The sequence below is a fragment of the Strigops habroptila genome, chromosome 7, assembly GCF_004027225.2.
Source record: "Strigops habroptila isolate Jane chromosome 7, bStrHab1.2.pri, whole genome shotgun sequence".
Classification (NCBI taxonomy): Eukaryota; Metazoa; Chordata; class Aves; order Psittaciformes; family Psittacidae; genus Strigops; species Strigops habroptila.
This window is the reverse complement of record NC_044283.2, coordinates 38,099,306-38,243,484: the sequence shown is the minus strand read 5'-3', so window position 1 is coordinate 38,243,484 and position 144,179 is coordinate 38,099,306. Positions and strand designations below refer to the sequence as shown.

Below are 144,179 nucleotides of genomic sequence, written 5' to 3'. Positions count from 1 at the left end.
GCTTCTCTCTGTAAATTAAGTTGTTGGCCTGTGTTGCTGAGGGTTTAGGAAGGTGAGTGATGACCTTGGTTTGAGTATGTTTGTATAGAAACATGTCATGCAGGATGATGTCTTTCCTCCAGGGACATAGGGCCCAATACTAACCATTTGTTAAGAAAATACCAAAGCTAAACACATCCAATGTATGAAAGGATCCAACACCCTTGCCAAGTGTAACTTTCACTCATCTTTGAAACATCAATGTACACTATATTTTAAAGGTTATTTTTAGCACTTGTCTTTTAAACTGTTTCCCATCTGATGTTAACATCTTGCAACTTTAAAAATAATATGAGTTATTTTTATTATTAAAATGGGAAATCTCTTTAATATACTGTAGTATGGCAATATGTTTAATATATGTTTTAAAACAAAGATCTAAAATAGTATTTATTCTGAAGAACAAGGACACATAATTCCAGAGAAACCCCCCAACGCTTTCAAGTTCTGTGTTTCTTTATATAGCAAAGATTAAAAGTAGAATTTTAAGGAGGATATAGTTCTCCTTTCTTCCATCTTCCTGGCACCATTTTCCCAGCAGTCATCCATGTTCCTGAGTTCTGATGCATATGTGTTGTTTGGAGAATTGGTTGTGGTTGTTCAATTGTCTGAAAGTTCTGTTGTTAAATGACAGAAGTTCTCCTGCAGCATTAATTTTGGAACCAGATAAGGCATTCAGTCAGATCAGTAGTTTTCCTTAGTTTGCAAAGTCCACAAGAAAACATGAACTAATAAATTTGGATCAGAACCATATTTTTCAAGCCAGGTAGTCTTAAAACTAAATTCTTTACTGTGGATTTAGAACCAAACTTTAGGCATCTGAGTCTGAAAATGTTGGCCTTGTTTAATATCTCTATTCAGGATTGATTAATGTACAGTCAGGATGTTTTTCCATACAGCCAGCCTATAAATGTCACCTTTCAAAAGTTCAGCCTATACTTACTTGGTATATCTTTAAATAATTTATCTTCCTTCCCTAGACTTTTTAAATATCTCAGCCTATTTTAGGTTGTGAAACAGTTGTGAAATGGCTGATTTGGCGCTAGAGCTCCTCCCAAGTATGAGGGGTAGCTGCTGTGGGGGACAGCCTTTGTTTAAACAGGAAAGAATGAAATCTTAGCACCATCATCAGAGTCAATGGGAGCCTTGCCACCAACTTCCACGTGGCCTAGATTTTACCCAGGGATCCACCTTTGGTCTTAAGTGGTGTAAATCAAACGTGACTGCACCAAAGACTGTAAAGATGCAAATTGCAAAACTGATACGTGAAGGGAAATCAGACCAAAACCAGTCAGAAGGACTATGAAAAGCTGGTCAAAAGAAAGTATCTGTATTAGAGGAGGGTGTGTTTTAATGTTTTCTCCCTTGCAAAATTTTCTCTAAAAATGTATTTCAGGAAAGACAGCCTACCATCACATGGAACTATTCCTAATGGATGTGTTGTAGAAAGTAAATTATAAGAATGCTATGTATGCGGTTATTTTTTCTCTCCCTGAAATTACCTGAAACTGATCACAAACCATTTCTAAATGTCTTTTTTCCTTCACATATAAATAATCTTTTTGTCATACCTGAACTTTTATAAATTCTCAAGTCCTCCTCACTCCAACTTAAATAGAAAACCACCAACAAATTTCACTTGTTATTGCCTTGCAACTGTGCCCTTTAATTTCAAGGAAATTTAAAGAACTTCTTCTATTTAAAGAACTGAATTAGTTGGGAATGACTTAATCTGAGGAATGCACTCAAGATCTTCAGCTGAAAATAGTCTTTATTTACAACCAGTTTTGTATAATTTTTTGGAAGCTGTCATCCCATTGCTTTTCACAGAAGTCAAAACAGATAAGTATTTGAGTAGAAGAGCAGGAACTAAAGGTCATTTCTTTCAAGAAAAAGCATATGCTTTATCTGGGCCAGCCCTGAAGAACAGAATAAAAGATTGAACAGATATCTAGAGAAATGCTCCAAATGTTTTCTGGGTGAGAAAACACTTTTAATAAATTAAAAACCTGTTAAATAAACAGACTAAAATGTCAAGTGCATTTTGTTTTATACTGAGCATAAAGAGGAGAATAACAGACCCTTTTAACAGCAGCCAGGATGTTATTTCCAAAATAACTTCAAGAGATGCAAAAGACTGCACGCTTAGATGGCCACAGCTAGACATCCTTTAGTGTAAGTAAAATGTTCCGTGGGAGTTGGGTGACAACCACCTGTACCTCTCTCATTCCACAATACAACTGCACTTTGTGACAACTATCAGACTCCAATGGAAAGAGACCAAAACCTTTAAAAGCATCTTAACACCAGAGAGGTCTCAGAATTTGAGTTTTTCCACCAGGAAAAGAAATGCTGATTAGGGGTCATGTGAAATCCAGAGTGGTGCCAGCCAAGCTCTGGAGGTGTGTGCTGGGGCTGCTTATCAGCTTGATATTAGTTAATTAACATGGTGGGCTGTGAGCTGCAGTAGTTGAGGAGGTGGACCGTGCTCTAAGAAAGGTTCGCTTCCAAGCAGAGAAGTGACTGAGTGAGAGAAGTCCTTCATTCTCTATTGAGTTGGTCAGAGCTCAGTATCCCTCTGCACCCTACCTACTGTGGACTCATTCTCTTTTAGCAAAAGTTTTGTTTTTCTTCTGCAGATAGGAGACATACACAAAAGCCTTCCACAAATTATAAAGCTCCTCACCCTTTGAGCTAGCATCAAAAGTCATAACCTGACTAAGAATTGAAAACATCAAAAGCTGAAGATGCTCCAGATCTACAGACACTTCAGACCTTTCCTGTGACAGAAACTCCTCATTTAGTAGAAATGAGCACCACACATTTAATCACCATCCCCACCCACAGAGGAAGGGTGATTCACCATTTTAAATCACTCCAATTGCTACACAGGTGGAGCATCTTTCCATAGTAGCAAGGGAACAGCTGTTCCTCCTGCTTCTCTATTTCTTGCTGTTTCCTGCCACTGCATCTTGCTGCCAGGTCTGAGGAAGAATGAGGTATAAGACATGAAGAGCTACTTGAATTTATTTCCCTTTATTCTTGTTTTACCGAGAGCTCTGGTAAAAAAAAAAAAGTGAATAAAGCAAATGGGATAAGAGGCTTTACAAAGAAGCATTTTGAAAAGATATGGTAGTATAAAAGGTTAGCATTATCTTGCTCTTTTTCTTTCTTTGACTTGTTTGACTAAGTCATAATTGTATCAGATTTTTAGCAATATGTTCTCTTACCTCAGTTTAACAACCAAAAGCTTCCTTTCCTTGGGGCCTGTTACTGTGTGTTCCCAGATAGAGGAGAGGTGCACAGGCTGAACAAAGCCTGTTTATATGTGACACTTTAACTGAATTTACAAGCCTGCCTAAAGACTTAAATGAGCTCGTGCAAAATAGCTCCCTGGGTGGCTTGTTGTCTACTTGTCAAATATGTGTATTTTTAAACTGCTTGATGTAAATCTGAGAACATATCGGTTTCATCTGCATCTTTATATCTTCTGGAGTTTTGCTACTCTTTCTCCTATAACCTAGCAATAAAGCAATACCTTTTAAATGTGATTTCTTTCTTATTACATTCATCACTTGTGTTGTAACCTTGCTGAATCTTTTTTTGCCTTGGTCAGTACCAGCACCCATAGATGCTTTATAGTTCCATAGCCACAAGGCCTGAGAAACCAGGAGACTAAACAAAAGAGCAATGGCAGGAAGAATATCTTAAATATCTTCTTGCTGTATGTTTATTAATGCTGACTGTGGAGAAATACTGGAAAAATAAGTTACAATCTGAACGCTTCAGATTTAATTTAAATGTTTAGGACCTGTGTTCATTGCAACCTTTTACATTTTTTTGTTATTAAAGTAGATTTATGAACTATGTTATTATGTCACCTCAGATCCTCACCAGAATTAATTTTTCTGCTAAAGAATGAAGAATTTGACTCTCTGCCACTTGCAGACAGGAAAATAATGGTTTCAAATTTTAAACCCGATTTTCCCTAAATTAATTTTTAGCCGCATTTTTGAAGGAACATCTGCAGATGTCAGTCAGTGTTCATGTGCATGCCTGTGACCATATTTCTATTTAATTAAGAGTTTAATATTGCTTCTCAGTATTTCAAAGCTGTAGGCAAATTGTTACTGAAAAATATATATTTTTATGGCAAGTACATGACACTATTAACTGAAAACAGGCTGAGCTTTCAAAACTCATATTCGGACTCAGTTTTTTTCAAAAGTTGATAACTTGCTCTGGTTTGCTCTCTTTTAGAGATGAAATTAATGTGTGAATTTTTGGCACTATAGGTGTCTAAATTTGTCATGCCATTTTCCCAAAGTGAGGTGTTTCCATTTGTATTCTGATGGACTTGTTCTATAACAAATTACAAGAATGCCTCTAGGCAAGCTATCTGAGTTTTACCACTGTACATTTATTTTTTGGAGCTAATTTTCTCTCTCTGTTATGATCTATTTAGGAAAATCCCACAGCAGTGGAGTACCTAAAGAACAGGTACTTCCCTGATCTTTTCCTTTAAAAATTAATTCAGGTTCAGTTTTAGTTTTATTAGGCTTTCCCTTTCCTGTCTGGCAATCCCCTGGAGAAACACTGGCATCTGGGAATGTTAACATGGTAATGTAACCCCAAGTTCACATTGCTGTGAAGCAGAGGAAGGCAGAGCAGAGGAAATAAGTGAGACTTGAGGAAGAAGGTGCCAAGAAGGAGGAGAAAAGAGTAGGCTGGATCAGGCACACTGGTTCCTATTACCAGACTGAAAACAGCACTTGGTTTTGCCCATGCAGTCCTGGCACTCTGGGGTAAAATTCTCAATGCTGAGTTGTTGAACCATGATGATAATGGCAAGGAGGAGTTCATTGCAGGAGGTTTTGGTGTCTGAACAAAAAAAAACCATGGAAATATTATATAAAGACCAATATTAAAATGATGTTGAAGTTGAAAAAAACTAGGATTTGAAAATGGAAACTCCATTATATTTAATTTAATGGAAACTCATATATTTATGCAATCTAAACTCTGCAATCTGAACTCTACAATCTTAATTCTGTTATGATGTGGATGTATGTCAGGTTGTGATTTTTATTTTTGCTAACTCACAAGCTGTGAAAATGAGCAGTGTGAAATTTACAACATAATGGTGAGTTGTACAGACAGAAAGAACTTTCCAGCATAGAAACACTTGTGCTAAGTTTGAAATGATGATCTCTTAATTTAATATATTTTTGGATATGTAACTTAAGATCTAATTTGAAGACTAATTTTCTTCTTAGGTCGCCTGCAAGAGTCACTGGGATTTTAGAACTTGAGAACCAAATACCTAATGCAATCATGAACTATGTCAGTAGTAGTTTGGTTTTAGTCTGATAATACTGTCCAAACTCAGAAAAGTAATAATTTCAGCCATCTGACTTCTGTAGTGATGGCAAAATGCTAAATTTATTAAGCACAATAAATTATCACAATACTTTCTGATAGTGCTGAAATAATAATTGAAAATTCTTTCTCCACTATGTGGCATATTAAATAGTGATCTTGGGAGAAAATAAGAAGATAAGTAAGAGGAATTAATACAATGCTACATCACTCGTTTCTTATTAATATTAAAGAAAATTGTAAGGAAAATTTAAGTGGTTTAATGACCAATAAGAAGTTTTGTTTGCTTCCTTTCGATTCAACACTTTCAGTTGAAATTGGTAGCTATTGAATAGCATAAATAGTGTGTGTAACAATAGTTTATTTAAGGGGTTTCTATTGCCACCTAGTGGCTACCCCTTCCCCCCCTTTCCTGTGCACTAGCTTGAGTTTCTCAAAAGATTTTCATCTGTGTGGAGCAAATGCGTTTAGTTAATGACAAGTGAGGGAGTGATGAAAATGATTTCTTTTTTTTTTAGACATAAAGAAGAAAGGCATGAAGTTAAGTTTCCTCGTTATATGACTAAAAGAAATTCCTTGAGTAGCTAAGATTCCCCCCAGCTGGCATAAATTAAGACCCATACAATACTTTAGTAATGAACACTACTTATAAAAGAAGTTATAGAAATGTGCTTTTTTTGGTTTTGGTGGTGGTGTTTGGAGGAGATTATATGGATTTGACATGATTCTGTCTTTCATGGGGTTTAAACTGCATTTCTCCCTGATTTCTGCTGAACTGATCCATTTTTGCCGCTGGTGCTGAACCTGCTTCTGCTCTTATAAAAAAAGTGAGAAGTTCATGTTGGTCTTGGAGAGGTATATTGAGATAAATTGTAAGAAATGTGAGGTCTTCAGTTCTTGTGACTCTTTCTTGATTATGGTAAATATAAAACAATTTTCTGAGCTTTTGACTTTGCACACTCACATCTGAGAGTTAAAATAGAAATGAGTGAGAGTCTTAATACCTCTTACTTATGCCAATAAAGTCTAAGGGTTCACTGAAGTCAGTAGAAGTACTCATGTCTATGGAGGCAAGACTTGTTCTAAATAAAATTAGAATCAAGCCCACAAACTTGAATAAAGTCCAGAAGTTTTTCTTTGTACCTGGTCTCATGTGGATAACACAGTACTGTAATATAGATTATAATATGTAACACCTGCATGTAAGAACTCCTTGTGTCAGAGTTTCATTTCTCCACAAAAGTTTTTAAAAATATACTTCCTTTTGAGTTAAAAACTTTCCTCAATATAAATTTCTAATTTTTTTTTTTTTTTTTTTTGCTTCAGAATAGGCTAAAATGAGATTTTATTTCTCAAAAGTTGTATTTTAATGACATGTAAAAACTGTAAACACTAGTTTTGCCTCCACTGCTTAAACAGAAATGGTGTGTTCTGAGTGGTAACCACTCCTCCTTTTAAAATAAACCACACAGTTTTGTCTTGGCAGACATTCAGCTCTAGAAGACTTATCTGCTTGTAAAGTTTTCCTTTGCATACATGGTCACCCAGTTTAAATACATTTTTAAAGTACAGAGCAAACTACGGAATGGAAAAAAGTGTGAAAGCTTTGATATGTATTCTATCTTTACTCTGTGTGTATGGAATTAACTCTTGCTTTCCTGGTGAATAAGTCCCCTAGACTTGGTACATCTTTTCAGCTTCACCAGAACTGCCCGTCTGAAACTTAGACTTCCTGCAATTGGAGGCTTTTCTGAATATTTTAATGCACAAATTGGCTGGGAAAAAGAGAGCTCCTATGAGCCTGACATGGGACTCTGAGACACGCATTAATTTTCCCATTCGGTCAAAGCCTTGGCCATTTCACTCAGGCTCAGATTCCAAATTTATTAAAATACTTTGAGAGTTAATTTTTAAATACTCTTCTGCCTCAGTTTTCCTCCTATAAAATATGCTGCACAGTAGCACTTTTTTTCCGTGTCCTGTACATGTTTATGGAGAGTATTCAGGAAAAGCAAAGCACTTACCTGGCTTTTGCCTCTGCAAATCCCTCTGAAAGACTGCAAGTACTTCGAGGTTCAGTCTCTCTTCTCACAAGAGGATCTACCTCAGGTAGGGTGAGGAGGCCCCATACCAGGTTTAGACTTTGAGTTGCTGCCATGTTTCAAGCAGTAAAATAAAACAGGAAACCAATGTGAATGGTCATTCTTCAAACTGAGTGTGGCTTATTCACACTGAAACTTCTAATTGCAGATGAGCAATTACAATGATTGCACCCTGAAAAGAACACAGATGATGGAACAGACAGTACACTACAGTGAGTATATCAAGGCTATTTGCCAATTCTTCATCCATGCTTGCTTGACAACTCCAGGACAGGAGTTAAGTTGGTGTCCCTGGGAATAGCAGTACCTCAGTGATTCGTGGTGGAAAGTAGAGCCAGTAAGAACCAGCAGTGGCTTGCAATTCCAGTTTTATTGCTTAAATGCAGTTGATCTATCTACCAAAATATGTGTGCATATGTGCATATATATACATAAATGAACACTTGAATTGCAAAAAGGTTGTCTGAACTCCTAGTTCACTGGGCAAATTTTCAGTGTTGCCCTGTATGATTTCTTGAAGTGTTTCAAAGTTCATCATTCCTATAGGCTTTAGTAAGCAAAGAAATTTAAAACTAGATTTTTTGTTTAAACTACTTTTATTCTCTCTAGAGGCATTTTTCAGCTGAATTCCCTGCCTATGCTAATGTAATAACCATCTCTGAAGCAAAATTTAAGTAGTTCATTTATACCATATTCCAGATTGCATATGGTGGTTTTTTTCTGAGTGAATTTAAACTTTTTTTTTTTAATTTTTTTTTTTAAGGGGAAACACAACTTCCAAGTGCAAGGGTTGTTTCTCAAATAACACCAGAAAAAAACCCTATCAAGTTATATGTTTAAACCTTTCTGAGTTTCAATACAATGAAAAGGACAAATATCTGAATTTTAGGAGGGGTAGTAGCCATTTGCCTAATTTACCTAGTTAAAGACAGAAGTTGATGAAAATTTCAAGTAATCTTTACAGCTTAGTAATGCGTTAAGTTTCCCAAGTGCTCTGTATTGCCAGGTTAAGCAGTGGGTTGCAGGGTTAGGCACTTGTGCCAGGTACCTGGTATACTGCTCTCACAGTGCAGTCGCACTCCAGCCAAATGTAAACTTTCCCAGTGTGAGCAGTGGAGTGGCTGTGTTTAAGCTACAGCAGCCTAAGAAAAATTTCTGTAAGAACATAACATAGAAAAACTTGACAGCTAAATGATAGGGTGAGAAGGTCACAGGGAAATGCTGGTCACTTGGATGCCTGGGATTGTAAATATCTTTCTGAAATGTTATGGCGTTTGTATGGCTGCAGTGAGTGAGAGAGAAAAAAAAACTAATGAGGCATGTGGGAAAAAATTGAAATGGTCAAGGTACAGACAAGTAAGTGCTTCTAGTCGCTCTCCAATGGGCTTAGTGATGAATGATGGGTTTTTCTGAGCCTCCAGGTTGCCAGAAATATAGATGCTCTCCACAGCATCCCTCTGGGACAAACTGAGGCAAGTTCAGAAGTTGTGTTTCTCTGTACAGCAAGACAACTGGGTCCTGTTTGGATCCTCACCAGAACCCCCCTGGTACTGTAACCAGTACCATACTGGGTGCTGCAAAGATTTTCTCAATGTCTTAGGATATTTTGGAAAATGGGAAATATTATTTTATTCAACAAAACTAGACACGATGCTGGAATTTTCCTTCTCTGGTATCATGGTATCTGGTAGTGTAAAATCAATACTGCAGCAGCTTCTGAGATTGTGTTACCAGCTGGCAGCATGCAGTTTATCTTCTAGGTAGCTCTGGGCAGCACAGTGTGACTGCAGCTCACCTGATTTTGGCACATTTACGAATGGGTATCTCCTGGCCTGGATGCATCTGCTCTGCGTGGGATCTCCCCTGCTCTAACAATGTATAAAGAGGAAGATAAAGATGCGTTGCTTGCTCATCGTCCTTGCCATGACCTGGAGACACAACAAAGTGTGCTCAGGCTTCAGGCTCCTACCTTCACATCTTTCTTCAGCACTGGAATAATAGCACATAAAGTTTCCCATTCAGCAAAACGCATAATTCAAGTGAATAGGCACATAAGTAATCCCTTTCCTCTTCAGTGAGGCACAGCATGTATTTAAATCCTATTAAAGCCTGTTGGATTTAAACACATAAAGTTTGGTGGACTTGAAAAGCAGACATAGAAAATGAAATTGAAGAAACTCAATTCTGCATGTTAGTTTAACAAAGGGCTAACTGCACACCCTCCGTAAATGGAATCTAGGTGCAGTATTTTACTTAGTAAGATCTCCCAATACAGACAGATAGCATCTATTATGGAGGATTGCCATGCTTCACAGGTAGATAGGATTTAGTTAGGTCATAACTGTCTTCATTCCCCAGCAGATTTGCCAAAGTTGCACACTGAGCACAAGCATGTATTTTTCAGAGTACAAATATTTGACAGAAATATGTCAGCCTACTTTGGAGACAGTTTGCATTTGGAATGGATATTTTCTGGAAACTCATTCTCCAGGTAAATTAACTTTCCTTTAAGAAGCTCTTGCAGACTAAGGAAAAATGAAGTGCAATCTCAGCATCGAGGAAAAGATTTTTCTTAACAAATATTCTTAGTTTAAATAAATAGAACCAAAAAACCTGAACAAAAAACCCCAACCCCTCATCTTACAGAAAATCCCAACACCCCTCCCCCACCAAATAAACCAAAACAACGAATAAATAAATTAAAACAAAACACCAAAATGACAAAAAGGTACCACAAAAGCCCCCAAAACCACCACCACCACCACCACCTATTACGCTAGCTGATGATTCTGGAATCCCTTCTGGTAATAGCAGCAAGATGCGCTGCTGAGGTAGGGGAAAAAAGGCACCAATGTTATCAGGTGCTTGGGTACTGTGCTGCTTTGCTCTCTGTTGGCACACAGTTCATTTCCTAACCTCTGGAGAGATGACAGGGATAAAAAAAACAGAGAAAACAACTCTTAATGCTAAGGAATGAATGTGGAGTTCAACTTGAAATATAGGGAAGACAGTCTTTCAGAAGTTGTAGCTGTATTTAGCATCAGAGTTCATGAGATCCACATGTCCCATCTTCTTTTTCTACAAATCCCAGAGAAGAAAAAAATATTTATTATGATAGCCTGGAAGGAAAAAAAATGTCTGCTCATCAATTTCCCTTTTTTTAAGAGATAACTGCTGACTCTACCCGTATGTTATCTTTATCCTGAGGCAGCAAATTTATCATAATTTATTCTGGTATATTCTAAATTTACCATGTTGATTACCACTGTATAAACAACGTCTGGCATTTGCCTCGGCCAAAGAATTGAGGCTAGCGCTGATTTGGAGTAGAGATCTGTGGAAGAGCTTCAATTTACTGAAGTGGCTGTAATATCAGTACAAACACCAGAGATAGATAGCTAAGGATATGGTGGTTTTAAAAGGAAAAAAAATAAGGATTCTTCTCCTATGTAATGCTAATGAGCCACTTACTGGAATGTATCTGTTTTTAGAGGGAAGTCCAAATGACATAAGGTTAAAAAACATTAGAAAGTGGTCTGCAAGTACAGCTGACTGGACTCTCTCACGGAAAAGCTGCTCTTAAGGCTTCTTAGGGATCAGTGGGTAAGGGTTAAGAAAATCTTTTTGTAATTACTGCATACAAATACAAGTAACATGAAAGCATTCTCATAAGGTTGGACTAAACTATAACTGGGACCCCAGACAAGCAAGCAGATGGAGAAATCTGGTATCTGTTCCCTCATGCAATTTCAAGGTAACTTCTTTCTTCACAACTCCTCAACCGTAATTCTAATTTACATAGCAAATTCTGAAATTAAAGTCTAAATTTATGAACAAAGCTCACAAATAACATGATGAGTTCCTTTATAAAAGAGCATATTCAGGATTTAACTTCTTTTTATCTTTCTTGATATCCTGTTTGTCTGTTGTCCTGTGCAGCATACTTATTCCAAAACACTCTTTCTGCTGCATTAAGACTATGAACCATACCTGACTTTAATGAGGCTGGAAAAGTCTAATTTACTTCCCTGGCCACCATTTCTCTCTGGTCTTTTTTTTTTCTTTTTCTGTGAGACATACTCAGACAAGGTACAATGTACCTATATTACTTTTAAGTAAACGTAAAAAATGGTAATTGTAATATTCAATAACTTATTCCTGCTTCAAGTATGTGTTTTCTATTGAAAAAAATAAATAAATTTTGGTGCTCTAGCTTGTGCATTAGCTGATTAAAATGAAAAATCAGCTCCTGCTATGCGTGGGGTGTGCACTGTTATAATCTGTGTGAACATGAGAGCTTTTGGGCAAGAAGTGTGCATGTGTACAAGCTTAATGCACAAATGCATCTTTGAAAGCACCTTGAAAGGTCTGTCTCTGATATTGCATGGTTTTGTTTGGATTTTTTTTATCTTTGCTTAACAGTGTTAAGGTAATAGAGACATGAACTATGTTTCTGACTTTTTTGAGTTAAGCTAGAAAAATAATTTTGAATGTTTTTCCTCTATCTTGACACTTTCAACTGACTATGCTCTTCTACCTTTGCAGAGAATTCTTAAATTTAATATCAAAATATGATTCATCATTAATCCTTCCTTTTAGTGAAGGAAAGAGGGGAGGTTGTTTGCATCAATAAAGGTATTTTCTTCTGTTTTCAAAAATACAGGGCATCCTAAGGAGAGAGAGAATGTTAAATGTAGCTTCTACACAAGAGATGCAGTATCACAAAATTCTATTTGCTCTTAGACCACAACTGCCCTGAAGCTCATGTATAACTTCAATTACTTGAATTACACCAGTCACTTCCTAAACTTATGATATTGGTTGCTTTGTGGATCGAACTGGACTGAATGAAATATTGCAGGACTAAGTATTAGAAAGTATTTTTCATGTCTCAGTACTTAGTCGTGTCATTTCATGTCTCTGAACAGCCTCTGTTCAGCATCTTTGATTCATGCCGCACACAGATAAGCAACACAGTATATCTTCTAAACAAGAACTGCAAGAAAACACAGGGAACTTTGAATAAATAAATAAAAAAAAAACAAAACAAAATTCAGTGCAAGTCCAAAACATCTTTTGTGGGTTTAACCATGTGAGTAGCAAACTCACAGCTGGACCCAACTGAGTGCAGGAGCATGCACTGACCTTTGAGCGTGTCACCTCATCTGCAACATTACAAGCTTGCAAGTAAGAACTGTGTTTCAGTGCTTTTCTTTCTTGGGCTGTATAAAGTGTGGTAGCTTGCATACTTTAACTCCAAAGGCGGCTGTTAATTTTGGTCTTTGCTCTTTACTGGGTTATATTTTGATATGGAAGACTCTGCATTACACTGCAGTTCTATGAAATCTGATTTATTTTTTCTTTTTCTAGTACCTGTCCACCAGGAAACAAGATTATTATAAGAAAAGCTGAAATTGTATGATTTTTTTACTTTGATTTATTTTCTGGTGTGCTGAAAGCAAGCTATAAACCCCTATGATTGCAGGCCAAGTCAGCCTCCCACCTCTATGCATATGCAAGGTAGGAAAGAAAGCAAGAACGTCAGGACTCTGCATTGGCAGTGGGCAACTCCTTGCCACCTAGCACAGATCTAAACATCTTCATGTGCAGCAGGACAGAAGACATTTGGGACAGCCAAAGGCAGCAGTGGAAGTTCAGTAATCAGCCTGTGCATCCTTCTGTGGCAGCGTTCGCAAAGTCTGTGCAGCAGCAGTACTGACGGTGATCTTTAGCCTGTGTGTTTGAAGCACAGATTAAAATGAGAGTTCACCTCTGCAAAAGTAGCTTCTTTGTCAATCAAAATAAAAAATAAAGGATTTTTGCTTAAAATGACAATACCTTGGACTCAGCAGATGTTGCAATGTTTGATGACCATATACTGTGATTCTTTTGCCCTCCTTCTCCATTCCTGAATCTTCAACTCAGCTCTCTGTAAAACCAGCAGCCACTGTGAAGAATCCTCTGTAAGTTCTTTTCTGTGTTCTATTATGAGTGGTTTCTTTATACAGGCTCAAATATCCACTTCTTATAATACTAAGTATGTGTTTATAGGAATTGATTTTGACAGAGCAATTTGAAATGTTAAATTTCTCTTAAAGCCATCAAAATCATCTGGGACTTCAAGACAGACATTTGTTCCTACTCAATAGCTTCTGAATAATGTTCTCTTTGAATACTGTATTTGGGGTAACCAAGGAAAAATACAATACCCCTTTCTAAACAGTTCGGAGGACTTTTTGGCTGGAAGACAGAGACTGAGTCTTTGCTAATGTGTTCTTTAAAGCCCAGTATTTTGAAATACAATATTTTATTGAAGAGTTCATAACAAACATACTCTGCCAGGAAAAAAAGCTGTGCTAATCCATTTTGTGGTATAGCAGTTTCTCCTGTGGCTTTAGCAACTAAGCCATGTTATTCATACATCAATTTGGAAAGCAGTTTGGGATCATTCAGAATGGTATGGTTAAAAGTAATATGGTTTAAAAAACTGCAGGTATTTACATTCCATTTCATGTACTGCCATGTTCCTAGTAATGCCATTTAGAAAAGGTTGAAATTCTTTTGCAAAATACAATCTAACCTAAAAATGTACAACATTGTCTTGTAATTTATTAATTACTATAAAAATGTGCTAGCTTTCATACAAAAGAATATACTCTCTTGCCCTAACAAAGTAGAGAAAATGAGTACACTACTAAATTTAAGACACAAAATAGACCCACTGCTTTTGACAGGGCTGTGTAATAACTTGTTAGAGACACAGAGACAACACAGGAGACTTGTTTGCCACAGACCCACATGGCGTTGAGAGAGATGCAAGTGGCTATCACTGCTGCAGGATGGAGAGTGGCTTTTTGCTGTCTTGGTCATGCTGCTTTGTGTGCATTGCTTTTGGAACTTGGATGACTTGCCCTGGCCCAACTTCTCATGTGGAATCATGGTTATCTTTGAGGAATGGTACTGCCCACTCTCAGGAAGGCACCAGTCAACATCTCTGCCATTTGATAAGGGCTCAGGGAAAAGGGCAATAATGCCATGGAGTGTTTGTGGGTTTATTTTGGTATTCCTTTGGGATTTATCCTAGAAAGGAGGGGAAGAGTGAGGAGCTGGGTAGAGCAGCAACTTGAGAATAAATATAAGTGAAAAATGCCAATGAATGTGTGCCAGAACATATGTTGAATGAAATACACTGCAGAACATGATATTACATTAAGAACTCCTTAACACATTGTTCAACTTGGGAGAAAAACAGATGTTTAAAGAATAGGCTGCTTTCTGCATATAGAGTACAAGTCACCATGCTCTGATGCACTGTAGTGAAAATGGTGGAGATGGTAATATCAGCATTTAGGGGAAGAAATTGTTACCAGAAGCGGTGAAGCAGTGAACATCATCTTTGTTTGTAACTAGACTTATGAGATCAAGAGCTGAGAGAAATGTCACAGCTGTCTCCTAGGAGACTTCTTCACATTCTAAAAAGGCATGGAGTTGATTTGGGCATCTAAATACTACTCTGGGTACTTCTAATACAAAAATGGAGGGGGGTGAAACCTGAAGATGCCATAAATAGAATTGGTAGTCAAACGGCCTATATTTCCTGTGAAAATTGCTCTTTATGCAAAAGCTGACATTTCCCCACACCTGCTTAGCATTGCTGACTTAATTTCTTGGAAGTTTTTCTTTAAATTTGGTTACTGAAGTTTAAGCAGGTGAACTTTCTCAGCTGGCTTGCCAGGACGGACACAGATTCTTGAAGGTAAAATTTAGGTTTCCCAGAATAATATCACTGTATCGGTTTAGTTTTATCCATGTATTGCAAGCTGCTTCCACTACGATGAGTCTAAACATAAAAAAAAAAAAATAAAAAAAAAGTCTGTTTATATTTTCAGCATTTAATTTAAACAAGATATTATGATGTCTTTGTTTTTAAAGTAAACATTTACTGCTTGACACTGCAAAATGCGATGCTGTAAACTAACTGAATCTTTTCCAGCTCTACCTTGTGTGCCTTGGCTGGTGTAGAACCAGACTTTAACATTACTATTGGGACTACATTTTCAGACTAATAAACAATTAAACAGTAGCAATGTGGTGGTGAGGAATTTTTTTTACTGTAAGACTTCAGCTGGATCAGGTTTCTGTTTCCAGTGATTTTACAAGCAAACACTAAATTCCTTTTTTATTCTTTCCTCAGATGACTTACAATCAAATAGGGCAGAAAAAGTTCAGTATCATAATTTTATACAAGAAATTAAATTTCATTAATGATTTAATTTTGTGATTCTCTGTCAGTTGCACAGAACCAGACTTTTTGAATCAATGGCGACTCAACTGCTATTTTTGCTGTACTTTTTGTTGATGGAAATATAGGACCAACGATACATACTATACAAAGTCTTGATATACTCTTATGTTGTTTTGATTTGATTACAGGCAGCAGAACCATAGCCTGCAATAGTCATAGAGCAAATAATGTAATAGTGAAGAAGAAAGCTTTGGAATTACGTTCAGGTGTGTTACACCCTTTCAGCTCATATTTTGTCTCTCCTGGATCTCAAATGGAAAGCTATATGTCCCACAATATATTAAAGTGTCTAGAGGAGGGTTCTGTGTAGGTGCTACATAATGTCTGTGTTCAAGAGGTAATATTTGGACTTCAGTCTTGTGGTGTGTTAAATTAATGGTAACTTAATATCCAGTCAGAATAATAGATGGACTTGTTAGTGGAGAGAATCTTTTCATTTAAAACTCACAAAGAACAAACATAAGAACAAAAACACAAAAAAAAAAAAGTCGTCCTATAGGGAGGAAAAAGTTATCATCAAAAAGGTCTCAACCTATATTTTGGATGCACTGTTTAGTTGCAGTGGAAATATTAGACAATATGGGACAGAATGCTGGAAATCCAAAGTAGTGGTTTCCCTTCATATTGATAATTTCTTTGCTCAGCATGCATTTCAACAACATGGGCCTGGAGAAGTGCATGATATACCAACATTGCTCTCAAAACTGTGGTACACAGACCACTGGCCTGAGCTGCAGAATGGGCTGAGACAGAGCCTCTGCAGATGTCACAGACTTAGCTGCTTTCAGGTGTCCTCCCCTAGTTACAGCATTCATGCAAATATTACCCAAGTTGCTTTATTTCCTGCTCTAGCCCTTTCTTATACTAGATCAACTTGTGTTTTAGCAAGCTGCATTCTCGTACAGATGCATGTCTGTACATGATAAAGATAAAGCAATGCATGTCCTTGTAAGCTAAGATCAAGACTATCCCACAGGTAAAAATGGTTTGGGATAATCCAGGAGGCCACTTCCCTCTCCACTTCTAAGTAGGCTTTTTGTGTGCTGCTTTCCCAGACAATTTTCCGAAGCATCCAACTGTAGTGTCACAATTTAAATCCTTGTGTAGTTGATGTTCTTTCCACTGACTTTAAAGAGCTTTGGATCAGGCCCTAAGTAAATAATGAGAATTTCTTCCACCTCAATTTATGTTTAATTTCCAAACTAAGCAGTTATGTCTTTCATCTTTATTATTTTTTTTTTTTTCATGACTCTGCTTGTTATTTTAAGGAAACAGTAATATATACAGCATCTATATACACAGAGTGCAATATATATATATACTCCCTGAAGCCCAGTGGATTGTCTTGGTGAAGGGATGAATATATGCCTGCAAGAAACTCTTCAGAGTTCATCCAGAATACATAGTTGCTCATCACATTGTAGCCTGGATTCAGTCAAAAGTGTATTTAATAGTAATTTAAGATTTTCTTTTTTACCAAGGCAATAAATAGTTCAGAAAAGATGCACATTCAGGGAGAAAAAAGCCCTCTGTTAGTATCCAGCTTGCTGCTTAAGCCTGCAAAAATCAGGAAATGTTAATACATGCTCAAAACAAGTTAAAGAATAAAGCAAATTATCTCATCTACTGACCAATGCAAACTTGTTCCCAACTGTATATTTTCCTGTGTTCAGTCCCAAAACTAAGTGCTTTTAATTCCATTCCTGCGCATGTGTGCATTGGTGCGAGGGCCTTTCAGTACAAAATCACATAACACTAGGGATATTGGCTTCTCCCTTCCAGTTTCCAAATTAATTGTTGTCTATGATGATATCATCACTGGCATGCTGTTTGTAAGCTGTTTTTCTATGACATGAAGTGCTTTGCATCATACTGTACATTCTTGTCACACACTAGTTTTCATTTTCATTTCTGAGAGGAAGGATGAATATTGCCTTTAGAAAGAGTGGCAGCAGAGATTGCTGCAGATGTCGTGCCTTGACGAAGCACCCTGCGAGAAGCTGGCCTGGGTGCAACCCACTGCCCCATAGGGATAGATATGAAGTCCCTCATTTGAAGTAACCTTAGCTGAGATAATGTTAACATAACCTTAGTCATGTTAACTTTAAGCCTCACAACCAATAGGCATCTCCAGAGAGGAATTCAGATTCTAGATGCCTCTCCACATTGCTGAGGCAGAAGGTAACAGATACTTCACTGCCTGTGGTTAGGTAGTGTTTTGGCAAGTTGGGCTTATCGGAATTTTATGGTACTGAGAGGAACAATAATGATTTCAGGGAAAAATTAGTATCTAGCCATCATCTATGTAAATGTTTGTGGCCAACGCATATGTAGGGGATAAATATGAGAATTAGAAGAGGGATTGTTAAGGTGGTACATAAAATCTTAAGTATGCAGACCCATTGGCTGTAACTTATTGCTTTCTTTCATTTGTGTACTAACCTTACTTTTGGAATAAATTAAGACAACTTTTTAGCCTTTCCCTTCTTTAAATGACATGCTGAAGTGGTTTGTGATGCTGTTTCAGAAGGGGGGGGGGGGGGGGTGGTGTTAAAATTTGTATTTATATATGTATATAAATAACATTTTATAGAGAACTGACACATATGTGTTTTCCTAGCAAAGCAAAGAAGGAGGACACATGGAGAAATGCTCTTTGGGGGAATATGCTCTTTGGATTTGAAATATGGATCTTTGGGAAAGGAAGACCGGGGAATGCTGCCAAACGTACTGGCTCCCTAGGAGGTAGGAAGGACCAGAACACAAGAACATATAATGCTGCAGCTCCTGCAAATGTAAGAAACAAAGAGAAGGAGGAGTGAGGGTTTGTATCCTCTTTATAGTAGCTTTTAACATAGGATCTACAGTGTCTGGTCATATAATACCCTTTTCATACAAATCCTAAGAATTCAAATTTGGTGACTTGGGTTTTTTTTTAAGAAACGATCAAATCAAAAAAAGCTCCTCCCAGGTTGTGGGGAAAGTGTTTAACTTTCAGCAGAATCTAACGCTTGATTTGAAAGAAGGAACAGAGAAACCCACCAGAACAAAAAACCTGCCTAGCTATTCTGAACAAACTCTGCACAGCAGCCTCTCCCAGCCCTGTGCAGAACCAGCCTTGGAAAAAACTTCATTGTAGTCTTCTTTGGTCAGTTCGAGGCTGCAATCTGATTTCAGCATTAAACCAGATTAACACACAATTCTGTCCAAGTGTCTGGTGTCTTAATGTTTCTCTTCAGATGTCACTGTGGTCTTTCTATGGACAGACTCACAGAATGGTTTGGGTTGGAAGGGACCTTAAAGATCATCTAGTTCTAACCCTCCTGCCATAGACAGGGACACAGAATCACAGAATCACAGAATGGCTTGGGTTGGAAAGGACCTTAAGATCATCTAGTTCCAACCCCCTGCCATGGGCAGGGATGCGTCACACTAGACCATGTCACCCAAGGCTCCGTCCAGCCTGGCCTTGAACCCTGCCAGGGATGGGGCAGCCACAGCTTCTCTGGGCAACTTGTTCCAGTGTTTCACAGCTTTTGTGTACACTTAAAGAAGGTAACAAGTTGGTAGTTTCAGTTAATGTATGAGTTGACTGGGAGATACTGTTGCTTATGTAGAAGCTACCTGTTCTCATGATCCTGTTGAAATACAGCCTTATTTATATGCAGCTCTTGCTGCAGGCCCAAAGTGTGCTTTTGAAATACTTGTTCTGTGGCTTAAATGGGTTGCAGTATTTGTTTTTCTACTAAGAGGCCTCTCCTTAAATATCTGGTACAATCATCTAGTGAACATGCTGTCCACGTCATGTTATAAAGTTCTGGCTTACTACAACTATACAAACAATTCTTTATGCAAAGTAATTGAAAATTAACATGGACAGTGACTTAGTGAGAATATCCAGGCTTCAGGTTTGAACAGCAAAAGAATTTAGCTGATCTGTTTCAATGCAGAATATTTATTAACCTACTTCTATTGTTTCTGTTATAAACATAGATGTTGTTGTCACTTTCAGATTCAATATGTGTATGTCCATTGCTGATTTGCTGGTGACATTAACTGCACACATCGTAGAGTGATTATTTATTTAAGATCCTTCTATCTGTAAGTAGACTGTGACTTACTTTTTTAGACAATAGAGACATAGATGCTTGAAATCATGCCCTACAATGTCAATTTCTTTCACTAAGGATAAAAGATAACCCAGACAACAGGTTATGTTGTGGATGTAGCTGTGAACACATGACAAGTATTTAAACCTGATCTGATGATTCACGTGCTTTTAAGTCAAATTATTAAAATACAAGATACAAACAACTTTTGATGTTGTAACAAGGAGTCTGGGGTTAGCAATACAGCAAAGTCTAATTTGTCCTGCCTCAAGAAAAGACACCTTTGGTTTTCTGAAATATACACCAGTAGTTGCACAAAATTAATCTGACTGGTAGGGCCACTACTTAAATGTCTCCTGTACTTTTATTTGGACTGCTGCTGGGCGTGCAGGTAACTGCATGTAACTCAGGCATGGGCCAGTAAACAAGACCTAATAATTATTTTTTATTCTGTCTTGTGGAAAAATTCCTTTGTGCAAAATAATGTCTGAGATTATATGTGAGAAGTTAAGCAACCAGAGAGAGCATGGTGATGATGGTGAGCTCCCTGTTACTCATGTACAATCTTGTAAAGCTGAGTCTTATCTGCAACTATACAGCCTTTCTGCACTTTGTAGCAAAGATAAAATGTCATATGACTATATTACTGTGAGGGACAATTTTTTAAGCTAAAACCCCATCCATGGGAATACTTTCACAGAAACCTGTAGACATTTCCAAATTAGAACCTTGATGTTCAGGTGCCTTTGCCCTAAAGCATGTCAGATTCTTCATATTAACTACAGAATCCCCAGAGCTAGTTTGACCAAGTCCAGAGACTGGGCACTTGGTTTTGCTTCTCTAAATATAAAATATGTCTTAATTAGTTGCTGTTTTGGGTTTGTTGTTTTTTTTTTAAGATGGGTTAAGGAGAATATGCTGCTTCCCTTTTCTTTCAATGAAGTAAGAAAAGAAACCAGGATAGAGGAGGGTGGTGAGAACTAAAGCCAAGAGCTGGTTCAGTGCTGCATGGCAGTACTATGCTGTAAGCCTGCTCCAGGGTGGGTTATGCTGTTGTAGCTAAGGTGACTGTAGGAATTCTTCCTTACATATTGCAGGTACTGGAAAAAGTTGAAACAATAGGGGGACAGGAAAAAAGAGACTCATACTGAATGCTGACTTTGATGATCTCCTTTTTTGGGTGTTTTCACTCCTGCAGATGAGGGAAACAGTAAGTATGCAAAGTAAGAAAAGTAAGTAAATGCTAGTGCTCTCATTCAGATATTTGTTTTATATTCATAATTACTCATGTTAACTAATTTGAAAGACCTGTGGCCAGCTTTCCAGGGGTACTGATCCCTCATGACTACTGCTGAAATTGTTCAGTGCTGATCCTCAGAGCCTATGCAGTGTAAATCCAATTTTCACAGTTATGCATATGTTAAGATGGTCTCACAAATTTACAACTGTTCCAGATCTGAATTTTTGATTTCTCCACAAGGATAAAAATGCCAGTAATCTCATGGGTCTTCATACTAAGGTGGTGTGAAAATAAATCTGCAAAGCTCTCCATTAAACTGAGTGTGAGGGAGAAAGGTGAAATTGGGTGTAAAAACATGAAGTTCATAGTTTTGTATTCAAAGCTGAACTTGGATAACATGCCTCTGTGTAATACTTAAACATACAATGAATGCAGAAGACATAAAAAAGTCTTCTTTCAACAGGAGTTCTGTTGAAAATCTAGTGCAGGATCATAGAATTAAAGCTGGACAAAAGTGCATTTCCACAAAGAGGCAACTGATGTGGGTAGGTTGCACGAATTCAGGAAGTGTTATTCTGGCATTTTCAAACTTAATCCATCAGCCTTAATATTTGTTATGTATCCTCTGGGGGATACAAGTTGTAAAATATTTTCCCATTTTGCTCAAATGTTATGAAGAGCTAGTTTTGGTTTTAAGTATAATAATTTTCATGTTTATGTTCAGGAAAGTAAGGGTACTTTCAAGCAGAAGCTGGTATAAATGATAAGAACACCATCCTTGGCATCCTTTGTGGTTATAATGAACCATTTTGAAGTTCTGTCACAGATTCTCTAACACCTTAATGCATAAAGTCTTCATCGATGTTGAAATGTCTGATACTATTATTAACACTTGTACTACGTATCTATAAACCTTTGAAATATTTGACTATCCCTGTATTGTAGTATGACAGAAATTCAGAATATGTTGTTTGGATCCCTTAAATTCCCCTTTTGTACAGAGTAGATGCTGAATCTTAAAGATTTGATACTAATAATGAATAAACAGCAAAATCTAAATCGGGAAAGCTTCTGAGTTTCTCTGAAAGTGAAATCCAACCACACCCCAGTCCCTCCTCCTTCTGCGTCTTTTTTCCTATGGAGAGAAAACCCATACACAGAATCCAAATGAAAGCTACCTCATCTTCCTTCCAGTCTTCCATTTAAGATGAAGAGGGGTACCTTACCATCCTCATCCATGCACTAGTCTAGACAGAGCAAATGTATCTATATCTGGTGTGACTCTTGTGAAGGGAAATTAAGGAATGTTTTTGTGTGTTTCCCATTCACCAGAATGAATGACTGATATTCATTGTGGACAGGGGAGGTACATTGTTCTTTATTTGTATTCCTGTAGTGTCCTAAAATTCTGAGTATCAGCCATGAGCTAAAGGTGCTTGTTGGTCTATAGACACCGTGAAAAAGGATACTGTGAAAAACTACAGCGTTTGAGCAAGTTGGAAATTGTGTGGGGTCCTTGAGGTTGCACATCTGAGGGTGTTGTCTAAGCTCTTCATGACAGAAATTTTGCCATTTTCTTTTGTCATTTTGTCATCTTAGAAATATTGTATCTGTATAGAGAAAAGATTGAAATACTCTGAAATGTGCATGGAGTGGTTTCATGGCTGTGGTTTTGGCACATGATATGGAAGTATAACACTATAGTTCTCTTGATCCTGTGTCCTAGTGAAGTCAATATACAGCTTTTATAGATTCCAGTGCCTTAGGATGTGGATCAGGGTCCTCAAAATTTAGCTGCAGAAAATTAAACATATACTCTTGCAAATTAAACTCAATAGTCTTACAAATAAAGCTTAAAGGACTGTGGATAGTAGCATTTGCATAAATCCAGATTGTGTTTCGTCTCTTTCAGTTTCATTTCCACATACAGTGTACACACCTTTTTCCTTGGTAGTTACACACAAAACGGCCTTTTAAATTTGCTAGTATCATTTAATTTTCTTATAAACATGAGTTTTCTTGTGAAAGCAATTGACGAAAGTGAGAGTACATTACATTGCAGAATCTTAGCTGGTGAAGAGATAAGAAGAAAGCTACAAGATATAAACATTAATATCATTCGCAAAGCAGAATGAAAATCTCAGCTTCAGCAATGCACACCAAAAAAAGTTTCTTTTCAGATTTAATTTCCACGAGAAACTATGTTAAATTAAAACCTTCCAGTGCAGTGTCCTTCCATTTTTTGCATTTTTACTACCTAGAGATCAAACAGTTTGACACAGCAAAAATTCTAGTGAGTTAGGAAGAAATGCTGATTGGTTTGTTGGCTGGTGGCCGGGGGAATGTTATGACCAAGTAATTATGTGTTCTGGACAGATGTATTAACCAGGCTTCGAGCTGGAGCCACTGGATATTATTTTAGTCATAAGACTAGAGGAACTGAATCATTTTCAAAGAGCTGGCTGGCTGACACTGCTTTAGTGATGCCTGTTCCAATGATTCTTTGGCAACAACTTCCAACGCTGCACTTATGACACAGTAAACAAAAACTACATTAAAGGTTTGTTTTTTAATCATAAAGAAGTTGAACATTTCCACTGAGCTTTTTTGCTATTTATCAAGAAGCACTGAAGGCTATTATAAAGCTTCTATCCTTGTTTCTCTTACCAAAGAAGGGGACCTGTTTAGCAAAACTGTTTTAGATCTGGTGATAGTAAGACTACTTCAAAATTCAAGGTTTTTGTCAATCCATTGACTTCTTAGCGCTAAACCTGCTGTGTCATATTTGTTCGTTCACTCACTTTGTGAGGTGAATAAGAATGGGTTTTTTTTTGGACTGACAAGTAGAAAGATGGAGGTTTTCATTATCAGCTTCAAGTTTAAAGAGGGTGAGATTTCTCCTATTCTGGTAAGTAATAACATTTTGCAAAATCTTGGAATATTATATTGATAGGTGCAGAAATAAATTGGAAGGGAAAAGAAATCTGTGTTAAATGCAGTCTTCCCTGAAAATAATGAAAATTTTACATGTAAAAGGGCATAATGTGTGCATATATTAATATTTAATCTGTTTTAAATGTGATACTTGAGATATTTCAGTGGGCTTTGTCACCTGAATTAAAAAGGCCTTTGAGCTTTGAAGAAAAGTTGTTCTATTCATTTTTAAGTCACTCGATTCTTGCAATTAATTTGCAAATGCACATTGCCAACCTTGGGGCTTTTTTCTGGGGAGGGGAAGGGTGTTTTCTGTTTTGTGTAGTTCTAATCTGACTTCATCACTGGTTCTTTCCTGAGGACACCACATAGAACAAGAGCAGCCCTTCAGAACGAAGCGAGAAAGAGCCTGTTGTTTTGATTTCTTTCTGCAGTGATGGATTATGAATGTAAACTGTTATGTAAGGTCGTTTTGAACATTGCCCTGGAGGCAGTATGTCAAGTGAAGCATAGTAAACAAGTCAAAGTTTCTGTTTCTTGGATTCAAAACGGATTTAAACGGAGAAGGCTCTTTTCTGCCCTCAAATTCTGAAGGCACAGTATGTGACTGGAAAAATACAGGTATGTACCCACAGCCTTGGCAGTTGGTTATAAAATTCTTGAGAAGAAGCTTTATTTTTAGGTCTCTTACTTGCTTGTTTGACTGTGGTAAATGTCAGGCTCTCTGTGCTCCGGGTTCACCTTTTGTAAAACACAGGTGATAGTGTAAGGGCTGACAAGAGCAACCACCATGCTAAATGCCTGAGGCTAGAGATTTCTTTGTTTTGGGGGTGGTATGAATAAATGAATAGAAAAATCCAACGAGACAAAGAACATGCTATGGCAAAATGCAAGAGTGAGACCAAAACTCTCCTTTTAGAAATGTGCAGGTATAAATTCTCCTGTTCCTTGGTGATCCATGGTGTCTTTTGATGGTTCTGTGGATGTTGGAGTGCCTTATAATTTGTAGACCCTGACCAATTGCAAAGGAGCAATTTGGCCTGAGTGTTTGTCTTCCACCCAGCTCCTGTTGGCAAAAAAGGGTTTCGTCTGCAAACTGCTGCCCCATCTAGCCGCCAAAACTCCAGAGTCAGCTTGCTGAGACAGTGAACAAGAGAAACCGGGACCCTGGTTATGTGTTCTCTTTCTTATCAGGGTAGGCCAGTGTTTCAGAAAAGCATAATATTTCTCCTCAAAAGAGAAAAAGAATTGTAGAAATGGAATACTAATTGGGGTCCTGTATAAATATTTATTTTGTAATTGCTTTGTTTTCTTAATATTTTTAAGAAACTGTAACAATGCAACATCAAATATTACAAAGTTCTATGTATTTCCTAGCTTGATGGAAAACTAGCAAACAGCAGACAAATAGATGTTTCTCTAACAGGGAACCACTGAAGGAAGAATCAAGGGATTCTTCCGTATCATTGTCAGTTCAGTAATGAACTTGGTCACTACTCTGGTTTGGGTCTTTCGAGAATCTTGTCCTGAGAAGACTTGAAAGAAAGTAATTATTTTTTTCATTTTCAGAATCATGGAAGGGAATCAGAAAAACATGCACTTAATTTCCTAAATAAGACTTCATGCTCTACATCTTTGTCTACACCCATGTACGTACATCCGTCTGTGTGTATGCATAAATGATTCAGATTATAATCTGAGAGCCATTCAGTGGAAGACTAAGAGACAAAAATTGAAACCTCAAGTGGCACTTCTAAATTTCTTCCAAACTTTTCATGTGCCAAGGAGTCTGGCCAAGACAAGGTCTGAAAATATCTATAAGAGCTGCTTTCTTTACTGGCCCAAATTCCAAGCACCCCAAGTCAATAGGAGACTCTTCTTCTGCATTCTTTTGGTTTGGAATGAGCCCAATGGATCCAACAGGTTGATGTGATGAGAGGCTAAGTGATTGCATATGCATAAAAGAAATCCTTCTGTCGAACATGTCTAAATTATGCTCATTTAAATCCCCAAAACGCATATGACTGCTCAACAGCCATTAATTCCTTATCCACCATAATGAGCTTAAATTGTGAGCTGAGGGCCCTGGAAGATTTATGCAAGTTTATTCTTTCCTTTAATTGGAAAAATTCAGGGGGGTTTTTTGGTGTTTGGGTTTTTTTGGGGTTTTTTTTTTGTTTTTTGGTTTTTTTTTGTTGTTGTTGTTGTTGTTGGTTTTTTTTAGAGTAATAATAATAAAAATTAATGCTTTCAGTTTAGTTGTGATTTCTTTTCTTGTACTTACATCTGAGATGTTAACGCTGAAGCCCAGACACTGAAGACTCATGAGGCAAATATGTTAATGGTTTATAGATTGCAATAGCTATTATCCCATTTACTCTGGGAACAAGTTATGAAATATAAAAAAATTAACAGTATAATGAATAAACCTACTGTAGCCTAGACCAAAAGTTGTTTTCTGAAGATGAAAAGTGGAAGGTCATGGGACTTCAGGCTGGCACTCTTTTAATAAAGTGTGCTGGCAATTGTGTCAGGCAACTATAATCCTTAGACTACAACTATACATTATCCTACAAATTGCTGTAAATGGAAATATACAATGGTGCTCAGGGGGACTGGTTTAGCTCACAGAGAGCAAAATAATCCACTGAGAGTACAAATGAAGACCATAACTTTTCCCCCTTCAGTTAATTTCTTAAAAATGTGTATATACTACTAAATCTGTGAAATCAAAATTGGAAATATATTCTGTATTGGATATAAGGGTGTACGTACAGAAATGGGATGGATGATTTTTGTGAATTTGAATGAAAAATGGTTCACTGGTATAATCCTAGGAGCTGGGAACCAACAGCATATTTAGAGAGCGATCACTGAGAAATGACATTTTGTTGTTTCTTTGGTATTTGGAAATCAGTGGGAGATTGAAAGAAATGAAATCCTGCTCATCTGCAGATTGATTCCATTTTCATCCTTCAGTCAAAGCAACTCTTAGATCCTGGCTGCCGTACAATCTTAGGGCTTTTTTAAAAATAGGTAAATACAGCATTCAATACTGTCCTTAAAAGCCAGAGCATTTTTGTCTCAGGAACAGTACATAGATGAAGCAAAGTGCCACTTATGCTTGCCACGCTGTGTGTGCCAGCTATAACACACAAGTTAGCTTGGCTAGTAGGTTGCTTTCGAGTTACTAGATTAGGTGTGTGATTTACAGGCTGATTTGCTTTTCTTTACTTGGGATTGGGATTGGGAGCTTTTTATTTTATTTTTGTTCTGGATATAGATTTTTTTGTTGTTTTTTGAGTACAAGGACAACTAGGAGGAGTCTACTGCTTTTAAACACATAGAATACAGGGGCAGAGTCTGGTTTACAATTTTGGGGAGTATATACTGAGAGTAAATCCATTATCAATATGATGCTATGTGGGCACTATTTAGAAAGCCACCCTGTGAGCATGTTTTTCTTACAAACTAGATCACTTTCATACTGGCAAGACCCCTGATACAAACATGTTACGGATACAAAGGAAAGCAGGCTACGAATGAAGATACTTTGTTTTGTTTTCAAAAAGAACTAAAAAAACCTGGTGCTAGCGGGTTAGGGATAGGGAAGTTTATAGGATAGTTTGAGTGGGAACTAAGACAAAAGGAACATTTTTGTCCTTTCTGATTAACAGATGTTTGTACAGCACCATGGAGATGAGAGGCATGTTAAGTGTTATTAATTAATATTCTTTCAAGATATTTTTAAGTTATTTATAATACTTATGTATTTATGACACCAAAAATGTTCCAATATAAAAATGAATTATCCCAGAAAAAATGCCAAGCTTTTGATCTGCTTACGCATCCCATCACTGCAAACTTTTTCCTTTCAACCTCGAGTTACATTCAAAAGTAGAAAGATATACAGCTGACGTTTCAAACCAAACGACACCACGATAAACTAAGGTTTCTCTAGAAGATAAAATACATCATAAATCGGTGTAACACTTACCTCATTTTAAATATTACTGTCTCCTTTTATCAGGTAACACTATATAACCTCCCCTTACCTCCTTTCTTCCCATATTTTATTTGGTATATTAATTCTGAACAATGATCACAACCAGAAATTTTTTTAATTAAAATCAAATATATGGCTTTAGAGGCTGAGGTTATCTGATAAAAATATTTTAATTTAAAAGATACCTACTCTTTTGATTCCCTGATGAATTGATAATAATTGAAACATACAGTGTTAATTTTAATCTGCAGCTAGTTGTTTCAAGAAATAATTCTTACCCTTTTTCAAAGTCAAAAATAAATATGTATAAAGAAATTCCTTAGGGGGAAGAGGAATCTCTGGCCCAATGGGCTTTTATATTGCAGATTGTCAAAAAAATCACTCATTATTAAAAAAGCTTACTACGTTTACTTAGAAAGTTATTAATTTCATTTCATTTTATTTTATTTCATTTTATTTTATTTTATTATTTTATTTTATTTTAATTTTTTTATTATTATTTTATTATTTTATTTTGGTTTTTTAAGGATAAAGAGATTCTTGTCTGACTATAGTAGCTGAGTTGTTTCTGCTTTCATGGCACTCTACATCCACAGGAACTTTATATCTCTTACAAAGGTACTTCTTACAAAATACTGTCTCTGTCATGATTAACTGGGAAACAGATTTCACTGTAGTGAAGATTCCACCCCCCCAGGCCTTGCCATGAGAAGTATGCATGCAACAGGGACAAATTTCAAACCAAGAAAACTATTTGCGTGTCCGAAGCATGGTGGTTGTGAAGCAGTTCTGCAATGCTCCCTTAGAGGAACGCTGTGTAAGGAGAGGATAGGAAAAAACATTCCAACACTTCAATAACAAATCAAAAGCATACAAAACCAGAAAAGAGAAAGTAAATGATGATTTTTAAATATTTTTAAAAATTTATTCATTAATACTGTAAATCACTATCAGAACAACTTTTTCAGGTATTATAGTCAAATTTCTATTTGAAAATTGATTTTAGTACAAGCTTTTTAAAATGGATCAGAAGTTTAGGAGTGGTTTATTATTTGTAAGGGACACCCAGTGTAACATGAATTTGAAAATTGGAAGGGAAACAAAAGTATAGCTCCTGAGTGGCAGCTACTATATGACAGTTTCTATATAAGAAAAGTTGGAAAACCAAGATACATGTGCAGAAGTTACTGAAGAAGTTTTTTTTTTTCCCTTTTGAGATTGTTGTACTTAATTAAATATTAATTCCAGGTGGAATGTCACCTGGAATTCTTTTATTTAGAATGATTGATTTTTAACATCTAATCTGTTTTTATAAATCACTGTATGAACATGACTCTGTTCAGAACAGTGATTTAATTCTATTGTGACTATTCTGACCTTAAATATTAAGCATGGATTACTCAGTAAAAACTGTTACGGAATACTAGTCTAAATAGCAAAAAAAAAAAACAGGTTTACCTTTTTACAGAAATCTGAGATGTCTTTATTTTCTAAAACTGCTGATGATTAATCAAAACCAGCTAACTCCAAGCAAAATCAACTAAATTCAAATAATCTATCATGTTTTGCTTCAGGGGTTTTTACATGACAATTTAGGTTAATCTACACCTGCACTGTCTCTAAGCCACGGGTAAAATAAAATCTTAGAAATGGAGAGGAGCTGTGTGTGCCATTGAATACTATGTAAGAGTAAAAACCGTTACTGTGCTACCCACAGAAAAAATAGCACCAACTATGCATGGTAGCAGATCAAGTACGCTGAAAGTGTGTGTGCAGATGTCAGGATACGGACGGTTATTCCCTTCCTTTAATATGCCTTACGTCTAACCAAACATCTTATTTAGGCAGCTTAAGAAGTATCACAGTTTTCAGAAATGCAGGACGCTTTCCACTAGCAGTAGTGGGAATTGTTGGCCAGACTTCATTAGGGAGCTAAATAAGATCCTGAGAGTCCAACTGTTGGCATATACCTATAATGTTTTTGTTCAACAGCTGTAACCTGTAAAATATCTTCATCTATGCATAGGTGATTATTGTCATTCTTTCCAGATCTTGCAAATATTCCTGGAGTCAAGCTTATCCTTGTGAGTTCTGTAGATTGTGACTGAATATTTTCTTGTGTACCAGTTTTCACTTTGCACATGTTGTTTTGCCTTGATCCTGTAGTAGGGAAAGAGGTAGGATTTATTTATGCACACTATTCATTATTTTCTATGTTATTTCTGTGAAAGTTTCATAAGTTCTGATAAGATTTGCCATTTTGAGTATTTCCTGAACAAGTAAGTGAGTTTAGGGTATGAAAGTGGTCAAAACTTGAACTGGTAAATCAATGAAATCCGAAAACAATTTTAGAAACAGGTAGGTAACTGATTTTAATACTTTGACATTAAATTAAAAAATGCTGGTGTCAGAAGTAGTATCTTTTCTATTTTCTCATCATTTAATCTTGAAATTTGTCACTTATACCTTCCTTGTATCTACCTAATTACCATTAGGTAACTGTAATAGCAGAATTAAGGAGGCGTTCTGGATAGATGTTTTAAGTCAATACTAATTCTTGGTGAGAAGTATTCTCTCTTTAGGGTAAGATGAATTTGTTATCGACTCCCCAGAACACATTCAGTTGGTGATTTTCAGTCTTCCTCTGTAACAGGAAAAAAATAAGTGAAGATCAGCATACAAAGCTTCCCTCCACCAGGTCAATAGTGTGGTTTAGAAACAGGTTTGTGGCAACCAGGCATCTGATGGCTTTTACTTGCCTTTCGTCTCATGACTATACTGTCTGCTCAATAAGACGATAGGAACAGCCAATGTAAAGAAAGTCAGGCTGCTTAAAAGTTGTATCAGCCTGTGCTTTTCTTGAGTATAGCTGTAACCAACATATTTCTTCTGTTTCCCCCACCCCCAGCCCCCCTTTTAATGAATCAATCTTTTATTATCTCCCTTCACAGACGGGCAACATTTGTTTCTTTATTTTGTATATGATGTTACTACGATAGATAACAGGATATTGCAGTCTTTGTGATGATTTAGAACCAAGGAGGGGGTTCTTTCTTTTTCCTTTTTTTTACGTGCTGTTTCTTTACCTCTTTTGCTTTTGGTTTTGCTCATGTTGGATTGACCTGCACATGTCCTGTAGACAGTCTTCTGGCTTGCATGTATACACGCACATGTGGTGCATATACCAACAGGATCCACCATGAAAGTCTGCATGCATTCCTGCAAATAAAACTGCTCTGTTTTGAAAATGTGGCTTATTAACATGTCTCACTACAAACAAACAAAAAACCCAGTCTCAAATTCAGCATATCCTGAGATAGGAATGCTCAAAAGTGGTGCTAATATCTGGGAGAGAGGTCTGTGTTTGTGACTGCTTGTAGCTTCCCGTTTCTCTGCAGGAGAAACCCTAGTACTGCGTGGGGTAGTCTTTCAGCTTTGAAAACACACACCCAGTGCAGTGACTGTGTCCTGAATACGTGCTTAGTGCATATTTTGATGATGAATCAATACGTGTTGTTAAGACCATTTTTGGTTTTCTGTTGATACAGAAACAGAACCAATCATATGGATCACAGGAAAAAAATATTTCTAAAAATTGACATTCACCAGTTAAAATGTCGGTGGAACAGTCTGCTAAATGAGTACATTAAATTGTTTATTCTTCATTTTTTGTAAATCTTTTTACTGTCTTGAAAAAAATCTTCACAAATTTTCAGAGGAAAATCACATTAGTTCCTTCAAGATAGCATCTATTATTCTGGTTATATGAAAAGCAAAACCGTGAACTCGGGAAGCTACGCCTGCTTACATCATTCAGAAATTAGTTGCATTAATGAAATAGTCTTTTTTTAAGCAGAAATAAAGGAAATAATAAATAATTTTTAAACATTACAAACATTGCCACAAAGCTTTGCATTTTGTAAGTCTCTATCATTCCTTAAATAACTTTATTCCCTCATCAGAGAAAAAAGATCCAATTTCTAACTGTGCTCTATCCTAAAGGTATGAAAATTTGTTAAAAAGGAAGTATAGGATCAATTTACTGTTAAATGTATTACAGAAGTGAAACGTTAAAACGCTGCAATGGTATGTTGGAAGCATTTAATTTTGATAGGCATGATGTATAGCTAGGGAAGTAAGCGTACTCAAATAATTATGCTGTCTTTGAAAGACTAGGCAATTTAAAAGTAGATTATCCAATGAGACTGAAGTAGTAGTTGTCAAATTTTCAGGAAGTAATTAAACAAGCGGAGGGTCTCTCTTTTTTACTGGCCATTTCTGGGTTACATAGGGATTATGAAGAGAGACAAGAAAAATGACAGAGCAGGCTAAACAGCACATCAAACTCCCCTTGAAGAAAGCAAGCTTTTTTTTTTTTTTCCCCTTAGTGGCTTTCTGACTTACAAATAAGCCAGGTAACATTTTCCAATATTTTTGGTGCAGGTATCTGACAAAATGTGCCCGTTGGAGAAGCAACACACAGTATGGACATCTTTTGGGGTTTTGTTTTAAATGCTTCCCAGTGAAATCTGTGTTGACCCAAAGGACTCGTCCCCTTTTAGGGTTTGGGCTTTTTTTTTTTTTCTCTTTCTTTCTTATTTTCCCCCTTTTTTTAGGGCTTTTGTTTAGACCTTGGCTCCTCTGGTCAGCTGCCATCTGGCACTCAGCCTTTTCTTTCCAAAAGTAGGGCCACAATCATTTCTCCAGCTGCTGTTGGTGCTGCCTGAGCCTTCACACAGCTGCACACAACTCACGGGGTGCCTCAATCCTCTTCCTGCATACACAGCCCAGCCTCCTAACACTCTGTTTTTCTCAATACAACATGTAATAGCTGCCTCTGGGTTTCTCGGCAAGATGGGTGGGCAATGAGCAGCTATTCACTTGGGTCTTGGTTTGGCTATGGAATTTTGGTGCCTGCCGCTTGGAGCAGAGAGCGAGGGTCCAGGGCGGGGGTGCAGTCAGATGATCAAAAAGCACCCGCTGGCCAGCAGGAACGTGAAGGGCAGGGCTGTGTCTTTAACCTCACCTATTTCCACTTTCCTTGCTTAGGGATGGACAAAATTGCTCCACTTTTAATGATTTGTAAGACAAAATGCTCCATGGAGAGGCCAAGTAACTCCTGCGTCCTTTGACTTCTACGCCATTTCTTCAATTCCTTTTAAATGCAGAAATTGTGGATTCTCCTTGAAAAAGAAGAAATCACAAAAAGGAGAATCTTCAATTTCCTCTACGTTTGGCTAAGTTGAGCAGCAATTACACAGCTGTGTGGGGTTTTTTATTTAGTTTATGTAGTTGCACTTATACATATATAATTTATATAATTTCAGTTGATAAGGAACTTGATTCAGCGATCACCAAGGGGTACTGTAAGAAGATGTCTTTTCAAGAGGCACCTCAGGGAATTTCTGAAGAGAAATGTATACTTTCTTGGTTTTAGGTGGGCTCAGGGTTCAGTTGTGATTGCTCAGATTCAAATTCAAGGTACACAGGAAACTTTAGAATCAGAAAGTACACAGTTATGGAATTTAAGTGATGTGGACACAATCTGAAAGCAGAATTAAATATATGAGCCCAAAAGTGTGATTCGTAAATCTTAAAGATTTTATTGTGCTTAATCCATAGTTGTGACTTTTAGTTTTTGTCCCCACAGGCAGTTTTCAGTAGTCATAAACAAATCATGCAAATTTAGTGGTTTTGTGAATTCTTATGTAACCATCTTAGGAATCAGCCCTTGAGTATCTAGGTAGAAAGTGCTATATCAAGTCAATATTCAATCGCTTCAGGAAGGTGAGAAAAATGCTAATTTATGTACAGTATGTGTTCTGGAGCATCTCTTATAATACAATGTATTCTGATACTGCTTTGCTGGAAAAGTTCAGTACTTCGTTCTTTCTTCACCTGCACGCCAGGGTCCTCTGGCAGTCAAGATAAAATGGCAAGGTCAGGCTATCCCAGGAAAAAGAATAGCCATCTTTAGGGTAGCTACAATGTTTGAATACTGTGAACTATGGTTGAGTTTTGGATTCTTTAACAGGCTAGGAGGCTGTGAACAGTGAGTCTAGTTCAAGGCAGGGTTTTGGCACATAGACACTCATATCAATCTCGTATCAGTCATTTTTAGGTGAAATAGAGCTGAAACCTCTTTAGAATATAGATTAACTTTATTGGTGTTTACAAAATTGTAACAATGAAGTATTTAGTTTTTGGCAGTAAGGCTGTTTTCTTAAAAAAAAAATAAAAATTCACAACATACAGACAGAAAGAAACCCAGTTCTTTAAAGTTTAACTCTATTTCACTTGTGCCCTGATTTGTCCAAGTGTCATCTCACCATCAAAGATATATTCCTAAATTTGTATACACTGAGTTGATCTTCAGGGGTGAAAATAAAGTTCAGCATACAGTTGTGCAATTTTGTATGTGTTTCTCCTTTTCTTTCTATTCTTGACAGGCACATAGACTTTCTAAAAGCAGCTTAGCTACAATTTTCAAGATAGCCAAACTAATAAGCCTTGCCTGAATACTACTTCCACCATAGGGCTCATGAGCTGTTTGTCAGGGTTGTTGGCGCACACAAATGGAGACACACTGCTTCTGGACATCTACGCTGACTGCACAAACCAGCTCACACCACTCTACATGATCCTCCCAGCTCTTCTTTGTTTAGTACCAGGACAGTTCTTCAGGAGCCCTGGCTCTTTATACGCTCTTTTGGGTAACAGCTCACCACTCATCTCATGCCAGCAGCCACATAACATATTTCTGAAGTCTGTAAAAGCAGGAATGTAGGAATCTGATACATGAATGTCCAGCCATGAAAATGGCTTTCATGATTAGTCAAAAGTTTCCATCCCTCTGTATATTTCAGTGGAGCTGATGCAAGAGGAGAAATCACAGTGGTCCCATTCTAGAAAGCAAGGAAGCGGATCAGATCACTGCAGCAGGTTTCTCTGAGAAATGCCTCAGTAGAGGGTCATAGGCAGTAAACACCACTCCTGTCTTTGCATGAGCCTTTGGGAAACCTCCAAGAGTGTCCTGTTCACTATTGCACTGCACAAAGCAGTAAGGAACACCTGAGACCACTTGAGGGGACTCAAGGTCCATCTGACTGGACTCTCAGAAAAATAGGAAGGGAACCAAAGTATATTGAGTAGCCAGACCAATACTATAATTGCCTACCAGTAGTCATTTCTCTCTTGACTTGTTCCTGAGACATGACATTTCTCCTGTGAGCAAACTGCTGACCCTGCCACTTTCAGTTGCCTAAAGAGAGAATTCTCCCCCACACTAGCCAGAGCTCCAGCCATGTTCTCACCTAGTGCTAGGACTACTGTGGAAAATTTCCATACTGACAACAGAGCTAGAAACGGCTCTTTTTACTTTCTTTTTTACCCTTGCATACAATAGACTAATGTAGGATTTCTCTCCAAGACATAAGGATTTATAGCTGTTTACCTTACCCGTTCACTGCTTTAAACTGCAGGACTCGGACTCCTGATTAATGCTGCTAACTACTGAGCAACTGCTGCTGCAGTCTGTTAGGAGCACTGGAAGTGACCAATGGGATCTCTTGGAGCAAAATTTCCTTTTAAAAAATCTGTAGTTGCCTGAGCAGCAACTAATCCAACAGCATTTCCATAACTGCACCTTAAAAGTGAACTTGTAAATGAAATGTACACTTTCTTTTTAAAAGCGTGAATTTAAGAACATGAGTAAAAAGATTTTGGTTTAATTTTTAAAGCAATCATATGTTTTCACTTCCACACCTCAGGAATGGTTACAACTTTTTAGAAAATAAATTAACCTTACTTCTTTTTCTGATCAGCTTTGTATTTCTGTATAAAACTGCATTTTCAAAACACTGTTCTTGTTAGTTGGAAAATTAAGATAGTAGGAAATGAAAACAGTAAATGAAGACGATAGCTATTTTTCTGAGGGCTTTCTGCAATCACGTTTGAAATGGCCTGGGGTAAGTAACAGAGGCCATTGCTCTTCTGTAGTTGCACCATCTGATTAGGAGCGTACGCACGACAGTAGATAGTGTTAATGACACTAAACAGGCCCCTTTCAACTGCTCTGTTCCTGGTAAACCCAGATATGCACCTGCATGTGAAGAATACAATACACATATGTAATAACATATTATATACGTTATATATATGTTATTATATATAATAACATATTAGTTGCAAAGACACTGCTGACTGCATCCACAATATACAGGAGAGGTATCAGAAAAAATACTCGCATAGTTAGAAATATGCATACATGCACATTAATTCAGTTTTAGGACAGGTCTGTTAACAGACTGATTTTCTTTTCTTAACTGAAACAGCTGAATGGAGCTGGTTGTATGGCCTTTGGAGTCACCAGCCTGCTGGTTTTAATGGAAATGATTATGGAATCAGTGTCCAGGGAGAGGCTGATTTGTGAAGGGGCTGAATTGTTGCAAACTGGTTTGGGACTGGTGGGGTAAGGCTCCCCTGGATACCCTGGAGAGAGGTACCTGGAAGGTCACATTTGAGAAAGAAAATGTTTGAGAGTTGTTCTGTGTATGGTAGTAGCACTGAGATGTGCCAAGTGCAGATCGTCAGTATATTTTCCTGTGGAGAACACTACGAGACATTAAACTGAAGCTGTTAATTGCAGTTGTTACTAATAACTGTGGGGATTACAGGAAGGAATGAGATTGATTTGCAGTCTGAAAGCGCATGTCCAGAGTGTCCTTTGGTATTATGCATGCTTTCAAGCTGAAAAAGAAGAGACTGATTCTTCAAACAAACATGGTGTGAATAACTTCACAGTGAAAGGGTTTGGTTGTATGCGTCATCCTCTATGTTTGGGGATTTATTTGGCATGATGATAAGTGCAGGGAGAAAAATTTGTCAGTGTATGAGAGACACCAAGAAGCCTTCTCTTGAGATTCATTTCCAGTCCTTTATCATATTAGCACAGAATTAGAAAGCTTTGGATTCTGCCCCAAATAATTAAGATATAACTGATTTTGGGGACTCTGTTTGATCGTTTGGCTTCCGTGCAGAGAAACATGAGTATGAGTACACTTGCCAAAGCACTTAGTTTAAAAAGAAAACCAAAAAAACCCATCAGAAGCCTTTTTTACCCAGATAAAAGGCCGTGCTCTTTCGTTAGTCCCACTGCACTCCTCGAGCAGCACAGGCTACTTGCAGATGGATAAAAAATAAAATAAAATAAAATAAAATAAAATAAAATAAAATATTAAAAGAGTGTTATTTCCTTTCATTTGCTTTTATTTACACCTTTTCAGCCTCACTGCAAATTTCCCTCTGGTGTTTAAGGAGTAGCCCACTCTCATGCCCTGCACTGCCACCACAGCCCTTTTCGCCCTCTCAAGTAGATACCCCGCTCCCTAGTGCCAGGGAAGCTTTCCGTGCGTGCCCCCCATCTCTTCCCCCATATTATTGGATTCCTCTTCCTCCTCCTCCTCATATTATTATTATTGTACTAAATTATTATTATTATTATTAATTGTTGTTGTTGTTATTATTTGTACTACTACTACTACTACTACTATTACTATTTCCTTTTTTCCTCCCTGGGGTTAGGGGGGCGGCGGGGCTGGACCTGGAGGCGGCGGCAGACCCCCGGCCGGCCCCGGCGCTCCCCCCGCGCTCCTGCTCTGGCTTTCCTCTCCCTGGAGCGCTGTGTACACAAAGGGCTCGCTTCTGCTTTTCCATTAGGTAACGGAGATTTATTTACTTTTGTTCTTTCTCCCGTCTCTACACGTATTTAGTGTCTGTAACTCCTGTCAGCTTAGGGATTTCCACCCCCCCCCCCGCCTCCCGAAGAAGTTATTTATTTGTGTTTCTCCGGAGGCAGTTTTAAATCAAACTGTCGGACCAGGGAGGACTCCGGTCAGCCTGACTCCTAGGATCGGCGTGCGGGTGGCGGAGCGGCGTTTATTGTGCCGTCTGGGAGGGCGAGGGCTCCGGCCGAGGGGCTCACCCCCGTCCCGGCCGCTCTGGGGTGCCTGGGGAGCCCCCGATGGGTGGGCGGCTTTTTCCAGCACGTCGGAGGGTCTGAGCCTAAGAACATCCGCTCAGAAATAAAACCAAACCCACCGAAACCTCCAGGGTATTATTGTCGGAGAAGGAGGATTTCCCCGTGTGAGGCGGGGTGGGGTGGCCCGAAGCGGCAGGGACGGTGCTCGGCAGCGGCGGGTCCTCCGGGGCTTTCCCAGAGAGCCTTATATGGAGGGGAGTTGGGATGGTGTCCCCCTCATGGGCACGGCTGCGAGGCGCCGAGCCCAGGCCGTGGGGGAGCGTGTGCGTGGGGGAGCTGCGGCGTGTTACCGCGCTGGTGTGTCATTCTAGGTGGCAGACGGAGCGGCTACCAGAGGGGACGGCGGACCTCTGAGGCTAGCCCGTCCCGACAGAAGGGAGAATTATGGCATCTCTCCCGGCCGCGAAAGGTAACCCTGATTTGGCCGCTGTAGGCTGGGGGGTTTTGTCGGTGATGGTTTGAGGTTTGGTTAGTTGGTTGGTTTGGGTTTTTCTTCCCCTCTTTCTCCTTTCCGCTCCTCTCAGCGTTTCCTCACGTTGGCTCCCCAGCCCTATCCCCGACAGCTTTCTGCCCTACGCCGGGTGGAGGACACGGCCGGCTCCGCGCCGGTGGGCGGGGGGGACAGCGCGGAGCCGGGAAGCGCCTTGTCCAGCGGTCGCTGCCAGCACCGTCCGCAGCGCCCTGGACCCCTTTACTCCGTCTTTCCGCGCAGCTTCGCGCCAGCCCCGGGGCCGCTGACGGGAGACACGGAGCGCTGTACAGCCAAGCGGCCCCTTTGCTGCCCGAGAAAAGGCACTGCGCCTCCGACGCTCAACGCCCTTCTTCCGCGTAGAAATGAAGGGGCTATGGAGGTGGGAGTAAAGCTGAGAGTTTGTCTATTTTGCATTAAAGCAGGGAAAAGTTAAAATTGCGCGGAGCGGCCACCTGCTCCGCGCCCTGCCCCCCCCCTCCACCCCCCCCCCAGCATGAGGGAGCTTTTAATGTCCATAAACTGTAAACCAGGTAATAAGATCAGGAAAGGGGACATTAGAGAAAACTGCGCTCAGGCAGCGCCCGCGGAAAAGCAGGCTTTCCAAAGACGCTCTCGGAGCACTTTCGCTGCAGTAAAGGTTTTATTGGTGATGTAGTAGCGGCTCGCACCCGCGGGTTTGGCGTTAATGACCCCTTCAGCGGGTAGAAATCACACTGCCTGGCTTGTGGAGGGGACCCATGGGCAAGGGGCACTGAGCGGTAATGACAGGTATTTACTAAAGGGGTTACTGCCACATGAATGTCGGGATTTAGGCTTCAGTTTGCCGGATAAACGTTTTAGTAACTAAGAAAGCAGGGCAATAACTTTTATAGAGGAAAGAAAAATATTTAGAGTCAGTAACTCCTCTAGTAGCTGAAAATGAACTTCTGACAACAAACGGGATTTGCCCTCCTCACCGAATCAAAGAACTTTTATACTTAATTTTCACCCTGAAAGATCTACTATTTTAAAAAATAACAGCAACTTTTCAGCTTTCGAAGAAGCTTTTGAAGCCGACCAAGCCGAGGTGCGCCCGTGGGCAGCCGGCACTTCCGGTGCAGTTGGGAGCCGAGCACCCACACCATTGCTGTCGGGGTTTTCGCGTATGCAGGGAGCACAGAAATGTTACCTCCCCCCTGCAGATCCTGACGTTCTTCCTACAAAAGTCTCTCTTTGATCTGCTTGTTGTCAAAGGAATTACCCGCTCTGGCGTTGTGCCTTCAGGTGGCAGAGGCATTACAGCTGTACAACTTCGCATTTTCTCAGTGTCTCCGGCTCATCTTCCTCCTCCACCAGCACCATCGGAGCTTTCAGGGGGGTAACATTTGAGTTTAGCTCGGTGTCACTCAGTTCTGAAGCAGGCAGGGAGAGTTATGCCGTCAACTGTGCCCATTCAGAACTCAGAGACGGATCCCTGTGGCTCCGGGTCTGCGGGCAGCGGCGGAGCAAAGCCAGAGAGAAGTTGAACCGGGAGGCGGCGCCGGCGCGGCCGGTCCCACCGCCCCCGGCCCGCCCTGACGGCGGGGCGGGGACCCGGGAAGGGGGCACCACCGGAGTGTGATGGGGGGAATAATGGGCGCAGCTCCTGTAGTCCCTGGGGAGGCTCCATCCCCTGCTATTGGAAATCCACCGCGCGAATTGCACCCGGTGGGCCTCTGTAGGTTCATACTCTCTTTGATGTTAACGTTACTTAAAAAGAAGCAAAGAAAAAGAAAGCGAAGGCACTTGTGGCTAACTAACCTCTAGAAATGGTACCTTTCCTTGGACATGGTTCTAAGCTCTTTCGTTGGGTCCGTGCAAACAAAACCAGCAAAGACTGAAATACGGGATCATAAAGATACCGCCATGAATGCGTGGTTGTAGCGCGAGTGGGCGCGTATGGGTACAAGGGGGGTTGCCGCTCGCTCAGAGCACTTACCTTGGGAAAGGAAAAGACACTGAAGAAACAGTTATCCCCGTCATCAGATTAAAACCCGTCTGTTATTTTAAAATATTTAAATCCTTTCGTCAGGATTATGGCTTTGTTCCAGTGATGAAATACAGGGATTTTGCTTGTTGCAGGAAAAAAACAAAGCAAAACACAACCCTCCCCCCTACCAACCAACCAAACGTCCAAAACCTGTTCTCCACCTTCCTACCTCCAGAACACCACCAAAACCATGCCAGAGCGTCTGAGAATTTTGGGATTTTGTTTTACTTTCATTATTCAACGCTGAGACTTAACAAACGATTGCAGGTTGGAAAACAGTAGGGTCACATTACGACAAAGGTCTGGCCAGCATTAATATACTGTTTGGAAAACAGTTGACAGTTGAGATGGTCCCCCCCCTTTCCTTCCTTTCCTTTAAAAACAAACCCTATCTCGCTTACTCCAAGTAAAAGCCCCTCTCCGTTTCCGCTTGCAACCATCACGAAGAGGTAAATGGAAAGATCATTTAATTATTTTCATTTTAATCTCTTTAATTCCCTTTCTACTAGGAGCAAATGATGATAATGGGATCCACATGGAAAAGACGCCCGGGAGTGGGGAGGGTTAGGGCAGGGGAATCCTCCCGGCCCTGTACCCTGGCAGGTGGAGCCTGCTGGGTTGAAGCCCAGCCTGGCGGTTTGAATTGGAGTAAGGTTCCTTATCTGTGGGCAGATTTTATTTTATTTTATTTTATTTTATTTTATTTTATTTTATTTTTCTATTATTTTATCTTTTATCTTTGCTCCCAGTGACGCGACCGTAAAGTGACCCAGTTGTCACCCTGTGGTGACAGGGGACGCTCCTGAAACAGGGGAGGAAACCCCAGGACCCCGATGCCCCCCATCGCCGCCTTCTCGGAGCCGGGGCAAAGACACACTGGTTAATTTTCCCTGTTCGGCCCCGCAATCCCCGAGGGCCTCTTCGCTGTGCCATGACTCGCGGCCGCGTAAAGCCCCCCTCAGCTGCGCAGGCTGCCCTGAAGCCCAGGAAGAGGTGGGGGGCGTCGGCTGAGGAAGGGCAACTCATCGGCGGTGTTAGTTGTAAACACCGCCGGTATAATGCTCCTATTTGAGGCTGCAGGAGTGGAGGCAATAGGGAGCTCACTGGGCCCTCGGTTTTTTTCGGGTGTTTGCAGATCTGTACAAATATGGGACCTGCCGGTTTTTATAAACATCTTTCGGGATGCAGTCAATCAATTATACTGGCAAGCAAGCAAGCCAGGAGCCTAGGATATATACAAGGCATAAATATATATGTATAAACCCTGTCAGCTTTGTAGTATTGACACCTCTTCCCTCCCCCTCTTCCCCAAACCTTTCTAGGAGTAGCTGTATCTAGAAAGATCCTGACAAAGTCAGGAAATCACAGTGAGAAAGTAGGAGGTATTGTTAGGAATTTAGGTTACGTTGTATGTTTTAATGCCAGCAAGGGAAATGTTAAAAAAGAGAATGGAAAAAAAAGTGTCTAAGCAAGTAGAAGACTTAAAAAAAAAATAAAAATCCTATTATACTAACAATCAAGGACACAATTTCAAGAATATGTGGCTGAAAAACATGAAACTTGGTCATTTTAAAATACAATGCAATAGATATATCTGGAAAAGACATAAGTTTACCAGATTTTCTACTCAGCAAAGTATTCTTTATGTTGCAGTCATTTCTAGTCTTGCTTTAATTTGAAACATATTCGTATCCAGGGATAGGTCCTTGCAAATGAACTGGATTATTTATTTATTTATTTATTTTTAGTGCTCTTTTGCTAATAACAGCTCTGCACAGCATGGAGTTTGTGCCTTCTCTTTCTAACACCGAGTCTTTTGCTTGCAGGAGGACATGTGTGAATAAGGAATCCATACCACAAGGAATACAGCAGATCTGAAACATCCCAGTAATCAGAGAAAATAGTTACATATCAAGGTAGGAGAAAAGCAAATTTCAGGACTTAGAAGAGAAGGGCATATTCTGAGCTAGTGTAAATTAAGAGTTTCAGTGGCACTGCAGAAATACTGGGTTGTTTTTCTTACGTTGCCGTGATCTGAAACTGCGGCCCCTTTTTCTGGATATTATGATGGAAAGCTCTGTGCTGCTTTGGCCTGATGGGGGAATGATGCTCAGGGAGCAGTGGCTGTGCTTTGGCAAAGAGTATCAAGGGGAGCTTTTCCTAACTGGTGAAACCTGGCAAACATGCTTGTAAAACTGGAGACCAGAGTGTTGGTTTTGCGTAGGAAAGATCTTGTTGCTGCATTGCCTGTATGGAGCCATTGTCAAGCATGTTTATCTTTTGCTGCAATTAACTGCATTTGTTGTGCAAGTTCTCCTATCAAGAATAAACTCAGTATTAAACTCATTTTCCCTTCATGGTTGTTATCTGCTAAAACAAATCATATAAAGGAGCCTGAGCCAAATAGTACTTCATGTCAGGAGAGAGGTTTTTAGCGCTGCCCTTCCAAGATGGCTAGGTCTTACAGACATAAATAGTATGGAATGTTGGTTTCATTGGCTTATCTGAAACTTAAAGGCATGTGTTTAAGATGCGTAATCTCAGCAGAATAGGGATTGCGTTATTCATCTGCCTACGTCTAAGACCTTCCCTGGGAGGACTTGTGTTTAAAATGGATTGGATCACTGGCTCACTTTTCATTTTTATATAACAATTTATATTTAACATTATGTAAGTAAGACCTTCGTCAGTCAAAGCTTTATTCTTGTGAACCAGATGTACTATTTTCCATAGCAATGTATTATGGAATCCCTTCACAGAAACTTGTCTTGATCTGTGGTTGATATGACTGACGCAATGAGGGATAAAAGTACTAACTGACAGTTTCCTGTTAAAACTGTGCATGAAATAAGTAACAATGACCAAAATAGCAGATGAAGATTCTGTAAATATTAATAGCTTTGATGTGATATTTTTGTAAGCACGGTAATATTAATTCCGCATTTTAGACTTCTGAGGTGGTAATTGTAAGGTGACTCATCCTCTCTCAGGTACCAGTGGATCAGTTTGGGCTCACATGAAGTTCACAATCTTCATTCACAAAAATTTTTGTTAACCACAGGAATGGTATTTTAATGTTACAGAAAAAATCTGAAATTTCATACAATATTTTTACTCCCAAAGATTCACAGTCTTCCTTCCCTCCCCCCCCCATAAATGATTGTTAAGAATGATATAAACAAGCCTTTTTGGAAATGAAAGTGAAAAGGGAGGAAAGGGGGAGAGAAGTACACAATACATATACCTGATAGGATAAAAACTCCACCCAACCTGGCTTCTGCCTTTCTTCAGCCTTTGAGCATACCTTCTAAACTTTGTGATATGGCAGGTGACACATCTCTTCCTGGAAGATCTTGCTTCTACAGACACTGCTACTGACTCGCCAAAGACTGTTTGTGAGAAGTGCCAGCCAGAGCAGACATTACTATTCATCAGCCTATGAACACACAAATTCTCCTTTGCTGGATTATGTGGTACACCCATCACCTGAGAATTGGCTACAAAGTGGGCAAAACCAAAAAGGCACTTTAATCACTGCTTGAGAAAATTAGATTACAGTTTACTTAAACTGAGACACCTTTTCTTTTAGACCAATATTCTATTATGCCTGTACAGGTGGGACTCTGTACTGTAAATAAACATTTATTTTACAGATCTCCTATGCATCATGGGCATTTTTTTAATTTTTTTTTTTTTTTTTTTTACTATTTCTCTTCTCTCTGAGGTTAAATGCTTTTTGACTAAAGTATCACTTGTGTTAAGCAATAGTATCACTTGCACTACTTGTAGTAAGCATAAAGCATCCAGAAAGTCAATCTGCTTTTGTTTCTCATCTTACTGAGAACAGGTTATCCAAAAGATTTGAGAATACTGCTATGTAGGGATTGATACCACAGTGATATCAGCTTAAACAGTGTGCTGAGACCAGGGGGCTGTCAGAAGGTAAGGCACTAAACATGCTTCTAATATTTAGCTTGGTCCAAACCATAATGACATCCTGACTCTACTTCTGTGAATTACAGGTTTGCTTTTGACAGTGGTGGGGCAGAATTTTACGAGGCTATATCTTACTAGGTGCATTGTAAGGATAATGCAGACAAACCTCTCCAAGTTTACTCTCATACTCTATGTAAAATTCTGCTTAGTTCAAGTATGCAGTGAACAGCTTCTAAAATAAACTAAAGATCATTAATCAGCATCTGTGGAATTAATTTAAGGATGATTTTGGAAAAATCATGAGACTGAAGTTATTGACATAATGCTGTATAATTTGCAACATGGCCTTCCTTTTCTATTTCTTTGGTATAGTAGAACAACTATCTGTACTTAAAAGATATCGACACTCACTGAGAGTACATCCTAACTACTAATTTCTTTTGTTTCTGTTATTTAACCAGTGTTAAGAAATTACAGAGAACATGTTATATTTTAACAATAACAAGATTACACACAGTCCATTTACTAACTGGGAGGAAGAGAAGAGTAGGCATCAAAGGAAGACTCTGCTCAGCCTCACTGCAGACAGCTGTGTTGAGGAGCAGACTTGTTGGGCAGGGCAGAAAGGCTGTTATGTTGCCGCTTTAGGAAAGAGGAAGGATAAGGTATGAATACGGCTGGGACCAGGTATCTTCTTACAGAAACTGCTGATCTCACCTCTTTAAAACTTTTGTCTCAACCTGCATTGAAACTAACAAAATTTTAGTTTTAATGAAACCTTTAATGAAAACTCTTATCAAAGAAAATGTTTTCCTTTGGCTTTCCACCCCTTTTATGAATTTGTGTCTTTGTACCCAGGCAACATATTTTATTATTTTAACTTAATATTACCAAATATTACTCATTTAAAAGAATTCTCAATACATTTCAGGGTCTTTATGATTTTAAATAAAATCTACTTTATATAGGAATTCAGCACAATGTACCATTTAAATCTTCAAATTAGGCCTTTATGCTGTGATTTTCAGTATATGTTATGCAGCACAATGTACATTGTGAACACTTAATATCAAGACAAGGAAATAATAAATGAATACATTTATTTTTAAAAAGCTGAAAAAAGTTTTAACAAAAGCTGATTACGAATCATGGTACTTCTGTATTTTACTACATATCCAAACCTTACATATGGGGGAAAAAATATTAAAGTATTTTTAAAACACATTTTTACTGTGCTAGCTGAATGTCGTATATCTACTGTAAATTTTGCTGTTACCCAGGGGGAAAAAACTGCAAATCCAACAAAACTATCTTCTTCTAGTACAAATCAGGAAAGGTACTGTCAGACTTTAGACAGCATGGAACAGTAACAAATATAGTTATTGATATAAATTCCTAAGGGGAAATAAGAAAAAATGTAGGATTTTCACCAGGCAGCACACTGAGAGATGCACTTCTCTAGCACTCCTAAAGCAGTTCTGTGATTTCCTTGTTTGTTTTGTTGTGAAGGTGGTTAATGCTGCAGAAGGCAAGTAAGCTTAAGGTCTCCAGTTATAAAAATATATTTCAATTCAATTGTGTTGCATGTAGTTATGGCAATTAGTCTGAATTATGGAGTGAAGATGGGGAAACAACAGTTGTGAAAGTACTTTTCACATGTAAGAAATAGCTAAGATAAAAGTAATGCAAAGAATACCTGTGGCATCATGCCCCATAAGGACTGTTTTGCATTGTGCAGCAAACCAGTACTAAGTCTTTTTCACCATGTACATCGCTCTGAAGCCTCACAGGATTTTTAGCCTGCAGCGTTAGTGGATAAACTTATATGTAAACAGGTCCACAAGAGTGAAGGAAAGGTCAGTTTGTTGATACAGGGTTATGTGACTGCAGAAAGACCTGCACAGCCCAGGCAGACATATGTTTCCCTGGAAGGGCAAGGCTGCTTTTGAAATGAAAGTCTTCATTTTTTGTGTATTTATTTCATGTGTCAGAAGAACACAATGCTCAAACTGTAGCCCAACAGAATAAATTCCCACAAGAGAAAAAGAGAAATTGTAAATAATTTTCAGTATCATCTACCTTACGTTTCAAAAGAATTGCTCATTTTCTTATGTTACAGTTGCATATGAAAAGTATTGTGAATTTGTTGGGGTTTGGCTATCAGCATATGTGTGCATACAGATGTGTCCGCCTCAAGTCCAGCAGAGCATTCCTTGCCACTTGGCAGCCTATCCATGGGTGTAGGGCTTGGAGGATGAGGTTCTCTTAATGGAATGCAGCCAAAAATGAGACAGGTTGCATAGACGGTCTTTCTCCAGAAAAAGCTTACCTGGACAAGCTTTGATTTTTTTCCTCTTAAAGAATTTCTCATCTGCGTGTATCATAGGATTTTCCACAAGGCTATAATAAAGGCTATGCCTGCTCTGAAAAGTTCATTTTATACTGGTATTCACTGACAAAACCAGACCATTGAAATAATGAATGAGGTTCACTTCCTCAGAATGTGTAAATGTCCGAACTTAGAGTTAAACTTTCAACAGCTGAAAGACAATAGCATTGACATGTACCTGGCACTAGTTACTCAGGTTTATTTTTTCCTGGAAAGCTGTTTTGGGCGACAGAGTGGCGTCCGGGTTTCCCAGGTTGTTGTGCTGACAAACTGCAGCGGTGGTAAAGGCAGGGAGTCTGACAAAATCTCATTAATCATTTTAAATTAAATCCAACATTCCTCTCCAATGCTGCCAAGAAGAAAGCTAACTTTTACAAATGAGTATTCTCTCTGAAAAGAACTGGTATCCTGACCATGTTGCTTTCACATAAATATGCTTGATTTCTGTCATGTACACATACTCAGTAAGTAGTATTTTTAAGCTTAAAAATAATGCATTTGTTGGATTGCTAGGAATCTGAATCATGCTTTTTGCTTGTTTTCTGTATTAGGTGCTACAAGTGAACCACATATGAAAATCAGAGCCTCTTCAGTCTTTCAATGAATTGTAGTTTTTTGACTTTTGAAATTATAAAGCAAATACAGAAAGTTCATTTTTAACTCAAGAAAAATTCACATAGGAAATAGAAGCATTCTGTGTAAACATCTTCTAATCCGTCTCTTCTCTAAGCTTGTTTATATGAATAAGAAATGAAAATTCAAATTTACTAACATCATTGTCAGCAAAAGCACTGAAGTGATGAAGGAGCAATGTGATCTCTCTGAAGCTTTTTACATACATGTTTATTTCTGTAACTAATCCTAGCTATCTGGTTATGATTTAATTACATACATTGTACGGTAAGTCTTAACTTTTAACATCTGATAAATAATATTAGAAGCTCACATAAAATTTTATCTTACTAAAATCACTATTATATGTAGATGATAAAAGTTTGTATATTATTTCCCTTTAAGGCAAAATGAAACCATAATGTGCCTATGGGAGACACAGGAAATCCTTTAAGTCTGTTCTTTGTCCATTTTAATAGTGCTTTTGAGATTAGAGTGGTAGATTTTACAATGGCAGAGAACAAGTCATCAGCCTTAATGTTTATTAGTTTTGATACTTACATGAAATATGTGAAAGGAAAAAAAAATCCCAATCCAATAGAACACAACTAAATCTGGCTTTTCTAAATACTTCATACTGTTATTTTGACATTTTAACATGATCAAGTAGGTATATCTCAATTTTGCTAAAGTACTTAAAATAATTTAATACTTGTTTTCTAAAATCCAAACTATAAAAATATCAGATTGCACAATGACAGCCTTACAGAGAAAGCAAAACTATTACCACTTCAAAAAAGAGCAATTCCTGTTGATAAATTTGTTTATGTAAAGAACATCAATAAACTGGTGTATACCGAAGAGGAAATAGTAACATTTATTTGCCCAGATAGACAGTTTATTTTCCTAAATCTGTATTTTGAAACTGTTTATAATTTTTCTTTTTCCAATATGGGAGGGAAAAGTTTAAGAGAAAAAATTGATTTTTTTTTTTCCCCCCGAACGCGAATTGCTTGCCCACTTCAAAATTGACAAACGTGTTTCTGACTTACAGTTGTTTGGGCTTTTGTATGTTGAAGCAGCTTTGATTTATTTCAAAAAGCCAAAGATGAATAAATCTGTTGTTTAGAGTATGGAAAGTATTTAAGACAGAAAAAGTTTTGAGAAAATGCGGAGTATCAGACACTGTCTATAACTAAACCATGTGAATATGTAATATATGCTGTATTCCTTGAATAAATGCAATGAGAGCCTCAGAATTAATAAAGGCAAAAATTATCTGTAATCAGACACTGTACATGTGATACTGTACAGTGCCACAGACAGACACAATCAGACACTGTGACACTGTACATGGACACAGGTACATTCACTTCCCCGATCTGAACAAAGAACTGTTGTCCGTCACATCTGGATACACTAAAGTTAGCAAAATTTCAGAAATGGCCATTCAGCGCACAACTTTTGGTGTCTTTTAGGACCAGAATAACTAGTGTTTTCAGGGGGATGGGCTGCAGGCTCATTTCTTCCTTCAGTGCTGTGTACAATCAGCATGAAGGCAACATCCCATGGCCAAAGTTCAAAGGACAAGCAGTGGCAGAATCACAATAGCTCAGGAATCACTTCACAGCTATGAATATGATCCTGCCCATGTAATTAGGCTTGGGATCCTTTATCCTAAGTCTTCTGACGTGTTTTATTAAGTAGCTATTTCCACATCACATACTTTAGTGACACCTGGATCAATGAAGTATGTTTTCTTTTAAATGTATGTGGAGGCACCAATAGTTCATTGAAGAAGACACTGCCCGAAACTTAAGTTGCTAGAGGGCTTTTAGACGATGACTAAGAGAATTCAAACTTTATCTTTCTCACTTTACAAGAGTATTATTACGCTTGGTTTTTTTTGGTTTTTTTTTTTGTTTCTTTTAAGACAGAAAATAGCCTAACTTCATGCAAAATCTACATTCTTAAAATGAAAAAAAAATTACTTCTCTGCCACTCTGGACAAAGACTCGAATTTCAAAAGACAAGAGGACAGAAGACATCTCTTGTAATTTTTTGTTTCTTGGTTACCCCTAAGGGAATTCACACTTGGCATGTTGTGTTTGCTGTTTTCTGTTCCACTTTGAGTTAGTAACATAATGTACACCATGAGTTGGGTGCTAACCATCTAACACTGTTCAAAATCCTATTGTGAAGATCAGATGCTGTTATCTGTATGTGATTAGGGTTTGGTTTTGTTTTGTTTTTTCTCTTCCCCTGGAGTTGTGTTTTATGGAAACTTTAACCATATCATCCTGCTTCTAATTTATCTTCTTGGCTGTTACATTGGCCCTGAAGCTTTCTAAAGCTTGTAAATAGATGTACTCAGATATTCCAGAAAAAACATGTTCTGTCTGCCTGGAGGCTTTGTTCTCTATCTGTTTGAGGATGGGAACTGAGGGTAACTGGAAATTAAGAGAAATGCAGACTAACAATTCATACTCTTGTATCAGTGGAAAATCAAAACCAGTATCACTAATGTTAACATAAATACCAGTCAGAAGAGACTCTTGCTCTGCATTTGTGGTTTGAGAAGAAAACATTTCCTGATAAGATTAGTTGTAATTTCAAAAGTCACTGAATTCTTCTTGTTAAAGTGTGTAACTTCTGAGGAGTGTTTTCTAGAAAGCCATATTCTGCGGTTTCCATAAGATCACATTAAGGAGTACAGAGACATTTATCCTTTATCACTGTTTTTACAGATCATGATAAAAGTTTTCCAGCTTGTTTTGTTTGGTTTTGGTTTGTTTTGTTTTTGTGTTTTAACAGGACCAGATACCTGTGCCTTAAACAAAGCTCCCCAACATACCATATAATCTTTATTTGTACTTGAGATTAATTGACCAACGTGAAATGCATCCTTGGGCTTCCTGAAATATATGAAATGACACAGGATGAAGTTATCCTGAGAGAGGGGAGGAATACTGTAAAACCTGTCTGGAAAATAGCTGTGCTGCTGCTGGCTCCTGGCTTTGGCTGTGTATGCTACAAATACAAATGGCGTTTTCTCTTGATTAAAGGTAATGTAATAAAAAACCCACAACTTTTTCTGGGTGCATTTTTACATGTGGACCAGAGCTATAACCAAAATGTACTGAACACTTAGATTGCAGCAGTAGCTACATTGTTTCCTCCCTGTCATTTATGTAGCCCTTATGTGTACTGTCATTGTCATTGCTCTTCTGGTACCCAAGACAAATGTAACACTCCCTAGATACCAAATGGAAAGCAGCAGTGTGGGCAAAGTGCATGCCTTTGAGGAGTATGACTTGAATCCAATTCTCAGCTCTGCCTTAGGCTTCCTACACAGACAAATAAAAATCAGATTAATCTGTAAAACAGAACTAAGAGTATCTTTCTACCTCACCTCATGGTGTGATAAGGAAAAAGGATAAATCTACTTGTTACCATGATGAATCCAGATGCTAGCGATAGCTGAATATTATGTAAACAGACAAAATCAGGAACAGCTCTGATTTCAACTACATTTTATGTCAATTTAAGAAAAGCACTGCTCTATGAGATATCTGAACAAAAACCAGGCAAATCCTTATTCAGTTCCTGCACACGCACTAATATTAATATTCTATGCACTTCAGAAAATGTAAAACACAATCTGACCAAGACCATATTTAAGTATTTTCATAAATCCAGAACTATTTAAAATCCAGCTACATGTCAGACTTAGAAAGCATAATTAATTCAGTATCTGAGTCCAGGTCGCCTCTCCAGTCTGCACAGTCACTGCTCTGATCTTGCACAGTCAGTTTTTAACAGCTTTTGCAATGAGTCATCTGGTATATATTTGCCTAGGCATTTCCATCATTGACACTTCTAAACTGAGGGAAGCAGTTGAAAGCAGCAACATGTTAGCTGCCCCTACCACTTTCCCTGTTGAGATTTCTCCTTTCTTACCATGCTGAATAGATAACTGTACTTGTTCTATGTCTCCAATAACTAGCGCCTGCAATATAGGTTAGGTAAACTCTCCAGGTAAACTGCATGATTTTCCTAGGCTGTCCCTGTATGACATCAGGATTCATCTAAAATAGTGGTTATAATCTTCTTTAAAATTGAGTGAATAGCAGGTTGGCAATATGCTAATTCAAGTTAGTCAGTATTAGATATCATCTTAAATATTTTACAAATGTTCTGTCATCTCCTAAAGTAAACTTTATTGTAGTATTCAGATCAATATTTCACTAAATTACGTATCTGAGGTAGTCAGCACTGTAAAAAAATGCAAATGAAAGAAGTACAACACTTAAGAGATAAAAGAAGAAATTTTAGTTAAAATATTTTACAATAAAATAATTATGATTATAAATCTCTTTCATTAAATATATACACATTACATGGTATTCTAAAAAGAATGAACTTATTAAAGTTTCAAGCAGATCTAATGCACAAATCCACCACTTTGTCAGCTTAGACTGTAATGTCAGTTTAACATTCATAAATGGCTGTGTCAGACCAATGGCATCGTTTTGTGCAAAACTAAAAAAAATTATGAAAAACAGAATCTCCAAATTTTTCTGTTTCCATGGTAAATAGATAGAAAAGGTAGTTTACACATACACACGCTTACACACACAAACTTTGATTGCATACAGAGGTTAGAATGACCAGCACTAAAATAACCCCCATCTCTACAAAATTATTAATTTCTTGAATTGATGTAGTTTTTGAAAATTACAAATTTTAAGTGCTAGCAAATTGTGCTTTTAGGCAGCCACGTGGCCAATAAGGTAGATGTTGTCATAAAGGTGCCCTACAAAATCTTCACTAATATTCTGTGCAGCTCGTCGTGTATTTCGGATGAATTCCCTCTTTGACATTTTGTTCTTCACGTGAGGGCTTGTTAGATCAATGGAAAGTAGAATCAAAGAGTAACACAGTACATAAACTGCATCTAGACAAGAGAGAATAAGTAAATAAAAAAAAGATTAGAAGGAAACTGTGATTGTTAAAAATATTGCTCCCTGTTCAAGTAAGTACTTTAACAGTCTTCATCATTAATTTATAATTAAATTTATAATTATAAAATTATATATGTACACACACATATATAACAACTCAAAAGGGTATCCCAGTGAAATAAAATTTAATATAGCAATTTTCAAAGTAATAATGTCAGCACATTGCCAAATGAGCATTTACAAATCTCTTAATATTTCTATGTTATCCAAAAGTTACTAAGGGCTTTGTGCACATTCAGTTAGACAGATTCTTGAAGTTTTTGCGAACTAAGGTCAACATCCTGCTAACGCTTATCTTTAAATATGTAAGCAGTCCCACTGCCGAAAACTGGCTCCTTCCCAACCAATTATAAATACTTGTTAACTTCAGTGAGGCCCAAAATTCCCTCTCATTTCTGTGGGACTATCCACAAGGCAAAATGTTAAGTGTGTCTTTGCAAGAGGGAACTTAAAGATAGTACGGAGCTTGAGCACAGACAAAACTGAAGGAAAGATAATAAGAAAATAAACCCCACTTAACAGCTAGTTCTAAGAAAAGAATCTGTATGGGTATTTTTTGGTCTTTTTTTCTCCCTCGAGTGGGATGATGCCTGTATACTGAACCCTCCTAAGCCATGTTTGTACTTTCAGAAATACTTGTTTAGGTGCCGATCTTAAAACTATCATAAACAGTAACATCATCCAGAAATACAAAGACTGATCCACTGAATCAAATCTTTTTTGCTTACCAGGGCTAAGGCCAAGCTCTCTCATCAAATCAGGGTTACAAGCACAGAATCGGTGAGAGAACTTTGTTATGAGAGTCTCAAGGTACTCCCCACGCTCCTCAGGAGCATGAATGTGTCTGAAGAATTCTCTCAGTGCATTTGGCAAGAACTGATTTCTGAAGTTATGCAGTGTCACAAGGTCATCCAAAACATCTCGCCTGGTAGAATAAAATCCCACATAATTAGAGAATTTTCTTTCAACTGTTTAAATATGAAAACATACGTTTTAAAAATAAAAATGAAAGCTTTAGAATAGTTTATGAGCTTTGGCTTTTGCAAACAAAACTATCACTAACAGTACAAGCTAATATAAACCCATGTTTTTCAAACATAATAGTAACCAAATACTATAGAAATATACATTAATCAGAATTCCAAGTTTCTTTATATGCATTCCAAGTTTCTTTATATTCTTTATAATCACAATCTACACAGAGGCTCCTTTAAACTGACAAAACCACTAAAGAAAGAAAGGGAATAGATTCATGTGTGTCACACATTTTGGTGCCTAAGTAGAAGCTGTTACAGGAGTATCTTGTTAAAACCAGGCTTAGATAAAATTTGCTCACAAAACCTCTTTAAGTCTAAGTCCATCAGGGTGTAATGCTCTCAAGTGTTTTCCACTGAACCCAGAAACATCTAAGGGATTCAGACTAGCCTACATGAACAGATGTGTAAAAGACATCTGAAGGAAATTTGGATGCAAATTTGAAGTGAACCAAAGAATATTCTCATATGTTTATCCTTTCTGTTAAACATTTCAGTACTAGAAGGGGAATTTCAACATTTAGAAACCTAGTTGTATTTTTAGTGCCTGATTACACTCTGTTTATGAAAGGAAGATGAACGGCAGTAGGGGTTGCTAATATTAACTTGCAATCTCATCTGTTAAACTGGTTTGTATTTTTTCTATTGCCAACAAAAACTGATAATCTGAAGTTTTACAGCACAGGACTGTCAGTGGTGATACCACTATAGAATGACTCCTTTTATTCCTTTAGTGGTACAGGCTGAGGAGGATGAAAAGCAGGAGAGGATTCCTGCTGGAAGCACTGCTCTCCCTCTGCTCTTCCTATTTATGTCCAGTTATTATTCTCCTCCTATTTCAACTTAAATGTGTTGATGCTTCTCTTTCCTGATACTGCACTACCCCAACCTGAAGGTATCCTGGAGGGCAAGAGAAAGCATTATGGAGGTAGAAGAGCATGCTACAGCAGGGAGAGTGTTGCCTACTGCCATCCATGCTGTCTCCAAGAGGATGCTCTATTGCATCCTAGGAGGTGGGTGTAACTTCCATTCAAGAAATACCAGACACCCAAATAATGGTTAGATGATTCAACATTAGTTAAAAAGCTATCATCGCTCAGTAAAGTGATAACTGCTTTTTCTGATTAATACCCATACTAGATTGGAAAAAAAACCAACCTCAAGTCAAAAAAGCGCAGCAAAATAACTCTAAAATCTGAATGTCATACAGCACAAAGATTATCCTGTGCAGTTTAAATGCTGACTATAAATTCAAAACAATTCATGCCCGAACTGCAAAAATGCAGAAAAAGCACAGGATGTGATATTTACTTGTTATAGATGGTATTTTCAGGGGTTCTTATAAAATGTTACAGTTAATAAATACTTGAACTGAGAAACTGTTCAGATTTAGGAGCAGCATTACTTAGTTGCATTTTCACATCTATAAAATTACATCAATACAAGCAAAATATTGTTGAATGGACCAGTACATTGAAAGTGAATAGGAAATGTCTCAAGAGAAATTCAGATTACCTTTCATCAAGGTAGATTCTCAGCTTCTTCCAATTTAGTGTTCTTGTGCAAAAGATAAACTTAGCTATTTCTTTCGGCGAATCATCTAGTATGCCCTTGGACATAAAGTAGTTGACTCCCTGAGATAAAATACATGTATGTATAAATATGCTTAATCTTCATAATGTGTTTAGGAACAAGTACTGTGCTTGGCAATGTATGAACATAATCCTACTAATTAGTTGGTTTGTTTTTCAGAATGATTCTTCTTCCTCAAAATCACATTTCAACATGCACAATACCCTCTAAAATTATAAATCAAATGCAAAGAAACAATTTATTGTTATAGTTGAGATTTTACATATACTCACAATAAGAAATTTAAAATTATGAACCCCATAACAAGCATGATGGTTCTTTATTAATTTCTTTACAGTGTAGACTAGTATTTTGGTTTTCATACTTTTCTAATTGTATATACAATGATGCAGGGTCCATAGCTTTTAATTTCTTAACTTTTGTAAATAAGAAAATCTTAGCCATAATGTGTTCAGCCTTTAGTAGCTTTCATTAAAACATTAATGTTCTCACATGTATACAATGTATCACATTCAAACAGATGCATTAAATGCATCTGTTTAAATGTGCAATAATGCAAATAAAGACAAGCACACTGATTTCAAAGCATAGGTAAATATCAACATATATGAATATGTGTACACAGAAAAAAAGAACATTCTGCCTAACCAAAAAAAAAAAAAAATTTAAAATGATAGAACTGTGTATATTTTATATTGATACTATGATTTCCAGAATTTTCCATGCTTGGGCAAGTACACATTTCTTACAGAATATACATGCCAAATCTAATTTAAAAATATTTCAGTGATATTCTGGATTCTTTCTATTCATTGAAATATCCCAAAGCATAAAACTATTTACCTTATGATCTCAGAAATCAAACCCAACTTAATGGATTTTTAAAACGTTCCAGTTTTTTAACAACAAAAATCTAAACCTGAGAATAACTAACCAACTAGTTTCAATTCAGTTTGGCAGGGGCTGCCAGTGGTTCTGAGCATTTGTTACAAAGAAGTGTTACAATACTTAACTACAGTATCTGTTGCCTATACCCTAGTGTTGAAATAACGTAAAATGCGTAGGACAGTGAATTTCTGCATAGGATTACGTACCAAGGCCACAACCTAAATCACCTTTAAAATACTTCTGAAATCTTTTTTCATAAATCTTCTGATATCAGAGTTCACAATATTTTGCAAGTCTGCCCTTTTAGTTTACACTACATCTATAAAGATATAGGGGCAACCTGTCATTCAGTGTATAAACTAACTTCCCAGTGCTCTGCAATTTTGCTTAAAAAAGAAATAAAGGACTGAGCGCAGGTTTGGAAAGTTGTTTTATGGAATGGATTAGTAAAGCAAAGTCTCAGTTATATCAAGCAAAAAATAAACTAAAATATATGCTTAAGATATCAGTAACACAAGTGAAAAGCCAACAAACACCTGGAACATTATCTGTTTTTACCAGTCCATAATTTTTGCTTATATATTTATAGAAAATAGAAGTTAATTAGCACCTTTTTTTTTTTTTGTTAAAAGAATGTTATAGAAAATGAATTAAAAAAAAGTTTTACATAGGCAAGACCAAAGAAAGAAAAATCCTAGCAATTTTAGGCCCAGATTTTGGGAAGAATCTCTATTTAGGACGCTAATGAAGCATGTATTGCACTATAAGCATGCATTTAAATCCAAATTAGATCATATTTAACTTTGTCCATAATATGGATGGTCAACATAAGGTGAAGTACTTTCCTGAATTAGAGCTAAATAGTAAACTAAAATGGGAGATCAAATTGAACATCAACTGCGTATTAATTCCTAAAGTATTTTGGCAATTTATACAAGACTAGCAGCATAACATGTCCTTTACATATATCCTCACTTAATAAGACTTACGCATTTGCTTCAGTAATAAGTATTTGCTTAAGGTAATACAAACTGAAGCCTGGCGAGGAAGTCTCGGTAATATTCCTGCTGCAATTATTTAACAAACACCTCTGCAACATATTCAGAAAATACCTGGCATGTCATACATGAGGCAGGACGAAAATAACACCTTCTTTAAGACATACAGTGAGTTCGTTTCTCTGTGACAGTAAATGCCGTAATTTCTTTCATGCATTAGATTTCAACTCAAGGTACAATCTTCACTTGATTTTTAGGCTAACCATGTCTTTGCAAAGCACTTTTATTCCCTGTCTCTAACTCCCTCTCTCTCTTCCCACCACACATAATGCTTAACAGTATCTTTCTCTGTGAATGCAATTTCATTTTCCTCATCTCCTTCACAAATGAATAGGGCATAAATAAAAGATACTTCAGCACATGCCATCACTTTTAGTTGCTTTTTATTTCTTCCTCAACAACCACAAACATTTTGCAACAATAGAAACCCGACTTCTCTTTAAAGTCCTTAAATTTTGGCTCACAGCAAATAAAATTTATTTACAGGATTTATGGCATGTCATCAAATCTGCTTTTTGTAACACTATAAACACTGCCTTGAATTCCTCTCAGAACCCTCACTTCAAATAAATCACTTTTGGTAGCTAACATGATCGTTTTTGACAGGTACGCTAGCTGAAATAACTAGTTCTACACACTATTAAAATCAACGCTAAGATTATCAGTCATCTGGTGATTCTCTTAGGATACATTTGACTGAAGTCAGGTTGGCAGATCTATGCCACTATCTACTAGGTCTGAAGAGGTGTTTTTAACACTTAGGAATAAGCACACACAGTATGTTCTTCTAATTCTGATGCAGTGGAAGAATAGTTAGGTGAACAGTACAACAGTCAAGATTTGCAGTAGATCTGTGTCTGCCTAACTTACACGAGGAGCCTGCTTGTCACTGTAATGTTCTTAACATTAGAGAATTAGGAAAGATGCCTTAAGGATACCTTGCCTTTGTGGCAAGAACGTTAACACTGAATTTCAGACAGCTCTGGATAAAATCATCATGTATTAAAGTGTTGATTTAAATTATATATGCAAATAACAATCATAACTATAGATTAATAGTAACCAAAAAAGCTATTTGTTGTATTTCAATGTTATTTTTTACAGTTGCTCATTTTTTCCCAGCCACGCAATGCTTGTTTTACCAACCTATTCTGCTACAGCACTGACACCCCGTGATTACTTTCCACCTGTTCCCAAGAAGCTTTCCATTCATTTATATCCATACAGGATACATAAACCAAAAAAGTTTTCTTATTCAGAATTGGTTTCATTTCTGCATTGATCTTCTTCTCTGGTAAGAGTACTTTCAGAATATTTTAATACAGCAGTCAGTATTAAAATTTTTGTAGTTGCCTTTGCCTTCTCTGTTTGGACATGCAAACAAAACAAACCAGACATTCTAAATTATTGGCATAGAAATCTTGGAATCGGCATTTTTCTACACATATACATGTTTATACATATTTAAATGGAATTGTTGCAAAGTTCAAGTTGGGAGACACTGAAGCTTTTTACCCAATGCCTATTTAAAAGTAGTGCAGGAAAATATATGACACATACATTTGTCTATAGCAATGAATTTCACATAAATGGTTGTACATCTGCTCAATTTGCTTAGCTTAAAAAGTTTTAACAGGTGACTAAGGAAATCACTAGAAAGTACATCAACATTCTTAGGCAATTTATAATTCTGCAAATTATATGCTTCTACATTTTGGTAGGATAACAGATATCAACATAAAATGCTGATTTCTTTCTAGTTTGTACTGTATTAAAAATAGACAATTTTGATCACCAACAAAATTAAAACATTCTTAAGCAAAAGCTGAGGAAACATAGGAATTCAAGTTTATATACTAGCTTAATTATTTAAATTATTTTGGGCCAATATGCATCTGGCATAGTAGGGCCTTGACTGCTAACTGGGGCTTCTACGTAACACATGCATTACTAGTAAATAATAATTAGACATGTACGGTACTATTATTCCAATTTTCAAGGGAAATGCAACATCTTAATACATTTCATGGTGCATTTTCTGGAACAAAAGACACAGTACTGATGTTATATTTTCCAACAGAAATTTTTGAGATTCTTAGTTCCTAAGTACAAATCAAGTCATTTGGTGACAAATGTGGACACCATATAGAATGTAACATTACAACAGTGTTTCTTTCACTGTATGTCTTTAAAATACAGTCTCAGCGATACACAGTTATGATGGCAGAAATCACAAGTAGAATGTAGAAATATTTCTCATGTTACACAGAATCCATAACTAATAATTTACAAGATTAAAGTTCTCTGACTTTAATGTTGAGTTTTCAAAAGGTTTCAGCTGTCTGGTCCATTCCACCTTTTCAGATAAATCACGCAAAAGAACATCTTCCCTCTACAACATACACATACTTTAATATTCTTAGGACAGATATATCAATGCATCTCAAAACTGGCTTGCTTAGTAGATCCCTATGAAATAGGGTAAGTTTTCAAAAAACTGGGTTAGAAATATACAGCACAGGAAATATTCCATCATTTGCAGACTATAATTAAAAGTCAGGTAAGGTAGCTTTATGCATGTGGCTAACAATTCCTTTACAATCAAGAAAAGGTCAGAAAACTGACTTCCCTGGCAAAAACTAAGGGCAGTTCGTAACAAATAAGACAATCACAAAAGTGGAAAGCCAGGTTTAGTCTAAGCACTGTCTTACTGTATTTTATTGTTATTATGCTACATAAAGGAAATCCTGACCTCATTAAAGTCTGAGATTTCAGTACAGTCCAGATTCCAATAGATTCATAAAAATAAATGCTATTAAACAGCATCAGTTAGAATCATTATCATTATGGAAAACAAAACAAAAAACCAAACCAAAACAAAAAAAATCTTTCCTGACCAATCTTTCCACCTTCAGTTCCAATTTTAACTACATAACATAGCTCTATATAATAAACTTGACAAAATACCTTGTAGGGAGTTAGAAACATATACAAAACAGTGGGAAATAACTTCTGTTTGCTACAAATTCTGCGTCATAAGCGTGTGAGGTATGAAATGAGCACTGCATGAGAAACATTTCACATAAACCATACACTCTTTAGAATAAAATATAGCAGAGACCATGTAGGCAGATTGAATAACATAATGTTCATATTCAAGTGTTAATACTAACACTAAACCACCCCTCTTCCCCAAGAAACAAAAACCAAGCTCCAAAATCTTGGCTACAATGGTGCTGCCATATGAAAAAACCAAACCAAACACTAAACCAAAAACAAACTAAATCCAAAACCAACCAACAAACAAAAAAAAAAGAGAAACCAAACATGCACTGGAGTTTTTTAGCTTTTTTGTTTTAGACTATGTGTAATGTGATTAGGCACATCCTTTCAGCAGAATGTGAGCACCTGCTACATATTATGCAAGCTCATGCACACAATCAATACATTAAATTACAGCAGATACCACAACACCATGCACACAACAATGGCTAACCAGAGAATCCTACCACAAAGTGTGTAGATGCTCTTCCCTACCCCATGAGCCACCGCTAGCTCTGGAGCTGTTGCTGTGGAGCCTGGTTACCCATTTTCATGACATGGGCGGTGTCCTTTGGAGAATCTTGCTCCTGTGGCTGTAAGTATTCCTATTTTTATAGTAATTTGATCAGGTCTGTTATCAAATGTAAAGCAGAGTTTGGCAGGAAATTCGGAGATGCCATTTGTAATAGTGGAATGTCATATCATATATTCCAGTCACAGTGTCCTTACAATCATAATGCTGCCAATACCACAGTTGTGAACAATAAAAGCAATAGTATTTGTGAATTCTCCTGAAACTCAGGCCCTGAATGACTCCTACCAGGCTATGGCGCTCCACAGGGAGAGAGGAACAGAAGCCCTTAGGAGATATCCTGAGATTCTTGTCTCTCATTAGGCCTGAAGCAGACTATTTGTACTACTATTGTACAATATACTACAATGAAGCCAGAAGAAGTAAGTGTAGGATAATAAATTTGATTTAGCTATACTACAACGTAGCTCTAACTTGCAGATCTTGAAAAATAATGAATTTTTTATTCAGTGCCTTTCGTGAAGACTCCAAATGCTTTAAACCTGCCAAGATTACTTTAAATTAGATTGGAATATAACAGTATACTATAAACAAAGATATAAGTGGAAAAAAAAAAAGTTAAAGCAAATTGAAAGACAAAGAAAAATTTGGGTGGACAAAGCTGTTACCAACTAAAAAACATTTAAGTGTTCTTAAAAACATTTAAGTTACCTTACTATTGTGTTTCATTTAAAAAGCTTTACATTTACTACTAAATTCACTAAAATCCAGTTGAAAATCAATGCTAATCACTCAAGTGGCACTGTGTATCACAGTTGAAGGCAGAGCTCTACCAGAGAAATTACAAAATACTGTAATTTGTGACTAATAAGAGTAGTGATTATCTTTATCAAGCAGAATATGAGATATAGCAAGAATTTAAACAACATGACATTATTGTAAGGATTCATACAACTTTTTAATTTATTTCACCCTGTAGTTACACGTTTGTGTTTTCTCTGTATCAGGAGAGTGAACTATTTGCTCCTAGAAGCGTATCTTTTCATGTCTCTTAATCCTCTTCCTACTTTGGATTTATTCAATTACCACTGCCTTCTGTATGTGCAAATATATTCAGGAAGTTAACACTACTTTTTGTTCAGTACAGTACAGTGTACCACCTTTTCCTAGGAAACATGAAGGAGTCTGGTTTTGTACACAAAAGACTCTCTTTGTCACTTGGGTATTAATTGCATATCTCCCAGTCAAAAGCTGTCTACTTTCAAACTCTTTTCTTCTTTGAAAGGTGACAGAGTGAAAGCAGAAACTGACTTTCCCAGTTAGTTTCATGAATTAATAAATGGAAACCTTCTAGACTGACATGGGGTATTTTCTGAAAATAACTATGTTGTTATATACTATAAAGAAAGATTATATTTATGCATAATAAACATCCGCAGAAATCAACTCAAACTGATCTTTAGAATAGTTTATAATATCTTTTTCATAATATTTCACGATTTGCTCCTTGATAGTGGAAATATTTAAAAATCTCTTACAAGAAACCATAACTTTCATAGAAGTAATTGGTGTTACTTTATACCTTATCCTGCTTTAACGGAAGTGGGATTAAACTAACTCTGTAGGCCTATTATTACTCATTTTAAATTCACCACTGTCTCCACAGTATAGGATACCTGTCTCATTCTTAAGTCAGTACAAGCTTATGAATTCCTGACATTCACAGGTCAGACCGCTAAACAGAGCACTTAAGAGGCAAGCCATGTAAATGATGTGCACAGGTACCATATGCAAAAAAAGCTCAGGATAGGGCTGCAACTTATTATTAACCATTCCTATGTTAAAAAAATCCAAACCAAAAAACAACTATTAAAACTTAGCTTTTAATACAGCTATGATTATAAAACAACAATCACAATTATTTAACTGTTTACTACTATCAACAACAGTTCACTTACCTCATCAGGGTTGGCATTAAAGGTGAGACTGCCCTCATCTAGCTGCATATACAATTTTCTAAAAGAAAATCCTAGAGGTGGACTCTTATTGTATATAGAACAGTGACCCCAAGTGGATTTGCACAACCTATGAAAATAGAATTAGTCTATTATCAAAATTCCTTTCTGTATTTCATGTATTTTACAGAAGCAAAATGTAATCAACACTGCAAAGCCAAATACTCAAATTATAGCAAAAGTTAAAAATAGGTTGCTTGTTACACTTAGTTGTTAATCCTTCTGCATGTGCGATGCTGAAGTTTTCAATTATATGATTATCGTTTTCCTCTCACAGGTTTTGGTGTATTTGAGTGCAATCTCAAAACATATCCCAGTAGGTGGCATCATAACGACATCCACATAGCTGAGACTTCTGTCACTCCCAGTATTTGAACACTGGGTAACTGTGACAAGTTGTTCTGCAGCAGTATGGCAGATTAAAAAAATTGTGCTGCTTTCCTCATGCCCCAGTTGTGCAGTGAGTAGGACACCACATCTGCACAAAATTATGCCATTAACTTATCGCTTTCCTTGACTGTCCTTTTCCAGCCACCTGGCCTTTTTCCAGTCTTGACTAGTCCTAATTCTTCGATCCAGCCCCATCCCTCTATGTCTTCCATCACTTCTTACTTTCTTTCCCTCCTATCCCACCCTGACTCCATATCTCAGTTTCATCGGTTTACGTTCATCTCAGTCTCCTTGATGACATCATCTGAAATTCCCTTGAACTTTCACTTCCTGGGCAATCCGTTTGTTATCTGGATTCCTTATCGAACTAGTAGTTCTGCTTCAATACATCTGTTTTGTAAATAATTAGGCACAATGTTTAGGACCCAGCATGTAGCCACTGAGGACATGGGAGCGACTTTGTTATCAGTTCAGGAACCTGGGTCTAACTTGGACTGAGTTCAGAACTGCAGCCACAGGGCTTGCCACAGCCTAAACTCAAACATATCCAAAGCATACGGAACGTTGAAGACTAAGATATCTATAGAGATTATGCGAATTGACATCTTTATTCATTTGCTAAATCAAGACATATTTTCACCACCAAAGCATATACTCTGAACTGAGTACTATTTGGGAAGGTTTCACTAAAAATGATTGAGCTATTTCCCAGGATGAACACTGTGGGTAATACGGGTTTTTTTTCCCCTTGTATGTTAAGAATATATACTACATACAATTAAGAAGCTATACTACCTTTGGTCCAGGGAATTTATTTGTATTTAGTGTGGTTTTTTATACCAAGAACTGAGTAAAATACAATGGATACTGACGTAAACTTGGAAGCTTAGCAGGATCTTCACTAGAATTCCTGCTTCCTGCCAAGAAAACAGTCCCCAATAGCAGAGAAATTGTGACTAAGAAGTTATAATTGCATTATCCTAGTACTGAGTTCATAAAGCATGGTAAGAAGGGAAGCTGCTTAAGTCAAATGCAGAGAGGCAAAGAAATAGATGAAGGAAGAGATGTAGAGCTCAATGAAAGGAAAAGAAACAGGACCCGAACAACAACCCAGCTATTACAGTAATACTACTTACTGTCTGTCAAGTTAAAGGGTAAGAATTTATTGTGAAAAAAGATACAAGTTCTGCTGACCATCTACTCTAAAAATAAGTATGATTTCACGAGTCTTTCCCACTGTTGTAAAACACCAAATATCAAACAAAATAGTTTTAATTAAATTTTGATCTTATACTATTTGGTAGAGCATTCCTTTATTTATTTCCTGGACACACAAACTCTGCATATGTTGTATAAATGAGTTTCAACTGTTACACTGCAGAAATTCCACCTGACACGTGCAGAACTGACCTTTTCTTTCCCTCTTCCATTACCATTTTCCAAAAAAACATATATACACTTCAATTGCTCTAAGACAAGTATACTAGATGAGTTAGAATCCCTTTCTACCTGGATTTCCTGCTGAACAGGTTTGTTTGCTCAAGCCAGATATTTGTTTGAAGTTCAGAGAAGTAATAATACATACATTTGAGATGTGCTTTGAGCTAAAACAAGTCCTGGTTTTTTTCCCTCATGATATACCAAACAATGGGTGTGCAGTAATACGCATGTATACTTGTACCAAGCACACTTGTGTATGTAGTAATCTCTGTTAATACCTGACAGTAATTATAAATCCAGAATAACACATTTTTAAACTATACTCATATTTTCCCTATATCAAATCTCATTTAACTTAGGAAACCTTTACCCAGGTTAGAGTGACGAAAAGCACAGGTGATTTTTTTAAATTTATTTACTTATTTTGCTTACCCTTGCCAGAGAAGCTCATCATTAGCAAGATCCTGCCAGACACACGAAGCTAGACAGAGATCAGTTGCATTCAGGTATGACAAAATGGTAAAACTAAGCTCTGGTGGCAGCATTTCCAGGTTAATGAATCCTTCTTGTTCTTTAGTTTTTCTTGTCTTCAACAGGTGGTAGATATCAATGCCTCCTTGAGCTTGTTTGCGATGGCTTGCATTGGCAACACTGTTGGTAGCTATCCTCCTACCATGTTCTCTGGTAAAATAGCCTTGTCCACTGTATCCTTGGTGTTGCAGTTGCTGGTTCCTAGCAACTCTCCAGAGTCCCTGACCCATCTGCAAGCCTGTTGGACATAAAATCCAAATTAAATGTTGCCAGCTATTTATGAATATTTGCAAGACAGACTCAGTACACACTGGAAAAATAAAACTGTAGGACTACACACTGGAAAAATAAAACTGTAGGACTGATCTAAATAGAAAAAAATGAATTTTGTCAAAGTTATGCTGACAATATAATCTGTCTTCAATGGAGCAACTGAATAAATACTGAAAACAAACCCATAAAAAATTGATCTTTTTTACAAAAGTTTCTGTGCTTGAAGAGTTATAAAATTAATACTAAGCTTATGTGAATAGTACCAAACATTATCTATGTCCTATGCAAATTAAGAAGCTTTAACCATCAGAACATTTGGAATTATTATCTTCAGACTTCCTTTAAAATGTAATAAAAATAGCTTATGTAGAGTCAGTGAAGTGCTATAAAATCTAAGAAGATATAAGATGTCCTGAACAGTGAGGAGCACAGAAAACTAGGCTGTGACTGACATTAATACAAAGTTTAACAGCTTTAATGATAATGCATTAAGGATTCAGTTTCTTGTTTCTGAGCAACTGTCCTGGGTCCAGCTATTGCAATCATTTTTCTCCTTCTTAGTAGCTGGTGCAGTGCTGTGTTTTTGGCTTTAGACTGAGAACAATGCTGATAACACACCGATGTTTTTAGTTGTTGCTAAGTAATGTTCACTCCGATCAAGAACTTTCTCAGACTCATGCTCTGCCAGGGAGGAGGGAGAAGTTGGGAGGAAACAGAGACAGGACACTTGACCCAAACTGGCCAAAGGGCTATTCCATACCATGGTACGTCATGCTCAGTGTATAAACTGGGGCGAGTTACCCGGAAGGCCCAGATCGCTGCTCGGGTTGGGCTAGGTATCAGTTGGTGGGTGGTGAGCAATTGTATTCTCTCCCCTTGTTATTTCCCTCATCATTATTATTATTGGTGGTAGCAGTAGTGGTTTTGTATTATACCTTAGTTACTGGACTGCTCTTATCTCAACCCATGGGATTTACATTCTTTTGATTCTCCTCCCTATCCCTCTGGGAGTGGGGGGAGGAAGAAGGTGGGGAGTGAGCAAACAGCTGTGTGGTTCTGAGTTACCAGCTGGGCTTAAACCTTGACAGCAACCAAAATATCTTTTCAAGCTTTCTTGCACAGTAGCATAAAAACTTCAGGATAAGGCTTCTATATCTTACTTATCACTGTGGGGTTTTGATTTTTTATCAAACTTCGCTGCAGATGATAATAAAGAGAACAGATCCTGAATGTTAGTCAGTTATCAAGATTTCTGAATGCCATAACTCAAATTTCAGTAACTACCTGTATTTACAAGAGGGAAAATTAAAGTATGATACATCATACTAATTCAGTATGGTAATGTTGTTTTAATCCTACCACAAGTAGTGTATATATGGTGATCATTTTTCAACCTTTGCTATGATGACAGATCACTAAAGTAATCATACCAGTAATCCGTAGGTTCCCAATGCTGATTTTCAGAAAAAGAAACACTGATGGCCTGGTCTGCTAAGATCTCATATGTATTTGAAATCATGTATATTCTATTAGCATGGGAAATTAAAAACAGGGTTTTAACACTGTTTAAGATTGGACATGAATGGAAACTGTTCTACATAAGCTGAAAGAAACAAGCCATGAATGTGATGGGTGATTATGGGAGAAAATGGAGAAATTAGATAAGGTACAGGAAAAAAACCCCACCACAATCAAGATGGAAGTCAACGCAAGACAGGTTCAGCTGGCTAGTGAAGCAGTTATCTACATAACCATCCATTCAGGGAAAGTTTAAGAATTCATTTCTAGATAAGGCCAAAGTTGTGAAAAAACTATAGTCACATGTATTATATTCAATTTAGTAATATGCAAGATTTTACATAAATTTATCATTATTTTTATTCTTATTTCTTGTACAGATAAATATTTGGCTTAATTTTTTTTATCATACAGAGACAGATTAAACCATGATCAACTGCTATAAATTATCAGGCAATTAAAAAAAAAGGCTTACTGAGTCACACCATAAGTAGGATATACAACTGGCTGCAAGAATGTATGCATAAAGAAGGTATTCTCATTTTCTTTAGACCAGCATAAAATTTTTAAAAGTCCCTAGGGCTACCGGTAAAGCTGCTTCAGCAGTGGAAGCTATACCACAATCTGCCATGTGAAAAGTGGCAACACAAGGGTGAGCGGTCTCATGAAAGTGGGCCTTGGTAATTCATGCTGGTGTTTGCAATTATGAAAGTTTTAGCTGTAAATAAAACATATTTCTTCATAAGATGAAGAACTCTGCCTTTATTTTTCATTGCCTAGATAGATTAAAATAAAAGGTAGCAACTTTTTGTAAAGAGATGCAGTTGCTCAGTGCCACCTTTTTCTGGTTTTGAACAACTACATCTCTCCAAGGAGAAGGAAGTTACTAACTTTCATTCCAAAGGAGGACCACCAACCGCCGTTAGAACAAAATCAAGAGCTATTAAATGAATCAGTGGTAGGTGTGCCAGAACTGGCATTTGGGACTACAAGCATAAACCCACCAAGTCCGCTCCAACTCCAGCTGTTGCTGCTATTGCCCCTGCTGAGCTGGCAGAGGATACAGTGATGAGCAGTGAAGAACCAAGCTAAAAACCAGCTTGTGTGGGTAGGTGGTAACACCCAAGGGCTGGAAGGAGGCAGCTTTCCCAATGGATAAAAAGAGCAGACAAGGAATACAATATTTCTGAGCACATGCAACATTTCAGAAAGGGCTACTATCACTGTGCTAGAGGATTCAGTTAAGATAAAGTTCCTGTTTTGCTAATCATTGTATTCGAGCTTGCTAATTACTCAAGTACAGTACTTGGTAAGCAGTACTGTATACCTAAAGGTATCTAAACATCTTGGCAGGCTTCAACCAATTCTTGATCTTAGCCCTGTGAGTAAACTGAACACTGCCAACAAGGCATTTTACTTTCAAATATGCAGATGTCAAATTTAAAAGCTGTGTTCACTCTCAGAAGATATCAGATGATCTGAAGGACTGAATAATAATGATCTTTCGGCTCAATTATGTAAGTTTTGAAAGACATAAATATATACATATACATGTAGATGTAACTCCAATATAATTTGCACACCTTCTCGGTGCAGCTCTTCATGTAAAAACAAAATCTGCCTGAAAATATAGCATTGACTCTAAACAAAATAATAAAATAGCTAAGCACCAAAATACTAGTTTCAGGGAGAGAGAGAACCAAGAGCAATCGTTTATAATCCTTCATTACTATTTCAAGTCCTTAACCACTAAGACAACGTAAATCAGCAAGAAAAAATATGATGACACTGCAGTATTAAACCTTACATTTTACAAAAGATGAAATGAGAGAACCTATTCTATGCAAACAACATATGTCAAGTAGAGAGAAAGGAATGTTCTGCTAAATGCATGAATCTGTCAGTTGAGGTAACTTTTTGTAAGACAGATTAAAGAATTTATTTTGCTAGTAATTTTTTTCTACCTTTTCTGACATTATTTGATATCATTATAATAAACCCACATTTCTATACACATTTTTTAACTCCCAACTGTTAAAAATCTTCTGAAAATACTAATTATTTGTCATAGTCTAAATAAACAGGGAAAAAAAAGTAGTAACAGGAAATTCAAGGCTCTGAAGATCATTAAGAATTATATTGTGACAAGTTTCATAATCATAATACACCAGGAAGATGAAAGAAGATGACCAACAGCATTACCATAAACAGTCCACAGAAGGGCTGTGCCCAGTCAATTATCAAGTGAACTTTATGCTATCAGGTAAGCATCTGGCAATCTTATTATAGCTTTTAAACCTCTTCAAAGTCAGATTATCTTTGTGTTCTATACGCAGTACTTGTAAAGAATTTGGTAGTGGTCACAAAGGGCCAAAATCAAATATCCAAATTTTAGCTGCTAGTGTAATACCTTTACTGCAACATTCAGCTAGAAGTTGCTGTTCACAAAATACCTTCCATTGAGGAATACTGAGCTAACAAGATTATCAACAGTTCCTCTCGGCGCTCACAGGGTTCTTCTCCCCACACAAAAACTAGTTGCTATACATCACCAACAACATAATCGCTTCCGAATTATTTAACACTAGAAATGGCTCCAAGACAGAAAAAACCCCATACTGTGTCATTCAATAAACTGGCCTTCTTAAAATGTACGCACATACTTATACAGAACATATCACTGCAGAAATAATTTTAAAGGTATTTTTTAATGTTAAAAAATGACTGAACGTACGTTCGAACTGTACGTACGAACTGAAGAAATTGTAGAGAAGAAATAAAATTAAACCATTCTAGAACCAGCTGCTGGAAATCCACAAGCTTTTGTGTGTGCGTAGCTATTCAGCAGCTTATATGCCGTTTGCTAGATCACATCTTGTTTTCCCCATAAGCTTTGTAGTAATGCAGGATGAATGCTTTAAGAACTCACTCATGAAACAAGATGAGTAAACTAATAGTTATTATAAAGCCTTTTAAGAAAGGTGTCCAGAACTATAGTTTTCAATTGTTTTGAACATCCATTTTCAATCTCCATTCTCTCCATTCAAATGTATGTTTCTCAAATGTCTCCAAAATTCTAGTTATGTAACTTTATTTAACAGAGACCTTTTGACAGCTTGGCTGTAACAACTGCCACAGTAAAAATAACAAGCTTGCTTATGAATCACTGATCTTCTCTGGCTCTGTTTGATAGCTGTTAGAGTCTGCTTTCAATTTTAATCATGTCTTCTGCATGTCGCTTTGTTCGTGCACAATAAATTCTTTTGCAGTTTTGAAGGATACTAAAAGCTAAAAGCATCCTAGATTAATGCTGTACTGGTACTGGTTTCTGCTTTATGAAATAAAACCCAACACACTCCATATAAACGCCCTCCACCTCCTGGCAACTGAGCCCTACAGCTGCCGCTTGGCGACCGCAATTATTCGAATAGGGAAACGTTTCTTCCTCTGATGTTACCGAACCTGAAGCTTCGTTCATCATAGCTGCATTGGTAAGAGAGGCCTGCCGATACCTTGACGGGAGAGCCTTTCAAACCCGACTCAAGGCAACTACGCAGCGGCTCCAGGGGCACAGCAAGTCCCTCACGCCCAGGGCCGCCCGAGCTGACGGGAGCGCCGAAGCAGCGCCCCTCGCTGAAGGCCGCGGCTGCCCTCCCACCGCCCCGCTCGCCGCCTCCCCCCCACCTGGAGCCGAAACCTCGGCCGCGGCAGGCCGGGGCACGGCTGACCGCCCGCCACCAGGTACCGGCGAGCCTAGCCCCGCGGGTGCCGCCCCCCCGCGCCATTGGGCCGCCCCAACAGCCCCGGCTCTCGATTGGATGCGCCGCCCGTCCATCCTCACTCGCCAGTCCCCCAAGGGAAAGCGGCAAGGTCCGTACCTGTGCGAGCTCAGGTTCCAACCGCCGCCGCGACGAGCCCGGTCCGAGTCCGTGCGTGAGCCTCGCCGGGCAGGAGGGGTCTGAGCAGCCCCCGGCGGCGGGAGAGGCGGTGGAGTGGCAGAGGCCTCTCGGCACGCAGGGAGACCGCCACCGCCCCGTCTCCTTGCCTGGCAAGTTTGACGTTTGCTGTTGTTGCTGGAAGTGGCGTCACCGCGGAGGAACGCGCAGGAAGCGGAAGCGGCTGTTGGGTAGAGCGGCGGCATATTCGGTCTGTGCGCGCCGCCAGTTGGGAGCTGCTGTGGTCCTGAGGGGCGCAGCGGGGCAGCCGCCTTCCGGAGCAGACGGCCCGGCAGGAGGCGGGGTCCCGCAGCAGGGGCGTCGGTGGGCGTCGGGATCGCTCTTGGGGCAGGGGTTTGTGTTCCCTCCCGGGCCAGCTCCGAGCTCAGGGCACTCCCTCTGCTCAGGGACCGGGAGCCCCGGAGCGGAGCGGGGGAGGCTCCTTTAAAACGGGCCTCCCGAGGGGAGGCCTCCTCGGGTCTAGGGGCGAGCAATGGCAGCTGGGGGACCGGCCCCGTCATGCTCCTGCGAGTTCGGCTCGGCGCGCTGGCGCGGCTCCGGGACCGCGGCCGGCCTTGCCCGCGGCTTGGACGCGCTTTTGTTTTCCCGCCGGTGTTTCGAGGGCGCCCAGGGCAACCGGCCTGCGACGCGCAGTTCCTTGTGCGGTTCACTCGTTTGCAAGCATGGTGTGTGCTTAGAGTGTGTCTGCGGCAGCTGGCACGGTAGCGAAGTGCAGTGTTTGTCCCTGTCGGTTTTGCATCTGTGCATAATGGTGTTCCCCTCCACCTCCCCTCCCCATGTAACACAAGAGTCACAAAATCATAGGATACTAGGTTGGAAAGGACCTTAACGATCATCCGAATTACAAGAAATCAAAAGCCTTTTTTGTTAGACATTTCAAAGTGTTTACAACGCTAAGATATTTGGTAACTTCCATGGTTTTTTGGTGTGGGTTGGGTTTTTTTTGTGTTGGTTGATTTTTTGACATTCATTACTTTTTTTCAATACTGTAAGCAATTTTGAGAGTAGTTCTTTATATGTGGTTCTATGTTAAAACTTTATTATATCTGATTTTACTCTGGGTAGCCAATGTTCTGTAACTGCTCTATCATGAATTCTTACAGGCAAAACCTATGTGTTACTTTTTACACCTTCCCAAGGTATTATTTTTTAACAAATCAACTGTTACTTTATGATCTCTCAAGCTATATAGTTTGTAGTGATGGTCGTTGCCAGTTTTTACATATAGAGGCCTGGTGTAGAAAGGATTGTTGATACTTTTGGGAAACAGCCTATATGGTTAAATGAGTTCCTGTGAGAGTATCTTCTGTGAGTATTTACGTTGCAGATTAGTGCTTCAGTTTTATGGCAGACTCTTTGAGATTTGTCTTGAGATCTGGTTAAGTTGGCAAAACCATAGCGTGGATCATTTTGTAAGATTAGGCAGGAAGAACAGCTGCCTGTTGCCAAATGCTTGAGGTTAAATTGTCCCTAACCTTTAACAGAGTATTGTGTACTTATATTTGGCACAAACCTAATGATTAAAGAGCAAGGACTTGATAATTAAATAGTAAGAAAGTACTTTAAAAAGGGCAGAACACATGTGAAGATCTTTCTTCATCTTCTTGATAATTGCTGATTTAAGCACCATGGAGACACGGAAAGGGGGGTAGGGGGGAAAGGCAAACACCCCAGAAATAAACCCAGACCATTGTGAGTGCAAGCTTTAAGGTTTGGTGGTGGTGTGGGTTTTGTTGGCATTTGGTTTATTTGTTTGGGGTTGTTTGTTTTTGTTGGGTTGGTTTGTTTTTTTTTTGTTTGGTTGGCTTGTTGCTTTGTGGTTTTGTGTTTGTTTTTTTTTTTTTCTTCTCTGCAAGTAGAAGTGTGTGGTCAAAAAGTTCCTTTCAAGAAGACTCATTGCTTTAATGAATATGACCAAATAACAAAGCTGCAAACTGGAGTACCCATCGGAGTTACTATGTCTAGCCTTACTATTCTGGCAAGGCTAGACGTAATCTCTTTGGAGTGTTTGGTCCTTTGGTCTGAATCTCGTGTCAGCAAGAGAAATGATATAAAATGCTGTATCTCAAGGGTATCTTTTCCATGTATAGGCTGTCTGGTAATGCCTCTTTACTGCTTGGATTGGTAGGCTTAAAGTATGTGTTCTGTGTCAAAAGAAATTCAGCGTAGACAGTGGCAGGCAGGTTCTAGCAGAAAACTGAACATTAAATTTCTGTTCTAAGGCTTTATAGCTGAAACCATTACTTTTACTGAGGCTTTTGGGGGAAGTACTGTAGAGGATTAAGCTGGTCACAAGCAGATTTCAAGGTTGTGAGGAAGAACTGTTTTTGTGAAGTGTCAATCTGTACTTCTGTACTTTCACTAACATTCTCTCTCTTTTCCCTCTGCCTCCACCCTTGTTTTTTCTCTAAACCAGTGAAAAAACTGAGTTTGGCAGTTTACTAATAGACTTTCCCAAGTCCTGTCAGTCTGTCCAGATTACTAAAATGCAAGCTGTTTTCAATTGTGACTTAAGAGCTGGGCAGTCATCCAGTATGTGCTTTTAAAGCCTTGTATTGAAGAAGAGCTAATTAATATTGGCTGCTTATAAACAAATGGCTGCAAGATAGAGTAAATAGTACTTGTAGGCTATCTCTAAATATAGATGTATTGTGAAGCAATGAAGTGGGTACAGGATTCTTTAAGATAATTGCTAGTACTGATATTTGAGAATTTACTAATTGGTTCTGTTTGGTATAATGTATTAAAAGTATGAGCTTCCTATACTTCCCTTCGATAGATGTAAAAGCTGTCGCATCTCCCTGTCTCACCTTCTTTATTCCCCCCCGCAGTCTTTCTTGAAGTCTTCAGTTTCTTTACAGGATAGTTCTGCAGGGAGAAAGGCACCATTTTTTTTGTAGTATGCACCAAGTCCCTAGGTGAGTCTTTTTCTTCTGCAAAGTAAAGTAAATTAAAAGTGAGTTCTCCACTCGTGTTACGGTGTAGAAGTTAAACAGGGACCTTTTGGTTATCATACCAAGAAACTTGCACCTATTTTGAAATACCTAGGTAGTCTGTTACCCTCTCCTTGAACAATTTCAGGTGTATTTAATGGATCATCTAGGTAGAGAAATATTGTCTGTGATGAGTTGTTAGCCTGTCTTCTAATGTTTACACATCCAAACATTGCTCTTTTGGCCAGTAAGCTTGGGGCCAGGTGAACAAAAGAAGCAGCAGCATTCTAAACTGAAGAATGCAAAAGCTTTTCACTGCTTGTGGAGTTCCTGCTCCTTTAAAACAGAGAAGAAACTTGTTTTCACTCAGTTTTAGTGGATTTAACTAGCACTAAATTCTTTTAATACTTTCAGATATCTTTATCTTGAAAGATCTTTGATAGTTGATCAGATTGAGTATTAGTAATTGATCCTATTTAGAATGAATGATGATGACTGATATGATTCTATATTAATTGGTATTGAGTTGTAGCTCTGTGCTCTCCTGTAGCACTTTAGAAATAGTCATGTATAGAAAAGAGGAGCAAAATCCTTTGCATTTCAGTGATAATTCTATTGCATTTTATAATTTTTGTGTACTTTTTTTTTTTTTTTTGAAGGAGGAGAATTACGTTTCTTTCATAATCCGAAAGAAGAATAGCATTTGGAATAATGGCAACAGGAGACCTAAAAGGAAGTTTAAGAAAAATAGAGCAAGGACTTCGCTTGATAAATTATCCAAGAGATGTGGATTATACAGTGTAAGCGGTAGTGTGAGTAAATTTATGCTAATACATGATGACAGCAAGATGTGTAAACAAGATATGTATAAATATTGGCATTGCACCCAGTGATGAGTAAGCCAAGCATACATCTGTGGGAAGTTGGGGGTTTGCTACATGTGAACTTGAATATAAAAGGATGCAGTTTTGCTGTTCTGAGAACCCTTATAATAATCCCAAAGTGTATCACTGTCTCGCTCTTTTTTCTTCTCTGTTTTTCTCTTTTCTTTGATTAATCTCTCACCTTTATAATTTCTTTGTAAGTGCTAACAAATTTCATCCTGTAAAGATTGAAGAAAAAAAGTGTTGACTATTGAGATGACAATGCTGGTGGGCTTTAGACCTGGCAATGTTAAAATTATGAGAGTCGCAAAAATGTTGTTTTGAGCATTTTGCAGATAACAGTAAAGACTGCTGAATGAGAGATGCCTGGGGAAAAAAATTAAAATTAAGGAGATACTTGGATATAACATGCTGTCTATATTAAAACACCTTTCAAACTGAAGTTTGAATTCATATAATGAAAGACTTTGTTGTCTTCTGCTGTGTAAAGTACTTTTGTTTCTTAATAGGCTAGTAAAAGGTGATCCAGCTGCATTTTTACCTATCATCAGCTATTCTTTTACATCTTTTTCAACTTACGTAGCAGAGCTTTTGGTAAAGTGCAATGTGGAACTCACAGCAAAGAGTGACTTGCGTTTTATTGAAGCTATTTATAAGGTATCTGTCTTCATGTTCTTCACAGAAAAGACACAGTTTTGAGTATGGCATCATAAAAATTAAACATCTAGTATAAGTTTTACTAGAAAATAAAATTTATTTTGCAATGAATGTGAATTGTAATTCTTTTAGGATTTAAGATGAGTAGTAAGTTATTGTGTGGTACGTCTTTATAAAAATTTTTGTGAAAATGAAGATTGATATTGTTAGCCAAATCTCAATGTTGCGACAATGTCAGAAACAGTTTATGTTTATAAACATAATATTATTAGTTTATGTTAGTTTTGAAGAATACTGAAATATTTATTACACAGTAAGTTTTATAGAAGTGACCTTAGAAGAAATCGTAATCAGCAAAAAATCACAGCAAACTTCAATGATTGTAATGAAAACACAGTTAAGAAATACCATTAATATGTAAAAGTTAATATGTAAAAGTTAATATGTAAAAGTTAATATGTAAAAGTTAATATGTAAAAGTTAATATGTAAAAGTTAATATGTAAAAGTTAATATGTAAAAGTTAATATGTAAAAGTTAATATGTAAAAGTTAATATGTAAAAGTTAATATGTAAAAGTTAATATGTAAAAGTTAATATGTAAAAGTTAATATGTAAAAGTTAATATGTAAAAGTTAATATGTAAAAGTTAATATGTAAAAGTTAATATGTAAAAGTTAATATGTAAAAGTTAATATGTAAAAGTTAATATGTAAAAGTTAATATGTAAAAGTTAATATGTAAAAGTTAATATGTAAAAGTTAATATGTAAAAGTTAATATGTAAAAGTTAATATGTAAAAGTTAATATGTAAAAGTTAATATGTAAAAGTTAATATGTAAAAGTTAATATGTAAAAGTTAATATGTAAAAGTTAATATGTAAAAGTTAATATGTAAAAGTTAATATGTAAAAGTTAATATGTAAAAGTTAATATGTAAAAGTTAATATGTAAAAGTTAATATGTAAAAGTTAATATGTAAAAGTTAATATGTAAAAGTTAATATGTAAAAGTTAATATGTAAAAGTTAATATGTAAAAGTTAATATGTAAAAGTTAATATGTAAAAGTTAATATGTAAAAGTTAATATGTAAAAGAAGTTAAGAAATACCATTAATATATAAAGTCCAATATTTAACAGCTTAAAAATTGGAATCAAATTCATAACTGAATGAAAATAATTTTGAACTCTTCTTAAAACTATCCATAAGCACATTTTTATAAAACGTGGCTTGATGTGTTAACAAATACTGGCTTATTCAGACTAGTTTTCAACCTGAGGAGGAGAGAGTCTCCTTAACAAAGAGGCTTTGGGGGAGCTTTACATAGCCCTCTGATGTATTTGCTGAGATTAACACAACTTTTTATTGTGCAATCACTTTGGGAAGTTTTTGTTTAACTTTTTAAATTAATGTCTAAAATCATTTATTTCATGAATCTTAAGAATGGGAGTTAAACTTTACGAAAGTGTTGTGAAGGAAATGTTTTGGAGGACGTATGTTTAAAGTCTAGTTAGAAGAAACAGCTGAGGATATATAAATAACCAAATGTGAAAAGGTTTAACTGCTGAAGTGCAGAATGAAAGAAAAGATTGTAGAAAAATAAGAACCTGAGCATGCCATTTCTACAACAAATTGCTTGGTGATTTTGAAAATGAAGCAGACTCTTATTTTGTTGCAGCTTCTTCGAGATCAATTTCAATATAAACCAATTTTAACAAAACAGCAGTTTCTTCAGTTTGGCTTTGCAGAAAGAAAAATGCAGATTGTTTGTGACATTATCAACTGTGTGGTGAAAAAACATAAGGAATTAAGTAACTCGAATAAGGTACTGATTAAATGGTGACTTTGTTATAAGTTTCTTTTGACATGATTGATGCTGCAGGTAGAAGCTGAGCACCTGTTTATTTGAAGGTGCAGCATTACTGATGGTCAAAATAGGGGGAAAAATTAGAAGGTCTATTGTCAGATGCTTGAGCGCTATCAAGTATATGAAAGACATAAAGCTGCGAATGCATTGTAGAATAAACAAAAAAATAAAATGAAGATAAATCCAGTACTTTATAGTAGAAGTGATATATTTTGTTTTATTCTTCTTGACATAGTGAATGTCAAGTGACTAGTGACTAGACTTTGCTAGTTGATTTAAAGCAAAGCAAAGCCATCAGATACGATAAAGTTCTGATAATATTTAATTCAAATATGACATTCATATTTGTGTTTCAGCGGTATTGTTTTGAGTGGGTTTTTTTTGTTTGTTTGTTTTTGTTGTTTTTGGTTTTTTTCTTTTTTGTTTTTCAACTCTGGGGCAAATTTTTTTCTGTTTATGACCAGCTTTGATACAGCCTCGTGTAGGCATTAATGAGTGTCTGAATACGGCATTCACTTCCAGATGTTTTCTCTGTAAATTTGGGTGTTGTCATGGGTTGTGTCCATGTGCCTGTCTGTACTGCCTCCCCCCCTCCAGAAAATATTTCTGTGTTTCTGTGTTAGAAGCATAATATTTTCTCCTCTTCACTTTGAAGGTTAAATCCCAAACAAGGAAAAAACCCAGATCTTTTAAATCTGAAATATGGTCAAATTGTGATAATGTCGTTACTGATACTAGTGACCGTGCTCTGAATTCCAAACAGGTATGAAAATAATTTTTATGTTGTATATCTAAAGGTTAATCTCATTTGTAGCAAGTCAGGCTCTTTCTGGATGATGTGCTTTCATTTAGGTTCTAATGCTTGATCAGACCAGTTGGGTTGGTTTTTTTTGTGGTGTTGTTTGTTTGTTGTGTTTGGTGGTGTTTGTTTGTTTTTTTCCTTGAAGAAGTGTGGTTGACTGAAATTATAGCTGAAATATAGAGGGTATTGCTTCTCTCTTGTGCTGAGTAGTTGGTCTTAAAGTCTTGGTGGTAAAGATGTAGTACTATTGTTTGCTGTTTGAATTAAATCAAATGGAGGGACAGGAACGAAAATGAAGATGCAATTGGAAAAAAAAAGAGAGTCCTATTTGGAGATTAAAATGTGTTCTGTCTAACATTGCAGTGTTTTCAGTGCAGCTTTCAAAACACTTTTTGCTCTTTTGTCTGAATCTTCTAAGCAAAGATTATTTAGTGTAACATTCCTCTTGGCTTTGGTTTTACAAGAGTAACGCTTGATCTTATGTGTTATGGTACTCTTGGCCTGTGGAGGAGACCACTTTCCTAGTATTTAATGCTAAAAGGGTGCAAAGTAAAATTGTACAAAACCTTTAGGAATCTGCCCATTTAACTGTGGGCGATTTCTATTTAAAAGGAAAATACTGCTTTTAAGCGTGAGGAAAACTTCACAAAGGAAATATTTGGAATGATTTATCTGGCACTTCTGGTTGTTGAATGGTCAAACTGAATGGAGGTATATGTGAGTGTATTAAGAGTTCCCTAGAAGAGGAGAGTTTCAGTTTCACTAAAACATCTAGGAATCTGTAAGTCTTAAGATGTTGTACAAAACTAGTAATTGTGAGTTCTTAATCATTAGGTAATCTATTTTATTTTGTGGCAGATAGCAATCATGGGACTTGATCCACCTGGAAAGAAAGCAGAATTTGTCTCTCTGCTTTCTCTAAAGAAACCATTCAAATGAAATGAAATGTGGTTAGTAGGGTTATTTTGCTGACAGTTGTCAGGGAAAAGAGAGAGTTCTAATCTTCCTAGTTAAACTTTTCTGGTTTTGAATGTTTGAGTGGCAATGTTGATATTTGACCTGTCCATATATATGTTAATATATAAGGTAAGATTCATATCTCTCAGTCCTCACTTGGAAATCTAACAACTCTTACAATAGGAGAGGACATTAATGCTTTAATTACTGTTTATGGAAGAAAACCAAGTTACACAGTACATATGGTAAAGTGTATGCATATTCGTTTTACAGTTTTTCATGTCTATATGATTTTTTAAAAATTAAACTCTGCTGCTGCTGTTTTGCAACCAGTTGGGATAAGATTTTCATATTCAAATAAATACTAAAATGATAGGTCTTTTTTGTCAGTTGCTTGGCTGATGAATTGAAATGTTCTTTTTTCACATGTTCAAAAGAAGCCTCTAGTAGAACGGCACTCAGGAAATGAAATTGGTGGTGACTTTCATCCATTACCCCTTCCAGCACAAGGAGGTAATGAAGAAGAATTGTGCCTAGATCAGGATATTGTCGAAGTTAATTGTGAACAAGTAAGAATTCTTATTTTAAGGTGCTATCTGCATGTCTTGTTAACTTTCTTACAGGACTTTTCTAAAGGGATAAAGTTTTAACAAGATAGCTGGATGCTCCTTAAATATAACTAATAGATATATAATAAATATATTGAAAAAGTTGAAAAAAGTCGGTTAAATTGTACTGTCCTTTCAAGAGCCAGTTCTGTCAACAGTTTCTTTTAAAAGCTGAGTTCCATGAATAGGAACATTATGGCAGTTGCAAAAGAAATAATTTTGTAATGTAGCAGAATGTGGTTACTGAACTTGAGGAAGGTTCCGCTTAATTTAATTGATCAATTGATGAATTATATCTGTTTTGAAATTAGAGGACATGTTCTTGTCCATATTTTCAGATCATAGAAGATAATTCTCAGATTGAGTCCCTGAAGAATCAGCTTGCTGATTGCCAGGAAAAGCTTCGTAAGCTGGATTGGGTGGAAGATAAACTACATGTTTTAGAAGAGAAACTGGAAGGAAAGGTGATCATAGATGAGAAGGACTGGAATAACTTGTTGAGTCGAGTTTTGCTTCTTGAAACAGAACTGTTGTTGCAATCCAAAAAGGTATGTTAACTTCTGTTTTATTTCTATAATAAAAATGGCCCAGACACAATGTTGTTGGCCTGTTTCTGTTCTTGCTGCCTCCTATGTATGCTTTCTTTGCTATTTTTAAAGGCAGGATCTGAATGGAAGTGCTGTTTATGGAGTTGGTGGTATTTTTTTCTTAACTGTTAGGTTTTGCTGTTTTCTTATGCTTTGTGAAGCAAAGCTCTCCATTGGAAATTGTTTCTTTGCAGGAACAGCAGGTATAGCAAAGCCTATTTTCAATAGTAATGACTGTATGTGTTTTATCTCCTAGTGAACTCGTAGAAGGAAGCTTTTGAAAAGTCTGTCTTATGCTGTCTTTGAAAGCTTAATATTTCTGTAGAGAGTTTCATCATGCTAGTGATAAATTTAAGGGTTTCCTTATTCTGGTCTGCATATTTCTCAATTTCTTACACTGTCCTGCAAATGTTGTTGCTGTTGAATATAAATTTTTTTTTTTTTAAGTCTCCAAACTCTAGTCAGATACAGATACTCCCTTTGGAAGATTAAGTCTTCATTCTGTATAACTAACATTGACAAAAATAGATGGCATGCTCAATGGAAAATACAAGGTTAATGGAAAAGTTAGTTCTTATTTTAGTCCTATTCTTAGTTTGTGGCTCTTTGAAATTTCTAGCCTAAACTTGATGGTTTTTCTCTTTTTTTCATCCTCCTCTTTCCCCCTTTCCTATTTCTTTCCAAGATATTCATTGCATTTTTAAATGTGTGAAAGTGCTACAGTTGTGATGTGGCTACATTGGGCATATTTGTGAGAGCAAATCAAGTATTTTGCCACATTGAGGCTGTTATTTGTCATGCTGATGAAAGGTCCCTGTAGAATCATAGAATCAACTAGTTTGGAAAAAACCTTTAAGATCTCGAGGTTGGACTTGATGATCTTAAAGGTCTTTTCCAACCTAATTGAGTCTATCTGTGAGTCTATCATCAAGTCCTACCTTTACCCCAGGACTGCCAAGTCTACCACTAAACCATGGCACTGAGGGCCTCATCTACGTGGATGTTGAACACTTCCAGGGATGGTGATTCTACCACTTCCCTGGGAAGCCCGTTCCAGTACCTGGCCCTTCACCCTTTCCTAATATCGAATCTAAACTTACCCTGGTGCAGCTTAAGAGGGCGTTACCTCATGTCCTATCACTTGTTCCTTGGGAGAAGAGACCAGTCACCTCCTTACTCCATCCTCCTTTCAGGTAGTTGTAGATAGTGATAAAGTAGTTGTGTGTGCATTGTATAATTTCATTTATATGCACATGTAGGTATTCTGAGATGCAGTGAATCATAGCATCAATTTTGTGATCACATGCTTGATTTCAAAGTGTATTTGTACACTTTGTACACATGTACATTGTGTATGTCCTTCAGATGCTGTCAGGTGCTTTTCAGAAGTTGAAAACCCTTGTGGAAAATACTTGATCCGTATTGCTTTTTTCTCTGTGGTTGTAAAAAATGTTGAATTTACTTGTAACCAGGAGCTCTGTGTGTGTTGCTGGCCCTGCAGATTTCAGAATGTCTATAATACTTGTATACAAGACATGTTTTTTTCTGTGTGCCTTGCAAGTGTGCTAGTTATGTAAAGTCTCAAAATGAAGTGTTCTGACTGGTCACTAGGTTATTTCTAAAGGCTGTACTGAAATGATAAGGATTGACATTCTCAATCACTTCTGTTTTAAACACAGTTTCAGGTTGGTAATGGCTTAAGTGATTTACCATTTGAAATCAATTTTGTATGGATATTGTAATTTAATTATCAATGGTTATACATCCAAATAACACCACCAGTGATAATACTTTTGTCTGCCAGCAGTCTCAAAAGGCCTTCAGCTGAATAGCCATAGACAGTTTTGCTCCTGGTTAGAAGTGTATTCTCCAAGAGATACTTGTTGCTTTTATGAGGTAGCAGCACAGGAAAGTCTGTTTCAGACTAGGCTTGTTCTTTTCTGTAAATTTGGTTTATTATTACTTCAGTAACAGTTTATTTCAGTTGTTCAAAGGTTTGGAATAGCATTTGGAAAATATTTAGAAAATACTTAACTTTAATACCACTTTAAAAATTCCAATAAGATAATTATATTTCTATACTCCCTGTTACTGAAAGAAGTCACTGCTGAAAGAAGTTTGAATGTGATTTTTGTGGCATTGTTGCTTGTCCTTTTTTCAAAGCAAAATAAGCTGTTTTTTATATGTTTTTAAAAAAAAAAAAGTCTTCAAAACCTAACCTTTTTGCAGTAGGCATTTGAAAACTGCCAAGAAGTAATCCTTTGGGCCAGGGAATTGCTACTTCTTTGTTTCATGAAATTCCATCCAAGTTGTGCTTCACATATAGAGAAACAATTCAGAATTACTCCTTTCTTCTTACTCTTACATTTTATTTTTTTTTTTGGGGAACTTTTAGCATCTAACCAGCATAGCAGGAACACTAAGATCTGTCTTGCATTGCCGCCAAAGTAGCTGCAGCTGTGCATTTAGCTCTGGGAAGGTCTGAAAGCTACCAAATCTATTTCGATGGAAAGAATTGAGCAGAAGTAGTCAGTGCAGATCTGTCAAATGTATCCATTATTACAGTCTTTTTCCAGCTTCTTCCCATACAATACTTACTCTTTCTCCCTCATTCACTTATTTGGGTGTAATATTCCCCTGATAACTGATATAGTTACTGCAGGATATAAAGTGATACACTTTACCAAAGGCTGAGATTTCAAATCATAATGATAACTCACTGGTGAAAAAAATCCAGAGTTGTTTGAGTGTTGGATGTTTTAATTTTGAAATCAGAAAATTGCACTGAGAAACATTTATTGTTAGTACAACGATTTTGCTTCCTTGAACAACCTTTTCTAAACTAGATTGAGTTAAATTTGGAACCTTTCTTAAAAGAGCCCTCTCTCATTTAGGAGCCTGGGAAACTAGCTTAAAATAGACTTTTGAGTTCTAAACACTTACATGGCATGAATTTCAGTTCATGTACAGGCTAATTTTTCTAGGACTGAGGAGCTGCATTTCTGAATATCAACGGAAAGTAGAAGGTAAGCTTATTTTGTTAAGGTAACAGCAGATAACGTCAAGATGTAATTGTAGCACAGACCAAGAACAGTCTGATTGTTCATTCTACTCATACCTAAGCTATATCACTATATTTGGACTTGGTTTTGAACTGTTTACAAACAGCAATAGTCTACTTTTCAAATGCAATGTATGTATGGAAATGTTGGATTTTTTTCAGTCCAGTAAAGACACCTGTGCAGTCCCAGCACAGGTGTAGCAACTGCATACTTAAGTTACTTAATTTTAGTACTTAAGTACTAAATTACAAAGTACTTAAATATACTTTTGTTTGGTCAAAAGATGATTTAAATAAGGTGGTTGGCTAAAATGTAGTAAATTTGTATTTCAGAGAGAGTTACCTGCAGAGTTAAGCAATTTAAGTCACGAAGGTTCTTCTAGTAGGTTGCCAGTTTCCCCTGGTGAGTATTAATGATTTTATTTTTAATTAACATCATATGCTAAACACTTCTTGCTGACCTTAACTAAAGTAGTGTTTTTTTAAGTAGACAACTGCAATTTAGTGACCTCTGAATTTAAATGAATGCTGCAAGCTACAAGTTAACCTGTCAGTTGTTTCGTGTTTATAATTTATTCTTTAGAAGCTGTGTTTACTGAAATAGTTTTTAAAGCATTATTGAAAACATGTAGTAATTCATGGTTACAAATAACTACTAAAAATCATGAAGATGCAAATTTAATTAAGGTTCTATACTTAAAGCTGCGAAAACCAAAATGTTATCTGTACTTTAAAGCAGTTATAATAACATTTTAAAAATAAGCTACTCATAAACACAAAAGGAATGACATTTGCTGCCACAGCTTTGTTATAGTCAAAATAGTCTCACATTTATGATGACGTTTTTTACTTTTATAATGGCTCAGGACAAATCAGGGCTGTTTCTTTCACAATCTGTTGTGTTTTCCAAATCACTGCTGAATATTCATCCCTTTGAAAAAGCTAGCTATCCAAGTAGTATTTTTGTTAAACTCTCATATTTTGAAGAGCAAGACAAAATCTTTTCCTTCTTTCTAACTTTTTGCTAATGTACAAGTAGTAAATGAAACAGCCTGAAGTGGGAAAGAAGTTTAAAAACATTCCCCAGGCCATAAGTAATTATTCTCTCTTCCTCAATGGTAGCTCTTTAGCCCTTACTTTGCATCATTCTCTTTATTAATTTGGCCTGTTTCCTCTATGGCAGCTGTTATTCTTACAAAGAGTAGTAAGGAAGATATTCTGTTTCCTATTCTCACTTATTAGGTGTTTTTGTCCAGTGTTGGGCTCTTGCACTTAAACTAAAAGGGAATCTCAGTAATCCAGTTTTCATGGAAATTAGGAAGGCAGTTTCTTGGTTATGGCAAAATTCATTTTAATTTTCAAGTCTCAGAAATGGGACCTTCTTTTTACAGACCTCGGAAAGTTGCAACATCTTTACTTCCTTTCGTAACTTTAGTGGTATGTTACTGACAATTGAGGTCTTCGTAACCAGCAAGCAGACTGATGGTCTTTAAAAAAGAATTTTCATGTTTTCAGACTTCTAGAATTCTCTGAATTCCTGTTATTCCTGCTTTTTTAGAATATGATTCAGGAAATTTTAGGCATACAAATTATGGCCAGTCTTAACTCTTCTGAGATGTACAGTACTTGGGACGTTTTCATGTTCTTTTTGGTTGTAGTGTTCATCAGGAATAACAGTTTTACAGAAGAAACACTTTTTAATTTTAATAAATTAGGAATAATATTATTTTAAATACAGGATAATATAGCTAGAAAAATTCTAAAGGTATGATCCATAGATGGTGACTTTACTGAAAGAAGAGCAAGGGATCACTTTTTCCAAATGCTAAATTCTGTTCTCCAGCAATAGTATTCTAAAATTGCAAAGAGTATAAGAGCCATCCCAATGTAAAAGAGAAGTCTCTTTCTGCTAAATGGATGCTAAACTTATCCCAGCAGGAAGAGAGCTAGGGAAACAGCAAGACCTTCATACAGATTTTTAGCAAGAAGGTGATATTATGTTTTTATTTCTGCTGCTTATAAGACAGGTTACTTAGCACAAATTAAAGACATGTTTGAACAAGCAGTTTACAATAAAAATAACATAAACTATTTTAAGTTACTATTAAATGTTTGACCTAGTAATTACACTTTCTTAAGTGTTGATTTTATTGTAATCAGGATAAAGGTAACATTCCTAGTAATCCTCTTGGAATTTGCCTTGTGTGTGTTATACATACTACACTGCATTTATCTTTACCTATTTTGGACTCTCACCACTAGCTTTTCTTTTTCCGTCTCTAAACAATGCATTCTCTTCTGTTATTACATACTGTAAATCAAGCTTATTTGATAACTGACCCTGCAATAAGAGAGCAAAAGTCAAAGGTGACCCAAACCCACCTGTTTCTGCATAGATACAGAAAGGAAGGAGGACATGCCAGAGTGTCTTCGTCAGTTGTCTGGATACAGTTTACTATTATCCACAGACCCATCTCCCAGAGCTGTGACCATTAATTCTCAGGATCTGACAGACATTTCAAAGGTAAGTAAAACTGGCAAATGCTTAGTTAATTTCCTTTCTGAGGTCAAGAGAACAAGTAAGCATTAGTTTTAGTTGTTTATACTACTAGTGAAAAACAGGGAAACTGCAAAACTATATCTAGGTCTGTCTCATAAAAAATCTTTTTGGTATGTTTTCTAATGATTCTTTAGCAAATGCTTAAAGTCACATTTTCTCTATGATTTTTTAGGTTGAAAGTCTATCTGAAGAATGTTAGCTTTGAAGAGTTCACTAACTTTGTTGCTTTTAAATTGCAGGAGACAACAAAACAAAGAATGGAAAGGATAAGTAAAATGTAAGTAATAGGAAAGGGCAGAGGGAATTCATTTCCCAGGAGGGAGTTGTGCTGGCCTAAGGCATATAGAGAATGTACATGTGTTCCAACCACAAAGGTCTCTACATCAGGTGTGGCATTTCCTTATGACTCCACTGGATAATAAATCCACTTACAGTTCTGTATTTGTGGGATGAGTCACTGTTTTGGTTTCTAAAAAGCAATAGAAAACATTCTTAATAGTATTAATTAGAGATTAAAGAGTGTTTAGAATCTGGTTGACAAGGAATTGGAATATTATTTACCTTCTGATAGGAAATCCCAGGTACTTGCAAGTTTTCTTTCATTATCTTAACTCTGGTTTTATTATTTAAAGTAAAGTAAAACCAGTTTCAGCCTGAGCATTGTGATATCTCTAAGGTGTATTTGATACTAGTCCTGAGATCTGTAATGAATTTCTTTTTGTAAGAAATATTTTTGTTATGCTTGCGGAGAAATGCATTGCTGTGTGATGTTTCTTTAGCAAGAGATTTCTATTCTATAAGGGCCTGGCCTGAAAAAAGCTGTAGCCTTTTTTGTGATTTAATTTTATTGTGTGGCTTACTTTATGTATAGTTAAGGTTTATAGATATGTGGTAGGCATTTAAAATACAAACCAATTGCAGAGGAAAAGGGGGGATGAGAGGAAACAAGGTTTCATTATGCTTGTTAATATTTTGGATACATTAGAAAGTTAAAGACAAGTCAGTTATTTCTTACCATATTTTAATAAGTGTGTGTGTGTAAACAAAATTTATTTTCAGAATTGAAGAAACCTCAGAATTGTTGAAAACATCAAGCAACAACTCTGAGAAGATCTGAAAGCACAGGTCTTCAGTCCTGGTGTCTGTAAACTTATGGATATCAGACCTAATATGTATGTTTGTACAGCATTAAGTTTTTAATATATCAAATTTGTAATGATCACCAGTGCTTTTATTCCTTTGAATAAATATTTCTCTAATGCATCTGTGTATTGATTTCCCTCCCTCGGGCCTCTATTTTTGTTTTTGAAAAATGTTCAAATATCTACTCCTCCCCACGTTGTAAAGTGAAGTCATTACAGCAGTGTATTTTTGTGTTGACATTTGTTAGCAGTGTGCTAAGTAATATGTTTTTTAAAGTGCAGGCTTGAGGACCGTGGTTTACATCCTGTTGGAAACATTCCAGCTGGGACTTGCATGTTACACCCAAGAGGCATTCTTACATACCATCTCACCATCTGTACTGTTGAATAAGTCTTAGTGAAAACTTAAATACACAATTTCAAATATGTATTTTTTTTTGCTGGGGTTTTGTTGTTTGTTTTTTTTAAATATAAATTTTCATCCTGAGCTGGAGAACACCTACACATTATGGCTTCCATTAACACTGACAAAGCAAAGGTCAGTTTGATCCTAAACGCTAAAATATGCAAGTAAGTCCACAGACTTTGACTACAAGAGATGTGTTGAGTGTTTTAGTGCTCTTACCCAACACATTTTAAGATCAGCAGCACAGATGGAGACCATCCAGTATACAAAGAGACAAAACATTTTTATTATTTGAAGCCGTTTTAGGATTTCTTTTTAGAGACATAAGTAGATATAAGACTTCCATAAACATATAATCATACCAAAGATGTGTAAGGTTGGGTAAGATTTATTCATATATGTATTAGTCTTTGTAAATTGGTAGCCTGCCATATCAAGGTTTCTTTGTGCTATAATGCTCACTTCACTTTAAAAGGATTTTTGGACTTTGATATCATAAAACAAGTGGATTTTTTTTTTTTTGGCAGTTTGCAAATGAAGGCAAAACCAGCTGTCTGACATTATGCTGTAAAAAGTGATTTATATGTTTTAACGATAATTATGATTTTCTTTTCTATAACCATATGGAATATAAATTGACTTTATTATGCATACAAACAGAAGAACATACGGTGATCCATTATGTTATATAAACTTTAGTTGAGGGTTTTGGGTCTTTAGCAACAGAACTTTTTCATTCGCTTAAAAAAAAAAATTTGGAAAATTATACTCATTAATTGAAAATAGACCTTGCAAATTTCTATTCATCATCCTAACAATGAAGTGAGGTTTTCTTCTAAATATTAGGCTAATTCAGTGGAAAGACGTGATATTTTCAAAAATAGGACTACAGCACCATCTTGTGGAAATCTTTGTACAAAATAATTGCTAAAGGAGGAAAAAGCATATTCATATATGGTTATTTTTTAAAAGTTATTGCTTTAAACCAGTAATGATAAAATATTTTGAAATATTACCCACCTTTATTTTTACCTCTTTGCTTTGGAATCCAAGAGGATTTTATGTTAAGCAAGATAATTATTCTGTGTGATATTTGATAAGATACCAGACAATGATTCTATTGTTTGTCGATGTTATGGCAAAAATGAGAAGTGTTAGTCAATACAAATGATTCAAGTTACAGGGATTTAACACTGAATTCATATGGGTAATGCAGAAAGTGTCAGAAAAAGGTCTTTCTGTAAGTGTGCAATTTAATATAATCTCTATTTAGTACTGCAAAATTGAATATCAAGAGTTGCTCAACTGTTTAATTCTTCCAGAAGCTTAAATGCAGAACCCCGCAATGGGATTTAGTCTTTGTAATTAATGGCTTTGCTTCTCTTTTCAAGACCAAACAGGGGCTCACTTTGATCAAACTGAAGCCAAGGGTTTTTTACTGTTAGGGCAGTGGAGCTGTTTGTCTAAATGTCTTTCTCTGACATTTGCTTTCTTTTTTTAAAATTAAATTTGGTTGTGGAAGGTAGTACCATCTTCGGAAGGAGAGATATTCATAGTGCATTCAAACCCTCTTTACATGTTTGAGTTATTTATATATATATATATAAAAATTTTTTATTATTCAGTTCTATCATTGGAAACAGGTAGTACTTGTAATGGTGTATGTCACACTAAAACTTCACCAAAGTAGGGAAATACATGGCAAGACTGAAAATAGCAACAGTTTTTGAATAACCACTTAGGCAGTGCTACTTCAAGCATTGTCACAACAAAGAGTTGACATTCTACATGGGCAAACAGCTGCATGGGTGGATCTGGCTGAATGACAGGCAAATGTTAGATACCTTCTGAAACACAAATTATATAAATGCAGAGAATATTCCTCTATAGTTTCTGTCATGTCTAGCTCTCTCCAGTGACTTGGAAAAATTCCTGTTGCTCAAGATGTGTGTTCTATGATTTTAAATCATTAATTGAACTACCATTGTTTCTTAAAGTTACTGAATTATTAGTTTAAAAATCTCTATAGTGAAAAATTGTTTAGACAACTATTTCCTTTAACATTAATAGAATAATTACACTTTATATAACTGAAAGTATTTCTGTATTATGTGGCATAATGAAGCATAATTGCATTAAAGTAGAATGCTAAAACTGAAGCTTCTATGAATATATACTACTTAATTTTTTACAGCAAGATTCTAAATCTAATAAAACTTACAGAATTCCCATAAAGATTTTTTTTTTCTTCCTCATTATCTAACATCCGTATTTACTTTAATTTGTTTAATGAAATTACAACATGCTGTAGAAAACATAAGAATCCTCTCACCCCAAATCTGTAATGTTGAAAAGCAGTCTGATAACCTCTTTCAGTTATATTTTCAGTTTGTGTATATGCTGGTACCTGTTGTGGAATTCTAGTGCTCAGAGTCATAAATATTAAGAAAATTATTGCAATTAGAACATAAGAATACATTCTTTATGATGTTACTTTTGATGTTTAAGATCTGATACTTGTATTGTAAATCACTCAAGTCTCGTTTTACCTAAGTATGAGACAGGCTCAGTTCAGTTATATTCTGGTGTTTATGCCTAACTTGGAATTTGTTGCCATCATCAGAAGTGTATCCAAAGCTCAAAGCTTTAATTACTAAGTGTGTCTTATTCCCTTATATCTGATTTTCTTATGCTTATTCTTGGAGTTCTTTTACGTGTTTCTGCCCTGCTTTAGTCTCATATCTTATGTCAGGCTCAATTCAGTTTCTAGTCCAACAGCAATGGTGCAGAGGAAACCTGGACTGAAAATGTTTTACTTTCTTTTAAATTTGCCTGATACAGAGTACTTGTTGTCTTGAAATCATGTCCTCTTACGGAATTTGCAGAACTGAAATCTAGACTCTGTGGAGAGGGATGTTACTTGTTTTTCCTTCACTGTCAGTCTGTCAGTGATCTGTAGAGCCAACTTGTTTGATCTGTAATGTAAAAATAATTTTGTTGCCCGCCCTTTATTATTTTTTTTCCTGGTGATGTGGTATATTTATTGCAGAGTTTCAAAGACATATACCAATGCGAAAAATGTTGCATCTATATTAATTTTTTTTTTTTTTTTGTTAGCTTTAGCTGGTGGTAGCATGTAGTGTTGTGACTTCCAATTTATTCCAAGGAGAATGGCAGTTTTCTTCTCTCCCTGTGGAAGATCAAGTAGGTGGTAGTTCTTTCAAATGAGCTATACTTTATAATTTCTCAAACTAGAGTGTGTGTTGAGTTGTGGAGATAGCTGTCTGTTGCCCATATGACTTCACAGCAAATTTTATGTGTTACTGAAGTTGCTATTACAGCCTGTGGTAGAATCAGCCTATAAACCTATTGCTCATGCTAAGCCAGATTTTTTTTTTTCTAATGACAGTTTTGCTGTTCCCACTTCCTTTGCTCTCTGGCTTTTTTGTTTGATCTACTGTATCTATTTTTATTTTGTTATAGTAATGAAAAGCTAACATTAAGGATGGACACACTGGAGTTTAAGAAGTTCATTCTTGTATAGGTTAGCTTTTCTGGAAAAAGAGAAAAGTAAGCTTATCAAAATGAATGAGAAACTGCTAATATTTGTGGAATTAGTTACTTTTTTTTCGAAATGCTTAATATTCTTTACTAATCATCAGTGAACGGGTTAAAACAGCTTTTTCTGTCAGCTGCTTGTTTTGACATTGAAGTTAGCCATAAGTTTGAACAGTTGTAGTTAACATATTCCACCTTAAAATTATTTATTTGGCATTATGCTTATCTTTCCAAGCACTTTATGCTACCTATAATTCCTTTTTGGTTTCTTTCTAGGATCTTTTTTTAACTCTGTGGTGAAAAATCTCAGTTCACTTATAATCCTCAGGCAGCAAAAAATGCTTCTTCAGGAAAGGTATTAAATCTGCAAAAATTGTTTAATCATAGTATGTTGCTTCTGTGTTATCTAGGCAGATTTCTGTGTGATAGAGGTCAGTGTTGTATTCTTTGTGGGATACTTACAAGGATGCAGTCCATCAGCTATGTCACACGAGCAGTCGATACAAGGGTACTGGTTAAAACGCTTCTGACTTGAGTTCCAAATGGGGAGGAGACATACTAAACCAGTGATATTCCTTCCCTCAAACATCTTGCAGTTTATTTCATGAAGTGTAGTAAGCTTAGTAGCTCTGTTTATGCGATGTGACTGGTTACAAAACTCATCCTGCTTAGACTCTGTTCAGAGCTGATGCTTGATTTGGAAGTAGTAACACTTTTTACTATCTGGGAGGAAACTGCTCTAATTATAGGTGCATAACAGTAAGCAGTAGCACGGAGCACTGGTGTTCAATGTAGCAATGTGTGTTGGTTTTCCCTACCCTTTACCTTTCCAGTTATTGTAAGGGAAGTTTCATATTCCGTCAAGCAAAGTAACTTCTAATGATAGCAGCAGATATTTAATTTTGCCAATGTTAGGTTTATAATGATTCATTTTTAGCATAAGCAATATCAAAGAATATTATGCCTCTGTATTTTAATCAAAGAACTACTATATTTCAAAAACATACTGCAAGGTCTTCTTAAACTTTCACACTTCTGTGTCAGTTCTCATTTTACGTGGTGGTGCTGCGCTTCATTGAGAGCATGTTGAAATATGAACTGGGATTAAGAGAAGTGCAGTTAGAGAGCCTTGAATACGTTCTGTGTATGCTGAGAATAGTTTCACAAGGCTGAAGTTTTTGGCAGTTTAAGGGATTTCCTCCCACTGCTGCTGATTCCCATCTGATCATGCTATGAACTGCATTTTGTAACTGATGTTACCTAAGTATACTCTTCTGAAAATACACTGGCTATTGGTTATGTTTTGGGGGTGTTTGTTTTTTGTTGTGGGGTGGGGTTTTTGATTTTTCTCTCCCTCCCCATTTTTTTTTTTTTTTTGGTTTACTTTTTTTTTTTTTTTTTTTTTTTTTCTTTTGGTCAGGTTCCCCCCCTGGTCCACATCAGCTCTGTGATCCACCTTATGACATAGCGTACAAACATTTGTGTCTGAACTTTCGGTTGGAGCAGCACACTCTGGTGTCAAAAGTAACTAGGCAGCAGGAGAGAAAATGGGTCAAGTTAGTAATTTACTGCTGAAGGATTTTTTTTTTTCTCTGGGCCCATAGTGAGCTGGAAGTGAAGAAGGTCTTATGCAAAGTCCGAGCGTACATATTCATGAAAACCTGTTTATTGCATGTTTGTTTAATTTGTTTGAATTGACTGAATTAAAGGGCAAACGTGTGTCTGAAGAAACAAGGAAAATAGGATTGAAGGGAATCTACTTTTTGGAACTGGGTCAGTTTTCACATGTTAAAATAGCTGTATTTATTACATGTGGTTCTGATTTTATTTATTTATTTATTTATTCATTATTTATTTCTTTTGCCCCTGGCCAATTTTTGTGGATTTAGAGGCATATTTTTCACGTTTAAAACAAGTTCTCAGAGAATATGTTTGGAAACCTTTCAGATTGTGTTATAAACATGTACGCGCATGTAAGGCATTTAAAATAATATTTCACATAGGTGATCACATTCTATTATAAAAATCTGAAACAAATCTTTCTCTCAACCGTAGTTTAACTGTAAAGTGATAAGCTAGACAATATAACGTAGTTTGAAGCATTTCATTACTTCAATATAAGTGAGTATTAATATATATGAAGACTCTCCAGTTATTTTTAGCAGTGCATGTTCATTTGGTTCGTAAGTGATCAAGTTGAATGCCTTTCCTGTCATACTGACTTGTAATCTGGGATTATATAGAGTTTTTATCGCTATATCATTGCGTAAGTCATTTATAGTAACTTCTTTGCTTTCTCCAACTATAAAATTAGGTAATTACTTTTGTTTTCCTCCTGAGAATATTATGTGGTTTGTTTCATTGTGTATGCCCACTTTTAAGAATTTCTGGGGAAAAAGCTAATGGAAAAAAATGTAGTCGGGTAGTAAGAGTTCTCTTAACTGAAACCATTCCACCCATTCGAACCTATGGAACGAACTAAAGGGTAAGTTCATGAACTTACTTGAGCTTGTGTATTAGTAGTATCTTAAGCTCCAGCTTTTTGTAGTTTTAGAAGTAGTTGACAGTTGTGATAATTTCAAATAAAGTAGTTGTGCTTTGTGTGAACTACAGAAAAATAGTTGCTGATTTGGTGGAAGATTGCTGGCCTAAATACTTTATCAAATTCCTTTTTAAACTGTGATATAATGACTTAAGACCATTTACTCAAGTTTTGTGTAAGTTCTTTTACCCATGACTGTTGCAACATTTCTGTATTTTCTATATTACCTACAGCCTTTTTCATGAGGATGTACCAGCAAACATTTATTGCTCTAAGTATTTTGTGATTGAATGTCAACTTGAAGCTGACTTTTACTTGTACAATACTGTGGTGATACTCTGATCATAAATTGTCTTCAGTCTGAAATACCCTCTTACCTCTATAAAGGGGGCACAATCGTTATATTACTTAAGCATGAAAAGAAAATACCAGCAATTGTTCTAGTGACTGTGAGGGCACCGAAAGAGACTTGATCTCTTTAGGTGCTTCATTGTTGATTTCACAGCTTTAGCCTTGAGTGAAAGTATTTTTGTTACAGGCATAGCTTTGATATACCTTTGGATTTTGATTTAGTGAGTTTTGTCATGGCCTTGACCCCAACTTAAAAGATTTGACATAAACATGTACTAACTAATACTGATCTAGAACTACAAGAAGCTGCAATGATCTGTAGGTGTTCTGGTAAGGTTTGTGAGCTTTGCTGTGCAGGTACAGTTTTACCTTGTCAACAAATCGGATAAATTATCATGACCCATGAATCACTTCTTGTTTAAGGGGAGAAGCTGTTTTGTATAAAGAGCTAACTGAAGTCCTATTAGAGATGTTTATGGCCTTGAAAAATGTATGTCCAGAATATGGATATCTTACCTGGTTATTGAAATCAGGTCCACATAGCAGGAGATTCTTCTAGGTGAGATAAAAATGGAACTATAAGGGAAACAGGAAAAAGGGTACGGATGAACCAAATGCAGGTGCCAGCAGGACATATTTTATTTAAATAATGCTTAAAAAGTTAGGTTCATAATGTAATGTGCCTGACAGTCAAGCAACATGAAATACAATAATAATACTGAGAACTATCAGAAATTAAAATAGCTCAAATGAGTAGGGAAAATACACTATAGTATGATGGCCATACTGATAATACAATGAAACATCTTGCCAAGACCAAGGCAACATGAGGATTGCAATATAATCTTCAAAGGTGATGTATGGAAAGAGAGAAGAGAGTTCAAACTCCTAGACTCTTCAGATCAGCAAGCTTTCCACCTAGGAACACCTCTGAAACTGGGGGAGTGGTGAGCAATGGTGTAAAAATGAAAATGTTTGACATAACTCTGTTTTGTATCTGAGGAACAAAAAAAGTGAGGCTGTATCCCTTTGGTGGGAGGTGATTGGACTTGGAATCTGAACTGGTGTTTCTGTTCAAAGCTTTTATCTGTTGTTCTGCTTCCAGGATTTTGGTAATCCCATCTGCATTCTCCATGTTTTCATAAGAACACTTAACTCTCTGTTAAAACGAAAATATCAAAACCTCATGCTTTAGAACATAGTCTTCAAGGTCAAGGAGGAGTTTGTGTCCAATTCATGCATGATTGGTAAGGTGTATTGAGGGCTTTTGTGGGATGGAATGGGGTTTTTGTTTGTTTAAAAAATATATGGTCCAATGTTCATAGCATAAATTAGCATTAGCAAATATCTGAATATAAGTTTATTGGAAATTTTAGTGCAAATTTTTTTCTTGGTATGTTTTTCCTCCTTTGCTGACAGCCATATGGACAGCTATTCAGGGTCCCCTCTGACTCATAGATGGAGCGTCTGAGTATATCTTACTTCCTCTGCTTCATGAAGTTGATTTTTGCATTCTAGCTTTTTGGGGGCATATCTCTGCTAATCAGTGCTGGGACACTGGAACAGGTTGCCCAGAGAAGCTGTGGCTGCCCAGTCCCTGGCAGTGTTCAAGGCCAGGTTGGATGGTGCTTTGATCAACCTGTTCTAGTGGAATGTGTCCCTGCCCATGGCAGGGGGGTTGGAATAGGTGAACTTTAAGGTCCCTTCCAATCCCAACCATACTATCATTCTATTATCGGTTTATCTTTCAGGAAGCTGTGCACAGGAAGCATGAAGTGGGTCAGTTAATCGCAGGGCAGGGAAACGGATTTTAGTCAAACTGAATTTGCTAGGCACAAAGTCAAGGCAACACCAGTGGGAGAAGGCCGGAGTAAGCAGTTGCGGGGCACCCCAATCAAGCTTGGGGTGTGTACCCTCCTTGGCAGTAACAGGCTCTGATATTGTTGCTTTATGATATTTATTGCACATCACTCTCAGTTTCCTAGGGACTAAAAATCCCTTTACTGCTACTTCTTGTTAGTAGATTGCTTGCATAGGTTAATTTGCCTTTTTTATGACTCTTAAGGTGAGTGAATACTCTGGTGCTTTGGTCTCCTATTATAGTACCTCCTCAGAGAGGCTCTTCTCAACCTTCCTTTGGTCTGATGTGATTTTTTGAGTGGTGTAACATTTTAGGATCTGTATGAGGTCAGGTCTAGTGTCACAGATATCACATTCACCTTGAATGCAGTGAAAACTAAAGCATTGTTCTTGGTTTTTGGGGGCTTTTTTTAGGTGTTGCTAGACAGCTGGAGTTGTGTGTCCCGGTATATGTCTATATTTTTCTTTTCCTGTCTTAAGATGACAGCTGTGACTACATAGCTGTGTAATAATAAAATGTTGTAGTAGTAAGCATAATAATAAATATGGTCATTGTTCCTAGCTCTATAAAACGCACAAAACACTCTCCTTTGATCGGTGAATTAGTAATGTTCAGTTAACTTTCATTAATCTTTGAATATCTTCCAATGCTTTCTAAACTATTTCATTTTGTAATGGGCTAAAAAAGGAGGTATAAATTGTTAAGGAAAACCAAACACTAGCACAGTAAGAAGCTTACTGCTAAAATAGTGATTAGTACATAAAATGAATTAGCTTCAAGCCTCTGAAATCCAGCAAAAGGATTTCTAGCTATCCTTTATTTAGGTGCTTGTAGTTGAACTGATGTAACAGATGCATACTGCTTAAAGATCCTAGTCCTTTTCCCACAGTTAACTGCAAGCTTTCACTCACTCTCCTAAGCCTTTTCTCACCTCAAGAGAACTGTTCCAGAGTTCCATGTTTTGTCTTTGAAATGAGTGTTTTGTCCCTGCAGGGAACCATTACAGCCGAGCATCTATGCAGGAATGGCAGGAGTTCCCTGAGAAAAGCAGCAGGACCAGGACCAGATTAGCTTACCAGATAGTTAGACTACATCACTGCAACTTCTCAGGGAACCCGTTGTGTGTCTTCTGATTATCTGGTATCATTGTTTTTATGCTTTATTCTTCGCCAACATTACATACTTTGCAAGTCTGTTCCTGTATTTTCTTGCAGGCTTTTAAAGTACTACAGGTTATGTAACACATACTGTCTCAGTAGCAGGACAGTAATACTGCTTCAGCAAATGATTTCATAGACCTTTAGTCCATGTGAGGATTGAATATGACAGTTGGTATCTTGAATGTTGCACAAGTCACAGACGTGTAAATGAGAGGAGACAAGCTAATTTCATAGGTTATTTGAAATGGCACAGGTGTCAGAGGGTGTTTTTGGACTTTGGATAATAAACCTTTCAGACCTGTGCTGGCCCTCAGCAGCACACTTTAGCACATAGCTAACTTAAAAGAAATCCACCACAGTTAAGTTGTCCTGATTACTTATTTCACTCTTTCTTTGATTGCATTTTTCTCACAGTATGAGTCCCATCCGGTATGCTAATAGTATTTATTTGTTATGTATTTAATATTGGGCAAGGGAGGAGAATGGTTGGAGGGGGTTTTTTATTGTCAACCTGAGTTAGCTTTAATGTGGACACTTAAACCCCAGGTGTACTCAGCAGCATTAAGCTAGTCTAGATAATCTTTAGTCTTTCTTAAGTCCGCTTAAATAAAACTGTAACTGTAGCTTATGTAAGCATACCTAAGTTATCAGTAAATTGAGCAGCTCAGGTCCTGACTTGTTACCGTTACTGACTTGTAATTGAGGTCATCACAGCCTGCGAGACCCAGGAAGTCTGTTGGGCAGAACATGTCAATCTCTGTTGCTCTGTAACTGTGCTCTTGCTGATAAGTAGGCTAGTTTAATAACTCCAGTCTTAACAGCTGGGACAGAAGCATATGTGTCATTAACTGAATGTGGGATCTGAAGGTAAATGGTATTCTCAGTAGTTCATGTTACGCAGTTGTAAATATCCCATGTATCCCACAATGATTGTTGTGATGTGTAGATTTATTTTTTCACTGTGGGAACTAAAGGGAAAAAAACATTTTAAAATATGAATAAAAAGATTCAAACCATAACTTAGTTAATATTAGTTTTTTTCAGAAATTATAAAATCAGGTAAGAAATAATCCTTTGAGCTTTTTCAGAACACCTTGAAACTAATGAGTTTTTGCTAAGCCTGAACTTACCTGAACTCAAGATTTCTATTTTAAAATGGGCTCAGTGCTTTCCTGTTGAAAATTGAAGTTGTATTTGGAGTGATTTAAGGAATTATATGTTGTTCCATGTAAAGTAAGCCCAGCAATAAGGTACAAATAGTGCTTTTAAATCTGAACGCTAAGTCAGATAATTTACTAAAGGATTGTTGTTTTTTTTGTTGCGCTGGTGTTAGTCATTGTACAAAATTAAAAGTTGACTTTTACTGCAAATAGAACCTATAGCATGTTCATCTAAGTAAAGCACAAATTATGATACGTGTTTTCTATTTCAATGCAGTTTATTGGCAAAGGTAGACAGACTTGTCTACTATGATATAAACAGTTTAGTCTTGAAGCTACTTTTTTTTTTTTTTTTTTTTTTAATAAGAGCTCGACATTTGCTGCTTTTTCCAAATAAGAGTAGCAAAGTTGTCTTATCAGGAAAAAGATTAGCTGCCGTTGTATAAGTCATACAGGAGATAAGAACAGCTTTGAATAATGGAGCGATGGCAGGAGCTTGCAGCAAGGTCCTTGTGTTTGGGAAGATTAAAAACTAAAGAACTTCCCAACAAGCTGACAAAATCAGCCCCTTTTTCCACATAAAAATCCTCAGTAGCTTAGAAATATCATCTTCAGATAAACATGTTAAATTATACAAGTTATTATAAAAAGCTTAAGTTCTTAAACTGTCTGCAATATAAAGAATATTTCAAAATTGTGGAGTTTTTTTAAGGTAAATTTTATGTTCACTTTTTACTGTTCATGTGGGCCCTTATTTATAACACTGAGCCTGAATTGCAGATATAATCACTACTTTAATATCTTTTAACTTTTAAAAGAAGATGCCCAAGAATATTTTCTTATAAATTCTATAGAAATTGCTGGTTTGTATTTCTTGCATCTCTAAATGCCTATCTACTCCCTAAATGAGAAATATTTTCCTGGTGGCAATGACAAATTATTGCACATAATGGTAGATAGGCCCAGTTAGTTCCAGCTCTCTTACTGTTGTTATTAGCAGGTATGTCACATAGTCCTTATCATAAGCTCAGTTAGAACTATTTTTGTAGCTGAAAGGGAGTCTTACTTTCCTCTCTTCTCCTTAACTTTTCCCATACTCAGCCTGCTAATGTTTTCCTTCTTTACAAGTTGAAGCTATGCTTTTCTCTTTCAGAAACTGCTTCTTGCATTTAATGTCTGGAATACATATCTAGGAGAAGAGAGAAAAAAGAACTCATTGCTTCTGCTACCAGTACTAAAGCTGATTCTCCTTTCTAGTTTTATCTTCATATTTCCTGTTGTTGAAAAAAAGAAAAAAAAGAAAAAGATCAACACTGCCTATATTTTTAGGATAAACAGAATTTACTCTATGATTATTTGAAAGAAAAAGGATCCAAACCTAAGAGCTTTAAGAAATGTTAAAAATACTGTTTCCAGCAGTATTCTAATATGGCTTTGAGCGTACCTGTTACTTTAAGCCCTTGAACTTTTCTGAATAACACTGCACTTAAGCTGATCCATTTTCCTTTCCTTCAGTAAGGAAGAGGTAAATTATTAATGGTGTTTAGTATCAGGAAAATACTTATTTTGCTTGCCAATACTTTCTTTTATGCCTTGCATTTCAGAAGGAGACAGCTATTACTGTGACGATTTTTGCGTTCCAATGAATCTACAAGAAATAGAAGGAATAAACAAACAGGATCAGTTAAGTACCATGGCAAAAGAACTGCTCTTGTTACCTCATCCTATTGTAGTGGTAGATTCTACATCACTTGAGATATTTTTCAGAAAAGGGAGACTACTGTGGACTTTCTGCAGGCTCTTGCAGAATGTGAACCATGAGAAAGGTGACAGTCTAGAAAAGGTAAAGCTGGGAAATATCCCAGGGAAGCTATAGTTAAGCATACTAATAAAATTGTGACTATACTTGTATAAATTGCATGACTGAAGAGAAACAGTAAAGCCAAAATACATAGACACTAAACTTCAAGTATGAAAACAATGCTTGCAGAACATAAGCAGGTCAGCATGAGTATTTCCAATGTTATTGGAAGAGGTAGGTGTTATTCTGGGATCCTGTATAAATCATATTCTCATCTGTTTTATATTTTCTGTTTGAGACCTGGGTTCTTTATAACAAAATGTAATGTCTCTGAGAGATTTTCAGAAAGGGCTATTTTGCCTCTTAGACCCATCTGTACATCTAGTATCTCACTTTTGGATAGGGAGAATCAACTCACAATCCATCACTGCGAAGTTAACTGTCATATGTCTCATTTTATGTTTGTCAGAGTTGAACTTTGTCAGCAATTTTTTTCACTCAGGTGGTATTTTCAGTAATTTTTTTTTAATACTTCTCATCTTAACTACCTGCATATTATCAGCAAAAATTATATCACAGGATAATCCAATCTTCCAGAACATTTATGAATAGATTTGAATTTGATACTTCTACTTTCTAGTGGCAGCTCTCAGCTAAATCTGTAAAAAGGATACTACACATTAAGTCTTTGTCCTAACAGCTTACTGCAGCTCTTTGTTGTCTGACCCTTAACAAAATGTCACTCTAGAAATTTTGGATAATTGTCTGAAAGAAAAATGCAGGAATGTCCATTCAGGACTTTTTCCAAATTACAGCCTTGTATATCCCGATATTACTATTTCTCTACCTGTTCCCCCGATTTCTCCACGCAAAACAGTTTTGTCTTTTCACTTCCTTTTTATGTTTCTTAGGTCAAACATTGGGTTCTTTTGACATGTTAGCTCTATATGAACTGTGAGCCTTAATGGAGAATATTGGAAGCATAGTATTAAATAGAAATTCTCACCTAAATATCTCTTTAAAATTAAGATGCTTAAAAAGGCGGCTTCTTCTCCTTTTGAGACCCTTGAGGGTATTGCATACATAATGTTTATATGACTTAAAATTAGACATTTGTCACAGAAAAGTGCAAAAAGACAATATAGATAAACTTGATGGATTCTAATGAATGAGCATTTCTCTCACATAGTTGCAGAAACCACGACTTTAAACTGAGTGCATCAGCCTTCAAAGGGAACTTTATTTCATACTGTGAGTGGTGTAACATAACTTATTGTTTGGTACTTAATAACAACTTTAATTTAGGAGTAATGATTTTACATTTAAACTCCCATTTAAAAAGATAAACACAGTTAAACTGACCACTCAGATCACTTAACAGTGGTGTCTGTTTAGTAGAAAGACTTTATGCATTTTTTTTCCTCTTTCTTTTGAGTTTTTGAGGCCCTCTGTCTAGTACTAAGCTTTAACAAATTGTCTGCCCAAGACCTTAAGGCTATTCATGAAATTGAGGAAGATTCAGAGCTACTTACTTACATAGATAACATTGCATCAGATGACCTGTGAGAAACAGGTACCATTGCAAATTCAAGTTACTGTTAAGATTACTGTCAGCAATTTCAGCCCTTTCTTGCAAAAGCAACCAAATAAAATATTACTCAAACATCTGTCAGCGGAGACTTGAGGGTCTAACCCTCAGCTAAGCTAGAAACCCACAATGAAGGACAGCTGGTCCAAACTGCTTCTGCTTACATGAGGCTTCAGCACTTCTTTGATGTATAGGTAGGTCATGTTTGTGACAACATAATTTCCTAGAAATAATCTGTCTAACATAATTTATGCAGTCTGCTTAACTTCTTTTCATTAGACAGCTTTGTTATTTATCTTCAGATTCTTAAAATGCTCTGCACCTGAATGTATCATGTCTTTCTTTAAAACTGCTAAAAATTGCTGTGCTAGTTTTTATACTTGTAAAGCAATGAAGTATTTCATAATTTCCAAGCTAAGCAGAAGCCTTCTGATCTCCTTTCCATATCCCTGTCCTGTAGCAAGGCAGCAGAGCTCACTTCCTTTTCTAAAATGGTAAACGTTCCACTATTTATCCATAATATTCCCTGTGGCTTCTTTCTCCGCTTTATTTTAATGTGTGTACATGCTATTACAACTTCTTATCAAAGAGCTGGGTTTTTTTCCTTTAGATTCACCTTCTTTTCATGTACTTGGGTGCTTCCAAAGGTTTTTCAAAGCTCAGGGTGATCTAAAAGTTGAGAGCTAAGAAAAACTAAGATTTCATATTGCATTTCCAAATGAGGAAAAAGGGGGAAGGTAAAAGGCTGCTCTTAACAAAACAGTGGATAATCATTGCCACTTCAGTAGACAGTTTTAACTTACAAGAGGTGGGATAGTTAATTTACTTGGAAAAAGCATAAGGCGGCATAACAATGGTTTACAGTGCATGACAGCATCTTATAATTACTACTGTTCTACTAGTAGTAACCTGAACCTCGGTGTTGTCTTGGGAGGTGTGGGGGGATCCAAATCCCCCAGAAAACAGGATCTTTGGGATCCTCGTCGTGTGTCGCCCCCCCCATCCGCTTTTAAATGGTATTACTGTTAAGAAGCTTAAATATAAATACCTAATGGTTGAAGCTGTTGCTGAACCTGAAGATATTTTTTTTTTTTACATTGACGTTCATTGTACTGTTCAAATTTGACTTTTATGGATTTCTTACATTGAAAACCCTGTGTTTTCTCTTTTGTGGTTTTCCTGTTAGGATCCCTGATTCTTCGTTTCAAGCACCATCTAGAAACTGTTGAACAGTTTAAATTGCCAACTGCTTGAGGAGTGAATCTCTCTTGTGGTATCACAAGGCACGATATTTTTTGAAAAGTGAATATATACAACCAGGGTCCTTGGTTTCTCAACCTCGTAGTTAGAAATCCTAATGAAACTAGAATCAGGGTTAGCTATTTTATATAAAACCGTCACCTTCCTCAAGAAAGTATAGAAAGTTTTAGTAGGTGGAGAGTGGTTCGTTGGTGTGAAAAATCTTATATAATGCTGAGTAATACCTGACCATTCCAGGAATTTTTTAATGTGTATCCACACTAAAATGGTACTTCCATGTTTGAAGACGAGTTGGCTACAGCAGGGCCATGTTCTTGCTTCTGAGACTGTGATGGAGAGGTGACCCTAAGAATTGCTGACTTACTGTGTTTAGACAAATGAAATTTTAATCTATTTTTTTATTATTATTCCAATGTCTCTAACCCTACATTAATTTTTTTTATTTTTTATTTTTTTTTTTTAATTCATATATCCAGGTATTGTTTTAGGTTACCTTGACCCTTAACATGTGTGAATATGACTCTGGTAAAAGCCTGAAGCACACAGATATATCTGAGGTGGTTTGTTTGTTTGGCTGGGGTTTTTTTGGTATTTTGGTTTTTTTGGGTTTTTTGTTTTGTTTTGTTTTTTTGGTTTTTTTATTTTTTATTTTTTTAACAGACTCTGAAAGTGTTTCAAAAGCCTGTGGATTTTATGCAGACTTTTGACTTCCCTGTAATTTTAATTAGGCTTTCTGTATGGCTTTTGTGCTAGAAAGGTATGTGAGATTTAAAGTGCATATATGAATTGTACTTCTGTGTGCTGAGGGGCTTTGCAGTGTTCTGCTATTGATGAAGTAGCTTGAACTATGCCAACCCTTACTTTAACAGTGACTTCTTCAAAATTTGCTAGTGTTTACTGACTTACAGTAGCTCTTATGTCATTAGGAAGTAAGTCTCCCTTATATTCAGAAAACAAAATAGTTCATAATTGTGAACATAATTCATGTCTGGCAAACTTTAAATGGCTGTTCCTGTAGATGCTGCAGGTGTATCTTTGCTGATGCAAAATAACCAAGTTTAGTAAAATGTAAGCTTTGTCATCTTTATCACACATGTTAATAAAGTTATGTTTTAAGCAATAGAAAAAAATGTTACTTCTCAACATAAAATATTTTTCTTACTGAAAATGTTCCACTTCTGGGAATTGCGGAGGGGTGTGTAAATCCATTTCTAAATACAGAACAGATTGAAGACCCCAAACTGGCTGTGATAAACATGTTCATGTAATTTTGTTACCTATTCTAAGGTACAAGCTGAATAAAAAACTCAACAAAAAACATAACCACAGAATTCTTCTGTCATTTCTCCTCCTTGTTTTTCCCTTCATAAAAATAACCAGGCTTGTAATAGCCAGCCAAATTACTGACGCATAGTACTCCAACGTGTTTTCTCCTTTTAATATTTAGTACTACTCATATTATGTTCTTGAGAGTATATTTTACATATTTACCATAGATTTGAAAGACATTCGCATTGTGGTACACACCTGTGATTGAATCATGTGAATAACAGGTGTCAAGCATAGAGCAGATCTCAATCTTGCTGACTAATTTTCAGAACTGTGAATGAAGAGGAAACTCTAGAAAGTACTGCCTATTCATGTATGTATATGTGCACCCGTCCATTTTCTAAAGCTAGGAAACCTGAACTGATGTAAAATCTGAAATACCATAAGAAAATCTGGATGATTAAATTGTTTGAACTCTACACTGGGAACTCAGTAGGCTAAATGCAATGCAGAACCAGTGGTAACTGACAGAAGTGCATTGGCAGATAAAATGTAAACAGTATTCCATATAATTTAAGGGAAAAAAGTTCAAATTATTGGGTTTTTTTTTTTTCAAGTACTTAAAAAATAAAATTTGAAGGATTATTAGTTTTATTAAAGCAAATGTTGTTATTAAGTGCCTATTGAGACTGAATCAGAATGGTCAGAAAGTAGTCACTCGAAAAGTAACTGGGCTATTTTCAGTCAATGAGTTACCTAATAGTGGATGTTTTACTGGTTCCAAATTGTCCTGGGTTCAGCTATAGCAGTCATTTTTCTCCTGCTTAGTAGCTGGTGCAGTGCTGTGTTTTTTAACTTTCAGCCTGGGAACAACGCTGATAACACCGATGTTTTTAGTTGTTGCTAAGTAATGTTTATTCCAACCCAAGGACTTTCTCAGTCTCATGCTTTGCCAGGGAGGAGGGGAAGCCGGGAGGAAGCAGAGACAGGACACCTGACCCAAACTAGCCAAAGGGGTATTCCATACCACAGCACGTCATGCCCAGTATATAAACCGGGGGGAGTTACCCGGAAGGCCCAGATCACTGCTCGGGTCGGGCTGGGTATCGGTCGGCGGGTGGTGAGCAATTGTATCCTCTCCCCTTGTTATTTCACTAATCGTTATTATCATTGGTTGTAGCAGTAGTGGTTTTGTGTTATACCTTAGTTGCGGGACTGCTCTTATCTCAACCCGTGGGAGTTACATTCTTCCCATTCTCCTCCCCATCCCTCCGGGAGCGGGGGGAGGAAGAAGGGGGGGGGGCGGGGAGTGAGCGAGCGGCTGTGTGGTTCTGAGTTACCGGCTGGGCTCAAACCACGACAGTTCTTTTTGGCGCCCAACGTGGGGCACGAAAGGTTGAGATAACGACAGATCTGACCAGAGTGTGTTTAATCATATTTGTGATAAGCATTCATTGTTACTACTTGTCACAATGGTGATTATTTGGCTCTCAGACGTGTTGCGCTTGATCTCAGAGTTTCAGCATGTTGTACCTTACTTACAGCCACTGTTTGCTGTTTTAGCGTTTATCGGCTGGGGGGCCTGGGCTAAGGTTCTTGTTTCACTGTACTTCATGGTAATGACTTGTAATACAATAGACTCATTGATCATGAAACTGGTCTGGTTTGTGCTTCCAGCGTGGCCATCACCACTATACATTGGGAGGTGATGAAATATTTTAGCAATTGCATATCTTTTTTTTTCTCCTCGGGGGGTAAACTTACGAAGGAAGCATTCTCTTTCACCCCCTGTTCCCCCACCAGCCTATTTGCAACAGCAGTTGAGAGTTCTGAAGGTTTTAGATGGCCTTTGAGTACCCTTGAAACCTGCCTGCTGATTGTGCTGGGGATCAGCATGTTGGCAAACATACGGAGTGTGTTTTACCCACGGCCATCCCGTCGTAGGAACATCCTATTTCGTTTAATGTCAAAAATTCAGCAGTATCAGGTTCGAATCTGGTCTAGGGTTAGACGACGATATAGGAGGACCACCAGGAGATTTTCCCTGAGGCTGGACAGTTATGAGTGGCAAGGTGTGTGGGATAGTATGGGCAAGTACCTAGGCCAGTGGGCCCCTCCAGTGCTTTGGAACTTCACCACTGAACAAGTGCAACATCCGGAAAAACTAGTAAAACACTTAAATGAGGTGGGCTGTCGTCCTGGTTATACCAGAGAGGGACAAATTTTGGCAACGTGCTGGGGCTTGGCCTATGCCTACAGAGCCCTGCTCAACACTATCCAGCACCTTCAAAGGGAAAAAAATGTCTCTGGATCTGATGGCAAAGCAACAGGCAATGCAGCTATGCCAACTACAAGCACAGCAGCTACTCAGACCCTGACCACAACAGTCAACACAGCTACTCCAAGTACAGCAGCTACATCAACCCCAGTGACAAGCACAACAGCTACTCAAACCCTGACCACAACAGACAACGCAACTACTCCAACTTCAAATACAGCAGTTACACCAACCCCAGTGACAAGCACAACAGCTACTCAAACCCCGACAGCAACAGACAATGTGGCTACTCCAAGCACCGCAGCCACACCAACCCCAATGACAAGCACAGTAGCTACTCAAACCCCGACAGCAACAGACAATATAGCTACTCCAAGCACCACAGCTACACCAACCCCAGTGACATGCACAGTAGCTATTCAAACCCCGACAGCAACAGACAATATGGCTACTCCAAGCACTGCAGCTACACCAACCCCAGTGACAAGCACAGTAGCTACTCAAACCCCGACAGCAACAGATAATGCAGCTGTTGGTGTTACTCAACTCCCAAGCACAACAGCTGCACCAACCCCAGCAATAGACATTGCAACCACTCCAATCCTAGTGGCAGACACTGCAGCCACTCCAACCACAGTGACAAACACTGCAGCTAAACCAAATGTCCAGTTTGTGACAATGTCTGTTGCCCCTGTAAGCAAAAGCAGACGAAAGGCACAAAGAGCAACCCGCGAAGCGAAGAAAGATGAAGACCTAGTGCCATTACTATATGCAACAGCACCTGAACAAGAGTTACTACTACGTGGGTCAGAGGAAGAGGAAGAAGAAGAAGAGGTCACTTCTCGACCCCGGACCTCAACCGAACTATGGAATATGCGAAAAGATTTCACCCGTCTTCCAGGGGAGCACATTGTCACCTGGTTGCTCCGGTGCTGGGACAATGGGGCCGACGGTCATGAACTAGAAGGTAGGGAAGCCAAGCAGCTGGGATCACTTGTTAAGGAAGGAGGAATTGACAAAGCGATTGCAAGAGAGAAGCGAGCCCTCAGTCTTTGGAGGCGGCTCCTGGCAGCTGTGAAGGAAAGGTTTCCCTACAAAGACGATATTACGAATCGCTCAGCCAACTGGACCACGATAGAGAAAGGCATCCAGTCCCTGAGGGAATCAGCCATTATAGAGATGATCTATCGTAGGCCGGATTCCAGGAACACATCCGTAGACCCAGATGAAGTCGAATGTACACGACCCATGTGGCGGAAACTTACACGGAGTGCGCCATCATCATATGCCCACACATTGGCATCAATGACCTGGAATGACGGAGTATCACCAACAGTGGATTTCCTGATTCGTCAACTCCGAGAGTTCGAAGACAATCTCACCCCTTCCATCATTTCAGCTGTGGAAAAACTGTCCCAGGAGTTCAAACAATTGAGAGATGATTTATCCGATCTATCCAGCTCCCCACGCGTACCAACCCATGTCTCAGCTATTAACAGAAGGCGCCCTACTGCTCGAGAAAGAAAATATACGAGGTACACGCCACGGGCCACCCTATGGTTTTACCTGCGGGATCATGGAGAAGACATGAGAAAGTGGGATGGAAAACCTACTTCAGCTCTGGAGCAACGGGTGCGTGAACTGAAGAGGAGAACAATGGTCAAGGATGATCCTCCCAGGAAAGCTGCTGCTCCAGTCTCTGGCGAGCAGTTTCCCAGATGGAGCGAAAGAGCTGATTTTACTCCAGCTCCTGTGATAAGGAATACTAATCCCTTTCTACAAGACAGAAGTGGAGAATTTTGTGATCACTATTAGAGGGGCCCTGCCTCCAGCCAGGTGGAGGAGAGGGATAATCGGGTTTACTGGACTGTGTGGATCAGATGGCCTGGCACATCAGTCCCACAGAAGTATAAGGCTCTAGTAGATACCGGTGCACAGTGTACTCTGATGCCATCAAGGTATCAAGGGGTGAAACCCATTTCTATTTCTGGAGTGACAGGAGGATCCCAAGCGTTAACTATGCTGGAAGCTGAAATCAGCCTGACTGGGAGGAAGTGGCAAAAGCACCCCATTGTAACTGGTCCAGGGGCTCCATGCATCCTTGGCATAGACTATCTCAGGAGAGGGTATTTCAAAGACCCAAAAGGGTATAGATGGGCTTTTGGTATCGCTGCCTTGGAGACAGAGGAAATTAAGCAGCTGTCCACCTTACCCGGTCTCTCAGAGGATCCTTCTGTTGTGGGGTTGCTGAAGGTCGAAGAACAACAAGTGCCAATTGCGACCACAACAGTGCACCGGCGGCAATATCGCACCAACCGAGACTCCTTGATTCCCATCCATAAGCTGATCCGCAGACTGGAGAGCCAAGGAGTGATCAGCAGGACCCGCTCACCCTTTAATAGCCCCATATGGCCAGTGCAAAAGTCTAATGGAGAGTGGAGATTAACAGTAGACTATCGTGGTCTGAACGAAGTCACACCACCATTGAGTGCTGCCGTACCGGACATGTTAGAACTTCAGTATGAACTGGAGTCAAAGGCAGCCAAGTGGTATGCCACAATTGACATTGCCAATGCATTTTTCTCAATCCCTTTGGCAGCAGAATGCAGGCCACAGTTTGCTTTCACTTGGAGGGGCGTCCAGTACGCTTGGAACCGACTGCCCCAGGGGTGGAAACACAGCCCTACCATCTGCCATGGATTGATCCAGACTGCACTGGAACAGGGGCAAGCTCCAGAACACCTGCAATACATTGATGACATCATCGTGTGGGGTGATACAGCGGAAGAAGTTTTTGAGAAAGGGAGGAAAATAATCCAAATCCTGCTGAAGGCCGGTTTTGCCATAAAACGGAATAAGGTCAAGGGACCTGCACAGGAGATTCAATTTTTGGGAATAAAATGGCAAGATGGACGCCGCCAGATCCCCACAGACGTGATCAACAAGATAACAGCAATGTCTCCACCAACTAACAAGAAAGAAACACAAGCTTTCTTAGGTGTCGTGGGGTTCTGGAGAATGCACATCCCAAATTACAGTCTGATTGTAAGCCCTCTCTACCACGTGACCCGGAAGAAGAATGATTTCAAATGGGGCCCTGAGCAACAACAAGCCTTTGAACAAATTAAACGAGAAATAGTTCATGCAGTAGCCCTTGGACCAGTCCGGGCCGGGCCAGATGTGAAAAATGTGCTCTATACCGCAGCTGGGGAGAATGGTCCTACCTGGAGCCTCTGGCAGAAAGCTCCAGCGGAGACTCGAGGTCGACCCCTTGGCTTTTGGAGTCGGGGATATAAAGGATCCGAGGCCAGCTACACTCCCACTGAAAAAGAGATACTGGCAGCCTATGAAGGGGTTCGAGCTGCCTCAGAAGTGATTGGAACTGAAGCGCAGCTCCTCCTGGCACCCCGGTTGCCTGTGCTGGGCTGGATGTTCAAAGGCAGGGTCTCCTCTACACATCATGCAACTGATGCTACATGGAGTAAGTGGGCCGCACTAATTACACAACGAGCTCGAATAGGAAATCCCAGTCGTCCAGGAATTCTAGAAGTCATCATGGACTGGCCAGAGGGCAAAGATTTTGGGATGTCACCAGAAGAGGAGGTGACGCGTGCTGAAGAGGCCCCACCATATAATGAACTGTCAGAGAGTGAAAAGCAATATGCCTTGTTTACTGATGGGTCCTGCCGTATTGTGGGAAAGCATCGGAGATGGAAGGCAGCTGTGTGGAGTCCCCTGCGACAAGTTGCAGAAACTGCTGAGGGAGAAGGTGAATCGAGTCAATTTGCAGAGGTGAAAGCCATCCAGCTGGCCTTGGACATTGCTGAACGAGAAAAATGGCCAGTACTTTATCTCTATACTGACTCATGGATGGTGGCAAATGCCCTGTGGGGGTGGTTGCAGCAATGGAAGCAGAGCAACTGGCAACGCAGAAGTAAACCCATCTGGGCTGCTGCATTGTGGCAAGATATCGCTGCTCGGGTGCAGAACCTGGTGGTGAAGGTACGCCACGTAGATGCTCATGTACCCAAGAGTCGGGCCACTGAGGAACACCAGAATAACCAGCAAGTGGATAAAGCTGCTAAGATTAAAGTGGCTCAGATGGACTTGGATTGGCAACATAAGGGTGAATTATTTTTAGCCCGGTGGGCCCATGACACCTCAGGCCATCAAGGCAGAGATGCAACATATAGATGGGCTCGTGATCGAGGGGTGGACTTAACGATGGACACTATTGCCCAGGTTATTCACGAATGTGAAACATGTGCTGCAATTAAGCAAGCCAAGCGGTTAAAGCCTCTCTGGTATGGAGGACGATGGCTGAAGTACAAATATGGGGAGGCCTGGCAGATTGACTATATCACACTCCCACCAACCCGCCAGGGCAAGCGCTATGTGCTTACCATGGTGGAAGCAACCACCGGCTGGCTGGAAACATACGCTGTGTCCCATGCCACTGCCCGGAACACTATCCTGGGCCTTGAGAAACAAGTCTTGTGGCGACACGGCACCCCAGAGAGAATTGAGTCAGACAATGGGACTCATTTCCGGAACAACCTCATAGACACTTGGGCCAAAGAGCATGGCATTGAGTGGGTATACCACATCCCCTACCATGCACCAGCCTCTGGGAAAATCGAACGGTAAATGGGCTGTTAAAAACTACACTGAGAGCAATGGGTGGTGGGACTTTCAAACACTGGGATACACATTTACCAAAAGCCACCTGGTTGGTCAACAGTAGGGGATCTGCCAACAGGGCTGGCCCAGCCCAATCAGAACTTTTACGTACCGTAGAGGGGGATAAAGTTCCTGTGGTGCACATAAAGAATTTGTTGGGGAAGACAGTCTGGGTTATTCCTGCTTCAGGTAAAGGCAAACCCACTCGTGGGGTTGCTTTTGCTCAGGGACCTGGATATACTTGGTGGGTAATGCGGGAAGATGGGGAAGTCCGATGTGTACCTCAAGGGGATTTGATTTTGGGGGAAAACAGCCAATGAACTCAATTGTACGCTGTTGCCTGCTCTATAACACTTTTATAGCCCACCAGCTAGATATCTTCAGGTCACCAGCCATTGACCCTGACTTCCCTCCGATCATCACCTCAACAAAGAATGAATTTTGAGGAAACCAGACGAGCTCAGCAGTGACCAGATGAGTTTGGCGGTATCATCAGCAGGCAACAACCCAACACTATGTACCGTCCCTCCTGCCCTGAAAGACTATTACAAGAGATGGAGCCTGACATCATGGACTGGATGAGTTCAGCAATTTTACAGGGATTGGTCCATGGACTAGGGAACGATATCTTTCTCTGTGTGTGGGTGTGGGTGTATATATATGTGTATATATGGGACAGGGGTGATGGTGTGCTGAGAGATGTGGGATCTGAGCATGACGTGAATGGTATGGAATAAGGGGTGGATACTGTCCTGGGTTCAGCTATAGCAGTCATTTTTCTCCTGCTTAGTAGCTGGTGCAGTGCTGTGTTTTTTAACTTTCAGCCTGGGAACAACGCTGATAACACCGATGTTTTTAGTTGTTGCTAAGTAATGTTTATTCCAACCAAGGACTTTCTCAGTCTCATGCTTTGCCAGGGAGGAGGGGAAGCCGGGAGGAAGCAGAGACAGGACACCTGACCCAAACTAGCCAAAGGGGTATTCCATACCACAGCACGTCATGCCCAGTATATAAACCGGGGGGAGTTACCCGGAAGGCCCAGATCACTGCTCGGGTCGGGCTGGGTATCGGTCGGCGGGTGGTGAGCAATTGTATCCTCTCCCCTTGTTATTTCACTAATCGTTATTATCATTGGTTGTAGCAGTAGTGGTTTTGTGTTATACCTTAGTTGCGGGACTGCTCTTATCTCAACCCGTGGGAGTTACATTCTTCCCATTCTCCTCCCCATCCCTCCGGGAGCGGGGGGAGGAAGAAGGGGGGGGGCGGGGAGTGAGCGAGCGGCTGTGTGGTTCTGAGTTACCGGCTGGGCTCAAACCACGACACAAATCTTAAACTCCCAGCATTTCTAGTGGAAATCTCCGTTACCCATATGTTGTTCTGAGGTAAATATAAAGAGAAATATATGTGTCTGTAAATTTATAGAGAAAACAATCTCTGGTCAAGGAACGTCTTGGCTGGCATGAACAGTATATGAGCATTATTCAGGCACTCTACCTCAGCATGGTGTCTATAGAGCATTTAAGTTAATTTTTCTTTTAATTAAGTGAACTTAAAGTATATCACTGAACCTGTACCTTCCTGGAATTGAAACATAGAACATAATATGGGTGGCTGAGTTGCTTGCTAATCAAAGCAATCTGTCAAGATAGGGAGGATTTTCCAGTGAGGGGGGATGGGACGGGAGGATAGGGGAGACATTCAGAACCTGATTGAAAGTAGAAACATGATTAGTGGGTACAGGGCTTGGGAGGATTTACATTAGGGTTGGCAGTGAAGAAGTTTTGCAGTCTGGACTCAGGGTTGATGTTTGAGGGTTCATTGTTTATATTTGTTGTGCTGAGCTGTTTTATATGCTCACTAGGCATGTTTTGCTGATACACAGTAACCACAGAATAGATACTGACTTAAATTGGAAGAGTAACTGCAAGCTCTAATTTAAACTGAATTGTTACTTCAGGGTGGAAATTTTACTTGCTTACTGTAATACTTACTACTAAGTATGTGATTCGGGTGGTGTTCAGCCCTCATTTATCACTTTTGCATACCCCTTTTACAGCTGGATTTTCAAATCTGGTTTTAAATTCATTTAACATGCCTTCCAGAAAGTAAATATGTCAGTAAGTTTTGGTTTGTGTTACATACTCATTCTTTAAGATAGTTTAACTTAGTACAAACCTATACTGCATTCAAACTTTATTCAGAATTGGTCAAGACTAGTTTTATTTCAGATTATGGAAAGTGATTCAGAAACACCTGGAGCCAAGATTTATATCCTTACCTAAATTCTGAAGGCACTGTGTTTTTATAGCTCTTCAGAGGAAAGGCAGGAACTGCATTAACACTTGTTAGAGCAACAGTTAATGCAATGCTGACTAGAACTTCAAAACCCCAATATTAATGTTAAAATGTGAAGGGGGGGCAAAAAAGAATATTTTATTTTTAATGAAGGAAATTATTTTTTCTGCTTTTGGAAAAAGATGATAAAGTCTTAAGGCATTTAAGGGACATTATATTAATGCAAACAGGCTTGCTTCTTTATTTTCTGTTGTACTGATATTGAAAATTAAGACCTGGGGTACTTCTGAAAGTGATTACATTGGAATAATTATGTGCAGATTTTAAATCCTCACAGATTATGTACACCACTTGGAGACTTGGAAACTGATTTATTTCTCAAAGAATTGAAAAATCTCATTCTTACTGAAAGTTACCTTGTGCTTTGCATTTTCTTGTAGCAGAGAGATTCAGGTCCAATATGTTGGAAATCTAGGTTTCAAGTTACAAGGATTTTAAAACATCTAACTTTGAGTGCTTTTGTATAGTAATGCTATATCAATTGGAAAAAAATTGTGTCTGCATAAACCTGTACTGATGTTTAAATCCTTCTCCAGAGATGATGAAAATTACCCTGTGTGTGGCCTCAGGCCCCATAATCTACAATGTGTAATTCCCGTGCTTGAAGTAGATAGTGGAAGGCCACTGGTTATAGAAATTTGGTCAGGTTTCAGCACTCCAGGCTGCTTTTTCAAGGTTTAAAGTAGTGCAATGAGGCCATCTTTTACTTTCTTTGCTAAATTTCAGTCAACTGGAATTGTCATTCATCACTGACAGCACTCCATTCAGTATCGTTTCACTTGAGTTAGGGTGATGAATCATATTGTGCAATTTCTCTGAAGAGTATAAAACCATTCCAACACTACATCTGTTAAGAATATAATGCTAGTCTTTCCATGCCGCGGAATGTTGAAGATTTAATCATAACAGCAGCATTTAAAGGTGTCCGTTCATGTATTTGGATACTTTAACTAAGAAAGATGGGTTGCTTCCTGAATGAGAAACAAATATGTCTTGGGAAAATCTCTTCTATCCAAGCTATTTTCTCTATGAAATGGGATTTCGAGATATACTTGTTTAAAATACCTTCAGGAACTTGAAAGTAACAAGTGTTTCCAGTATTTCTACAGCTGTGTGAAATGGTTTGCATATAAAAATGAAGCAAATTCTATTAAGACTTTCAGCAAAAGTTGGTTTTGTAACTTTCTTGAAGAGCATAAAACTCTTTCTGGTAAAAATCACTACAAAATAAATGAAAATTATGTATTGGATTTTTAATTTATTTTTGTAATAACATTGCATTATTTTTGTCTGCCTCGCTAAACATGTTCTGGAGAAAAAGAAATTTCTTCAAGTATTAGAGTGAATAGACAGAAGTTGACAAATCTATCTCTAAATAGACCATGCTCTCTTCTTTTCTACTGCCTAAATTCCCAAGACTAATTTATACATTCTGTTGTCTCCCCTTCCTGTATCCTTTTCTCCCCTTAGTCTAGTTTGTACTATGAATAGGTCTTACTCTTTTGTAGCCAATGTGACATTAGCTCTCTTTAAAGCTTAAAGAGCTGATACACTTTTTAATTCTTATCTTCTTTACTGAAGAAATAGTTTTTTACATGCCTTTTGTAATGTATTGGGTTCTGTTATATTTAAAAAAAACCCAAAAGACCTCAGTGCTCATTCTTACCCCCTTCAGAGCATCGATTCAAAACCTACTGAAACGCTTTATTTGGTCACAATTGAGAGAAGTGGGGTTTTTTTGTTGTTGTTTTTGTTGGTTTTGGTAGGTGTTTTGTTTGTGGTTTTTGTTTGTTGTGTGAGTTTTTTTTCCCCACTAAGCCTTTTTCTGTTGTTTTCTGAATGTGCAACTGTCACATAGTAGTACCATTTGAAGATTATGTTGTAATGCTTATGGATGATTTCACACTTTTTTTTTTTAATAAATATTGAGTACTGGATTGCAGAATAATTAATTTTGTGCTAAATATAAGTATTTTATAATGCTTTTTACCTGGTCATTTGACCTAGAATTGGAACATGTAAGATTATAATAGATGTACTGGGCAGGGCAATTGTCAAGAAATTAAAAGAGAATAGGTTTCGGAAAGTATGTTACAGCAAAAAGTAAAGTCTTGTGATTAAGGGAGAGGCAATTTTTGTAAGGCTAAGTCTATCTTGGTAAGCACTGCAGTAAGACTAAATCTTTGAGGTGAAGTAGTTGGTAATATGGCCCCATAGACTGAATGCCTATCAGTAGTTCGAATGTTTTAGCTGCCCCTTCAACAGTTGGCAAACTTGCTTTTGTTAAATCTGACCAATTTAACACTCCAAAGGTGTCTGAAAATTTGTCAAATGTATGGCAAGAAATGAAACCAAATCTAGTACTTCTTGTGAGGCTAGCATGCAGTTAGTGGCAAATTAATTTCATGTGTATCCTCTGTCATTTTATCATGGTTTGTACTTTTAATTTCACACTGTAAATGTAGTTTGGACAAAATGATCATCATTGGCCTAATTTGCAGGGTTGCGGACTGTTATAAAACATTTTCAGAGAAAAACATTTCCTGCTGTTTCCCTTGCTCTTCTTGGCATATATGTTTATTATTCATATATCTTTCAAGAGCTGAATTGTTTTCACTGATTAAATTAAGTCACGATATGTTCTCTTCCCTGGGGTCAAGGAGGAAAGGCCTGGGAACATCTTAAACCGGCTTTGCTGACTGAAGACAAGAAAATGTGTCATGTAACTATGCCTTAATACAGATGTTTGGATTCCTTTGTATTCCTTTGAGGGAGAAGCTGACCAAGTGCTCAAGCAGTTCTGCAGCACCACTAAACTTTTTAGATATGAAATTATAATTTATCGGACTGTGGAGCCCTTCACAGTTCCTGTCGGAATTAAGTACTCTCAACAGTGCAAAGGAAATTAATTGTTATAAATTATTTTAATACTTTTGCATATAGCCCCAAACATAAGGCTGCATATTGTCCCAACCAGCTATTAAAGTATTAAAATGAGGTTGTATGTGAAAAAGCAAAAAAACAACCCAAACAAACCCTTTACATATCACCCAAAAGATAAGTACATTGGTAAGATAAGCAATACTTTGGAGAAAAGTCTGCACGTTACTTCTTTCTTTTTTAGTTTTCTCTTCCCTTCATGAACAGCTTGGAAACAAAAGCATAAATTTATCACCCTTGGCCAAAGAATTCCTATTCAGGAAAGGCATTTTATGGGGAGTTAACTTGTCTCCCTGACACTAGGCACTCGGATCTCAAGTGCACACCAGGTGCTTTCCTGGCTTGGGACCTCTATCAACATATAAATACAGAGGAAAACAGGTAAGATTATAAAGTGAGTTTTAAATAATTAGCTTAAAGTAGAAGGGTGGTAAGATAGGGGAAAGCTGCTTAAGGAAGACCATTGTATGATAGATATTTGCGTGCAGTATATGTGTGTATTTGCTGTTATCCATCTTTGGCAGTCTTTGCCAAGAGAGATTATTTGCATCAAATTACTTTCCCCTAGTTTACTTTAAAATTAAACTGGTTTATTCTTTTTGTCTCCATTAAAATGGCATAAACCCAATTAGAACGTGGATGCCTTTATTTTCAGAGAGCATGTTTGCTTCGTCTACTTTTCTCTGAACCATTTCATGTTTTCTTTTTAACTTCTCTTTTTTTAGTGGTCTTTTGAACATATGCTCACCTGCCTCAATGGATCCAACGCTAGTAATAAAAACACTCCTAAATATGTAACAGGTGCAGAAGTGAATATAAGTGGAAACAGTTGAATAAGGGAAGCAGACCCAGAGCTGTCATCAAGGTCTTCACTGTCACTAGATTTTTTTTTCACCTTCTCATGCAGTGCTTGCTCAAGACCTATTGGCGGTGACCATGTATTTCATATCTCACCATTTTTTTCCCCTCAACCTCACAGGCTTTTCCTGAGAGCTTGTGACTATATTAGATTCATCTTTAAATCCTACTAAATGTGCTAAACAATGTAAAATGGTTGCCATTAAAAAGGCAAATTTATATGCTGCCAATACTTAACTAGGGCCTTCTTCTAAAGTTTGTTCCTGGAGACTCTGGAATCCTTCCAGCTTGTGAGAATCTGGTGTGGAAGGATGCATGTCAGCTTGGTGAGTGGAGAACTGAAGAGCTAGGAGTTCGTGGGTTTGTTTTCCTATATAAACAAAATGCATTTTGTAAAGAAAGGTGGAAATACCAGTTGGGAAATGTGTTTTATGCAGTGTTTAAGCTGAGGTGTGGTACATACAAAATCAATTGAAAATATCATGACCCTGTGTCATTGTGACTTGAGAGCAAAAGAAATGGCATTTATCTTCACAACTTTTTTCACAAATGTGTTTGAAAGCAATTGATGCTTGCTGTTCTCTGACACGTTCCACATATGAAAGTTGTATTTACAGAGATTTTTCTAGATGTGTGAAGAAACTTCTGGGCAAGATGGCTTTAAGCAGGGTGCAGAGAAGTTTTGATTTGGTTACAAAAATAAGGATTCCAGATATCATAATTTTATATGCATTCCTTTTCTTTCAGAAGTGTTCTCAGATCCCATTAAATACATCAGGCTTTGTTGCCTTTTGTGCTTTGTGGATACAAAAAGGAATGTAGATGTAACAACACAGGCTTAACAATCTCTGATTTGAGGTAATAAAACCAGTCATATTCTTCATTGTGATCTTTATCTCCATTTGTTGGTTGTAATAATGTAGTGGGACAGCAAACTCATAGTAAAAGGATCGTCTCACTGGCACACCAGCATGATTCTATTAAGTTAAAAAAGAACACTTAAATGAAACCAAATTGACAAATTGCTTTTAAGTTCTGCCTACATAGACATAAGGATCTTTTTAGAAGCTTTTTCAAGGACATGTGTTTGGACCGTCTCCGTCAGCAGCATAGAGAATACATCCCAGTTCCCTAACAGAGAGTACAGACAGAAAAACTACTTTGGTCACCTTCCCTTTCTCTATCCCCTTACCCCTATTCACATGAAGTGAAATGCAGCATTCCAGCAAATAGTCACAGGGTTTTTTTTCAGCTAAAGTAAACAATAGCATTCTGGTGCATGTTCAAAGGCATTTTGTAATTTGTGGTGCTGATTGAATTGATCTATCTGTGTTCAATATGACTGTTTCATTTTCCTTTCAGAACTGAGCTACAGGGTCCTCTGCTTTCTATTCCATAGACCTCTTGAAACCACACTTCTTTCTTTGTTGTGCGATGTAGTGATCACTTGCCTGACAGAGACAGAGCAGGGCAGTAGTGAAAGCCAGTTTGGTGGTGGCTTGTGAAACTGCTGCTCTTGTTATACTGTGCACTTCCTTTCCCCCTGCTGAATATATGCCTTTAAATATAAAGTTCAAACTAGCTTTGCCATAGAGACCCATTTCTCTGTTTGTGGACAGATGCGTTGTATTGGGCATACAGACAATTTATAAGTATAATTTATATAATTTACAATTTATTAATTTATAATTTATAAGTATAAAGTTCCTTTGTTTGCAGTCTCATTAGTTCTGTATGGTTCTGAAGCTTTAAATATGCATAGAAATAACTGCACTAAAACATATGGATCCAAGTGCTGACCTCAGTTACATCATTGTAAATCTAGACAGTAACTGTTATCATTTGGATTTATACTAGTGCTATTAAAATAAAGGAGTGATTTATTAGCAAGGAACAGAGTTTTTATGGCCATGCCGGTCTTGCACAAGTTTATAAGAGTGTTTAAGTACCAATACTCACAAGTTTAACTCTTTCTTTTATTATGTGTAAAGAAGTCTTTGGCAGGTCATTCATTGTGCAGTAAGTGAATGGTATCTAAGAGTATATTAATTAGAAGTTCCCTTATTTGAGGAAATGGCTTGCTGGATTTTCTTTAGAGTCTCACACACAGTCGTTAATTCAATTATTTTTTTTAATTTAATCTTTCTTTGATACATGTATCACTATTGCATGAGAACATCTTTGGCTCAAAGGAAGAGCATTAGCAAGACAGTGAGCATGTTTATAATTTCTTTCAGGGATACAGATGTGCAGGCGTTCACTGTGATACATTTTTTAGTCACTTGCAGAAATTGTAACCAACATTCATCAACAAGGGCAGAGGGGGACGCAGGGAAAGCTTGTTTCAGGGGTGTTAATTGTGATTCAGAATGAACACTACTGTTAGTTCTATTGTTGTCTTTCCATTCACAGCTCTGTGTTGTTTCAAGCTGCACTGAAAAGGAGATATATAAATAGATTTGCATCTGTAGAAAGAATAATATAGGAGAATGATAATCGCTTCAGGCTATAAAAACTTTTGTCTTTGATAGACACTTTAAATATGTGTTAAGCATAAAATACTGTGATTTCATGTCTTTTAAATAGTCTCTAAATAAATTAACATCTTAGGATATTCTTAATTACTACATTAATGAATGGTTTGAACATTGTAAACATTCTGTAATGTGCAAAAATGAGGCTTTTGTGAGAAAACTGCCAGTAAAATAATATGAATTTAGAGGTCACAGAGAAGGCAGTAATGACTTCTCATGTAAAACCTGATACAGCACCATTTAAGCCTGTGGCAATACTGTCTTGTGCAGTAATCACTGACTCTCTGAATAAACCATGCAATTTCTCTTTAAATGAGCACCACTGTCGCTTCAGGTTTAGGAGAATTTGAAGGCTCAAGCTGTATTTATGGACCTGAGCACAACAAAATCATAACTTTTAGGAGGAATGCTTTAAAAATAAATCCTTTAAAGAAGGTCCATGATCTCTGCATCCTGAAGAACTGTTCAATGTCTAAGAGTATAGCACAGAAAGAATTGTCTAAGAGTATAACACAGAAAGAGTTGTGTACCATTGTGCCATTAAAATAAGCAACATGTAGAAAGTAGGAATTTTTCTGAGATACATATATGAATAAATGCAAAGTCAAGGCCCTAAAGCAGGCCAGAAATACTTAGTTCTCATGATGCCTACAGCTTCTCAGAATAGATCCTACTTTAACTGAAAAAAATACTGTAAGAGGCTATTCTCATCTTGATACACATGCGTAAAAGTTCTATGAGTTCCCAAGAATCTGTGAGAAATTAGGCAAGTATACTGTGGGGAAAAGGGGCACAAAATCCGCTAAGGGTGGATGTTTAAATGATACAAAGAAATTGTGAACTAATACAAAATCCTTATTGAGGATGCATAAGAGTATGGAGCTGTAGTCTTTTGAGATACACTGAATCAATAGCTCTAAAATACTGAAGTGATTTCTGATGTCCAACTCTAAGGCAATAAAAATCTTCAGATTTTTTTATGTATGAAAACTGGGCTTATAGAATAATAATGGCCATCAGGAGGATGCTGCGCATTTGCAGACCTGCCATTCTCAGTGCTGATGCTACCCATATGTTTCTGTCTGCAATTCTGAGACCACTGAGTCTGCATAACAAAAGCTCTTGTTCATCCAGCCTCTGAGTAGCCTCCCTCTGTACTGAGTACAAGCAAGGCAGTTTGGACTTACTGCCTTGTGGGGTTGCTTTGGAGTTAGCTGTCATTGTTTGCTCAGCAGAGCATTTTAATTCTGTTCTGAATTGAAGGAAAGCATTAAAGATGTCCTGAAGTAGTTTTAAAAGTAGGAAAAAGGAATACCTATCACAACTGGTGGCATTATTCTTGGATATTCATTCTTGACTTACATGTCTTTGCAAGAAGGGCAATGTAGTAACCTAGATAGAACTGCTCATTTTTTAAATTATTTTTTAAGAGTAAATTTCTTCCCTGGAAAACCCACCATGTTGTTATCTCTAAATGAATGAATGAGGAATAAAAAAAAAAAAAATAAAAGGGTATGAGGGTAGAGAAGCATTCCTTGAATTGGAAGTGGTTTTGTCAAAATCTTGGAGGGTGCTATTTAGTTTTACTTTCTGGCTTATTGGGTTTTTTCTTGTTTTCCTTCTAAAACCTCAAGAAACCCGAAGACTTTTGAAGGACACAGTCTTCAGCTTGCATTCATTACAGAATATCAGCATTCCAGTTTATAGTTTGACAAAAAAATTTGGAAACTAAAAGTAGGTACATGAAACATCTCACCTACTTTTTAACATTAAATATATTTTTGCAGGCAACTACAGAAGAATGCATTCCCTGGAAAAAAAAATAAAGTCTGTTATTCTCTACAGCCAAGCAAGCTTTGATAGACTTGAAGAGAGTCTTACAGAGCATAGCAGAGTCCTTAGAGATGTTCTACCAATGATTCATTGTTTAGGGCCCAAATATATTCCAGTTCATGCACCATGTTACCTGAGTGAGTAGAAAGTATTATAGCAGCAAGAGAGTTAATTACTTGTTGCAAAATATTTCTTTGTTTGGTTCTAACTCTCTACAGTCAAACTGACATAAAGTCAACAAACCTAAGTTGAAGCCAGAAAGTATGGTTTCTGCTATTCAATGCATCACCATTAATTTGATATTTGAACACTCAAAAATTATTGGGAATCGGCAATGGAGTAAATTTTGGTGAATTTGTCCTGTTGCTTTAGTTTTTGAGGAGGCTGATTTACTTTTAAAGCCTGTGAGCTCCAAATCAAAACATCTGGGATATTTGTCATTAGCACGTATAGAACAATTTTATCTATATTCTCTATAAAGTAAGAGGCAAGTGTACTCATATCAGCAAATGAGTGATGAGGTAATGGATTGCACTAAACGGAATGAAGAACTTGCATCTGCAGTTAAATAGGTAAAGTAATTTAACATTTAAGAAAGGCAGTCATATTTATATGTAATATATAGTCATCTACAGATCAGATTATCTTTTTCCTAATAAACGCTGGTGATTTGTGTTAGTCTATTTCCCTGTGTGATATCTACATAATGGTTTCTGCAGTATTCTGTAGAACTATGCATACTCACTGAGATAGGGAGATCTAACACTAAAAACAGTTATTGTACTGGAAAAAAACAGGTAATAATTAATTTCATTACCTGTAAGGAGGAAAATTCTGTCTTCATTTAGAATCAGTTTTCAAGAGAAGTGATTAAGTATAACTGTCAAGGACTTCGCATATAATTAGACACATAGAAATGTTTTCTCATGGTGTTCTGCTGTATTGTGATTTTTAACTGCAGGATCTGCAGAATTTGCCTAACAAATAACAGAGCACTGTGGTTTGGTGGAGTTTCTGGTTTTGTGTGTTTTCTGTTTTGGGACATTTTTATTTTTTTTTTCCTTAAGCATGTAAAGTACCCCTGATATTTCATTTATGTGTTTAAGCTTATGTCTATGCCTAAGGGTTGAAAGATTCCAGTCATATGCTTCCTAACAAATACATTAAGAAGCACCATATGTATTTATACATACAGCGTATGATGAATTCTGAAGGTCTTCCAATTTGTCTGAACTAAATTCAAGATAGAATTTCTCTGGGTTTAACTGAATTTCTGAGAATAGGTTTCATTTTTCTTTGAGTTCTTTTCATTGCAACACATTTCACAGTAGCATTATATAGTTCTAATTTACTTTCAGACCAGTTAATAAGGTACAGTTAATATTTGGTGGGCTGTCAGGATAAGCCAGGTGGTTATTTGTCCTTGGATTTCACCTGAGAGGGTCTTGATTTTCTGAAAAAGTTAATCTAGTCCTTCCTCAAGTTATAGATACCGATTTTTCTAAAAACACTTTATAAAGCATAATGTTTTATAATTTCATCATTCCAATCTTTGGAACAGACTTAATATCATTTAATTTTTGATAACACAATGAGAAAATACCACATGTGACAACACGTATTTGTTGAATTTATGTCATAGAAATAAAATTAGCTCATTACAACATTTTGCATGAGGTATCCCTACAGGCATGTTGTGCTTGCTAGAGTTATTTTACAGGCAAGTATCCAGTATATGTTATATCACATCCAGGAAACAGCAGCTCTTTGCCAGCTTTACTTCTGTTGTGCCAAGTTCTGTGTTTGAAGTGGAAATTATTTGCTGAAGTTTTATTTATGTACACTATTAAAGCATGTTATACATTGGTAAAGGCAGATACAGAGATAGCTGATCTTATATTTGCAGGATAAAAATGCAGCATATTTTTGATAGAATGGCACTTCTTGCTGATGCAAGCTCCAGCTCAGCCCAGGAGCTGTGAAAGAAATTAATGCATTGAAGTTCCCTATCCATCTAGCCACTTGAGGATGGAGAACTATCTGGGGTTTTGGGGGATTTTGTTTTTGTTTTTTAAATGCATGACTGCAATAAAAAACAGCTGGGTTTTGTGGTTGGGAATTGAACTCCTTTCCAGGCATGTGGTCCTGTATGTCATAAGGATGATGGTAACTTTACTTTTGCATTCAACTCTGACTGTAAAAGCCTTGACAGTATGTATTCTACTTTCAGTCAGAAAATCTGCTGTTGTTTGTCTAATTCTGAATTCTACCATGCTGAGGTGGACAGAATTTTATTAAAGTTTCAAGGTCTCTTTATAGAATCGTCGAATCATAGGATGGTTTGGGTTGGAAAGGACCTTAAGATCCAGCTCCCTGCCATGGGCAGGGGCGCCTCACACTAGATCATGTCAGCCAAGGCTCTGTCCAGCTTGGCCTTGAACACTGCCAGGGATGGAGCATTTACCACTTCTTTGGGCAACCTATTCCAGTGCCTCACCACCCTCTCTGATAATCTTTCTATAAATGTATTTTGTAAAATACTGTATCGTGACAGTTAATCATTATGCTACATACTTGAATTCTCAGATTACCAACACCTGCTTTCTCTTTGCTCTTCCAGTAGTAACTGGTTTTTATGAACTAGACATAGTAGTTCATCGTAACTGAGGTGGGCCTCATTTTTTGTTACAGTTTTCACTCAAGTAAAACATGTTTCACCCTATTGTTGGTTTCCCAGCCGCCTTTGCCCAGTAATCTCCTCTGCCCCATACATGATGAACAAAGGTTGGCTTGTTTGTGTTTTGGGGGCAAACAATCCCCAAATAGCCTCTCTTGTGACATTCAGGATCTTAGAATTCAGTAGTCTTCCTGCTGGGGAGAACAAAGTAATACTGTCTTAAGAAAATGCTGCATAGTCTTCATCACCTCAAGAATGCCACAGTATTTTCTTAGAGCTATTTGGAGGATGTAGTGTGTAGTGTAAGGGAAAAGAATTAGGGAAATTAACTTGAAGATAGAGTAGGGCCAGGTGAAAGCGTGGAAGACTTAACATGTTTGTTAAATGTATCAAACTGACAGTTCGTAAAAGGCATCAGAGCATATTTGCAAAACTTTGAACTTGATCCCAACTGTAGTTTTGCTGCAGTTACAGTTCATGCTGCAAAGGTTTGTCCTCGTGCCATAATATTTTGCTTTTTTAACTTTTATGGATGATTCCGTCAACATTATCAGTCTCAATATTATGAAATTTTGGGAAATAGAGAATTACACAAGGTCTTATCCTTTTGCTGGCTACCTGATATAACCCTAATTGTAAATGAATAATGGTTTATAAGCCCTGAGTGAAAAATACATATGTTGTAGTTTTTACAAGCTACAGGGGAGAAGAAGTGTGTTTTAACCTGTGAAGGGTGATGGAGAGCTTCTTACACAGGTGCTTCCTTCATATTCGCAGCAAGAGCTGGTCCCAATCTGGCCATGAATTCTGCTCGGTGATACTGGCCTCTTAAAACAACGTTTTCATATCTAATAGCTAACAGCAGCATACTAAAGGAAAAGGAAATTTCCTTTTGATGTGGTGTTTGTTCCAGCAAAGTCCCATCAATGCAAAACAGATATTTACCACAAGATGGTGGCGTAGGTGCACTTTTTAACTTTTCTAAGCTAAACCAAACCGTTCTTCAAAAAACCAAAACAGTGGGTGATAATCTAGCCATTTAAAAATCTAGGAATTCCAAAACAGGGCTTTCATAATGCAGATAGGTATGTTTTGAGCAGAGCTGAGAGGCACCCAAAGACCTTATTTCTGAGACCCATGTGTCATTTTTGATATTGTATGATATTCATCAGGAACTGTAGTGATAGGACAAAGGGTAATGGGTTTAAACTTAAACAGGGGAAGTTCAGGTTAGATATAAGGAAGAAGTTCTTTACTCTGAGGGTGGTGAGGCACTGGAACAGGCTGCGCAAAGAAGTGGTAAATGCTCCATCCCTGGCAGTGTTCAAGGCCCGGTTGGACAGAGCCTTGGGCGACATGGTCTAGTGTGAGGTGTCCCTGTCCATGGCAGGGGGGTTGGAATTAGATGATCTTCAGGTCCTTGTCAATCCTAACTATTCTATGATTCTATGTTCTGCCAGACTTTTTTTTTTTTCTTTATTAGACTGTCCAGTAGGAAAAATAAGGAATAACTGTGTTTTCTTGTGGCCAAAGAATGGTATTTTTGTCTGCTTGTTACTTTGTTCATGAGATCTGAGTGTTTTACTTTGTACAAAACTGGTGCAAACATTCGAAAGAAAATTAAGGACTCTGAAAGTATTTGTATTTAGAATATTTTGCAATATCATCCTTAAGCACTTGAAAGAAATTTTCTAGCTTACTTTCTACATTATAAAATAATAAATTACTGTAATACAATGTGTATTTGATACTAGTAACATGTTGATTTATCTTGGAGTGGAAAAGAGAAATTATTCTTCCAATCAAAAGGACAGTTTATGAGAATATGAGGCTGAAAATTAAATGTGGTTGCATTATCCAAGTTCTTTGAAAAATGGTAGGGAAACTTCTACTAATCATAAGCAGTCAGCAACTGTGTTGTCATGGCTTACAAAGGCAGAAAATGGGCAATATATTTTAAAAATATCATTATTGGACTGATAAAATAGATCTTTTCAAACGGGATAGTTAATGCTACTTTTTGTCTGAATTGGACTCACTAAAAGTTTGAATACAGACTTCTGTGCATTAATTTGCAGTCAGAATTTCTATATTTATACACCTGTGGTCCTTTCTTTGGATACCTGTTAATCTGTGTGCATGGAATTCTTAGAGGTCTGATAATGCATTCAATCCTTTACTGGTTATTCACTACTGTCTGTGTTACAAGTTTAGAAGCAAGGCAGGATTATGCTCTTAAATAACAGAAAATGTAATATACAAGTATTCTATGCATGTTGTTTGAGTTTTTTACTATGCTTGTGGAATTAAGTTGGTTCTGCCTATACTAATGGTATCATTGTAAGAGTTAAAACCAAAAGCACTTTGAAACAATGAAGGTAGAGAGGCAGAGAGACTGGAGGTTAAACATTTGTGAAGCAATAAATGTGACTGTAGAGTGTGTTTTGGAAATTGAACTATAAATGCTCTTCTGTACATGTCAGCGATCAATAAATGGCAGGAATTTTCCAAAGTTAAATTAGATTTCTTGGTTTATTTTTTTGCCTTTCTCCCAAAAAGGAGAAAAACTCCATTACCTTGCATCAGTGAGCTCTTCTGACATCTAAGAATTTCTGCATACCACGTTCAGTGATATGTCACTCTAATCAGTGTAAATAATGTAATCAGTATAATAAAAATTGTCCACTGATATGTGCTCCAGGTGGCTTTTGCACACAGTGCTTGAGACTTTTCAGTTAAGTGATCTCAGTTGTAAAATGTGAGTTATTTAATTTTCTTGACTTGGATTAAAATGTGCTCCCCCACCTGTGTTCCCAAGTGCCTGAAAAGGCAAACATACAACTGCAAAAGAATAAAGGTCAAAGCGTGGTCAGTGTGCCTTGCCCAAATAGGGCATTAAGAGCATATTGAATCTCTAGTGTATTATTTCTCTTTATTTCAGTTTGTAGAATTGTCATTGAAGTAGAAGTGATAGAAAGTTTCTTGGGGTTTGGTTTGTTTGGTTTTGGTTGGGTTTTTTTTTTTTTTTTTTTTTTTTAGAACGGATGGGAACCAGATGATTGCTACAGAATGCAATTTGACAGTGTAACAAATGCAACTGGGCTTTTAAATCTCATTAGTTTGTTGGTAATCTGTTGGTAATCTCTTTTGCTCTAAATTGAGGGTAGCAGTAATGAAAAGCCAGAATGTGAAAACAGAAGTTTCCTACAACTTGATTTGACTGCAGACATGGGAAAGTGGGGAAAAAAATGAGCGGGAGCTTCAGTAAGAAGGAACTATCTATCATCACCATTTAAAATGTAATGCTGTTTATCTGTATCAAATACCTTGCTTTGTTGCAGCAGAGCGCAAAACCTGTGCTACAGTCTTGGAGGACTAACAAGTTTATCTTTGTTTTTTTGTCCTATTTATTATCTGGTTGGCAGAGCCAAGTCTGTTTGGTTTTCAGGGAAGTGTTGAGGCTTTTGATGCCTTACACAGGTAAGTTACTGATCAATGTTACAGCTGTTCTGTATGTTGTATATCTCCATAAGCGTATTGAGATATGATGGATAGAACATCTTGCCAGTATATGGAAAATAGGTAACAAAGAATGTTTGGTTAATCCCAACAACCAGTGATTTGGTGCAAATATATTTACTATTTTGGTGCCCAGTAGTATTTGTGTTATGTTACCCAGGTTATTGAACGGTTTCAATACACTGCTTAAATTTATGTCAGCTTCTGAAGCTGATGGGATGTTCAGGAACTTCCCTAGTTGGCTGGCAATTATTGTAGTGAAGTGTTTGGCAATCAGTGAAGTCATAGAAACTTACTGTACAGGTTAACTACTGATGTTTGTTTAGCAGATTTCAGTACCTTGTTGAAGTCTCAGTCACTGCCCTAAGGAATTTACAATCAAAGATACTTAGAGATAACAAACCCACATTGCGTTAAATTGGTTGAAAATTGTTAGCCAGCCGAGCATGACACATCAGGCATGACAGATATCATATACCTTACATTCCAGTGTTAGTAAACCAGTGAAAATAATTTGCCTATGTAAATTAAATGCAGGAGGAATGAAATTGGAATTGGGATTGGAGGAATACAGTGGAAAATTAGGTAACTCGCATTGCTCAGTAAAAACTTTTAAAAGGGTAAATTTTTATATTCAAAAAGCAGATGGAAGTTGGAGATAGGATTATTTTATTCTTCAGAGCAAACTGTTTACATAGAAAAGTGGCCCAGAGAAGTTTGACCTTCATTATTGTATATTAAAGGTGGGTGAGAGAAAGAGGGTTTAATCCTGGAAGATTTTCAATTATTCCTCAGCATTTTGAAGATGAAATAATAGATACCAGCTTTGTGTGGGAAATGACTTATCTGACTGCCTTCACAATAGATTTTTTTTCTTCAAAGCAATTTGCCTTATTTGGTTTATTGGGTCAATGACAGCCCAGACTTGAAGCTGAGTCACAAAGTGTGTCAATTACTTAGCAACATCAGTGCCAGCCTCATCTGTGTTCAGTTTGGTCTGCTGAACACACTACTTCATCACATTGGTGTCAGTACTTCATGAAGCATTCAAGTGCAAGTCCCGCATAGTTGTGTGCTAAAATAGGCTATTGAATTTTAATCAAACTTAAAGCTGTCCTTTCTTATCTTATCTAACAGTGATAGTGATGTGTTTTATCACTTACAAGAGAGTCCCTGTACATAAATTGAATGTCTTGTCAGTAAAACCATAACTATCTGTATAACAATTGTTACAGATACATCGTCAAGGTCACCCAATTCTTGCTTGGTTTTACTGAACAGATTTATCTTGGCTTAGTACGGTTAGATGGAAAAGATAAAAGATGAAAAATAGTTTGTTTCCTTAATAATAAATTTGGAGATTGGTAAGGTATATAGAGTGAATAAATACTGATTTGCTTTGTCTGTATTCTGCATGGTATGGATTTTTACACCTTTTTTACATCAGTTATGAGTTTCCTTATGTAATTTTTCTGTTTGAACTGTATTCACACTTACGTGCTATGTTATTGCAAGACTTAGCTGAATCTACATTTGCTGTTTTGTTTCATTTGGCTCTCTTCATTTGTATTCCACAGCATTGTACATATTTTGATTTGTCCAGATGGTAAAAGCTTCCTCAGAAACTAAGAAAGAAAAAGTCTGAAGGGAGAAGCTGTGTTCTGTATGGAAAGAAGCAATAATCTTTCCAGTCCCAAGACCTTGTAAAAAGAAGACCAGCATTATTGGAAGCTTTGAAGGCATGAACTTAAACAGGCAAAAAGAAACAAAAACTGATAAGTTGAAAGAAGAGCCATCAGAATAGTAAATAAAAGTAGTCACTGGAGCAAAATGAAGAGAAGGAAGGCTCAGAAAGCCTTTTCTGAAAAAAGCAGCTATACTATATGGAAAGAAAGGAGGGGAAGGTAAGGATAAGAAACATGTCAGAAAGGTAGATGCATTTATGGATAAGTTATAGAAACCAAAAAGGGTAAAACAAAAATTTAAAAAAAGCCAATGTCCTGAAATTTATGAGTAGCACTCCATTGGAGTATGAAAATATGCTTTGCTTTTAACAGGATTTTACCTTGGTTAATTTTTGTGTAGATTACTAACAAAGTAACTTAAACCTTCCTACATTGTAGTTTCTTTTTGATATGATTTCTAAGGTGAAATTTTCTATGCAAAAAGTCTTCATAAACAGTTCTCCAGTCTGGATTAGCCTTTGGTAGGCTATAAAGACCATTGAACATAAATGAGCTGGTGGAAGTGCTCACCAAGCCACTTGCAATCATTTCTCAGCAGCCCTGGCTAACTGGGGAGGTCTCAGTTGACTAGAAATTAGTAAATGTGACACCCATCTACAAGAAGAGGTGGAGGGAGGATCTGGGGAACTATGGGCCTGTCAGCCTGTCCTTGATGATGGGAAAGGTTATAGAGCAGATCAGCTTGAGTGTCATTATGCGTCATGTACAGGACAACCAGGTGATCAGGCCCAGTCAACATGGGTTTAGGAAAGACAGGTCCTGCTTGACTAACCTGATCTCCTTCTATGACGCGGTGACCTGTTTAGTGGATGAGCGAAAGGCTGTGGATGTTGTCTACCTAGAGTTTAGTAAAGCCTTTGACAGTATTTCCAACATTCTGGAGAAACTGCCTGCTCATGGCTTGGATGGGTATACCCTTCTCTAGGTAAAGAACTGGCTGGATGGCTAAGCCCAAAGAGTGGTGGTGAAGGGAGTTAAATCCAGTTGGTGGCCAGTCACAAGCGGTGTTCCCCAGGGCTCAGGACTGGGGCCAGTTCTGTTTAGTGTCTTTATCAACAATCTGGACGAGAGGATCAAGTGCATCCTCGGTAGGTTTGCAGATGACGCCGAGTTGGGTGGGAGCGTTGATCTGTTTGAGGGTAGGAAGGCTCTGCAGAGAGATCTGGACAGGCTGAAGCCAGCTGTAACTCAACAAGGCTAAGTGCCAGGTCCTGCACTTGGGTCACAACAACCCCATGCAATGCTACAGGCTTGGGGAAGAGTGGCTGGAAAGCTGCCCAGTGGAAAGGGACCTGGGGGTGTTGGTCAACAGCCAGCTGACCATGAGCCAGCTTGTGCCCAGGCGGCCAAGAAGGCCAATGGCATCCTGGCCTGTAACAGAAATAGCGTGGCCACTGGGACTGGGGAAGTGATCATCCCCCTATACTTGGCACTGGTGAGGCCGCACCTAGAATACTGTGTTCAGTTCTGGGCCCCTCACTACAAGAAAGATATTGAGGTGCTGGAGCATGTTCAGGGAAGGGCAATGAAGCCAGTGAAGGGTCTAGAGCACAAGTCTTATGAGGAATGGCTGAGGGAACTGGGCTTGTTTAGCCTGGAGGAAAGGAGGCTTAGGGGGGACCTTGCTGCTCTTTAGAACTACTTGAAAGGAGGTTGTAGTGAGATGAGTGTTGGTCTCTTCCAAAGTAACAAGTGATAGGACATGAGGTAAAGGCATCAAGTTGTGCCAGGGAAGGTCTAGATTGGATCTTAGGAAATTTTTTTTCACCAAAATAGTTATTAAACATTGGAAGAGGCTGCCCAGAGAAGTGGTTGAGTCACCATCCCTTGAGGTATTTAAAGGATGTGTAGTTGCGGTACTTAGGGACATAGTTTTGTGGTGGACTTGGCAGTGCTAGGTTAACAGTTGGATTCGATGACCTTAAGGGAACAGGCCATCAGACTCAATGAAGGTCATTTCATAAAATAAAATAAAATAAAATAAAGTCTGGTTTTGACTGTGAGGGAAGAGGACTGGTTACTAGTAATTAGGTTTATCCTCTTTGATAACTGTTTGTGAATATTCAGTGTAATAATGTGAGCCATCCTGTATGGTAATCACACTTCAGGTTAAATTCAGTAAGCAAATTTTTTTGATATTCCATTCACTAAAGGGAGGTATGAGAGTAGGGAAAAGTATATTTTTATAATGAAGAGTAAGAAGTTATTTCGTCTGTCTTATCCTTCTCAACTCCGTGTCCAATAAAATAGAATGGGGGGGGGGGGGGGGTGGGTTTATTTATTTTTTGCTTTTTACATTCAGATTGTTCAACTAGAATAACACTTCCAAGGAGTCTGTGCATTACAGTCTAAGCAAGCTCAGGAGTATGCTTACTTAAGATGACCTCCTCAGCTTGTGTATTGATGGATGTATGGTTTATTCTCCTATTCAGTTTCCTAGTGGCAAAAGCTAATGGGAGGAACAGGAAAGGGAAACATCACTTGAAAGACAACCCCAAAAAACTGCTCCATAGGAGTGGGAGGCTGCTTTAGTATAGAGGCAGTGACCATATAATTGATTTGCTATAGAGGTTGGTAGGAGTTGTGGCTGTATTAGCTGTGAGTTGGATACAAACTTTGTACTGATGAGAGTTAGAGCAGGGTATTTGTAACCTGAAGCTAAATAGTCCATTAAGGGATCATGCTACTGCATTGTTACTTGTACTGTCTCTGAAATCCTTAGCAAAGGATATTTAACTAATAGGTCTAAGGAATAGCACCTTTTATTTTACATGTTTCTAGTAAGGTAGTTCTGGAGTTGTAAAGACATGGAGTCCTGATAATCCTGACTTGCTCTGGATCCTGTTGTAAGCACCTCTCACATGTAATTGGTAGGCTCATAGCAACATCTTTTAGTGGAGAGATTACCAGGTATGCACACGTTTACAATAAGTTCTTCAAGATTCCGGAGAAACCTGAAGGAAAATGGTCCCTAGGGGTCAGAGTGCACTTCCCCTTTTTTTCTTGAGGCAAGAGCACAAATGGGGAAGCTTGCAACTGGTGATGCCCTGCCTGCAAGTGAATAATTCCCTTCTCTATTTCCTTGGGACTTCATAAGGCTCTTCTACCTTCTAATTCGATTTACATCACTTTAGCAGCAGTGTGTTGCTGAGAGCTGTCAATTGCCTTGTCTAGTTGCTAATCTTTAAACAAAAATATTTCAGATTTCTGATTTTATTTCTCCATTGTCCCATACATCCTGGGGTCACACTGTGCTCGTTGGCAATATGCTGTTTAGGATGAATCAGATGTGTGTTATGGCACTAGTAATATGGACTGGAGTATCTCACTGGAGTCCCCATAATAGTAATAATAGTGACTATGAGTCAGTGCAGGAGTGGCTAAGATTAACTCAGAGTTTTGAAGAGCCAAGAGGTGATTCATCCTTTGAAATAAAGAGAAGCTGCTAATAAACATTAATAGACATTTTCAGAGTTGTTTGCAGTGTATCAGCACTTGCTGTAGGTAATGGGGAAGTAACATGAGGAACTGAGAATATCATACCAGCAGCAGCTCAGTAAGCAATGACTTAGTAGATGCACACTGAGTTGTCACTGCTGTTGGTATCAACACTCTCTAGTAACAAGATACAGCAACAAACTTTACTGGTTTTGCTACTGCATCAGCGGACCTTTTTCCCCAGTCCTTAGTGCTGTTTTACACTTGAGATTTGCTGAGTATTTCCTTGAATTACTGTATGTTAAGTGCATTTTGTCAACAGAATATATGTTTAATTTCATAGAATCATAGAATAGTTTGGGTTGGAAAAGATCTGAAGATCATCTAGTTCCAACCCCCCTGCCATGGACAGGGATGCCTCACCCTAGACCATATTGTCTAAGGCTCTGTCCAGCCTGGCCTTGAACACTGCCAGGGATGGAGCATTCACAGCTTCCTTGGGCAACCTGTTCCAGTGCCTCACCACCCTCACAGTAAGAACTTCCTCCTTATATCTAACCTGAACTTCCCTTGTTTAAGTTTAAATCCATTACCCCTTGTCCTGTTGCTATAGTCCCTGATGAAGAGTCCCTCTCCAGCATCAGTCGATGGTGACCTGAGGACAGTTCTGCTGCTATTGCCAGCTTTCCCATGACTTTATTCTCTGCTGATGATTATGACAGCACATATCTTCTTTTCAAAGCCCGGAGTGGCGGAGATGTGCAACTAGCTGGTGGTCTATAGAAGTATTGTATAGCAGGTAACAGCATAGAATTGAATTCATTGGCTGGTTTCCCCCAAAATTAAATCCCCTTGAGGTACTAAGCACTACTTAGCAACAGCTGAAAACATAAGTGTGTTATTAGCACTGTTCTCAGACTAAAGTCGAAAACACAGCACTGCGCCAGCTACTAAGAAGGAGAAAAATAACTGTTACAGCTGAACCCAAGACAGCCCCCCTCAGATATTGGAAGGCTGCTACACAGCCTTCTCTTCTCCAGGCTGAACAGCCCCAACTTTCTCAGCCTGTCTTCATATGAGAGGTGCTCCAGCCCCCTTATCATCCTCGTGGCCCTCCTCTGGGCTCGCCCCGACAGCTCGATGTCCTCCTTGTGTTGAGGACACCAGAACTGTACACAGTACTCCAAGTGAGGTCTCATGAGAGCAGAGTAGAGGGGCAGAATCACCTCCTTTGACCTGCTGGTCACACTCCTTTTGATGCAGCCCAGGATACAGTTGGCTTTCTGGGCTGCAAGCACACACTGCCAACTCATGTTAAGTTTCTCATCAACCAACACCCCCAAGTCCTTCTCTGCAGGGCTGCTTTGAATCTCTTGCCCGCCCAACCTGTAGCAGTGCCTGGGATTGCCCTGACCCAGGTGCAGGACCTTGCACTTGGCTTGGTTGAACTTCATGAGGTTGGCATCGGCCCACCTCACAAGTGTGTCCAGGTCTCTCTGGATGGCATCCCTTCCCTCCAGCGTATCAACCAAACCACACAGCTTGGTGTCATCGGCAAACTTGCTGAGGGCGCGCTCAATCCCACTGTCCATGTCGCCGCAAAGATGTTGAACAGGATCGATCCCAACACTGACCCCTGAGGGACACCACTCGTTACCTGTCTTCAGTTGGACATTGAGCCATTGACCACAACACTTTGCATGCAGCCATCCAGTCAATTCTTTGTCCACCGGGTGGTCCATCCATCAAATTTATGTCTCTCTAGTTTAAAGACAAGGATGTCATGCGGGGCAGTGTCGAACACTTTGCACAAGTCCAGGTAGACATCAACTGCTTTGCCCCTATCCATCAGTTCTGTAGCCTCATTATAGCAGGCCACCAAATTGGTCAGACAGGATTTCCCCTTAGTGAAGCCATGTTGGCTGTCACCAACCACCTCATTGTTTTTCATATGCGTTAGCATGCTTTCCAGGAGAATCTGCTCCATGATCTTGTCAGGCACAGAGGTGAGACTGACTAGTCTGTAGTTTCTTCCATTTTCTCCTTCTTGAAAATGGGGGTTGTATTACACTTTTTCCAGTCATCAGGAACTTCACCTGACTGCCATGATTTTTCAAATTTGATGGACAGTGGCTTAGCAACTTTATTCGCCATCTCCTTCAGGACCCGTGGATGGATTTCATCAGGTCCCATGGACTTGTGCACGTTTTGTGCATAATTTATAGTGTTTAAAGTGGCAAATGACTCAGATGACAGAAAAGAAACTCTGAAGTAGATTCACTGGACAGGAGAATGATTTTACTCTCCACAGAGTAGGTGTGTTTGTTCCTCCAACTTGCAGTAGTCTTTGTGTATCTGCCAAATCATTTTAATTGGGGTCTCATGCTACTCTGCATGCTGTGACAGTCACTCTGAACCCTTACTGCCTCAAGCCATCTTCACAATTCAATACTGAACTGTACCTGGCTGTTGTCCCACGTACTTCCAGCTCACAAACTCGTTTGCTTCACATGAACAAGAGTGTGCCACTTATTTTGCTCAGCCATCAGACAATATCTTGGACTTCCTTGTTGATGTGTCCACTTGTAAGAGAGCTTTTATACTTTCTAGTTACTGCAGATGTTTGGGTTTTTATCTGGTCAAAGGAAAGAGAGAGATCCGAGCCAGACTGGAGAGTATCGTGATACACTCCAATTGGTATCCAATGTGATACGTCTGCCCGCAGGGATTTTGTGCCTCCCTACACGTTGCTCAAAGTGGAAGCTAGCCTGATGTGTCATAAACTGTCATTCTTTTCCTGATATATTTAATGCACATACAGCTGCTGCTTTTGTTGTCTGTACAGTGCCTCAGACTGTGGTGGCCAATGCTCTTCCTTTGTCCAGCCAAAATAGTTCAATTGTATAAACTAATAACTTATGTTACTTTTAGAAGCAGAGACAGAAAAGAAAGCATCAAGGATACTTTAATTGGCTATGTTTGTTTGTGTCCTTGTTTTTTTAAATTATTTATTCTTCCCCCCCCCCCCCCCCCCCCCCCCCCCCCATTATCAGGTGTTAAGTGGGCCAAGACCTACTTCACAAACATTTCCGGAAAGAAAAGTTGTCAGGCACTTTTCTTAACACCCATACACTCCTCTCATCTATGTCACTGTAAAATTGATGTTTTTGAGACATGCTTTTAAGATGTGTTTTTCATTCTTTTTTTATCAAGAAGAAGAAAATGATGCCATTTTCACTGCAATTCATCTTCTGCATTATTGGCTTCTCACTGACTGTGTAGATGTTTTGAGGCCATCATTCTCACAAACAAACAACTGTCCAACATTTTTCTCAGCTTTCCTATTTGTTTTTTTGAACAGATTTCTCCTATACCATGGGGAAAACACCTTTGTATCTGTGAACTCAGAAGTACTTTTGCAATTTGTCATTTCTTTCAGTGCTCAGATATCTCAAATTCAATGTGTGCACTGTTAAATGTTTACTAAATTCCTCCTTTTCAAGAAATGATTGGCTTAAAACCTTAGTTGGCTTAAAACCAAACAAGTGTTGTTTGGTTTGTGTCTGTATATGCCTGCTTTCACAGGAAAAATTCCTTTCAAAAGACAGACTATTAAGTACACATCTGCCCTTAGCATTTTATAATGTTTTACTTAAGGGGAAAACGTGGAGTAGGTAGTGATTTCAGAGGGGCTTCCTCCCCCCTTCCTTTTAAAGTTTTTTCTCTTTTCATGATTTCTAACAGGCTGGTTTATAAATTGGGCTGAGCTGACTCTGATTGCATCTTTGACCTATACCTTGCTAAACTATTTTGGTTGTTCTAATTACTCTTGTGTGTGTGAGCATACTGGTTTTGGCTGGGATAGAGTTAATTTTCTTCACACTAGTTTGTATGGTGCTGCATTTTGTACCTGTGACCAAAACAGTGTTGATAATGCAGGGGTGTTTTTATTATTGCTGAGCAGTGCTTACACAGTGTCAAGGCCTTTTCTATTTCTCTCATTGCCCTGCCAGGGCACAAAAATGGCTGGGACAGCTGACTCTAACTGACCAAAGGGATATTCCATACCATATGAAGCTTGTGCTCAGCAATAAAAGCTGGGGGAAGGAGGGGGAAGGGGGGACATTTGGAGCGATGGTATTGGTTTTCCCAAGTAACCATCACACGTGATGGAGCCCTGCTTTCTTGGAGATGGCTGAATACCTGCCTGCCAACAGGAAGTAATGAATAAATTCCTTATTTTGCTTTGTTTGTGCCTGCAGCTTTCATTTTATCTATTAAACTGTCTTTATGTCAACCTAGGAGTTTTCACACTTTTACCCTTCTAGTTCTCTCCCCTATCCCACTGTAGAGGGAGTGAGCGAGAGGCTGGGTGCAGCTTGGCTGCCTGCAGGGGATAACCCATGACAGTAAGTTGCCTTGCTCCAAAATTTTCTTATCGACTCTCTCTTAATGAACTCAAGAGTACTGTGCTGCATGTGGAGAGTTTATTGATATGTCCTTCTTACATATTCAAAAGTAGATTGTCCTTGGCTTCAAGTGAGTAATCTGCTTGCATGGAAAACATTCAGGTGACACTGTATGGGTAGCTACCACATAAGATAGCACAATGGAATTATCTAAAAAAGAAATGGAGTTAAGAGCATGTAAGTATTATTTTGTAAAAATGTAAAACATACTTTTGTGATCAGTGAAATGATTACTATTTTTTTTTAATGCTTTTGTGTTGCAAGTTTTGTTAAATCAGTAAGGTACCTGACTAGTTATATCCTATCTGGCAACTCTTCTGAAGAGACTTGTATTATTGTCATAATATATATAATCTTAGTGAATTTCTATCCACCACAGGCACTGGGGATCTTTCTGCCTTGGAAATTGTATTACTTTGTACAAATACTTCATGTTTTTTTTCTCACACTACTCATTTATTACATGCTACTGCTGCAGCATTCAAGCAGATTATTTTTCCTTTCACATATGAGTACATACATGTAGTATTTGCCTCTTTCCCCGGTAGAACTGGTAAGCATTATATAAATCACATACTTCCTAAAACTCAATGTTACTTAAGAAAACTATGCAAGTTTTCCCAAGTTGAGGCATCTTTCTCCATACCTTCTCACAAAAGTTGTGTCAACTTTATTTAATTAGCATTGACGTGGTATCAACGAACAAATGTACAGGCTGTTTAGAGACCTTTGTGTTGCAATGTGGTGTTCCTTTTCATTGTGGGATGACTAGATTGCTCTGCAGCACTGGCCTCCATCATTCATAACACATTAAAATGTAACCCATTCATGTTCTGGAAATAACAGGGTTTGCCGGGTACTATTACACTTCTGTGTAGTAGTAGAAACCTTCCTTTGTGGAAAGGTTGCAGCTTGAATAATTTAGTGGGAAAAAATGTGACCAGTTTAGGATTCCTGAATATTTCTTAGACGACAGTTAGCAACATCCATAAATACAAAGCAGTTCATGTTGTTGAACATGGAGTGAGAAGAGAAGGGAAAGAACAGAAGAAAGAGATAGAAATCCAATTGTCTTTATGCTGAAGCTATTTCAAGTTCTTAGTAAGGTAGAGAAATAATTGGAAAATTACAAGACAGTTTAGTATTGAGCTCTCAAGCAGATGGAGTCTATTGTGTTTTTCTTCTACTCTAAACAGTTGATTAATTCCTTCCAATTAAATGTATGTTTCAGAGCAGGAACATTCCTGTGGCCTTGCGAAAGCCAGCCAAACTCGAGGTGATTCATAGTAAGACTCTCCTTTGTGGGGATCCTAAATTAATCAAAATACTTTTGGAGAAAATAACACAGATATCCAACATCCAGAAAAACTGAACAGTTTTGTTCAATTTCATTTGATATGGTCTATTTTTATTCATCTAACTCTGCATGCACACTGGACATAAAATGATATTGCTACATGAAAAGAATTTAAACATACTTCCCCTCTTCAGATTGTTTTTTATGGGGAAAATTAAAGTAGATTAGTCAGCTACTAATTATTTATTAAACAGAATAGTTGGCAGTGTAAGTTATTTTGGAAGTTTGCATCTCTGTGCTGGCTCCCAGTGTATCTCATACTAACTGTGAGCTATTTCCCTTTACTATAAGAACACTTGGTGGCCTCTATCTTCGCTGTCTCTCTTCTTTCACACTCAGCTGGTGACATGGCCTTCATCTCTGTCCTGATAGTGATCATTAGTTCAGAAAAGTGGTGGGGAAAAAAAAAAAACAGATAAAAAAGAAAGCAAAAATAAGCTTGTAGTTGCTTATGTTTTTCATGTGCAGATACAAAGAATAAGAGGAATTATTTAGTATAATCCACTGAGCTAGAAGCCAATACAATGGGATGAAAGCTGTAAAATAAAATTAAGGTTTGAACATATGAAAGCTTCTTAAGAGTGGAATTACGAAAAAAGGGATATTTGATAGAAACTACAGAAATCCCAACATGGTAGATTTTATAGAACAAACTACATCAAGTCAGTTCTGTAAAGAGCAGCCTATATTGAGGTATGCTGGATGATGTAATCCAGCAGGTCTGTCTAGGTGTTTGGGTTTTTTTGAATGACATAGAAGGGCTGGATGCCAAAGATAAAGAAAAAAAGTTACCTTTGAAATCCTAAACTAGTGCTCTAATTATCTGATGTGATAATACCCAGCAACAGGAGGAACAGAAGCTGGTAGTAAGGTGAACTGCAAAAAAAAACTCACTCCAGAGTTTCATCGAACTCCTTCTACTAGGTCACTTAATTCCCACCCAATACAAGAACATATTTTCATTGTAACTTTTCATTATCTTTAGGAATTTGACTTTTTTCACAAGAAATTGTACTTCTGTGACCTCAAATGTCAGAGAATAACATTTTTGAAGCTTTTGATGTAGAAATTTAAATGAGTTTACAAAGGATGATATTATTATAAAGCTTCTTTAAACTTATTTTATGCTGAATTTTCTTTGCAGTTTGCCCAGTGGGAACATTCAACATTCATACTGAAAAAGGTCCTTTTTCAATTTTGTTTTTCAATTCACATTTGAAATTACTTTGAAGAAGATATGACTTCTTAAAGGCAAAGAGATTATCAGAGCTGTGGGGAAAAATTGAATCATTCTTCAGATTGCTTTCACAGCATGCCTTAAAAATTAGAGGCATTTTAGGAAGGTCAGAATGATTTTAGCAAATTATGTTGTCTGATGCTGAGAAGCAGGACTAAGTTCACTGAAGTCCTGTAGATAGTTACTGTTAAAGTAGATAATATAAGGGAAACTACTTTGATATTGCTAGTACATTTCTGTAGAAAGTTGTGTAATACTTTATTCTGAAATTTAATGGTGACCAAACACACTGCATAATTCAAACCTCATTGATAGAGTTTGAGGGTGGTTGTAGAGTAGAAACTTTGTACAATTTGTTTCTGTTTGCTACCATTGGCAATCGTGCATTAGAAGTGTGTGTGTCTTGGCTGGGAAAAAGAACGGTCTTCTATCATTAGGCAATAGAATTGAGCAACAGATGGGATCTTGTGCTGTGATGGAGAAATGATATGTTTTTTTGGAAATACACCAAAAGGTCAAGAATTTTTATGTGACTTCAAAGCCAAACGAGTAAAGAACAGGCTGCTCCTTTGTAGAGGTAGCAAGATTATTCTTGTTTTTTTAGTTATTTTTAGGATAGGTGTCTTCTAGGCAGGAATCAGTGTCAGATAGTGGGAACAGCTTTCCACATCGATAAGGATATCTTTTTACTGTTGCCTGCCTTCTTCTGACAGTGATAGTGACTACTATCAGTTTGACAATTTCTGTGTACTCTGTGTTACATTAACTGTTTACACAAAGCAGAGGGAAATATTTTCACTCTACATTGCTTTTACTTTAAATGGAGAAAATGGACCCAAAAAGACTAAATGAAAAGTTTGTGTGCCAGAGAAGTACTTTGTAAAACATGCAAGAGAAGCTGCATGCATTTCAGATATGAACTTTTTAACTGATTTTTCTTTTCTCGCCCTGTAGGCAGAAGGAACAAAAAAGACTGTGCTGTCTCAATTGTTGGAATTTCGTAACAATTTTGATCCCTTTTTTCCTGTTTAAAAAAAAACCCCAAGCCTGTAACAAGCTACAGAATGTTCCCACTTATGTCATCTGCTTGACTGTAGTCAGTTCTGGGGTTCAGGATCTGCCCTGTTTGCAGTGACTGAAATTAATAGATTTTCCTAGTTTGATTTGTTTCTCACAGTGTAAATTAATTATTCTTACTCTTTTTTTTTTTTTTTAATGTGGAAGCAAAAAAGAACAAAATGAGAGTAATTACTATGCAAAGTTCCCAAAAAGCACAGCAAACAAAAGAAAGCCAAGATTGCAACAGATACGGAATGTCATTACAAACATAGCTCAGGGCTATTGTGACTTGTGGCCATAAACACAGGAAGTAATTTTCCTCCTGGATCCTTTTTAACTACAGGAACAAAAAAAAAATTCTGGTGATTGCAGGTATAGTGCGTGGGAGATACTGAAAGGTCATATACATATCTGGGCAAAAGGATGGAGGTACCCCTGTATTTAGGCACAGCAAAAGCTTTTGAAAGGGTGAATGACTTTTTTTTGTATATGAATTCATAACTCCTAATTGTTAATTTTTTTTAGGATGCTACCACTAATACACCAGCATCTGAGATGGAATTACATAACTTCTTAACAGCGCTTCCTTTCTTCACAGTCGAATAATGTGGTAGGATGTCCCTGTTCTTATGCTCTGAACAGTATGTTCACAGAATTGCTTAGAAAAACTGTTTCCGTTATGTCAACATCCAGAAGTACATGCACAAGCTTTAGGCATTTTAATAATTAACTGTCTAGATTGATTAAAAACCCCAGAAAAACACCATGTATATGAAACAAATTAACCCTGCTGAGGTAATAAATCAAAACAATTTAATCTCCTGAACTTTACCAACTTCTTCAATACAGATCAAATAGTGTGTATGTTTATCTCTGTGTAGTGTGTATGTTTATCTCTACGTGTGTTATTTTCTATGATTAATAGGTAATTTTTAGCTTTTATTTAGAGTTCAACCAACAGTACTTTCACTGCTTTCTCAAGAGACTTTATTAACGTATATGTTTATATACTATATATATGCTCTTTAATCCCTCTGTAAATATAATCTTTATAATGACTGGTTTTCTGGTGCTAAAGTTTAGCTAAGTATCTTGCTATCATTTTTTTGACTCAACTCCACGTTTTTCGTGTTGTATTTCACAGTTAATTCTTGCAAATTCAGACTAGTATCATGTTCAGCAAAAAGTATATATTTATTGCTTATTGGCCATCTCACTTTCCACTTGCATATTTCCTGCAGTTCACTGATTTTTCCTGAATGTTTTGAAAAAACTAAATTTTATCTGCAAATATTCTTCCTTTACTACTTATTCTGCATTTAAATTAATTCTTCCTCAAATTTTTGTTTGTACTACACCCTGAGGGCAAACCAATTGCTTTCATTTTAGATTTGTACAAGCAACTTCCAGAACAAACAGAAATGAAATTTTGGTGAGATAAGCAGAGTTTGCACATTACAGGAACTCTTTCAATCTGGAAATCAATGTTCTTAGAATATGAAATTCTGTGATTCTATGAAATAGTTCTCTGTGTGGTAGCTGGGAAAGGCATTGGGGTTGGTGGTAGTCTTGCAGGTTTATTTTTTTTTTTTAGTGTTTCCCAGAGAAAGTATTGTTTTGCTTTCCTCCACTAATTAAATTCTTGCTAGATGCAAAGCACAGCACTATTTTGTTTAAAAAAAGACAGGTCAGGTGGTTAAAGAGCTACCCAGAAGTTTGTTTCAATGTCCCATGGACATCAAGTGCCTATACAAATCTTGCCATACAAAAGATCTCCATTCAAGAAAATTGTAAAAACTCATAGACTTCTTGAAGGTAGGATTTAATCTTTAATGTCTCCCTGTTTCAGGTCCTCCCCTATATATTGCAATCATTCTTTATGGCACAATCAGGCATATAAAATGAAGAATATGCTTCTGTGATGTGAGAATGAGAATTGTAGTAAAACATAAGATAGATAGCAGTGCAGAATGTGATGATTGCAAGACTGAGCTTTCTCTAATTTATTCAATTTTTCTTATTTATCTCTGTCTGGATCCCCAGTAGGATTATGGATAGTGCAGAGAAAAAATATGAAGTAATCAGCATTCCAGAAATCATACAGTGGACTCTGGAGGAAAGCATGCAAGCAAATTAAGTAATGCATATTTAATTTCATTAGTGGTTAGACATTATGTTGATCAGAACATAAACAAAAGTTGACAATTTTTGTCTCAAGAGAAACAAAATACTTAAGCTGAAGCATTTAAATTAAAACCAATATACTTGGACTTGTTGACAGGAAAAGTTTTAAAACTTACATTTGTAATATTTCATGTCAATTTTTTTCATAATTATAAATATTTTTTCAAAGGAAAAATGACAAATTTTACGCACATTTTTCATTAACTTTAGTGACAGTATACTGGAACTTTAACCCTATCAGGTTCTGTGGGGAAAATTTAGTTCAGGTCTTGATATTAAAAGGAGATAAAGTAGCTTACAACACAGCCTTAAGTCAAGATTGACTATTGCTACCTTTTACAATATAAAATTAAAGTTAAGATATTCAAGGTCTCGTGGAAGCAGTGGGGAGTCTTCTAAACTAGCTCAAGATGCTACCTTTGAGAAACTTGCCACAGGAGTGTAAAATCATCACTGCAAGTTTCATCACAATTCTTGTGAAAAAGCTTGTTGTTTTTCGTTTAGGCTGCTTTTCCTAGAAAAGGCTCATCTACGTAACCCCTGTTCAGCAAAAGCTGTATTTTTTAGGAAGAGGTTCTTGGTAAGTTTTTTGGGAAAGATTTTTGGTTTTGCTGCAGTATTAGTCATGTAAATGTTTAGGGGCCATGTCAAAACAAGAGCTGAGTAAGAGATGAAAACAGAAAACATTTTGTAATGTTTCTATTGTATTTTTTTCTGTTATTTGGAATTTCAGGTTTATTTCTTGAGATCTTCATTATTCAGTCTTTGTTTTCCGGTTTGATTTTTAAATCCCTTTGCTAATCCCAGACAGAAGCTGCTGGGTACTGTTAGCTTTTGAGAGTGCCTCTTCTTCCGTATGGGCAGTTTGAGAAAGAGATTTGGGATCAAGGTCAGTGGTTTGGTAGACCAGGGACAGAGTAAAGGACTCCAACAAGCTCCTGGATGAAAGAGGCACTTGCGTGTGGTCTAGCAAAGAACAGGAGGAGAAGGTGTGTGATTCAGAATTACCTGCCCCATTTTTCATGTTCTTGTTCTGTCTCTTGCTGAGAAGAGCTTGCTGGGAGAAGACAAAGTAAGGGCAGTCTGCCTCTGCCTATCAGCCACTTAGTACTTCATCAGTTTTCCCTATTTTTAAAC

General features: G+C 37.7%; 2 protein-coding genes and 3 long non-coding RNA genes across 18 annotated transcripts; 4 read left to right on the top strand and 1 right to left on the bottom strand.

The window, feature by feature from the left end:
* Positions 1-38,468: 38,468 nt before the first annotated feature.
* On the top strand, positions 38,469-44,281 carry LOC115610322. The gene is made up of 3 exons (XR_003992189.1): positions 38,469-38,562; positions 42,460-42,549; positions 43,962-44,281. It is a non-coding gene; the product is annotated as an uncharacterized LOC115610322 (long non-coding RNA).
* A 1,857-nt stretch (positions 44,282-46,138) lies between these two features.
* FBXO8 (F-box protein 8) lies at positions 46,139-71,087 on the bottom strand. Of its 6 annotated transcripts, XM_030491636.2 has the most exons (8): positions 67,077-68,464; positions 65,019-65,355; positions 62,700-62,826; positions 55,144-55,262; positions 53,323-53,519; positions 52,391-52,527; positions 48,911-51,845; positions 47,597-48,862 (listed from the first exon to the last, which is right to left on the bottom strand). In XM_030491636.2, exons 1-7 carry the CDS (start codon positions 67,147-67,149, stop codon positions 51,840-51,842), a joined length of 996 nt encoding a protein of 331 aa, XP_030347496.1. In that variant the 5' UTR covers positions 67,150-68,464; the 3' UTR covers positions 47,597-48,862; positions 48,911-51,839. The 6 variants fall into 6 exon arrangements, 4 of the variants coding, with proteins under 4 accessions (XP_030347497.1, XP_030347495.1, XP_030347496.1 ...); XM_030491637.1 differs by lacking the exon at positions 67,077-68,464 and adding an exon at positions 70,787-71,087 and having other exon boundaries at positions 46,139-48,862; positions 48,911-52,527; XM_030491635.1 differs by having other exon boundaries at positions 46,139-48,862; positions 48,911-52,527.
* CEP44 (centrosomal protein 44) lies at positions 70,811-87,044 on the top strand. Of its 9 annotated transcripts, XM_030491629.1 has the most exons (12): positions 71,536-72,935; positions 73,644-73,782; positions 74,457-74,597; positions 75,191-75,338; positions 77,018-77,164; positions 77,862-77,969; positions 79,403-79,534; positions 79,912-80,121; positions 83,555-83,624; positions 85,618-85,745; positions 86,021-86,058; positions 86,841-87,044. In XM_030491629.1, exons 3-12 carry the CDS (start codon positions 74,509-74,511, stop codon positions 86,896-86,898), a joined length of 1,128 nt encoding a protein of 375 aa, XP_030347489.1. In that variant the 5' UTR covers positions 71,536-72,935; positions 73,644-73,782; positions 74,457-74,508; the 3' UTR covers positions 86,899-87,044. The 9 variants fall into 9 exon arrangements, 7 of the variants coding, with proteins under 7 accessions (XP_030347490.1, XP_030347494.1, XP_030347491.1 ...); XM_030491630.1 differs by lacking the exons at positions 71,536-72,935; positions 73,644-73,782 and adding an exon at positions 70,811-70,956; XM_030491634.2 differs by lacking the exons at positions 71,536-72,935; positions 73,644-73,782 and adding an exon at positions 70,953-71,054 and having other exon boundaries at positions 79,406-79,534.
* A 3,405-nt stretch (positions 87,045-90,449) lies between these two features.
* LOC115610822 lies at positions 90,450-92,652 on the top strand. Its single transcript, XR_003992347.1, has 3 exons — positions 90,450-90,533; positions 91,164-91,242; positions 92,308-92,652. It is a non-coding gene; the product is annotated as an uncharacterized LOC115610822 (long non-coding RNA).
* Positions 92,653-99,265: 6,613 nt separating this feature from the next.
* LOC115610823 lies at positions 99,266-103,933 on the top strand. Its single transcript, XR_003992348.1, has 2 exons — positions 99,266-99,644; positions 102,537-103,933. It is a non-coding gene; the product is annotated as an uncharacterized LOC115610823 (long non-coding RNA).
* The last annotated feature ends 40,246 nt before the right edge of the window (positions 103,934-144,179 follow it).

What these genes read in the sequence shown, in the direction of transcription:
- FBXO8 (XM_030491635.1), bottom strand. Translation starts at nt 67,149, where the DNA reads ATGGATGGTTATGTAGATAACTGCTTCACTAGCCAGCTGAACCTGTCT. An exon ending in TTAATGCCAACCCTGATGAG is followed by an intron (nt 55,263 to 62,699) that starts GTAAGTGAACTG and finishes ATTTTATCTCAG; the next exon opens with GGAGTCAACTACTTTATGTC. An exon ending in AGAGCTTGGCCTTAGCCCTG is followed by an intron (nt 52,528 to 53,322) that starts GTAAGCAAAAAA and finishes TCTCTTGTCTAG; the next exon opens with ATGCAGTTTATGTACTGTGT.
- CEP44 (XM_030491630.1), top strand. Translation starts at nt 74,509, where the DNA reads ATGGCAACAGGAGACCTAAAAGGAAGTTTAAGAAAAATAGAGCAAGGA. An exon ending in AATTAAGTAACTCGAATAAG is followed by an intron (nt 77,165 to 77,861) that starts GTACTGATTAAA and finishes TTCACTTTGAAG; the next exon opens with GTTAAATCCCAAACAAGGAA. An exon ending in TAGGTTGCCAGTTTCCCCTG is followed by an intron (nt 83,625 to 85,617) that starts GTGAGTATTAAT and finishes GTTTCTGCATAG; the next exon opens with ATACAGAAAGGAAGGAGGAC.